Below are 130,507 nucleotides of genomic sequence, written 5' to 3' on the forward strand. Positions count from 1 at the left end.
AAATACAATCTATACAAATGCTACACATAAACACTGTACCTATACACAACTAACCTACTGACAGGAATATACTATTTATAAATGTTTACCTATACATAGACTGAAAAAGAAAAATATATAGTCTAGTGCGCATAGAGGAGATTTGCACAAAAAGAAAAAAAAAACTTTCAGACAGTTTTTCTGTGATGTGGTAAGGTTGGGGGGGGGGGTGCTGGGGGGTGCTGGGGGGTGCTGGGGGGGGGGTGGTTGTGGATGAGGGGAAATGGTCCATGTTTCAGGAGGTAGAAGGTTTGTGTGGGGGTTTCAGAGGAGGGCGGGGTAATTTGAGTTCAGGGCTCGCACAGCCTGGGGGAAAAAGCTGTTGAGCAGTCTGGCAGAGCGGGCTCTGATGTTTCGGTACCGTCTTCCTGATGGTAGAAGCTGGAAGAGACTGTGGGAGGGATGGGTTGGGTCCTTCATGATACTGAAGGACGGAGTTTCTCCTGAAGTCCATCACAACCTCCTTTGACTTCCCCACATTGAGGGACAGGTTGTTAGTGCCACACCATTCAGCCAGCTGTGCCACTTCCTCTCTGTAGTGCGTTTCATCGCTGTTGCTGATGAGACCTACCACAGTTGTGTCATCCACAAACTTGATGATGTGGTTGGAGCTGAACTTGGCAGTGAAGTCATGGGTCAGCAGCGTGAAGAGCAGCGGGCTGAGCACACAGCCTTGTGGGGCACCTGTGCTCAGTGTGGTTGTGCTCGAGGTGTTGTGGCCGACACGGCCTGACTGAGGTCTTCCAGTTAGAAAGTCCAGGATCCAATTATAAGACCGTTTTGCATTTTTGATGCCACAGGACAGATTGGCTTTTGCTGTTTTAAGGGCTGCTTTATCTCCTGATCTGAATGCTTCATCTCTGGTCTTTAGCAGCCCGTGAACCTCTGCTGTCATCCACGGCTTCTGGTTTTGCATTTGTGATGCTGGTTTGCATTTTTGGTGATATCAATGCACTTTTTGATATAAGCACTCACAGTTTCGGTGTACTCCTGCAGGTCTGTGAGGTTGTTGTAGGTGGCTGCCTCTTTAAACATGTTCCAGTCTGTGCACTGAAAGCAGTCCTGTAGTTTTGAGGTAGCATCATCTGGCCAAACTGTGATGAGCTTTTGAACCGGTTTGATGAGTTTCAGAAGTGGTCTGCATGCTGGAATTAACATAACAGGCCTACAGGCTGTGAGTCAGAAGCACCAGACTGTCCTTGCAAAGTTGGAACTACCCACTTTACAGAACAGCCTTTTAGCACAGACCCATTGTAGGCTAGTCTGCAGATTCAGGAAACAGTCCTCCATAAAATGCGTAACACACTGCGGGCTTGAGTTAGAGAACGGTGCTGCAGGCGGATTCAACGAAGGACACATGTGACGACCCTGGGCTGGACTCCGCTTCGTCCACGGTGAAAGCCGATCCGGCAATCCACAGCGCGAAGTTGATATGTATTTCTTCAGCGACCAGCACGGAACAGCTCTAGGCATGACAAAGCGGATATCGCCCTCTTTTGGAAGGCCAAACAAAGTAGTTTCGCTTTCACAAAGAAACACAGCATCTCCACAACATGGCGGCAACAATACTACAGCGAGAATAAGTAACGCCTTCTTTCTTTGCGAGAACATTTGGGCGGTGTTATGCAAATCTTCCCACACAGTGACGTAGACATGTGGGGGCGTGTTTAAATGAGGCGGTTTAGGAGGGTGTTGACAAATCTTAACTTTTATAAAGAATATCTCTTTGGATTTGAGACTTTAGTCTTTGCAACTTTACAGATCTTCTTTATGCACCAAGAGCTTGTACCACTCCAAAGAAAAAGGAAAAATTTAAATCGCATCATATGACCCCTTTAAAGATATCTGCAGTTTAATTATGGATATCTCCATCTGATTTTTGACTAGGAAGATCTTTCTTTGGAGATATCTGCATTTAGCTTTGTGACTAGGAAGAATTTCAATGTCGATATCTGGAATTAACAATGTGACTAGTGAAAATTCATTTATAGGTATCTAAAATGTGCATGCAAATACACCTTTGTTAAGTATTACCTTTACACATACCACATTTTATTAACCAATCCTACCTTGGAAACTGTTGTCATCCACCATTTTGTATTAAGAGATGTATAATAAATGTCCTATGTCTTTGGGTCATTTTAAACTGTTTTATACAAAAGTAATTCAAACGTATAGAAATAAAAATGTAGCTGGAGCATGTGTAAAAGTGGTAGGCTATACAGAGAGGACTTAAATAGGCTTTTGTTCTATATCGGAATGTTGAGATGTGTGTGCTGTGGATTAAATTGTGTTAGCCTTTATTTACAAACGAACACATGTAAAATCAGTAGCTAAGGATTTGTATAGGCCTCAGGTCAGCTGTTGCAACATTTTTAATACTGCCTATAAATTTCCTGTATTTTCTGGTTGTATTCTAATAAAATAACTATATCATTATACCATTTCCGAAATGCTTATCACTAAACACAGCAAAATATATCATTATCATGTATCACTTGCTATAATACAATACTCCCACGTTGTGGGCTATTTCGGAAGCTTGTTTTTACCACTAAATAAAGAAATAATAAATAAATGATTAGTGTCTTTTTATCTCAGAATTTTGACTTTTTTCTCAGCATTGTGAGATATAGCTAAACACATTGCAACTTGCATAAAGCAAGAATTGTGAGTTATAAAGTTTATATCTCGCATTGTTTATATCTCACAATTCTGAGAGAAAAAATGTCAGACGTGTAAGATAAAAGGCTGCAAATTACCTTTATTTTTTATTCCATGGCAGAAACAAGCTGCCATAATGACACAAGTAAACCTGAATCCATACACAGCGCAATGTTACCTACTAATAAAGGTCATCAATGCCAGTTAAACTTTATTAAACTGTAATATTTTTAAAGTCAGTCTTCACCTTTTTTGACTGCATCTGATTATGAAGCATTGTTCTTGTCCATCATGCATTTATTTGTACTATTTTTCAAGTTTTTGTTGTATATTTTCATTGTTCTTCAATTCTTCATTATGTCTAAATGTATAATAAATAAATTCAGAAGAGCAGTTTGCGGTTTTTTGCCTTTGTTGAGCATTTGGTCTGTTTTGCAACATTCAATTAAAATCACATCGCTATACAAACATGCACGCTGGAGACCTTTTACCACAAAAGGCTGCATCCATATATTATTTAATAATCCCTGAAGCATTTCATCCAGTAGCTTTTCTCTCTGTGACAACAAAAGCAGACTACTGTTGTTAGCAGTTAGCACTAAACCTTAGGAGCTCTGGGAGGAGCTGAGTAAATTTAGTCTCGCATCACACAACAGCAGATTCTACTAGGAGCAGGCACATTTCACATATCTGAAAATATAATTGTGACTAGTGGAAACTGAATTAGAGATATCTCTAGTTACCTTTGCTTATGGGTGAAGATATCTACAATGCAGTTACAGATATGTTAAATGGAGTTTTGACTAGTCATAAAGTATTTAGAGATATCTCTAATCAGATTTCTTACTAGTGTAATTATAACTGCAGATATCTCTAATTATCATTCTGACTAGTCAAATTATAATTATGACTAGCCGAATTACAGTTGTAACTATCTGAAATATATTTTATGGATAGTCAAACAAAAATTTTAAATGCTAAAACGGCTTGCGATACTAGTACAGCAAGAGTTACTTAATGCAAATAATGCTTGCCATACTAGTACAGCAAGATGTATTTGATGCTAAAACGGCTTGCCATACATGCGTGGTAAACACAGGTGACGGAGGTACGTGACGTCACCGCTCCACAGTATTCTGCAGCGAGGACTAGGAGTACTTGCAGAAATCGGGTCACTGGGCATTCTTGAAATCTGTCATTCAAACAAAACATTTGTGCAAATGAGTGAAATTTCTTGACAATACTGTTCGGGAAACAGAACAAGGAGATGTCTGGGAACGTTAGTATCTCTCAAGCATAGACTGTAAAAAAATAAATGAATTTTCACTAGTCACATTGTTAATTCCAGATATCGACATTGAAATTCTTCCTAGTCACAAAGCTAAATGCTGAAGAATCCTACTGTCTTTATCAAAAGACATGAATGGTGTTTGAGTGGTGAGTGATTTGTTGTGTGTTGTTTTTGTGAAGGAGGGAAATCCACATGATGCAGTGGTGCTTCATCCAAAGAATGCTGGACTTATCCTCAACAGCTTGCTAGAGAAGAGATGAGCTCTGTGAGCTCTGTGTTTTTAACAATCTTCTCATGCCAAATAAAAGTACAGGGATCTATCCTCCAGAATTTGATTGATGACCCAGTAATCAAGGGAGAGCAGTGTTTTTCATGGTAATAGAATTTAATTGAAAATCTACACTCTGCCATGGATGTCGTGTTTTGACAGCTATATGCAGTTATGTAACCAAAGCTGTCAGAAACATTTTGAAACTTTTTTTTTTCCCCAGTGTGATTGGCACAAGTTCACTTCGCAGAGCAGCTCAGCTAAAGAAACGATTCCCTCAACTGGAGTTTGAAAATATTGTATCCTGCACTTTCCTTTCCTATTGCGTCTGTGGATGTTTATACATTATTAATGGCAGCCGCTTTCATTTCGATTTTGATGGACTGCCAAAGCAAGCAGATATTTTCTGGGTATTTGTTACACCAGCAAGTTTCCTTATATTGTATATACTGTAGCATTGTACTGGAGTCTTCCTCCTTGACCTTACTGCTATAGAGAGGGAACCTAAACACCCATCTTAAGAAGCTGGATGAAAAGGACGACTATGCTGGTATTATTCTGGCCGCAGCAGGCCTCAAACGTATGGACTGGGAAAGCTAAATCAGTCAGGTATGTAATGGAAGAAGCGACAGATCTTTTCTTTTGTGCTATGATGTACAGCTTGAGGATTATCAAAAAAGAAAAAAAATGTAGAGAATGGACTTGGTTCATCAGTTGTTGATTCAGTGGAGGCAGGTCTGAATGCAAGAATACCAACTGCTATTCAGAATATGAAGGTCTCTGGTGATTACAGCAGTGTTCATAGATGCATTTATCGTACATTTATACTAGCTGTTATATAAATTGCAGGTTCTGGACCCTGAAGATTGCATTTATGCAGTTGGCCAGGTAAGTGTGCAAACATGCACAACCATTCACAAGCTATGAAATTGCATGAGGTTTTCATGCATTAGATTTAAAATAGTAAATGTTTTCCAGTATTTATACCCGTCATGCTTTGTACTTATTATTGTGTTGTTCTTACTGTTGTTCATGCGAGAAAAAAAGCACCTGCAGCTGCAGGCTCAACTGTTAATGCACATTATAAACACTAAAGGAAACACCTGTGTAACAACGTGCTAACGGATGCTGCCATAAAATTGCACTTATTTTGGTATATGTTGCAGGTTTTATGAAGGTAAATTTAAGACAGTTTGAGACCTTTTTAAGACCAAGTAAAGAAAATATAAGTAATAAATTAAATAGAGCACAGTACGTCAATATGGCCTCTAAATGTAAATGTCTTATATAAGCAGTGATTCAATGTTTGAAAATAGCTTCCATCTCCATTACGTTTTAATTTAAAAAAAAGCTTAAGGCTTGAATAATTGTGTGGAACAGTAAATTAATATGAACGTAGAACATAATGCATTTGTGATCAGACTGCTGTGAAGCCACTGCATGCTCTGTATTTGCCTGCAGTAAATGTTAAATAAACAAAATGTGTTTTATCATCAGGGAGCACTGGCAGTGGAAGTCAGAGCACAAGATAAAGACATTCTGGAAATAGTGTCTGTCCTGCACCATTCAGACACAATGCTGCGGTGCATCTCGGAGAGAGCTTTTCTCAAGCAGCTGGTGGGTTTCCTTACATGCACATGAACTCAGCTCTCACTGATAGTCTTCCACTTCTAATGATGTCAGACCTGCTTTTATGTATGAACCACTTGAAAATGAGGTGGCCAAAATGGCTTCCTTTAACATCTGGCCATGATGTTTAATGACGGATTGAGTCTATTTTACCTTTATGCAGCTCTCACAAATATGGCTTTTTTTTTTTAACAGCAAATCCTGTTGTTACAAACATGATACCTTTTAAATATTAACTGGAATGAATCCCAAGCCAGTTAAGATTTTGAGCTCTATATAAGGTTTCTGACAAAATGGGCAATCAAAAAAAAAAAAAAAAAAAAAAAAAAAAAAAAAAAGCAGACAAAACAAAAAAGCCTGTTATCAAATTTTATATATACACCCTATCTATAGTTTGAATACCACAATGTGCCTTTGAAGTAACTTAAGTGATTAAATTAACCGAATTATTTGACCTGCAATGTTTTTTTTCCTACATTATATCAATAAATGTATCAAAACCACCGTTAATTTCTGTCCTACCGTTGATCACGCAGAATCAAGTCATCAGTTCTTATCAGAACAAAACAAAACTTTTATTTACACGGAGAAAAAAAAAAAAAGTCAAAGTAAAAAGGCTCTATATAGACTAGATATTTCAGACACCTGGAACTTGCTCTTTTCTGAATAACTGGGTGGCCCTTAAAAGGGCCTTTGGGTGCATTAACTCAGTTCAGCATTTCTCTTAATACTCCTGTGACTGAGAAGATCCCTTCTTTCCCGATTTACCGGAGCTGGGCACAGCCTGGCCAGTTTTCTTGGGCAGAAGCACGGCCTGGATGTTGGGGAGAACACCACCCTGGGCGATGGTCACTCCGCCGAGCAGTTTGTTCAGCTCCTCGTCGTTACGGACAGCCAGCTGAAGGTGGCGAGGGATGATGCGAGTCTTCTTGTTGTCTCTCGCAGCGTTTCCCGCCAACTCGAGGATCTCAGCGGTGAGGTACTCGAGCACGGCGGCCAGATACACAGGAGCACCAGCGCCGACCCTCTCAGCATAGTTGCCTTTACGCAGGAGACGATGCACACGGCCGACGGGGAACTGCAGACCAGCACGGGAGCTGCGAGTCTTTGCTTTGGCGCGGGCTTTTCCGCCGGTTTTACCTCTTCCAGACATGTTGTTCGAGAAACTTCCTCCCTTAACTTGTAGAAGAAATCAGTGAAGCAAGCTACAGAGTTGCTGCAGTATTTAAGGACTGACTGAACTAGAGCTGCATGGTCCCGCCCATCGTTATGATTGGATACGCGCAGTAAAGCACGGACCTGATTGGCTGTTAGAGCCAACCATAGAGCGGATGTGTTCTCCTATTGGCTTGAACTTGTAAGTGCATAAACAGCGCAAGCTAACGAACCAATCCGAGTGCATCTAAATGTGCGCGTGCTGATTGATTCGTTCAGTTGGTGTGCGACGCTAGTGGTCTTTTTCTTTGTCAGTCAAATTTGGGCGGGAAATTCAAACCAATTGAACATATTCCCTCTGAATTTTAACACAGTTTGTCGCAAAATCACGAAGAAACGATTGATTTGTGTTTAACCCTCCCCCCATTGTTTGTTTACGGTGATATGTAACATTTTATACATAACATACATTTTAGATAATTTACTTTGCTTAAAGAAATAAATGTTGTTTGTGGTTTAATCACGGCAACACTTTTTCAGTTTGCCGTTTCAAGTCATATAACGTTAGTTAGAACATTCTGAAGGGAAAAAGAAAATGAAGAGGAATGCATTTTCAAAAATAATTTATTTCGAATATATTTAACATCAAATTAAACACAATAATATAAAGCTCCGAATACACCAGAAGGTCCACTGTCTTCGCTGTTATCATAACACTCTGGTCATATAACATTTTCAGGCTTTACGCTCCAGGACTCACACTAACTATAGCAAACACGTGCTTTGTCATCGATTCGTGAACTGCTAAATCATCGTTTTATTGGTAAAACGTTTTCCTGTATTAATTAGATTCGGGCTCTGATTATCTCAAATATTTGATAGAACCAAATACTGAAACAGAGTCACCCTCATATGGGATGGGGCCACGGCAAGAGAGCATCTTAAAGAGAGAGTTCACACAAAATGAGATTAGTGTTCATTCACAAACCTCTATGACTTTATGACAACAAGAGAAAGACAAAAAGAGATTTTATGCAGATAAACAGCCTCGGTCACCACTGCATCTATGATCCTTACAAAATAAACCAAGGTGAATAATGGTAGAAATTCGTGTGTGAACTATACCGTTAACTCGAGTTACTAGTTTATCAGAAAATAATAAGATATTCTGCTCAATATTATCATAAAAGCCATCTATGGCATTACGATTAATAAAATCTAATTGTGGAGAGTAAAGCACGTGCGGATGCCCGCTCCTCTGTACAAGTTAACTGCAACTAAATGAAGAATAATAATAATAATAAAAAGGAAACGGGGTTTTATGTTACTGGGGTTACGTTTTGTTCAAGCCATCTCTGAAAAAAAGAAAAGAAAAAACATAACGTGATTAAACATATTTTCACCTTTTCATCGTATCCCCCTGAGGTTTGTTTTCACGTGGACCCTGAAAATAGCACTCTTCTCCACTGCAGATTCAGCCTGATTTACAAAAAAATTGTGGAATAATTTATAAATGTACACAAATGCGTTTTTTCCCTGTAGTGTATCACTCGAAGGGCTTACACTTTACAAACAAAACACGAACGTAATTTAGTGAGATATGCCTACAGTAAGTTGAGAACGTTTCCGTTTTCTTAAACAAAATTGAAACATCATTATAAAAGATTATTAAGCCACAATGAAAGTCAAACGTACCACTATTTGAAAACAGGGCATAATATCTCTTGATCTAAATGCTATAGCTACAGCAAACCGAGAACAAAGCTCACAGCATGTCTTAGCATATCACACTCTGGAAATACTCCTCGTGAGCTCAGAAGAAACAAATCAGTGCCGATAACAGTAAACGATACACAAACATGATAAAAACGACAGAAAAAGAGATCCCCAGCATTGTAAACACTTATATTAAGATCCAAAGTGCAACTGATGAAATAAATAAGAAAACAACACATAGCGACAGTGTTGGAGGCATCAATAGTCAGTGGTTTATGTCGCCCCCTTGTGCTCAATAGCCGCATGACAAGACCGTTTCGAGTTCCTCAAGTTTGTTCGCTCATAATTATCCACAAAAGCAGCCTTTTATCCGTACTATCAAATTAATTAGGTTCGCAGTGCATCCATAAATAGTCAACTCCTTTTATTTTCCACATTTATTTTGGCGTTTTCCAAGCTGAAAAGCTTAATCACAGATTAATGATGATGTTCCAGTCAGAAAAAAGAAAAAAAAAAAAAAAAAACACCCCAAAACAAGGCTGACTTCCTTCATACAATGTGGACTGAAGAATTATGTTACCCCAACTAGGTTGTAGACAATCACTATATAACATAAATAACTAGTTTATAGAAATTTGGAGCCAATTCCACCCTCATTTGACTGGTGCCCGCACCGTGTCTCTCTTACTCGTCCTTCCTCTCTGTTTCTCCTTTAGTTATTTGTAGTGCTGGATCCTCCATTGGCTGTGCTGGATTTGCCCTTTGTCTTGGATGAGCGGAACGAAAAGCGTTTGATGAGGCGGCGAGAGAAGCTTCCAGACTTTTTACGGCTGGTGGAGGAGCAGGAGGCTGTGGAGGAGTCATTGTCCAGGTTAGAGACGTCCTCGTGGGACTGACTGAAACTGGGGTCTTTCTCTTTGTGTTTCCTGCGGAATAGTAGCTTGGTGCCACTGCGGAGGAATCCCACTGGAACAGAACATAAATGCACATAAAAAAAAAAAAAATCATAAATAGAAATTTTATTATAAATACATTAAAAATACATTACAAAGAAATTCACACCTTTGTGGTCTTTGAGGCTACGCGTCTCCAGGGCTCCGGTCGATCCTGTCTCCGACTCCACGTCATCCACGGATGGTCGCTCGGACACGTCAGATGGCGTAGTCTCGTCAGCTTCCTGATGTGCGGATGCTCCGTGGTGGTTCGGGGCTCCACTGGGAGAATGCGGCCCCTGTAGGGCTGCGTCCATCGCTGCAGCGTAGCCCACTGATAAGGCTGAGTCATCTTCAGTAATGGGGACCTGTGGGAAGGACAGGAAATTAGTTTGAACAAAGTGTTTCTCATGTACATGTCCTGCAGGCACAGCTGAGGAAGACAACATGTTGACAGTGCGTTTGCAGAGGTATCTCCGCTGTCAGCCCTTCTGTAAACCAAGTTAGGTCAAGTTTGAGAATGAGTTTGCATTGACATTTAGATTTAAAAGCTTATAGATTACAATGTTCAAAAGGAAGTTAAGATTAGTTAAATGCAATGTTTCAGTGTTATAACAGCCTAAAAGATACGCCGGTGACAATTTTCTAGCCAGAAAGTGTCCTGATGAGTGTTACATCAAAATTATGTGACGGAAAGAGAAGACTTAACACATTACCCTCGGGGGAGGGCTAAAGAGAATGTACTCGTGATCATTTCCCAAGATGCTTGCCTCATTGTAACTGAGATATTTTTATGACACTGATTAGAAATGTCTGTTTACTTGATGTTCAGACTCTGACCTTTGACACCCCAGATATGATTAGAGTGCTGCGTTTAGTAGGCGTCTTCTTAGGTACCTTACTGGCCGACTCGGTTAGCTGCCGAAGGGCCGTTTCTGCTACGGGATCCAGCCCATTAGGGAGGGTGCCTTCTGCTGAAACAAACACAACAGGATCACAGACTTCCCCGTAATTCATTCAAATAAATAACAATAAATAATATTTACAAAATGTATTTAAACATGAACAAAAATCAGTTAATAAATAATATATTTATAGTTAATACATGTATTATATTAATATAAATAAATGGTTAAAGCCAACAATATAAATAATTTATTGTAAACGTGTTACTAATTTTGTGAACTTATAACTTTTAATTTAATACACATGTAAATATTTCAATTATAAACATTTTCATGAAGACGTAAACTACCATTTAAAAGTTTGGAGTCTATTTGTTTGGAGATTAGTAATGTTTTTTTAAGATGTCTCCAAGTCTAACCAAGTTTGCATTTATTTGGTCAAAAAATACAGTAAAATTGTGAAAAAGTATTACAATTTAAAATAAGTGTTTCCTATTTTATTATATTTTAAAATGTAATTTATTCCTGTAATGGCAAAGCTAAATTTTTAGCAGCCGTTAGTCCAGTCTTTTTTGTAACAATCATTTTACAACAATATTCTGTTTTGCTTTTTTGTTGATAAATAATTATTATATGTTTTTTTTGTAGTTTCTTTTTTTCATTTGTTTTTCAGGATTCTTTGGTTAATAAAAAGTTCAAAGAACATCATTTGTTTAAAATAGAAATCTTTCATAACATTAGAAATGTCTTTAATCTTACTTTTAATCAACTAAACGTGTCCTTGATAAATGAATGATTCTCTTATTCATCAAAAAAACAAAAAAAACAAAAAACAAATGAATGGTAGTAGGTATTATCTCAAAATGCTAATGTTAATGTGGAGCTCACTGCTGGGTGTGGGACTGGCACTGGTGCTCTGCAAGCTGTCTGTGAGCACAGTGGGAGTCTTTTCAGTCACCTCCACCTTTGAGGGAGACCTAGACGGAGAGTCTCCTGCAGTTATAGAGGAAGAAATAAGATAGGGTGAAACTGCCAAGTCACTTGTGTGGTACTAGACAATGCAGACAGAAGAGCATGTGTGTTCTCAGTGTTCCTGAGTGAGGTGGCCTTCACCTAGTTTGCGGTCCAGTTTTAGTCGTGACTGGATGGTGGTTACCGTAGTGACAATTGTGCCATCAGGCATGATTGTGCGGTCCACGTCCACCTTCTTTGAGGGGGTGACCAAGGATCGCGGAGGAGTGGCATTATGACATGCACGCAAATCACTGGACTCCAAATACAACAGCTGTGGAGGCAGAAACATGAAATCATTAGCTTAAACATAATCACTAAACACTAAAAAATAAATTTACTCTAGAATTACGGTTAGTAGAGACACTGATATCTTAAAAAAACTGAAAAACAATCCCCATATGTAAAGTATAATTTTGAGCTGACTTTGCCTATGTGTCACAGTAGTCTATTGTATATCTCTTGAGTGTTGAATATTGCTGCAAAAAGACCACTTTGTAACATTTGCATTTTTGTTGTAGTCTAATTTGTAAATAAATAATAACCGGATCCAAAACAGCAATTAAAAGGCACTGTGACCATCATTGACAAAACAACTTCAGCTTTCCCGGAACATTCAGTGACGTCACTAAACGGTGATGCCACAAATATAGGAGCATCGTTCACAAGTTTCTGCATGGACCTAACTACAGCCTAGGGCACAGGGTTAAAAAGGGGTCGCCAGGATGATTTAAGGAAAATGTAGCAGTATGCAAGTTATATTAAAAATAAAATAAAAATAAAATTTGTTTTCATAAAAATAAAATACAATCATAGTCTATATATAAAAGGTATAAATATGCAAAATATATATCACTTAAATAATTAACAGGTTCAAAACAGATATAAGGCGCAGCGCTCTCCAAACAAGTTCACGAAAAGGAAACCGAGATGACAGAACGCGCATCCTGTTTGTTTGCTTTATTTTACAAAAGCACAAAATGTTCTGTTTTTATTGTGTGTGCAAAAATTATGAATTATGTCTTACTCTTATCTGAATGACTTAGAGCATTTTATGTTTCATCACGCCAGCGCCACATGCACGCACACACACACACACTTGTGTGTGCAACACCACACACACACACACACACACACACACACACACACACACACACACACACACACCACATATTTTAGCAAAACAAACTTAACATCGCAGTCTTTTCATTATCAAAATACAGTCAACCAAACATATACTAAAAGGTTACACTGGTCAATTTAAATAATCTGTAGTATAATCTGTGCTGTTCAGCGTGAACAAAAGTGAATAACTCTCTCCAAATATTCCACTGCTCACAAAACAATCAATCAGTGCGATTTAGAACTTAAAGCTGATTGGTCAAAAATATTCTGAGGACCTATACAGAACCTCCTATTAAATCTATCTGCACTCGCTCTGACTCGTATGTACGCATGCACTGTCAGGATCTAATGCACTTGTTGCTGGGTCTTTTAAAAACAAATACCAGAATGCAAAAATCCAAAATTGGACATTTTCCTGGAACAGGATCCAGCTCTGGTATGAATTAAAATACTAGGTTAAATAAATAATTCAGTTATCAAGTTAATCAGAGATAAGGTGAGCATTGGCTTCACAAGGCAAACCGCTGTAATAAGATATGTTTTCTATTAAATAATTCACATTGACATTTGGAACAGGGACTTATCAGAGTGTTCGGAAAAGTGAACACAAGGTTGGCTGAAGCCTTAATCAGTAATACGGACACTCTGAACATTGTTTTATCATGGAAATCATGTATACTTTATATATGTGAATTACTAGTATCTATCTGTCCATCATACACTACCATTTGGGGTAAATATATATTACTTCAAAATAAACAACTTTTTATTTAGCAAGGACACACTTAATTGATCAAAAGTGACAGTAGAGACACTTAAAATGTTACAAACTATTTCTGTCAAATAATGGTTCTTTTGAACTTTCTATTCATCATCCTGAATTTTTTTTAATTATGTTTCCACAAAAATAAGCAGCACAACATTAGTTTTCAACATTAATAAATGTTCCTTGAGAAGCAAATCAGAATATAGAATGATTTCTGAAGGATCACGTGATATTGGAGACTAGAGTAATCAGCTTTGCCATTACACGAATAAATTACATTTTACAATATTTTAAAATAGAAAACATTTTTTTTAATTGTAATAATATTTCACAATATTACTGTTTTACTGTATTTTTGATCAAATAAACATAGCCTTACATGAACGGTAGTGTATATGAAATATATCTGAATTCTACTTTATGCTGTCCTTACTTCTAATGTTACAACTGCAGTTGGAGCCAGACCATGACCCGGTGTGATGGACAGTTTATGTTGTCCATTAGGAATTCTTTTAGAGAGATCCAATTGTAAGGAAGCACAACCAGGCAGAAACTCTGTCAAACAGGAAAAAGAAAACAAATTAATCAACAGACAGACAAGTATATCATGCAGTGAAAACAAAAACAGACAGAATGGAGAATATCAGTCTTTAATCATTCACCAGATTATCTGAAATCAATAAATTTCTTATAATGCTGGATGAACTATTGAATGATAGGCACTGAAAAGTGACTCACGCTCTCCTTTGCTGTTCTTCTCCACAAGTCTTACTTTGAGTTCTTTGGTTTCTGGTCCTACTTCCCTAATTGATAAAAACAGTCTTTGATTTATCACAAGTAAATAAAGATGCACACACAGTAAACTTTAATTTCGTAATACAGAATATTGGAGATGAAGTGACTTTTTGTATCATTAAAAGACTAAATTGACTTTAACCCTCTGGAGTCGATCAACGTGGATACACGTTTTGTGGCATCTTCTCCTGATAACCCCAAAAATAGCTTAAATTACACTTTCAGTTTTGATCGTACAGATAAGAGCAATACATCAATCGAATCTGTAAAGGGTCTACTTTTATTTGTATACACACATAATAACAACAAAACTGTGCATTTATAAAATAAAGAAAACAAACAGGGTGCGTTGTCTGCCGCCTTGGTTCTGCGTGATCTTCATTTAGAAACACATCATTAAAATGAACTGTAACTCAGCAAATACTCAACAAAGAGACATGAGAAAGATATCTATAGAAAGCTTGACATGTCTACTTTTAAACTAAGCAAGTCTTATCGAAAACAAATATTCTGTGATAAAGTAATCCATATGAAAACAACGCAATGTCCAGTCTTTCACGTCTCCCTTCATTATATCTAATGCGACCACTAGGCGAGCGTGCTATTGATATTACAATCGTCTATGTGAAGTTTGTGGCGGGTAAATGCCCACAGGACAGCAAACAAAGCAGCGAGACTGTTCAAGTTTTTATATTTTATTTTACTGTCCGCTTTGCCCTGAGAGGAATAATACTGGTTCATAATTCACCTCAAGAAGACGTGCTGCAGCGATTGTGTTGAGGTGATTATTTTTGTTTTTATTTTAGCGTCTTGAAGAAGTAGAGATCATAAACATGAGTAAGTCGTTTTTATTATTAATCCACTTGTATTAGTTTTCATATAAATTGTGACGTGCTTGTACACATTTTTTTTCCAAAATTTAATTCCTGACTAAATGTATAATCAAGAGAAACATTATTAAGTTTCATTTACATCATCTCAGTGTTTCATGATGCCAGGATATTTTTTTTTTAGCTGAATACAGTGTTATTAGACTTTAGCCATGTATATGTTTATAAGCAACTAAAAAAAGGACAAAAGTCAGGGGATGTCAAAACTTCTCTATGCCCCCAAAACCCCTTAGACCCCAGAGGGTTAACAGTTGTAATTGGATTTTAGGTTATAAAACTGCTGTATACCATCGGTCCCATTTAATCCCATAGCAACAATCTGTAGGCTGGCTTTGAGAATTAAATTGGCCATTCTGGTAATTGGCATCACAGGAAATAGTGACGTGTTGGGAATGGCTGTAATTAAATGTGCTAAACAGCTCTTTGTTTCTTCAGGAGTTGGCTGCTGTACATGTTCACAGAGCCATTGATGGAGCTGCTCATAGCTTCACACCTTCATTCATGACAGAAGGGCTGCCATTATAAAACAGACTTTGAGGAAAACGCTCCATTGTGTTAAACTGAAGTGGGGAAATTGACCTTTAAATGGAAGGTGTTAGAAAATCCAACTGGATTATCAGATTTATGGTTTGTTTACAGTGTTTTATTTTAAGAATGGGAGGCTTTTTATTTTTTTTTGTTTTTCGTTTTCGTTTAAATGGCATTTTGGTGACTGAAAATGTATATTTTTAAAAACCGGTTTCAATGTGCTAGTTTTTGAAAATGCCACTGTTGTCATTTCCGTGTAAACAACCCAAAACTGGAATCTTTGAAAACAGTGATGTCATCGATGTGCGTAGTATGTGTTAGGTATGTAGACATGCGCAGTACGTTTCGATTTTAAAGGCAAGCGCGAACAAATATATAGAACAATGGCGGAGTACATGGTACTGCTGTTGCTCCTCAAGAGTTTGCTAATGCTTCTTTAGAAAAGTATGGATTTACTTCACCAATATTACAACCAAATATATAGAACAATGGAGGAGTTACTGGCCTGGCGCACGAAATACAGCGGTTTTGGCCGTTTTCGCAGATATGTGTAAACAAAAATCGTTTTGAAAATGTTGTCGTGTATAAGCAAAACTTTTTAAAAACGCAAGGGAAACACTTTTCAAATTTTGACTACAGAGTTGTCGTGTAAACGTAGACTCAGTCTAGTCCTGCAGCACAGAGTTAAATTACTTGTATGAATGAAAATGACCTTGTTTAATAGAACATGACATTATAAGAAACATTTCCTTGTAACCTTTCCTAGGAGTCAGGCATGTCAGCACCTCACCCAGAATGTTTAATCCAGTCCATTCATATAGTTTCGGTCTTTGTTAATCCATATCTGCCTTTACAATCACATAATGGCAGAACAGTGTGCTTACAGTGTAAAGTCGTCAGTCCAGTGCAGGGCTGCTCCAGGACTGGGGGAAGGAGTAAGGAAGCCGGTTCTCCGTTCAGTGGAAGGAGTGTCCAGACTCAGCATACAACAAAGCTCTCCTACATGAGTCTGACATCCTGGAAAAGAAGTCAGATAACTTATACCATAAACTGCTCAAATACAGAGTTTCTGTTAATCAAAGAATCCTGAAAAACTTTTTTTAACCGATAAAAATAGGAATATGTTCCTTGGCATATTAGGATGAATTCTGAAGAAAAAAAATTGGGGTCAAATGAACATGAAGCCAGCCTAATTAAACAAGGCTTCCTTTAACAGTCAACAAGCCATTCAGGCAAATCACAGAGTGGCTGATTATGTAAATACGTAGGCAAATTCGAACACAATGTTTAATTTGAACACAATGTTTTTTGAGAATCATGGTAATTTTATATATTTTTTTTTTTTTGTTGGTTTGTGTTGGTTGGTGAAAATAAGTCTTACAGGCGTGCTTTGAGATGGAGAGTTCAGACCACCGATCTGCTTCTCCCTGGGAAACTATTACAACAGAGAATGTACATGTTTTATAACATGAAAAGTCATATATTTTGAGTTTTCGTTTCTCGTTCTTGGTGACTTTAATTACATGTCTTTTATGTTTTGTACTGATAAGTGTGTCATACATCCCTGCATGTCATACGTCAAACACTCTCAACCAAAATATACAGTATCCATATGGATCTGTCACACAGGGTTTCTGCAGGTAAATGTAAGACTTTTTAAAGACCTTTTTAAGACCAAGTAAAGAAAACTGAACAAATAAATTGAAGGTGACTTCAATATCTTGCTTTTAAGGGTTTGGAACAACATGGGGGTAAGTGATTAATGACAAAATTTTCATTTTGGGGTGGAGTAACCCTTTCATATGCCAGCATGTTCTGTAAATGTAAATGTCTAAGAAGCACAGTATTAGCAACACTTCAAAAATACAATTTCTCCCCAATCTCGATGAATTTTTCATTCATTTTACAAAAATAGCTGAATTCTAATAAATTATTCTGGTCTCAACCTCTAGAATATGAAAATATCTTTACTGTACCTTTAATCAAATGATGTTATTTCTCAGTATATCTGTGTTGCTTTCCAGTGCAAATGTCTAAAAATTCTTAAATCTAGATACATTTACTTGGGAAGCAAAATGAAATAAATCTTGTTTTCTGCAAAACTGATAAAAAAATGAAGTAAGTTTATGATTAAAAAGAACAAATATCTGCCAGTGGACCTAGGAAAAACAGTTTAATTTAAAGGAAAAACAAGTCTTCATAGCCCATTGACAGATATCTAAGGCCTTTTTAAGGCCTTAATTAGTGAAAGGGTGAATTCAGATTTATAAGACCTTTTTAAGATCTACAGAAACCTTGGTCATTATGTTCAGTACAGTTTCAAATGCTGGCCACACTGACCCAGTACACAGTCATAACCCTCACTGTTTGATATAGCAATCTATACTGGTATTTTACCTCAGGGCTTGATACACAGGCTCTCAGGTTGAGAATCATGGCAGGGTGTGTTGTGTACAGTGTGTCCTCCACCAGCGCCGCAATCATTTCACTGTCCACCTCCACGTCAGAGCCCTAAAGACAAAAACAAACAAAGATTTCAGTTTATGTGCATAGTTGCGTTTTAAACAGTTTACAATTTATAATATGTTACAAGCTGAAAGAAACAAGACCTATGTGACTAAAACTACTCCCTTGCCTCTTTTTGGGCTCTTTGGCGTGGTGTTACAGTTAAAGAGAGATGAGGTTGCTTGGAAAAAGTCCAGGACACAAGGAGACCCTCTTCCTCCACTTCCTCAAGACAGACCTGCAACTACAGAGGCCCATACAGAATATTTGAACTCCTATTTCACACTGAATTTGCAAAAGTAATATATTCATCGATGGCTGGTCCATTTTTTACCACCTAGAGATGAAACATTAAACTATGGCACTAAGCATCAAGTGGTGTCGTTTGTTTGAGATGAGTATCGCATGCAATATTCATAGCCACTAAACCTCACAGTCTACATTAAGCTATTGAGATGGGGGAAAAAAACTGGCAAACTGAGAGGCTCATTCATGTGAGCAGTGGCAGGAGACATCAGACTAATGAAAGTTGAGTGTGCAGCTATGCAGACTGATGCAAACTCGCAGATGCAAATCCATTTCATTTGTATTTTACCTGGGCCTGCATGGGCTTCATCGTGATCTGGTAGGTATCCATGGAAACGGCTGCAGGTGACTGCTGAGTGACAGTCACAGGGAATGTTACGGTGTCGACTGAACAATTGCACTGCAGGACCTGGAGGAGGTTGAGGGTATGATTGACATATGCTGACTGAGTTGGCCATAACATAGTATCTTCAAAACAATAAATAAATAAAAAAATCAAATGCTTTGATTACATACAGATAAAATATATACTGAATGCAACTTGATAAGATGGACACATTGGCCCTGATTTAAGAGTCTGAGTGTTTAAAAACATTCAAAAAAAATATTAGGAGCTAGCATGCACATAATGTCTGAGCTGATCAGACTGAAGATTGTGTCTGACAAATGAACCGAAAAATAGCTTCTCATGTGCGTGTTTCTCTCAATGGATATGTAATTTGCCTCCATACACATGTAAATATAAAGGGTGCTGTCAATGCAAATATAATAATATGCCTGAAAATCATTTCAGATATGATAACTGCACGTGCAAATGAATACCACTACAAGGATGTGTGCACTACAACTGCTTTCATTCATTTACACTGAGAGGAGAGAATATGCAGATGAACAAAATGATGCTGGATGACTGACGCTCCAAAAAAATTGTATATTGTAAAAATTGTTATTATTGTAATTACTCGAAATTATATGTAGAACACAAAATAACAACTAGATCCTATTTATTCCTAAATTCACACCATAAAAATATGACAATTCTTCTAATATATATGAAGAAATGTTTTGTTAACATATACAGATTTTTTAAACATTTTTTAAATAAGTCTTAAGGATGTATTTATTTGATCAAAAATACAGTAAAAACAGCAATAGTGTATTATTACAAACAAAATAATGTTTTTTTATATTTTAAAATGTAATACCTGATAGCAAATCTAATTTCTTAGTAGCCATAACTCTAGTCTTCAGTGTCAAATGATCTTTCAGAAATCATTAATAAATGCTGATTTGGTGCTCAAGAAACATTCGTTTTTATCAATGTTGAAAATTATTTATTTTGCTATATATAGTTGCTTTATTTTTGTGGAAACTGATACATTTTCTTCAGGATTCAGTTCAAAAGAACAGCATCTTTATTAACATTATAAATGTCTTTTTTCTTTCTTTGCTTGGATATTTGAACATTTACTTTTAGTTAGATTGCGCAAACAAATAAGTAACCTTTACTTGGTGCTTTTTTGGTGTCAAAGTAAAAGCTTTGACTGCTTACCATGCTGCGTACTGATTGGTCAGTGCAAGTCACACGGTCAATGGACCCAGAAGTTGGGAGCTGAAGACAGTCATCAAAGGTGATCTGAATGGAGCTCTGAAAAGAAATGGAGACTGTCAGTTAGCTCATTTGCACATAAATCAGTGAAGAAAAGGCATTTCTGGGTGCAATCACTCTTCAAATACATCTCCTGGGCTAAATGTCTATTTGCATGTTTATATTAAGTAGCTAGTTGATAGTGCATCCATAAATCTTCACAGCTTCAAAACAGAAATCCCAGCCACCTAGGGAAAAAGTAGCATGATAAACAGACAAAGGAAGCGCTGCAATATCATCTGCTTTACTTTTCCTGCAATTATGTAAAGTGCAACTGCAGGGGGAAAAAAAGATGCAGAAAAAGACACTTTTAATTAAGAAATTCCATAAATCAATAAGTAAAAGTGGGTGGAAATATAAAACAATTATGATTCCAGCTTAGCTAAGAGAGAGAGAGAGAGGAAAAAAAAAACTTTCCTCTATACTTTAACTTCTTAAAGAGTGTGCTTGTGTTTGGGTCATTATATACTTAATTACAGAGATTAAAACAAACAATATACATTCTGTCTCTCTTCAATCACACACTCACACACACAAACACATATATACCTAAGCACGCATATTCACAACTATCTCTAGCCAAAAACAATGGTCAGAGAAAAGCATACTCAGGATATGACATCATTTTGTCCAGGCAACTGTGGCAGACTGCCATGACGACAAGCTGCCAATGTACCTATTTGAGCCAGACTTCCACAGTTCACAAATGGAGATCATGCAACAAACCCTGCATGCCAGGACTCCAGGTAGAAACACACTAATCTAATCTAAGCTTGTAAAACACCATAATAAAAATCATGATGAGAGCAATGGCCTCTGATCACACTTAAAGGAAACCTCTGCAAGTGACAGGCTATTGCAGCAAGGCAGAAACCTTGGTCAAGTGTGACTGGCAAGAGAGGAGTGTGGTAATGGAAATGAATAAGCATAACCACAACACTGTGCGGAGAACACTGACTTCTTGAGAACACTGAGGCTGGCATTGATGGACATAACTTGGAAAACCACTGCTGTAGCTTTCTTCTTAAATGACTGCATGTTTTGTGAGACAAGATGAGGGTGTGTAAATAATTATGTTTTTTATCATCACAATTGAAACGACTGTTGCTCTGACTAGATGAAGCCATAATGAATCTGTCACATCAAGAGAATAAATATAATTGAGGCTGAAGATGACGAGTCTGATGCATGAGAGAAATATCATCCAGAGGCCGAAGTAAACATGAGGCTTATATTCAACAATCACATCTTGGAGTACCATTTAAAATCAGGTGTAATCACCCTTCTGATACCATGACTTGACCATGGTATTGCCATTGTATTTTTATAAGGGATAGTCAATACATGTTTATTTCATTTGGAGATTTACCCACAATAATAATAAAATAAATAAATAAATAATTGAGGAGAATTTTGAAATTTGTAATTTTTAATGAAGAGTGACTGACATTTTAAACATCTTTGGAAGGCAAATTTCATAGTTGGCATTTCCTGCATCCTAAAAATACACATATAATATTTACTTCACAACTTTTTGCATAATTTGACAATATTATTGCTAGATTATAAACAATATTATTGCAATGTGCTAAAAAAAAAGCACATTGTCAATATCTTAAGCATGTGCATGTGCAATCAAGGATCGATGACATATTTTTGTAGGACAACCTAAATATTAGCATCATCCTGGATCCCTCGACAAAGAGCCAACTGGATTTTTCATTTGCTTTTGAATTATTGCAGAAAATAAGCTCTGTGACCAAATTTATTGAGTTAATCTTCAAAATGAATACAACCTCTCTGAATTATGAAGCCACCACACGTAAAAAGCAAAAGATTACCACAGCAGCATGACTTCAACATTACAACCATAAACCCTTCCAAAAACTCTATCAATATTTATTTAAGATCTTCAAGTTAAAAGTTATAATAGTTTGCAAGACCGTTAACAATGAGGCTGTAAAGTCATACTGGTTAGTAATTGAGATTTCCTGTTTAGTGTGAAGTTTTATCATCCCTGACAAACTCTGCAGTAGTCCAGTTTAACCACTTGTTAGTAACCACCTTTTTATGGAATAAAACGTGAGAATATCTAGAGCTTGTTAACAAAATTTATTTCAGACATTTAGCCAAAAACACATTTAAAAAAAACTAACTTCAAAAATGCTCATTTCCAATTCTTAGTACTCATTCCTGCAGTACACTATTAGAAGTGTAACTGAAGGACTGTAGTAACTTAAAAAAATGTAAAAAATAATAATCAATAATTTTTGCACAGTAAACATTGAAAATGTATTGAACATTTAATGTATTCACATTTATATGATGGATTTTCATATTTATGATATGGCTTTGGGACAAGGGTAAAACAAACTATACAAAAACAGCATGTTAAAAGCAGTTATAAAAATAAAGAATGAAGGCATGGGTAAATGTTTCTAAGGCAGTTTAAATGTGCCCTCTATTTAAAAAGGAAAAAAATAAAAATCTGTTAGTTTGAATGAACACATGGAAAGTGAACGCATAATATACTGGCGGATTTAGCTTTCATTCATGAATGAAAGATGGATGGATTTTGTCCGACAACATACCAAACTCTTGGTATGTAACAGTTGTGTAACTACTTGTCTTTAGGCCATTAATGTGAAAGTATATTCTCATAGGAGCAAATCATTTGAGTTAAAGGGTTACAATTCATGAATAAGAAGTAAATACTCACAGAGAGTAAAGACAAATGTGAATCTCAGAGAGTAAGAATTCAAGTACCTCAGAGCTATGAAATTAAAGGAGCTCGGTATAATTGACTTTGGTTTTCTCTTTCTCTTTGTAGCTCAGCCAATGGGACAAGATGACATTTTTGACTGGGTAGCATTTACTGGCTCAGCCCCTGAGCTCTTGGAGAGGATGAAGAGAAAACACAAATCCCCTACCGTACTGGCATATGTTCTCTATACACCTCTCTTCATCCTACACAGATACACAAGCATGACGATGTGTATGTTAGTGTGTTCATACAGGCAACACATGTTCCTTAGTGTACATGATTTACAGAAAGGTTTAACTCTTGTTAAAAGAGACACCGGTTTACTTCAGCTGCATGATGTTGTTTGACATAACATTCAATATAACTGTTATTATCTATAACAACTACTATTATTTCAATAAAGTCTTATTTATGATGATTTTCCCCAATATTGCATGCTTAAATGTCAGTCACCATGATTAGATTTTTATGTAGTGTGACACACTGAGAAGAACAACTAAAGCAATCCGACTCAAATGTGTGTTGATGTAGAAGCTGATGGTTTTACATTACAACATGTCCTTCTAATTCTCTCCTCAGCAAAAAATCACCACAATACGTGTCATTTGCATACAGAGACAAATCCTTGTCATTTACATCACACATTTGCATGATCATCTGTGCTCTTCCACAGCATCATGAGGTGATCCACATGTTTGACACTGGCTATTGCCCAGGGTGGGCCTGAATAAGAACACTAGCACTCTGATACACCTTTCTTTTGCACATCAAATCTCCAAAATAGTGTTGAGGTTTTGATTTTTTTTTCACATAACTGCAAGAAATTTAGTTTCTAGGGGAAAATACAGCAGGAAAAAGCTTGTTATGTCCTGTGCATCAGCAGTTTGTTCAGGTTTCACAGTGAACACAACATTCATAAAGAAAAAAATAAATAAAAATACAAGACCCGTCCACCCCCATAGGGCACAGTCAAGCATTTTAAAGCATTTCCAAATTACCACACATTCCACTTAAGCCACGTCAGATTGCATTTTCAACATAAGTCAGACTTATAAAGATCATGCAGAAAGCATGTTTGATACAACAGACAAGACAAATAACTGATATGTAGGAAATGACATGTGTGCATTAACTGTGTTCAGGGGTGCAACTCTGGTCTGACAGGTCGGAGTGTTGGGCAATGTTTGATTCTATCTAGAAAATAATGGAAAAAAAAAAATATATATATATATATATATTTTTTAGACTTGCCTCAATATCATAATTTTCACACTGGTGAAGTATCCGTCGGGGCGGACTTAACCCAGAAGCCCCTCACTGCAGAACACAAGATCCAGGGGGCGTGGTTGGATATAGGTATATGTAAGGTGGGAGGAGTTGGATCTGGATCCAACCACGCCCCCTGGATCTTGTGTTCTGCAGTGAAGACATTCTCACTTAACTAATAAGCGAGGGAAGTAGCTGCTCTTGGCCCCAGGGAATCGGGGGACAGCGTTCTAGTGATTAAACGGGGCGCTCTTTGCACACTTTATAGTATACATATTCCATTAAGATTTTAAATAAAAGCCTTGTTTTTCATGCTGCTAAGATGGGTCATGTACACACAGTGTCGGCAATGACAGCCGCATATAAATGCGGGACTCACTTATGAAATTGCAATGGAAAGGACAAAAATATGATATACATTATTTAAGGCTAGAGTAACTTCACTAATTTCAAAAGAAATACTCTTTTTATAGTGTTTTTATTCTGGAACCGGGCCTGCTGGTAAATGCCACACTTTTGAGGCTTATAGGCCTTGTGTTTTGTGTCATGATTATCTTGATTTCTCAAAACAATTTTCTCATGTGCTTTTCTTGGGTGCGCCAAGCACATAGCTGGTGTGTTTGGGCCCCATACATGGAATTTGTTTAGGGCCCCCAAATCAAAGTCCAATCCTGGTAACCATAATTAAACCAATTCTAATGATAGAACACAATTTATTGTTAAAAAAAAAATAAAAATCATTAAAAACCAATTCCCGTATGAAGAAAATAAATAGGATTTTTACTTTTGGAACTGTTGCACTTATCAGTAAGACATAAGTCTATATATCAAGAGTACAATTGTCCTAGTAATTGTACACAGTTAAAATATATGGTTGTAAAACCACTGTTCACCTGTTTAAGCAACTCCAATAGAGAACACCACCTGTCTAGAGAGCTTCAGGTAATCTGAGCTTAAGACCCCTGCTATAGAGAACGTGGTTACGTGTATGTGTTCCTCCTCTCATTCTACTTGTAAATTAAGCTGTTTTTTAAACATTGTAGTGTGTTAATCTCAGTCAGGCCCTTGATAGTTTGTTGGTGTGTGTGTGTATGTGTGTGTGTGTGTGTGTGTGCTTGTCACATACAAAGAGGGAATATGTGAGACAGTATGTGGATGACAGAGTTTGTTCCTATACACATTAGTATAATGTCACTTTGACTTTGAGCCACCCTGTCTTGAATCCCCCTCTGGACTCTTCGAACACACCACAACAACCATTTGAACCAACCAAAAATATCTTTCTTTAGGCACCATGACACAACTTGATGTCAAAACTAAGGATCCAAAAATTCCTTGGGGAAAATATAAATCATTGGGTGCCAACAACTTAAGGCAGTGCAATGCCATTTCAAAATAAAGGACAATAGAAGGCCACAGTGATGCACATATCTTCGGACTAATATTCCTTAACATTTTATTAGTATGCAGGGTTTACAACTCTGTAGATTATTCATAAGCCAATGTGAAGCAAGGTGAAGCTTACCTGATTCTTACATTCATCAGAATTAATGAGAAAACTAGCACAAACAAAAAGGGCACTTGTTTTATTTGCATTCTGAATCATGGAAATGCCACAAATGGTAATTATATTCAGTACTTATTTTCAAGTCTGTCTACCAAGAAAAAGAAAAGAGAAGGATGATAGCGAGACTGAAATAAACAGACTAATCTGACCTTGAGCTCTGTGTGTGCATGTGCAGACAGTGTGCTATTCTGTGCACTGCAGGCATGATAATGTGCCATCCTACCATTCCATCATATGCACAGATGCCACACACACACACACACACACACACACACACACACACACACACACACACACACACACACACACACACACACACACACACACACACACACACACACACAGAGCAAGAGACATGAAAAAACTCAATCTCAGCCACGTCATTAATCAAACGTTTATTCTGTTTTTCATTTACATTTTAAAAATAGTTGGTCTTGAAGACAATAAGCCATAAGATCTGAAGATCTTTTGGACAGATCTATATGTTGCAGTTCTCTGCATAGACCATATGTGTCATGCAGTGGCAAATGCCCTTCTTTACTGCCCACGTGATGACCATTTGAAGACTGTGTTCAACATGCATTCTTTGTAACTACAAAACTCAATGAAATAAACTGTGGATGGATACAGCTGAACTACATTTCAAAAGTTTGGGGTCTGTGAGATTTTTATTTCTCTCACCGAGGCTGCATTTATATAGTAGAACAGTAATATAATGAAATATTATTACAATTTAAAATAACTGTTTTCAATTTTAATATATACTAAATTGTAATTTATTTTTAATATATTTTAAAATGTAGTGATTCCTGTGAGGACAATTTTGTTCAGTTTTCAGCAGCCTTTACGCCAGTCTTCAGTGCTTCATGATCCTACAAAATCCTTCATATATGCTGATTTGATTCTCAAGAAAACATTTCATTATTATCAATGCTGAAAAAAAGTTATGCTTCTTAATATGTTGTCGAAACCATGATTTATTCAGGATTCTTTGTTGAATAGAAAGTGTTTACTGTCACTTTTGGTCAATTTAATGCATCCATGCTGAAAACAAAAAAAAAAAACTTATTTCTTTAAAAAGAAAAATCCTACTGACCCTGAATTTTAGGATTAGAGCACAGTTTTAAATTAAAGGGATACTCCACCCCAAAATGAAAATTTTGTCATTAATCACTTACCCCCATGTCATTCCAAACCCGTTAAAGCTCTGTTCATCTTCGGAACACAATTAAGATATTCTGGATGAAAACCGGGAGGCCTGTGACCGTATGCTCTTCTGTATCATCCACACCACAAGGATGCGCTGTTTTCTTTCAAATCAAAGCTAAATACACGTAAAAACAGTGCATCCTTGTGGCGCGGATGATACAGAAGAGCATACGCAGCATACGGTGATATGGAGAGACACGGAGGAGACTGTTGACAAAGGAATTGTTGAATAAAGTCATTATTCTTGTTTTCTTCGCTTACAAAAGTGTTCCCGTCACTTCATATAACCCAGATTGCATGTCTGATGGCAGATGGAATATTCTGATGACGACTTTCATATCTTTTATGGACCTTGACACTGTTATTTACTTGGCAGTCTATGGGACAGTCACAGGCCTCCCAGTTTTCATCCAGAATATCTTAAATTGTGTTCCGAAGACGAACAGAGCTTTTACGGGTTTGGAACGACATGGGGGTAAGTGATTAATGACAAAATTTTCATTTTGGGGTGGAGTATCCCTTTAAGACACAGTAAACTTTAACCTCCGGAATTTAGATAGCTGGTCTGTATGTCTTATTATATTAAGACAATATTCAGGGTGTACATTCACACATGACAGGAGAAAATTAAAGCAAAGTTAACTTTCCCCAGGCACTTGAGAGTGTACTAACTATCAAGATCTTAATAATATGCCATATACTCTCTTACTGTCTGAAAAAGGGATACCAGTTAAACTGATAACTTTGACAAGTTATCCAAGTTATTTTACAGCTTTTTTATTTTGAGCTGTGTGGTTTTTATACCATGTTTATTAGCAAGTAGTGTACTTAAGTGTGTGTGTGTGTGTGTGTGTGTGTGTGTGTGTGTGTGTGTGTGTGTGTGAGAACAATCTCAAGGGACGTCCTTCTTTTGTTATTGCCACATATAGCCAGCTGTGCAGATCCCCCCCAGCCAAATCCCTGGATTACTAGAGGGAGTTTATGTTTATGTGTGTGTGAGTGTGTTGAGCGAGAAAGAAAGAGTAAAGACCGAACGAAGGATAAAGCCTCTTAGCAGTCCTCACACATTATAGAAATGCAGCCTGAAACCAACCAAATATGACCAGAACTGCAGCAAGCAACTCTTTATTCCCACTGGCACTGCACACTGACAGCAAGGTTTCTCTTGGGTGCTGGTAGAGTAATAGCAATCCATTTGTTTACTTGTTTTTAGGCCTCTGCCACCTAGGTTGATTCCTATAGACACAGATACACCCAAAGCAAGTTACTCAACACAAGTTCAACCCATATTCACACATTTTGGAGTGTCAAAACTGATCAACACCATCACATCCTTTATACATCATCTTCTCTTTAATCCTTTCCTTATAGAAAGTCCAACGCCAATCCCACTCTCTCTGTAACAGTCAGCGAACTGATAATCAGATTAAAATCCCACAGCATGCAGAGGAGATTAACCAATGGACAATGACTGCTTAATCCTTCTAGTAGGAAGTTATTGGGAGAGCTTCATATTAACAATTACAATTAAAAAGTTGCAAAGTTCTGTCTGGATGAATAAGTGCTATTCATGCACTTCCATCTCAATGCCTCAGGCAACCACAAACACATATGCATCGAGCCCCGAATCAGACTTTCCCCCCTTCTTTAAGCAGCTGCTCTACTGTTAAAAAGATCTCACTGAATTACATTACAGAATTTCATCTTACTTTTATGCTAAATATCAGCAGCTGCACCAAATCGCATATTTTTGCTCAGTTTGGGACTTTACAATCTTTTCTGTTTGGTATCCATAGTAATTTCAGTTAGGACCACATTTAGAAGAAAAGCTATTACAGAACAGCGTTTCCTAAGTGTGTTATCTTAACTTTAGGACAACCCCACAGCTGTCCTAACTTTTTGCCTTTTTTTTTTAGATTTTTTAAAATATGTTTAAAAAAAGGTTAAATAAACTGCACTGTTATAGTTTTTTTCCTATTATTATTTCATGTGTAAGGTTTTAAATTGTTTTATTATGTCAGACTTTTTTTGTTACTGTAAATAATTAATAATTTGTTATTAATTTCTTAATTATGAGATGAATAAGTAAAAACAATTGCAATGGTTAGCGGATAGAAATATAGAATGAAAGACTTTTTGACTCCTTCACTCTCTGTCCTGAGAGGTGGTCGCCATGGCTAGGGTGTTTATACATCATGGTGTTTGTTTTCACGTTGCCATGTCAACAGATGACTTCAGCGCTTCAGAGGGGCAGAGCTAAAGTTGCTCGATCTCTTCTGCTCTCGATCTGATCTTGCACATACACAAAAACACCTCACAAGCACTGGAACAACCTCTCCGGCAGGTTTTTCAGGTCAGAAGAATGTGATGTGAGTGGATTGGGGTGTCAGTGACCAGGCATGCTGAAAGAGCAGATATCCCGTCTGCGTGGAGACAAGATTCTAAATCAAAGCTTCCAAAATGGGAACTTCTCCCCAAAGCCCAGTCTAACAAAGGAATATTTAACTAGCACACGGAGGTCACCTCTAAGGGAGAGTCATGTGACGAACATTTCACGGCACAGAAGATCCAGTTATTGCAGATTAAACTGATAGGCCTGGTTGAACACTGACACCTTCGTCCCTTTTCTTGCTAATGAAGGTCCAATCATCTAAAAGGTCTTTAAATTCAAAGCTGTTCCATTCCCTGACCACTTTTCATTGGAGCCAGTTAACTGTCTCCCCTTTGTTAACCAACCCTTTCTTCTTTCTACATTATTATCACAGACGTTAAAACTATATAAAAAAAAAAAAAACATAAAATGGTTTCCTATCATAAAAGGTAAAATCATTAAAATGGAGAAGGACAAACAAAGCGTGACTGTATTTTCTATACAGCTCAGCTTTGAAACTCTTACTTTACGGTCCACTGCTTTGTTTAATTGAAAGAAAATTTATAGGAGTTGAACTGAATTCAACAGTTTGTTACTGTGTGAAGGGTTTTTGGAGAAGAACAGATGTTGAAAACAGATGCAATAGAGGGTTTGGAAAGACGTCTGGTAAATATCCTGTATTAAAAGGCACAAAGTCACATAACAGCGAAATTTCGCAAGCAATAGAGGTCCCTATTCCAATGTCAGTAGTATAGTAATGCATGAAGCACCGCTCACACAGAAGTCACTTTCAAACCAAGCAGCATCCTATTGATCAACGAGGGATATTTTCGACGAACTTTTGGAAGATCTATATGACAAAAACCCTACACTCCTAGTTTTAATTAGCTCGATTCACACAACAGCACACATTGCACCAATATAACCTGTATGCTTACATGTTTTCCCGAAACTATCATTCTGCCAATATAACCTGTATGTTTAGAAAACTATTTTTAATGAAGGCCGCACCATTCATAACATCATCATGGAACCTCAGATAAACAGTTTTCAAATGCAAATACTGAAAAATCAAGAACAGAACCATGCTAGTCATACCCTGTGCCAAAAAATGGCATGAATTTACTCTATTATCTGAAAATGTCACACAATTTTTTTTTACACCACATCAACTCCTGTGACTCACGCCCAAGTGGAGATTCTTAACGGTAAAGACATTCATTAGCAAAAGTCCTTATTCAGGAGTCCCTGATACCCCCACATACAGAGTCTGCAGAATCGTTGCACTTCACAGTGCTAAGTCGCTGTTTGGATCAGCTGACTGCTTTACAATCAGAGCTGCAGTTACGGCACACAGCCAAAATGCACTTAAATTAAACAGCTAACTAATTAATGGTTATTTATTAGCCTCGGCCTCCTCTCTTTTCCCAGAGAAACCAGCTGACTGTGAAGAAATGTAAGATAAAGGGACAGCAATTGCATAACTGCATTCTGTAGCCTTTCCTCCGCCCACTTTGAAAACCTGAGAAAATAACTAGGTTGCTGAACTGGCACAACTATCGGCTGGAGACCTCAGTAAGGAAATGAGATGGAAGGATCCCCCACACATACACTTTCTGTATGACCTCAGTGCTGGAACCAAAGTTCACTTATTGAAGGTGAAAATCCCTTGAAAGCTTGCATTTGCTCTACATATTGGGTGAAAATGCCATTTCTAATCAGACTAAATATGCAGATAGCAATCGCTTAAAATGATGGCGAGTTCTATGATCTTCAAAGACTTCATCAAGTAAAAGCATTTGTTCACAATTCAGCCTGACCTCACTGAGAAAATGACTACAGAGGGGATGGATGGACATTGTTCATTTTTTCTAAGTACACCTGAGCTTCTAAGGCGGACTGAACTTTGATATAGACGCAGATCAAATACAGTTAGAGTTAAATATAGGAGAGGAGACCTTTACACAACTCACCAGCCCTCAAACACACTCTTAACCAGATGAAGGGCTACAGAGGAAACCAGTTTTTTTAAATAGAGTTGTTTGTTTTGTCTTTGTTTTTTTTATTATTATTGTAGTATTATTATTTTGTATTGTTTGTTGTGGAACTGCAGAGTATCTGATTGGCCATGAGATAACGAGCTGAACACAAAAAAAATAATCAACATAAATAAAGGTTATAATACTGCTGTACTATAATTAATCATTTAAGTAATGTAATAATCAGGGCTGTGGAATTAACATGTTAATCTAATTAATTAGTTATGTAAGAAAATAACGTGTTAAAATTTTTAACGCAATTAACGCGCCATCTTATATTCCATAAGGTGTTTTCGGCTAGAAGTGGAGCTGCAAAGATCGATTGGTGTTTGACATCAAAGTACTGCAAGAGCAATTCAAAAACATATGGAGCCATCTTCTCATTAATCGCTTTCACGGTACTTTGATGTCATGCAACAATCAGTCTGCGCAGTGTGGATTCATGCCGAACACAGCTATACAGTTGATTGGTGATGAACATAATGCGGGTCAACATCTCACTGTGTGATAGAGCCTATAGAATGCAGTTATATGCCCCTAAAATTTGAGAGATTGATGCAAAAATGCCCCTGTATGAATTTTTGTGTCATATTTATATAATATGATATAGCAATATCAATATCATAAGCAATATCACATGTGCAACGAGTGCAATATCACACGAGTGCTGTTTTTAATCCCAAATAGCATGAGTGCAAATGTAACACTGATTTATAAAACAGTTCTATAAATAAATACTTAATATTGTGCTATATTTTAGACACAATATTGTTTGTTTTTGCTCAGTTTTGCCATTGCAAATATTACCCATTAAAGCCACTGTTGTGCGTCTCCAAGCAACACACAATTTCTGAATGAATTCGCGTTTTGAATGAATCCAGTGAACCAATGATTCAATGGCCGATTCATAAAAGAGCCATTTACTTCATTCCTGAATGAATCAGCCATTTGAACGAATCAAGTGAATGAATGAATGAATGAATGAATGAATGCATGGATGAATCAATCCATCAATCAATTACTTATTCATTAAGACATTTACTGCCACATACTGGCAGTTTTAGGTTCTTATTTCGAGTATCATTTCTTAAAAAATAATTATTAATTAAAATAATGTAATAAAAAAAATTGAAAATAAGAAATAAAAAATCTTATTAATACAAAAACTAATTAAAGGGACAGTTCTCCCAAAAATTAAAAATGAATAAGAAAATGAAAAAAGAACAATTTCTTTCTAAAGCTACTTTTTGTAATATCTTATCTATTTCAAGCTTTTGTCATGTAACACAATACTGGCTTTAAAATATCTTTTGTGGGTCATTTCTCAGCCAGATTTGATGTGCAATTAATTCTTTAATTAATTAAAGGATTCTTTGTAACAATGTAAAAGTCTTTGATGTCACTTGATCAATTTAATGTGTCTTTGCTGAATAAAAGTATTAAACAAAACTCACTGACCCCAAACTTTTAAACGGTAGTGTACACTGTACAAAGAAATTGGACAGTCAATGAAACAAAAACTCTTTTCCATGTACAAGTAAATTAAGAAATTCATTCTACACATTAATTTGTGTGGGGTAATTTGTTGACTAACATCTTCATCTGCTCGAATAGATAGAAGCTCTTTCATTTCAGCATTTCAACAGCCAAAGCCTATGAGAATAACAGATGTGGTACAGTTAGCAGAAAAAGTAATCTGTCAGTTTAACGGGTTTCTTGTGTGAAAGTGGCTTGCCACTCTTAAATATAAAACTAGCGCACGTAGGCAATAAGAGTGTCACATGTTCTGCAAAATCTTTGCGTTTAAGACAGCCATTTAAAAAACACTCTCATTTACACTGATTAGCTAAGAGAAAATAAGTGCAAATTTTGTTCCATGAGAGAAGCCCCGGAGGAGACGGTATACTGAGGCCTGTCATGTGTAATACTCACTGCAGAGCAGATTTTCTGGGAGGAGAGAGAGAGTATGTATGGTTGTTACACAAGAACCTGCATCCCTTGACACTCTCACACCCACACATTCACTAACAAGTAGCCAGGCCATGATATTATGCCCACACACACTCACATAGCCTAAAAATACTCTTACACACATATAAATATGCATGGAGCAATGAAAACACATGCGTATGTATACACAAAACCTCCTACATATTTTTCTCCACCATATTGTCTCAAAATAAATTGAATTTTGCACCAGTTGATACTCACCCCTTGCCTGCAGGCCTGTTCATTGAGTGCACGCACCCAAGCTCTCTGCCAGTGCTCCCTGAACGACTTGAACACAAAAAGCGAGGACAAAAGACCTTTGACGCCAGCCTCAGTGTCACTCCCTGTCCCATCTCGCCCCAGCCTTAGCCTCAAGAGGGAACCCCACACGCCGCCCGTCAGTGTCTGGTGGGTGAGACTCAAGGGCAGGTGCCATGGGGTCTCCCTCTTCCCCTGAACCCTCGTGCACCACCTAGGGCGAAGCAATGCCAGCGAGAACTGAACGAGCCAGGCTAGTACGACCAGCAGTGAGGCGCAGAAGAGCGCCACCTGAACCAGCCAGCTCACGTCCTGGGAAGTCTTCATCTCCTTAATCACGCCTCACTTAAGTCTCATTTTCAAGAAGGGTTGAAAATCTTGACTCACGAAGGTTGGAACTCTGGTGAAAAGGAGAGAGATGGAGAGTAAATTGGGTGGAAAAAGACAGGACGTAGGGATATACAGCCATGCAGCAAAGACACGACATGTTAACAACGTCTCATTGGAACAGTGACATTTTAAAGGGACAGTTCACTCAAAAATGAAAATTCTGTCATCATTTACTCAAGGTCATGTTGTTCCAAACCCACAAGTGGCCATTCATACAGAATGCTTTTTGCTTTTAAAAATCCGAGACACAAGGCAGGGGAGAGAATAAAAACAGGTCCAGAGACACGTTTTATAATGCCATCATGCATGAGATACTGAAAAGACGTGAGACATGTGCACAGCAGTCAAACACATCCGTTTAGTGCATAAATGTAGAAAAACAATTGAAACGTAACACTGTGAAATGCAAAAACTTGTTTGTGAACAGCCCCTAAGAACTTTTTTCTTTTACAAAAAGAGATATTAGCAGCATGTTTGGGACTCACTATTAGCAGAGACGGTTCACACAGAGACACAGGACAGTGAAAAGAAAAAAAGGCTAGGTCTTGAGAAAAAAAAGTTAACTTGCTTTGGTCAAATACGTGCATCTAGTGCATGTTTAAATAGAAAAACAATGGAAAAGCAGTGCAGTTAAAAGCAAAACGCATATGTGAATAGCCCCTTTCTATAGAAAACGATCTGAGATCGCATTCTCTTTTGTGTTCCAAGGAGAGAAGAAAGTCAACAACATGAGCATGAAAATGATGACAAAATGTACATTATTTGGTGAGCTGTGCCTTTAACAAAAGGTCAAATTCATGCTTTTTCACAGATGGGAATATCAGCTATGATGATTTATTTTCTATTTACATACACATTATATTTTTGTCCAATGTTTCCCTACCAAACAATTCAGAAGGCCATCTTACCTAAAAAATGTATGATATTTTCACACCACCAGTTATTGCTGCTGTATTTGTTTAGTGTGCTGTATGTATGTATGTTTGTGTGTGTAAGTGTGTGTGTGTGTGTGTGTGTGTATATATATATATATATATATATATATATATATATATATATATATATTATATATATATATATATAAATATAATGACTAGTTACTACTTTAACCATTTGCGTCCAAACTACAGTTACATATTAACCTTTGTGCAAGGGTTGCAAAACGTGTTCTTATCAAAAAGATATACAATGTTTTGTGTTAGTGTTACCACCTGTGCTTAAAAGTTTAATCAGTTAAGCAAACTGACTAAGCATTTCGGTGAAAGTGTGACATTCAATGCCTGTCCTGAAACCGGAGAAGCGCACAACTTCTTCCAGAAAACTCAGATCGGTTGCACAGTCTAGTCCTGTGTGAAGTCTGTCTCAAATAAACCCGTTCCGATTCTGTCACGTTACCGACAGTGCAGCAGCGAGGATAGTAGCTGTATTCTGGGTCGGTGCTGCATTGCATCGTCGAACTGACTCATCATGACCCATCTAGCGATTCATTTCAATTCCCTTCTTTTTGGCAGCTAATCTAAGTTTCTATTTAATAATGGTATTCATATCAAATAATGCATGCTTACGTCTCCCTCACTGGTCGCCATTCAAAAAGCTGTATTTCAAACCCTAGTGAGCTGCCTACCTAGACAACATTTTTGGGCATCTCAGTTCAGTCAGTTCAGCTGACTCGGAACGCGCCTGCGATGAATAAAAAATGCTGCATGCGCATATGACGCCGAATGTATATTCAGGATTTATAAGAATAGAAAGGAAATATTACCGATTATCAGATGAGAAACACCGTCTTTGGACGCTACAGATCCCCAGCTCAATGACTACATCATGACTTCGTAATTCCAGCACCAGCCCTCGGGTCCGAGCATCTTCTACGAACAAACCTGAGTTGATCGTTACATGGCCTCCGTTTCGTGAATCTTTAGCGTGCTACATAAAACCACACATTTATATTATCCAGTGCTGTCAACTCAAGAGAAAATGTGCCCCCCTCCCACCGTCGGTGTCGGATTGTCTGTAGTGGTAATGCGCAGGAACAGAATAGTCAAGCTGTCAAATAGTGTAGCAACACAAACACACACCGCGTACGCACAGCACGTAATTAAAGAGACACGCACACTGCTTGAGCTGCCGAAACTGCGCATGCGCAATGCGCACATTCTCTGCTATATTATATCAGCCAACATTATATGTTTTATGAGGATTTACATTATGTCATAAACACAGGGTTGTTATGCTGCTTTTGTCCTCACTTCGAAGATACAAGCATCCACGTATTTTGTGTTTTGAACTGATTTTTCTAATATTGTATCAACGAACTTCTGTATTAACCAAAATTGTGTTTCTCGGTGACTCTCTTCATATTACGTACATGATAATTTTATTACTATTCCTAGCAAAAATTTACATTCATAATAAAAAGAATGCCTTCTTTCTATTTTCAAGAAAGTTGTTTATATAATATTTGAATTCTTAAAATAAAATTTTCGCTTGTAATAATCTTCCACTTATAAAATTGTCTAAAATATATAAAAGTTTATAAAATACTAGTAAAATTATAAAATATGCCCTAATTCGTTTTACAAATCCATGCATTTTATATATATCGTAATATTTTTGTATTGGCCCAAGGCTTTAAAAAAAAATCCATGCATTTTAACCGTCTTATGGTTTTTTTTATTTTTATTATAATAGATAAGCATAACCTTTGATGACTGTAATATCCCTGTTCCAAGGCCTTGTATGTCTTCTTGTAATAATGCTTTTTGCATGTTTGTTTTGAATGAGAAACTGTCAAAATATGCAATACATATTTGATCAAATATAAGATTACAGCATACCATTTTTCAGCCTTTATTCACTTACTAAATGAGCATAATTCAATTCTTAAGGCAAATATTAAAATATATGGTTATATTTAATAGAATATTTTTAGAACAAAAAAATAATAATACAACGTATTATTGCTTTTTTTTTATTATTTGGTATTTAAAAAAAAAATCATATTTATACTATTAGAGTCATACATATCACAACATGTAATTGTTTCAGATTAGAAAATGGGACCTTTACCGCACTATTCATTTAGTTTCCGTTTGTGTTACGTCTGCGAAGGTTCGACCGAACCCAGGATGATAACAAACATATTTACGTATTTCTCTGATAACAGACTTGCCTTATCACTACCGTGTATTTAACAGTATTGCGCATCGAAGCTTTTATTGTCGTACCATCCGCTTATGCGAGTATAATAAGCAAGTTGTTTTGATGTAACCACTCGGCGGACGGGAGACAGTATGTTGACGGAAGTAGACGTGGATTTTGTGACGAGATCAGAGCCAAACCTGCACAGTAAACTGACGTATCTATCACGTTTTGACGCCAGATAAGCTTACGAGTAACTAGTAACTCACAACCTGAACCGGTGCTTATTTGGGCAGGTTTTTTTTTTTTGTGATTTCATACAACTATGTGGTGTAGGGTTGTATTTGAATCGAAATGTAATACAATGTTTGTCAACCTCGAAGAAACATGTTAAGCCAATGACAGCTTCACTATGCATGTGCAACATAAAAGTTTTGAATGTTGCTGACAGAAAGCGAACGCTGTTTTCAACTAGATTCATCGGCATATAACTCTTATAGTACAGTAGATACAGTATATTGTATTTTTATATCGTGTTAGTCCACGGAGAAGATGTCTCCAATTCCTGCTCTTCCTCTTATCATTAACTGTTGTATGTCTGCACTTGGCTGCATTGCAACTGTCAAGCTTATTCCTGCTTTTAAGGATCATTTCATATCTGCAAGACTCTATGGCATGGACCTAAATAAAACCATAAAGAAAGAGGTGTAAGTGGTTGTTTTTTACATCAAAAGTATGTATTGCAATTTGATGTCTGGAACCTGAAATGAACTCCTTTCTCTTTCCCGTATTAACCAGGCCTGAATCGCAAGGTGTAATCAGTGGCACAGTCTTCCTCATCATTCTCTTCCTCTTCATCCCTGTGCCCTTCCTCCATTGCTTCATGGGAGAGCGGTGTCAACGGTTCCCTCACAACGAGGTGACATAATCACCCACTAATCATAAATAATACACACATTTCAAGAATTCACCACTTACACTACTGTCCAAACGTTTGGGTTCGGGTTTTTAATACTTTTATTCAGCAAGGATGCATTAAATTAAAAGTGACAGCAGAGACATTTATAATGTTACAAAAGCTTAAGCTTTATCATGTTATCCACAAAAATATTAATAATTACAATCTTTTTTAGCGTTGATAATAAGAAATGTTTCATGAGCAGCAAATTAGCATATTATAATGGTTTCTGAAGGATTGTGTGACACTAAAGACTGTCTCTGATCACAGGAATACATTATATTTTAAAATATATTATAATAGAAATCACATATTGTATAAAATTTGTAATAATATTTCACAGTATTGCTGTTTTTACTTTATTTTTAATCAAATAAATACAGTCTGGGGGAGCATTAGAAACTTCTTTTAAAAAAAAGCTTTTGTGCATACTTCCATGTAGTTTGTGCAACTGATTGGTGCTTTGTTGGCCATCTGCTGCATGATATTCCTGGGCTTTGCTGATGATGTTCTGAACCTACGATGGAGACACAAGCTAATGCTGCCCACTATAGCCTCCCTGCCTCTACTCATGGTCTACTTCACTAACTTTGGCAACACTGTCATCGTCGTGCCCAAACCTTTCCGTGTCCTGCTGGGGATGCATCTGGACTTGGGTGAGTTTGACAGCTTAAATGTCTGGTGCTCTGTATGGCTTAATTCTATTGCACTCGTGTTTGATATGTATGATTGTTGATATTCTAAGCATTTTTTATATACTTTATTTCAGGCATTCTGTATTATGTATATATGGGAATGTTGGCTGTGTTCTGCACAAATGCCATTAACATCTTGGCTGGTATCAATGGCATTGAGTCAGGGCAAGCTCTCTTCATATCTGGCTCCATCATCCTCTTTAATTTACTGGAGCTCAATGGTGAGAGGAGGGTTTATATTCAACCTGTTTTAGCAAATTTCCACCTAAGATTTAAATCCCTTAAAATATGCATACTTTATATATACAATACTGTTCAAGGTATGAAATAATTAATCTCTTATGCTCACAAAGCGTGTATTTATTTGATCAGTTAAATACAGTAATATTGTAAAATAACTGTTTTTATTTGAATATATTTGAATGTAATTTATTCCCGTGATGGCGAAACTCAGTTCTCAGAAGCCATTACTCAGTTTTCAGTGTCACATGATCCTAAATTTCTTAAACCTCTCTGACACTGTCTGGTGTTTATTTGAATAGGTCTTTAGCTACATTCTCTAACTTACGTTGTTCAACTGATCTTTGATTAACGTTTCTCTTTCAGGAGACTACAGGGATGATCATGTTTTCTCTTTGTTCTTCATGATTCCCTTTTTCTTCACCACATTAGCCCTCTTCTACCACAACTGGTTTGTTAAAACTGTTGCTATTTGATCATCTGTACTTACTTTAGTTTAAGACAGGCCAATTAAAAAACTGAACTCTGTAAGTTAAGCCTGACAAATAGTTCTATTTGAGCAAATATGTAACTCTGAATATCTCATATCAGGTATCCTTCCTCTGTGTTTGTGGGAGACACTTTCTGTTACTTTGCTGGAATGACGTTTGCAGTGGTTGGGATACTCGGCCACTTCAGTAAGACCATGCTGCTTTTCTTCATCCCCCAAGTCATCAACTTCATTTACTCTCTGCCTCAGCTGTTTCACATTATCCCCTGTCCAAGACATCGCCTGCCTAGGTGGGTTATTACACTAACATTTTGAAATCAAGCTATAACAAAGATTCCTTGTTATTTGCAGTAGAATTTATTTTGACAGTCACTGAAGGTTAATTTAATATGTGGGCATTTAAAGTGTTAAACTCTTTGGTTATGAGATGGTTGTGAGATGAGAGCTTGACCTCTAAAACTAATTAATGCAGGTTACAGTCTGACACAGGAAAGCTTGGCATGAGCTACTCCAAATTCAAACAGAAGGACCTGGGCAAATTAGGACGACTTATTCTGGAGGTAAACACACATGCCACTGTAAGAGTGTATCATTATAAATAGGTTTACGAATGTTTGTTTAAAAAGAATGGTTCTTCTGCAACAAAAAGAGCCAGGAGCATTGATATTCCCTCTATGTTTGAATGTGATTTCCTCTTTTATCCTGCAGGTGGCAGAAATGTTATGGCTCCTGGATGTGCGTAGAGGGCAGGAAGGAGATGATGAGTTTATTGAGTGTAACAACATGACTCTTATCAACCTGGTACTAAAAGTGCTGGGACCTACCCATGAGAGAAACCTGACTGCAATCATGCTGTTAATACAGGTGAATCCCTTGAGAGCTAATGTGCTAAACTATGGTTATTTCAATTCAAAGTGGTTTGAAATTGTGTCTATACAATTTCTACCTGATAAAACACTTTAGAGATTGGCATAACTTGCAAAATGTATATTCATTATAAAAATGCCCATGTCTTTTTAAGATCTGATTAATTTACATGACTTCTCCAGGTGTAGAAATCAAACTTTCAGAATTAAGGCTACCTCACGTATGCAGGTTTTCAAAGATAGTGTAAATCCTGGTTCTTCAAAGGAAACGGATGTTTTGATGGATTGAAATAATATTATATTTCTTTCTCAGGTCTTGGGGAGTGCCGTGGCGTTTGGAATCCGGTATCATCTTGTGCGTCTGTTCTACGACGTCTAGACCACTGAAGCTCCTGAGAGACTTCACAACCTGCTGCTTTCATTTGAAAAAAAAAAATGAAACAAAACTGATTGTTGTAAGAATGATTACTATACCCCCTGTCCTACAGCTTCTCTGTATGTGTAAGGACAGTCTATACATATGCCCTAAATTCTCATTGGGACATGAAAGCTCTGTAGATAATGAACAGTGTCTGCATAAAGATTTCCAATAATTTGGGTTGACCCGAAAAGAGGGTTCTATTTTGAAGGATTATGTGAAAATGTTACAGTCAGGGATATTTTAGGCAGTTGGTGAAATTTTTGGGAACATTTCTGAAAGATTACTTTATATATGCAGTTATATTTTTTGTGTGTCAGATCTAATATAATGTCTTTGACTCATTTTAATAAACCAACAATGTCAGTGGGACACACTAGCTTCCGGAAAGGAAAATGTGCTTTATATTTTTATTGTTTTATAAATCAGTTATTCTATATTTCATATGCTTTATATTTGTACTATTCTCATGCGGTATTCAGACGAGAAACCAAATGTAACCCAGTCAATACTAATAAAAAGCACTCAATTTTCAATTATTTACTGTGAGGGTTTTCCAGGTTCTCAAATTTGATGGCCCCCTTCTTAAAATACAAAGTTAGCATATAAGCTTAATATAATAACCTTTTTATACTATAGAAAGTTTAGTATTTTAATGAGAACATAATGTTTTCAAAATTAAATAATTGGCTTTTGTTTGCAATTGTCCTAAAATGATAGGAAATTGATAAAATATTATCTGGAAAATATTTACTTAATATAATTAATATAATACAATTACAGTTTAAATGATCTCTATTTCCTGATTATTAGAATGCAAGCTTCTCTTTAGATCTGTTAGTATAGTACAACAATATTGTTCCAATTCCAAAGCAGAATTACTTTAAGTATTGCCATACAGCAAGTAAACCTTTTTTGTTTGTTTGTTTGTTTGTTTGTTTGTTTTAGGGTTGTAAGCATAGACTGTACCGCCACTGAATACAAAGTGCAAATCGAGCTGTGGAACACTTTTTATGGGTTGGAGGGAATGATAACGGTGATGTACTGCTAGGCTGCAATTTGATTGGCTGCGATTTGAACGTGACGCCGCAAAGTTGAATTCTGATTGGTTTGGTTGTTTCGTGGGAAAAAGTCAGGAAATGTTTGCAGTATTTGCAGGAGGTGAGTTATCGTTCAGTCTTTTTAAACAACCGCAGATGCGTTCCCTCACGAAATGTCCTTGAATTAAAACATTTAATTATTCTCAACCGAAGCTATTAAAAAGCCACTAGTCAACAAAATGCAGGCAGAGTGTTCACTTGCTGTTTTGTTTTGCTAACCAGCTATGTCTCATGCTAGGGAACAACTTTGTCTATGATTTCACAAATCTGCTAGCTGTGGTAATTAATACGTTTTCATATGTTGGAGGTAACCATTTTGGGGAAGTTCATATACAGGTCCTTCTCAAAAAAAATAGCATATTGTGAAAAAGTTCATTATTTTCCATAATGTAATGATAAAAACTAAACTTTCATATATTTTAGATTCATTGCACACCAACTGAAATATTTCAGGTCTTTTATTGTTTTAACACTGATGATTTTGGTATACAGGTCATGAAAACCCAAAATTCCTATCTCAAAAAAATTAGCATATTTCATCCGACCAATAAAAGAAAAGTGTTTTTAATACAAAAAAAGTCAACCTTCAAATAATTATGTTCAGTTATGCACTCAATACTTGGTCGGGAATCCTTTTGCAGAAATGACTGCTTCAATGCGGCGTGGCATGGAGGCAATCAGCCTGTGGCACTGCTGAGGTGTTATGGAGGCCCAGGATGCTTCGATAGCGGCCTTAAGCTCATCCAGAGTATTGGGTCTTGCGTCTCTCAACTTTCTTCTTCACAATATCCCACAGATTCTCTATGGGGTTCAGGTCAGGAGAGTTGGCAGGCCAATTGAGCACAGCAATACCATGGTCAGTAAACCATTTACCAGTGGTTTTGGCACTGTGAGCAGGTGTGCCAGGTCGTGCTGAAAAACGAAATCTTCATCTCCATAAAGCTTTTCAGCAGATTGAAGCATGAAGTGCTCCAAAATCTCCTGATAGCTAGCTGCATTGACCCTGCCCTTGATAAAACACAGTGGACCAACACCAGCAGCTGACATGGCACCCCAGACCATCACTGACTGTGGGTACTTGACACTGGACTTCAGGCATTTTTGGCATTTCCTTCTCCCCAGTCTTCCTCCAGACTCTGGCACCTTGATCTTCCGAATGACATGCAAAATTTGCTTTCATCCGAAAAAAAAAAAGTACTTTGGACCACTGAGCAACAGTCCAGTGCTGCTTCTCTGTAGCCCAGGTCAGGCGCTTCTGCCGCTGTTTCTGGTTCAAAAGCACACGCCTGTGCACGGTGGCTCTGGATGTTTCTACTCCAGACTCAGTCCACTGCTTCCGCAGGTCCCCCAAGGTCTGGAATCGGTCCTTCTCCACAATCTTCCTCAGGGTCCGGTCACCTCTTCTCGTTGTGCAGCGTTTTTTGCCACACTTTTTCCTTCCCACAGACTTCCCACTGAGGTGCCTTGATACAGCACTCTGGGAACAGCCTATTCGTTCAGAAATGTCTTTCTGTGTCTTACCCTCTCGCTTGAGGGTGTCAATGATGGCCTTCTGGACAGCAGTCAGGTCGTCAGTCTTACCCATGATTGCGGTTTTGAGTAATGAACCAGGCTGGGAGTTTTTAAAAGCCTCAGGAATCTTTTGCAGGTGTTTAGAGTTAATTAGTTGATTCAGATGATTAGGTTAATAGCTCGTTTAGAGAACCTTTTCATGATATGCTAATTTTTTGAGATAGGAATTTTGGGTTTCATGAGCTGTATGCCAAAATCATCAGTATTAAAACAATAAAAAGACCTGAAATATTCCAGTTGGTGTGCAATGAATCTAAATATATGAAAGTTTAATTTTTATCATTACATTATGGAAAATAATGAACTTTTTCACAATATGCTAATTTTTTGAGAAGGACCTGTAGTGAATATAAATGTTCATTGCCTTTAAAAACAACCTGGCAGCTGTGAAAAGATTGCTCGATCTGCGGTGTGCAGAACTAGAGTCACGTTAGATCTCGCATATGACTTGACTGTGTTTCAGAAGACTGGAGGACCACACACTGTGCTTTACATTCTGCGCTGCGTGATGCCCCGGTCGGGTAAACGCGCCCTGCGCAGAGAGGAGCTGCAGCTCGAGCTGGCGTGTGAGTGGGGCTCGTGTCAGGACACGTTTGACAGGATGCAGGAGTTCTGCCAGCACGTGGAGAAACATTATGAAGCTGCCGTGGACAGTGAGACAGACTTACCAGGTGCGTCCGACTCTTGATAGTGTCAGGTGTCAGCGTTGAGGTGTCTTACAATGGAAGCAGATATTTACTTATTTTTCGTATCTTAAAGGGATAGTTCACCCCAAAATGAACATTCTCATCATTTATTCAACACCATATTGTTCCAAACTTTTTTTATGGAACATAATAGGAATTTTTTTGAAGAATATGTTCTCCATGCACTGAAAATGAATAGTGACTGTGGATGTCACATCTAGCGAAGGGTGGAAAATCATCTGATGTAGTCCATCCATACAACATACACTAGTCAACATTTGAAGTGGATCAAAACCTTTCATCAAAGTTGTCCTAAAACTAAAACAATACCCGTTCTTAACGTCCTAGTTTAACTTTGATGAACTTTTATGATCCACTTCAAATGTTGACTACTGTATATGACCCCTTAACAGCTTAAATTTGGCCTGTTCCTCACACAGAGCAGCTGTATTGGAACAGAATATCAGTCATATGGACTACTTCTAATGACTTTTTAAATGAAAAAAAATATATATAAATTTTATTTAATAAATAAATTTATAAATAAATAAATTTGAACCCCCACGTTCAAACCTATATGACTTTGTTTATTCTACGAAACAGAAATGAAGTGAAACCTGAGAGGTTTATATATATTATAACATAATTTTTCATTTTTAATTCATTTTAAACCGAAGGAACTTAAACTGAAATAAGCTGAAGTTGAAGTACTAAAATTAACTAAAAATTAAATCAAATAAAAATAAAATACTATGCACATAACAAATATAGTAAAAAAAAAAAAAGAAAGAAACTAAAATAAATGAAAACTGAAAATAAAAGCGATTAAAACACTCAATTTAACAGCACTGCTATGAAAGCCTCTTCTTGTTGCATTTGTGAGATGTAAAATTATAAATGAGTTCAATTTTAAGAATAAACATACCATACATTTGCTAAATAGATAACAATATAGCAGTTCAGTTCAGGTTGAATGTGTTCAAAGGGGACTATTAATGCTGAGGATGTGCTAGTTTTCTTCATTGCATTAACAGTTTCTGGCACATTTTTATGCACAGCTCGTCTGTCTTTATTAATGTTAAATCATCAGCGGTGGATTATTTCTAAGTGTTGAGCCTCAGCAGGTGTCTCAGCTCAAGGTTTCTGGGCAGTCAGAGTCCCCAGGGCACTGACTCTATTGGCCTGATCCATAATCAATACTTGGCTCGTCTGCATGTTTTACAGAAGAGGAGCATAACTGTCTGTGGAGAGATTGTGGCTTCTGCTCAGTGGAAGGAAATGCAGAGCTTCTCAGACACATGTTCTTCCATTGCTACCACACCAAGTTGAAACAATGGGGTCTTGCAATACTCAACGGCCACAGCGACATGGGTGCCTGTTCGGTCGGCCTCCATAACCGCAACATTGTGCCTGAGGTCCAAGAGAACTTCCTTTGTCTTTGGGAGCACTGTGAGGTATGAAAGCAATTTTTTTTAAGTAGATTTAGATTATATATTACTGTATGTGGCTTGTCAAATCAGGTTTATTGAGGTGTGAAGAATAAGTGGGAGGGTTTTTATTTTACTATTATATGTATTCTGTTTGGCAGTGCTTTAAAAATAAAGTGCTCTGTTTCTATTCAGATGTGTATGGATAATCCAGAGTGGTTCTACAGACATGTGGAGATGCATGCCCATTGTCTCGAGGCTAATGAAGAGAATGTGTTGTTCTGTGGCTGGAAAGGTAAGAAATAACTTCAAGGTTCCTCCATTGTCCACAACTACACTATCGGTCAAAAGTTTGGATCAGAATGATTTTTAATGTTTTTTTTTTTTTTATGGAGTTTCTGATGCTCATGAAGGCTGCATTTATTTGATCGAAAATACAGGAACATTTAATATTGTGAGATATTATGATGTAAAACAATGTTTTTCTATTTTAATATACAGTACATTCAAATCTAATTTATTCTTGTGATGCAAAGCTGAATTTTCAGCATCATTACTCTAGTCTTCGGTGTCACATGATCCTTCAGAAATCATTCTAATATGCTGATTTATTATCAGTGCTGGAAACTGTTGTGCTGCTTAATATTTTTTTTTTTGGAACCTGTAATATTTTTTTTTCGGGATTCTTTGATGAATAAAAAGTTAAAAAGAAGAGCATTTATTTAAAATAGAAATCTTTTTAACAATATACACTACAGTTCAAAAGTTTGGGGTCAGTAAATTTTTATTCTTTCTTTTTTTTTAAAGAAATTAAAACTTTTAGAAGTGAAAGCAAAGATTTATATTGTTAGAAAATATTTATATTTTGTATAAATGCTGTTTTTTTAACTTTTTATTCATCAAAGAATCCTGAAAAAAATAAATAAAAAATAAATTATCATATTAGAATGATTTAAGGATCATATGACACTTTATACTGGAATAATGGGTAATGGAAATTCAGCTTTGCATCGCAGAGATATTGGGTATGTTTGTTGATTGGTAAAGGTTAGTAGAATCCAAAATAAAAGTTTTTGTTTTACATAATATATGTGTGTGTACAGGGTATATTTATTATGTATATATAAATACACACACATAAATTATATATTTAGAAAATATTTACATGTATATACATTTATATATTTATATTCTTATATTTTATATTATATATAAATATATTTAATATATAAACATAACATATTCTTCTTAAATATATACATGCATGTGTGTGTATTTATATATACATAATAAATATACACAGTATACACACATATATTATGTAAACAAAACTTTTATTTTGGATGTGATTAATCGTGATTAATCATTTGACAGCCCTACAAAAAATCGTGACATATTTATATATATATATATATATATATATAATATATATATATATATATATATATATATATATATATTATATATATATATATATATATATATATATATATATATATATATAATATATATATATATATATATATATATATATATAAAGGATATAAAATAGAAACCATTATTTTATATTGTAATAACATTTTGCAAGATTACTGTTCTTTTTTTTTCCTCTATTTTTGATGAGCATAAGAGACTTACTGATCCCAAACTTTTGACTGGTAGTGTATATTCTAAAGCCCTATAATTTTTCTAGTTTGTAATTTAGAGGAGAAGCATTAATGAAAAGGACATAAAAAAAAATCTTAGCATTCATGGCATTTCTATTAAAAAAAAAAAAAATTATTATTATATAATATTATAATATAATAATTATAATAATTTTTTTATTATAAAACAATTTTTAAGCATAACTATAAAAATGTATATTCATTATAAAGTGACTTTTTTAGGTCCAAAAATTCACACCTTTAAAAATAGGCTACCTTATGTATTGAGTGGGAACCCTAATTCTTTAAATAAATAAATAAATAAATAAAAATCCATAATTTTAGCTTATTTTTATTAAAAGTTTTTTTTATTTATTTTATTTTATTCTTTTTTCAATAAAGACCCCTTGGAAGTTTGCTGAGGCCCCCTAGTGGTTGGCGGCAGCTGTACAGAATCAGACAGAACAGAATAATCATTGATTATATTTCATAAAGTCAAGACTGCTACCTTGTGTTAATAATAAAGTTGATTATTTGTCCATTTTGTCTGTTCCGTACCATATTTGTGCTACCTATAGTGAACCCCATGGCAGATGATGTTAATCATCTTAGTTGTATGAATGATCCTTAAAAGTTTCCCTGCTCATAATGACTTCTGCACATTTTTGAGAAAACGTTTCCTTCTTATTTCTAGACTGTGAGGCCTCTTTCAAGGGCAGGTTTAAGTTGCGAGAGCACATGCGTAGCCACACACAGGAAAAGCTGGTGGAAAGTTTCCGCTCGGCATGTCCGACCTGTGGAGAGTTCTTTGACCACATTCGACGACAGACCTCCATTGAAGGTGAGGGCATTGTGTTTGAGGTGGTACACCTGCAGAAACAGCAATAACAGAATTTGAAAACCCTCTGTATTGAACGAATTGGACACTTTGAATTCTTTTATTGAACATAACAAAAAAATTGATTAGCATGGCTCATTGCACCCATTTGTGTCTGTAGGTCAAAGATTTCAATCTTCTCACTGCTCTAAACGTTTTGCCACTGAGAGGCTGCTGAGAGACCACATGAGGAACCATGGTATTGGTCTTTTTGTATGTTAAGTGTCATAGAGGTTGTACTTTGTTCTGCTGTATTGGACCTCGCAGGCATTTATTGCCTAATGGAATTTCTTCTCTGTTCTCTGATCAAAGTCAACCATTATAAATGTCCACTGTGTGATATGACCTGTCCATCACCATCCTCTCTGAGAAACCATATCAAGTTTCGTCATTCCAACGAGAAGCCTTACAGTTGTGACTACTGCGAGTACAGGTTGGGTCACTTCATTACCAGAGACAGTCATAATCCCTGCATATTTCTAATCTTTTAGTCTGCCATTTAAGACCTGCTTGTCAGAACATGATCTGTCAGTTGGTTTGCTTGTCTGGTTTTTTAGCTGTAAAAACCTGATAGACTTGCGGAAGCATTTAGACACGCACAGCAGTGAGCCAGCATATCGATGTGACTTTGCTGATTTCGACTACTCCACCCGCTCCCTTTACTCAATCAAGAACCACTACAAACGTGTTCATGAGGTGAGCCAGGCAGAAAATGCCAGCCACATTCATATCTACCTATTATGACTTCAATATAAAATCACAAAACAACTTCTATTGTGTTCAGGTTTGGAAAGACATGTAACAAATTATTTTCATTTTATTTTTGGCTGTGAATATGGCCATAAAAATTAGGATAAGCTTTCAGTAATATATAAAATTAGTACATTTAGGACTAATGTTGTTTTACCAATTGTTCTTTATTTCGAATGTAGAGAGACTTGTGTTTTACAGCCTGAAGTAAGAATTGTTTTAGTAGGAAGGACTCTTGTAATGATAAATCTATCTAATCTAGAAATGATTAATGTGGGAACGTCTACAGATGTTACTCCAGTCTTCAGTGTCACATGATCCTTCAGAAAACATTCTAATATGCTGACTTGGTTATTCATTGTTACATTCAGAACTGTTAATAATTATTTCAAATGTAAACAGGCTAATGTTATTTCTATTAGACTTGTGTTTTATAGCCTGTAATTGAAGTAAGAATAGTTTTAGTAGGAAGGACTCTTATAATGATAAGGTCCAAGGTTTGATCTATAAAAATGAAATATCTAATCTAGAAATAATTAATGTGGGAACTTCTATAGATGTAACTTCTCTCATACAGCCAGCAACAATTATATCCATGGTAAATGTATAAAATACAAAGGCAGAAAACATTGTGTGAAACATTGTGAGGAAACAAGATAAAACTAAATGTGCGCCAAAAAGTGAATACAATTTTATATCATTACATTTGCATTCATATTCAGCTCATAGCTTCAGATTAGCTAAAAATTTATTTGCTGTTTTGAATTTAGGGTGATGACACTCCCCGCTATAAGTGTCATGTGTGTGAGCAATGCTTCACCCGGGGGAACAACCTCATTGCCCACCTACGCAAGAAACATCATTTCAAATGGCTTTCAGGGCACCCGAGATTTAGGTATGAAGACTTCCTCCTTTCTTGTAGTCTAGTCTCACTTTGCTTTTGATTTTTAGAAAGCTCTTTCTAGTTTTGTTTGTAATAAACATTAGATGGTCTTTCACTGATGGGGTGCTTGTCTCAGTTTAAGATTGTTTTCGTTGCTGATTTCCTCAGCTTTCACTCCTGTTCAGAAATTTCTGATCCGGGAGATTTTTATGGTTTTGAAAAAAGATTGTTTTAAAATATAGTCAAAGCAGTAATATGGCAAAATTTGGTTGCAATTTAAAACAACTGTTCTTTGAATACAGTTTAAAATGTAATTTGTTCCTGTGAAGCAAAGCTGAATTTTCAGCAGCCATTACTCCAGTCTTCAGTGTCACATGATCCTTCAGAAATTATTCTATTATGCTGATTCAATGCTCAAAGAAAATACTGTTGTAAAGAAAGCTTAAAATGTAAAAAAAAAAAAGAAAAAAGCATAATGCAATACTCAAAATTTTGAGTAGGTTAACTATACATATAGATGCCATTTATTTTGAGGTGGGTTTCCAGTGGACTGTAAACCTAACCCATCTAACTTGACTATGGTCTTTTGCATGGGACCAATCCCTTAGGTGTAAAGAGCATGAAGATGGGTTCATGCACCTGCAGCTGATCCACTATGAGAGCGTGGAGCTAACAGTGCAGCTAATGCGGGAGCGGCAGGGAGAGGGGGACAGCAGTGAGTCCAGCCAGCAGAACGTCCAGCCCGGTGAAGAACTGGAGGAGTCGGGGCCCCTCGGCACCATGGGTGGAAATATAGAGGCAGGAATAAGAAAGGAGGGAGTGAATGACTGTAGGACACAGGAAAAGACAGAAAGTGTGTTCTTGGTGTTGACAGCCGGCACCTCCTCAGAAACAGACTCTACAAGGGAGAAGTCTGTAATGCGTCAGCTACAAGATACTGGCCAACAGCTGGGCATGGAGGTGGTTTAACTGCATCTCTGATTACTGCAATGCCGTAAGACTGCTGTGTCAGAAAAAAAGGTACATTAGGACATTCCAATTAACTCTGTGACAAAAAGTACTATGATACTAACAGGGGACCAAAGCAGGAATAGAGTGTGTTTGAGGATGCTGTCGTCATCATCAAACCCCTTGAACACCGCACTGAACAGAACAGATGAAGCTGAATCACAGGTTAGCTCTGAGGATGTGCTTAAATGAATAGTTCATTCACAAAGGACCATTTTTGTTATAATTTACTCCATAAATGACCCCATATTATTTTTTGTCACAAAATGAGATGTCAAGAGGAGCGTGTGAGTTGCCTTTTTCCATTCAACAAAAATGAATGGTAATTTATTCCACTAAGCTCCAAAATGGACAAAAACACTGTAGCTCCTGTGACTTGTATGTTTTAAGTATTTATTTTTTCAACTTTAGATCAGTTCAGTTGTCCAGAAAGGCCCATTCTGGTGGAAGCTTCCATTTTCTGTTGATGTTCTATCAAAGTAGTTGTTAAAATTAATTAATTGTTTTTAATAGTAGTTAAAATTTATTATAATTATTTTATTTAAAATACACCTTTCCTTAGGACTTTTATTTGCTATTGAGTCCTAATAATCTAACTGAGAAGGAAGAATTCATTTAGGGCAAACTGACTATACTAAATGACATAATTTTATTTTAAATAAACAATGGCAGTTATTTAAAAAAATTGTCCTTTTTGTTTTGTTCTTTTCTGATTAAAATATTTTGCTTGTAAACAGTAATATATATATTTGTTTTGCCATTTAAAGTAGACAGTAATTTATTGTTGTTGTTTTTTTCAGTTGTGCCATTGGAGGAATGAATTACATTATAAAATATATTAAAATAATATTATTAAAATAGTTCATTTAAATTGTATTAGTATTTTACAATTTGGCTGCCATCAAATAAATGCAGCCTTGGTGCGTGAGAGACGTGTGTATATATACTGTATATATTCTTCTGTGAGTGAAAAAATGAAAGCTTTTGTATTCAGGTACAGAATGTGTTCTGGGGATAATCCACTTTGTTCTGTGATCCTGTGTGGTGTGTGACTGTGAAAACAGTCACGGTTTGTTTGAATCTCTCGGGACAGGAGCCAGCAGGCAGGTTGTGCTGGTTTAGGCAGAAGTTTATGCATCACTGCAGTAGTCAGAGGTCAGTGTTTGAGCGCTTTTTACAGATCTGTGTCGTTACAGTAATTACAATCACTGCAGGTCTCAAGCACACTAGGAACTCTGCTTAGGGAAGCGAACCGGACAAGATGTGAGAAACATGAAATTTACAATCAGCACAACTGATATTTTGGCTAAACTGCAAATCAGACTTCCTATGGCTCTCTCCCTTTCTCTATAATCTTTCTCTCTGCTCTGGTGATGTTGGATGGTGTGTTAACGGAATTTAAGAGATTAGTTTGCGTTAACGGCTTAGTGTAAGCTAAGATGCAACACTTCCCCTTTCTTTCCATCTGTCTCTCTGCAGGAAAACAGGTTCTGGAAAATAGCATTTAAAGAATACAGTTCCTAATGCAAATTGTTTTTCTGTATTATTCACATAATTATGACTTCTACAATATGAGACAACAGAACAAAAAAACGCTGATTAGAAAATGAGTGGGAGTTTCATCAGAAGAAGAGAACTGAAGATATATAGACAACTTCTGTACTGGAGAAGAATTTCCGCCATTAAAACAATAGGAGAGTAGGAAATGTTCTGCTGCTGTTTCTGGGGTCCTTGCAAGAGGTGTTCACTCAAGTGCCTTTAACTGCATTTACTGAAATAACCACAGTGGAGGAAGACCTAGGAAGCGGTAAGAGAAGCACTTGATTCATTTATGAACGAACAAGATATCTAAGTATAAAGATTGCTTTTACAAATTGACAAAATTTCGGAAATATTGTACATTGAAAATTGGTAAAGGATGCATGAATATGAGCACTGAAGACTGCACTATGTCCCTCAGGTCTGTTGGAAGGTGTAAAGGCAGACACCAGGAGCTCAAGAGCGACAACTGTGGTCTGTCCATGCAGTGGAATTCATTGGCAACCAAAATAGTTACCGGCATACTTGTGTGAACTGCAACTTTTTATGCGTTTCATGAGTTTTGTCTCATGTTTAATCTTCTGTCATTTTCTTTTCCCTAGTGAATTGTGGAAAGCCTGATGTGGACTTTAATGGGATGGTGTATGGGAGTGATTGGTGGGTGGGTTCTGTAGTGTGATACAACTGCAGGCCAGGGTTCGTGTTGGTGGGAGATCCTGCCCGAGCCTCTCAGTCCAATGGGAAATGGATGCCCAAACTGTCCTGTCTCAGTTAGTCCTGGTCTGGCTGGACGTTGCACACAAATTATGCAATTGCCCAAAAAGTGCACACAAAACTGAGACTTAATCTGTCTTAAGTCTCATATATGTATAGTATATGAGAGACAGAACACTAACTAGAGTTGTTATTGTCAGTACTGTTACTTTGAGAGGTGTTAAAAATAATTCTTCAAAGTTACCACACACTGTAAGAAAAAAAATCCATAGAAAAATGGAAAAGGTACTGGAAATATTCTGTCAGGACTTTATCTGCACTCCCTGCAGTAAGTTTTTATAGAGTCATTTAAATTGTGGCTAGTTGAAACAAGTGGCAAATACTGTAACTGCAGTAAATCAATGATTTTGTTTGTTCCCTCAGCCTCTACATGATAGAAAACAGTGAATCTGTATTCATTTTCCTTTTCTACAAAAGCCTAAACATTCGGAAATGCTTCTGTTTTTCCCTTATGTGTGTATGGTAGTACAGAGATGACCTCGTAATGTTGTTACCCTCTGAGCATAAGCCAGGTGAAGAGGGAGCTCTATGAGTGCTGAATATACATTTGATTGTATCTAGTTAGTTAGTCACAATTGTGGAAAGTAAAGAGACACATTTCAGTTCCATAAGTGATTTTATTAGAACATTATGCTTCTGCAGATACAACGGAATTATAAGTTTATTCATTCACTTCATGATTGATACAAGATTAATGTATGGTATTAATATAGTTATATAATAAGAGTTGAATCAGCATGAGAGAGGTCTCATTTATAACCATAAATGTGAAAGCAGAAAAATCTCCTTTTAGTCCCAAGAGGTGAAATTCATGATGAAATTCTCATTTTTCTTGGGTTGGTAGCAGCCAATTCCTGTAAAAGATTGAGGGAAAAAAATAATATCTTTTATATTTGTGTTGTAAATAAAGTGAAACCAAAATACTAAGAAAACTGTCTTGCTCCAATATATTTGCACACATATTCAGACATAAAGTCTGTTATATAATTAAACTGATACACTTACCCACGTTCAGTCGAGTTATAGTGTTTCCTTTCTTCGACAGAAGCTCCCAGTATGTGTGGTTTTCAGTAGATCCAGCCAGTCCGTTCACGCTCTGCAGATATATGCCATAGCTTTTGCTAATGGTGTAGGTGAAGCTAAAAGAAATACATGTAGCAATATTAGCACAAAAAAATGAAATTAGCACTACAACAGTTCCTTATAGCCCTGAACCTTGTACAATATACCGACATGGTAAAAGATGCCCTATTTCCCCTTAACCTATTGACCTACTATACTATGCTTGTTTTACGCCCTGTAAAGTACATGAAACCAGAATAATTTGATAAAATTTTGTGCCATACTTGAAGTTGTTGTTCGTGTCTTGTAGTTGATTTAAGATCCCAAACATCGGCATTCCCACTGTCGCAATTGTTGAGTAGGAGATGTTTGTGTTATTAAATCTGTTAATGACAGTCACCCTAATGGGGGTCGGTCTCTGCTTTCCTGTTAAGAAGAGAAATTTTGTGCAAGAGAGTCTCAGAGAATCCTATTAAATCATACTTTTCAAATGTTATTTAGGATGTTAGACCTAAAAGGATTTGAATTCAATCATGTTTCTCCTCGTTTGAAGCAGAAATCATGGTTTTATAGAGCAAAACTCACCTGAGTGCTCATCACTTCCCCCCAGCCCTGGGAAAGGCAGCAAGGCTGCAAAGCACAGAAGACTTATCGCTGTCAGAGCCATTCTATCAGTCTGCCCAGTGTGTCTGAATGTCTCTCACAACCGCACACCCAATATTTATATTTATTTTTTTGCATTCCATCTTTATAAGTCATATAATTTCTGGGAAAGTCATACCTTTAAAAGGAGTGGTCAGGCAAAGAACATGACGAAAGAACATCAGACAGACCTATGATAGTTGCATTGATTCTTTGTTTTTGTTTTCCATTAACATATCCAGTCATCACATTACAGGAAACAAGGAAGAGAATCTTTTTAGGATTATTCATTGCAAAAGTACCAGGAAATAAATTAATTAATTTAACAAAGAGTTCACTGTTTTCAAAAAAATATTTTTGAAGAAAAACATTCCACACTGTAAAAAAAAATGTAATAGAACTAGAAGCTCCCAGTATGTGTGGTTATACTGTATGTGAAACTAATAGCAGAATTAACACACACACACAAATTAAATTAGCACTATAGCAGTTCCTAATTCTGAGGCTTGTACAATAGAATGACAAGACAATCCTCGAGTCAGGGACTGTGTGTTCAGGTTTGACTGTAGTAAAAACAAAGTTATATTTGTGAATATTTTATATATATGTGAATATTTTAGAGCTGGGAAAATTATTTCACTAGATTAAAAATTTTTTTGAAGACTAATTTTAATTTTATTATATATATTTTTCTTGCCTAGAAATCACCAGGTCTTGGTTCTTTATAGTCAGTGAACTAATCCAAATATTGTAACATTAAAGTAGCATAATTTAAGTACCCATAGCTTCCTCAAAGTCACGTATGAAAATAAAGAAAAAGAAAAAAAGCCCCAGAAAAAGAGCTGCAAAGTGAAAAGGACTAATTGTTGTCTATTTATCTATCTAAATCACTACATAATCAGACAAAAACCCAGATATTCTGAAACATTGCTGTTTTTGCTGTTCTGTATTTAATACAGAGATGAAGCTTTAAATGTGTTGCTTGAGCATAAGCCAAGTGAAAAACACACTAATATACAGTGGGTATAAAAAAAGAATAACCCACCTTTAAAATAAACACATTTTGTTGATTTGTAGCCTGACATGAAGACGGACACAGTTTGTGTTTTATCCAGCTGTATTTACTCAGTAGTACAACTTATAACATCCAAGTTGAAGATATAAAACCATCTCAGAAAAAAAAAAAATCACAAAACGGATCCAAAATGACTTGTAAACTCAATCCGGTGTAGCTAATCACCTTCTCAATGGTACACAAAGCCATTTGACTTTCAACTGTGATCAGCCGTGGTCATTTTGATTAGCTAAGCTTGAAAAGAGCTTTCCTGGAGCATTTCAGTCCTTGGTAGTGCAACTGAATCTGGGATAAAGTTGTGGACAGGCCAACGTGATCTCATGGTAATTTGTATTTTATGTAAAATGTGGTTCTACAAAACGTACATTTACTTAAGTTTTTACAGGCACTAAAACGTACAATACTGACATATTTTCAGCATCTAAACATACAAATACATATTTTCAGCATTTAAATGTACAAAACTGACGTTTTGACGACACCTAAAAATTAATCCTTACAATATACCATTAAATTTAACTGAACTTGAGCAGTACTGCAAAGAAGAATGTGCAAATATTGCAAAGTCTAGATGTGCAAAGTTAGTAGAGACAGAGACATATCCCAACAGACTAAAGGCTGTAATTAAAGCAAAAGCTGGTTCAACAAAATACTGACGCATTCTTTTCTATACCCACTCTATACTATTTGTTTGACTCCAGTTAGTTAGTAATAATTGTAAAAAGATCAGGGAGGCTTTTCAGTTTCATCAGCATAAGTTTATTAGAGTATTATACTACGAATACAATGAAATTATGAGTTTATTAATTCAGTTAAATTTTGTGTTGATTCCATGACTGAAACAATGTGGTTTTAATGTTTGTTTGGTTTTTTTAAATCAATTTTTTGGCCCAAGTGGTAAACCTCAGGATCACATTCTCATCTCTCTGGAGTTGGTAGCAGCCAATTCCTGCAAAACATTGAGGCATTCCAGAGTATAAATAATTTGTATTTAAAAGGAAGCTATTTCTATTTTGTACATTTGAAAACTATTTTGATTTAATTATTTTGTGTTATAAATTAAATCAAGATTAAGCCAAATTTCCTTTCCTGCACCACAACAGTAAAGTAATGTTATATAATTATCTTCATTTACGTACCCACTTCCAGTCGGGTTATAACTCCTGCTTTCTCAGACAGAAGCTCCCAGTATGTCTGGTCCTTATCAGATCCAGCCAATCCATTCACACTCTCCAGATATATGCCAAAGGTTTTATGAATAGTGTATGAGAATCTATTGTTGTAACAAAAATAAAGAATTAATCAGAATTCTCACCAAAATTCAGTTCACAGTCTGCTTTCTAAATATTTTGTTAGCCCTTAGCCTTTACAATGAACTGACAAAACAACTGTTGAGTCAGGTATGACTGGAAAAGCATCTCAGACTTATCACAGATAAGCCCCATTTCCCCATTATATCTTATTCAGTCATTACATTACAAATGCTTTTGATTACGTATGTCAGTCATCACAAGTAATTTAATTACAACCAAAGTTAATCAGGTATACTCTCTATACTACAATCACATTACTGCATGTGAAGTGTACTAAACCAGTAAATTCAGTAAAAGTTTGTGGAGTACTTGAAACCGTCATTGGTGTCCTGCAGTTGATTTAAGGCACCAAACATCAGCCCTTCCTCAACCACGGTGGTGGAGTAGGAGATCTGCTCATTAGTTAATTCATTAATGACAGTCACTCTAACAGGGACCTGTTCCAGCTTGCCTATTCGAGAGAGAGAGAGAGAGAGAGAGAGAGAGAGAGAGAGAGAGAGAGAGAGAGAGAGAGAGAGAGAGGGAGAGAGAGAGAGAGAGAGAGAACAGCATTATTTAGTGCAAATACATGCTGTAGTAATTTAGAGCATTAATAAATTTAAGAACAAATAATGAGGTAATCTGTTATGAATTAACTTTTTCATCTTTACTCGGTTTCTGTGGATAATAGAGTCTTCATAAAAACTAACTTAAAAAAATTCATACTTTTTCATACCTAGACCTGCAAGTAATTAAACTCAATTCTCACCTGAGCCTGCAGGCAGTCCCAGCCCTGGGAAAGGCAGCAAAGCTGCAAAGCACAGAAGACTAATTGCTGTCAGAGCCATTCTATCAGTCTGCCCAGTGTGTCTGAATTTCTCTCACAACCACACACTTTATTTATATGCTGGGTTTTCTTTGCATGCCAAATTCTAGATCATAAATTATTAGTTTTATGGAGAGGCCTTATCTCTTACCTTAGAAAGGTGTGGTCTGCTAAAGGATTTTGCCATGGATTAATTGATTCTTGTTTCTGAGAAATAACGAGTACAAACTGATAACATTGAAAGTAGAGAAGTAATTATTTGGCAACGACCCAGTGACCATATTTTGTCTTGCATGTTGTAAGATATGACGTCAAATATATTGTAGAGAGTGAGGGTTGTGTGGTTATGTTATCATTTACCACTGACCTCTCTTACCTCTTAAAAGTTAGTGTACTTTTCATTAATAAACATTAATTATTAACCATCACAAAATAACCTGACCACAGTTTCTTCATCTTGTGAGATGCTGAGAAAATCTCTGAGCAGTTATTCTCTTTATGTAATTATTTAATTTAATAATGTCTTAACCTGCACAGATTAGTTCATTACCTTTTAAAGATTGATTTGTAGATTATGTAAATGTCATAATTCCTCCATCCATTCATCTATCTATCTATCTATCTATCTATCTATCTATCTATCTATCTATCTATCTATCTATCTATCTATCTATCTATCTATCTATCTATCTATCTATCTATCTATCTATCTATCTATCTATCTATGTCTGTCTGTCTGTCTGTCTGTGTAGACATCTATCTGCCTGTCTGTCTGTCTGTCTGTCTGTGTAGACATCTATCTGTCTGTCTGTCTGGCTGTCTGCCTGTCAGTCTATCTGTATATCTTAATTTACCTTCGCATATTATATTCAGTTTAGCAGTACAATAAAGGTATTTTTGCTGTAAAATATTGTACGAATCTTGTTAGAAGTAAAAACCTTTTAATGTGTGGGTTATCTGTCTGTCTCTTTACATCCACATTAAGCTGTATTTTCCCTTTCTGCAAAAAAATAAATAATAATAATAATTGAAAAGATTCTTCAAAGCAATCACACATGCTGCAAAGTAAGCATTATTTCCCTCTCCATCCCCAACATAAGATTATCCTGACGTAGAAACATTGAATATGATATTGAGTGTATCATAGCAGCGACAGTATGCGTACTCGCCATGGATGATGTAGGGCGTCGTTTGAACGCGAGTTACCCCGTTGGTTTCACCGAGAATAACCCGAGCACTGCAGCATCAGCACCAGCAGCAGCCGATGCGCAGGTGCCGCCTTTAAAGAGACCGCGCGCTCAATTCTCCCGGGCTGATGGTTAGGTTGTAATTTCCCTTTGTTTAAGATTTTCGTTTCCATCATCTCCATCCCCACCCGTGCCTTTGCTTCCCCCCCAAAGCAATCTCATAGACAAGGGGTTCTAAAAATAGACGAAAGCATACGTTTTCATCCTCCTGCCCCAATAAAATAAGAAAAAAGCCCTGTTGCTGTAGAACGCGAAAGCAGACTAGTAGCCAAGGCTGTTTTGGTGTCAAAAATGTTTTTCTATTTAATGTGCACGAAAAAATCTTATGATATATATTGGACATATGGAGATCTCAGAGCAGGCTATACAGTTGCACCTGGTTGACTTTTCTCTTGGATCATGGGAAAGTTGAGATCCCTACATGTGTAGTTAACATAAGCTGGCACCAGTCCTGCTCTCACTTTCCTGCAGAGGGGTTTGTAATGTAATCCACCACACAACAGCCCAGTAAGCCGTGGCAGGTGCGTCTTCCATCACAAATAAACAACACATGTTTAGCCTTAGAAGAACAACTGAACAACAAGAAGAAGAAGAACTGTAGCAGCACTGGGATGAATAAATTGCCTGGACTTCCGCACTGCAAAAAAATATCAGTAAAGAAATCAATTAAACAATATTGGTTACAGACATTGTTGGACAAGGTAAAAAAAAAAAGCCTATAAAGAAAATTATATTTAAAGTCCATTATAAAATACTGTAAGAGTAAAAAGAAGGCCTATGAATATAATTTACAACGAATAGCCTATTCATCGAGGTAATGTCTATTGTAGCTATTAACCAAAGTGTTTTATGTTGAATTTTATTTTATGTTTATGTCTTTATTTTAGTCTTTTGTGTGCTTGTGTGGTAACATAGATATGCTTTGCTTATTTGCAGGCTAAAAGTAGTTAGAGATTTCAATATTGTCGTAATATTAGGCCTATAGCCTATATACTCCTATAGTTATCAACGCAAATTATACCGAAATGTCGCTTAACATCATCATTGTTTGTTTTCGGTACATTGCTAGCAACAGCTGCCAGAATTAACCATAAATTTACCCAGAACAATTTACAGTGCAGAATCTTGCTGTTATTTTTAAAATTTAACTACTCAAACACAAGCAAAGTATCATAACGTTAGTAACCAAATATATCACTGCTACTTTAATCGTACTTCAGTAACACGGGCTTATTTCGGACGAGAGCAGTTACGCCCAGTACCACACACCGCCAGGCGTGCCAGGGCTCTCTGTCCACTGCGCGCTATATCACACTGCGGCGCAGCATCCGGAGGACCGCGCAGGACGAGCACAACTCTTCTGTCTCCACACAGCTCCACGCATACTGGATGACTGTAAATGCGCAATGATCGAGTCACGGTTTGCCCTTCTGTCAGCTGTCCGAAATGAAACTCCTGGTTTAACACGGATGCTGCATCTGTTTAATTATTCATAATTGTTATGTTTGTCTAGGATAAGAATTGTCACGCTATATTTTCAAGGAACGATATGAATGTGACGTGTAGCGGCTTTCTGAAGGAGGATAGCATCCTCTCCGTCACCGGTGAGCGGGATCGGGCGTATAACGGAGCATCTTTTTTCTCAGCTGGACTATAGAGCGGGGCCGCTCCTGTTGCTAAAGCCAGTGTGTGTACATATGATGTTCTTGATCTCAAAGGAATGAATTGGACATTTTTATAAGGAAACACATCTGTCAGGGAGACGTTTGATCAACTCAACGCGTAAAAAAGTAGGTATGTATTCTGAGTCTGGGTACAACACTTATTGAAGGTCTCCAGTATAAACACACTAGCCTGTGGTTTGCATGTGTGTGATGTCATTGACAGGGCATGTGATGCATATTGTTCTAAACACTGACTCAGTTCACCATAAAATATCTAGGTGGAGCGCAGGTGTAATGAATGTGAAAGGTTGATTTTAGCTTCAGTCTCATATACATTTCTTTTTACATGAAAATATTGTTACCATAATTGCTCATTGTGTATTCTGTCTTATATCTGTTCTGGGAAGTGGAGTAAATGACATGACCTTTCTCTGACAGATCAACAGCCAGACTGGGTTTTAAAGGGTTTTCATTACTGCTTCTCAATCCTCAACACTGCACATTTTTGATATATATATATATATTATATATATATATATATATATATATATATATTATATCCCCTCATATATATATATATATTTTTTTTTTTTTTTTTTTGTTTTTTTTTTTTTTTTTTTTTTTTTTTCTGATTTAACAGCTGACTGATATCATCAGCTCATTAGTACAGGCTCCAATACCTAAACTGGATGTGTTAGATAAGGGATACATTCCAAATGTGTAATTCTGAGGTATTTCAGAACCTGGATTGAAATACAGTGCTCAAAAAACAAGGCCTTTCTTTGACTGATCTGAAAAGAATAGGCAGTGTTTCATTAACTGCGGTCAATAGAGATATACAGGTATAAGTGACATAATCAGTAATATGTCTCATTATGTAGCTCTCACATTATAGAAATGTATGTCTCCCAACCTGGTCATACTATTGTCTTGTTTAAGAGGTGGTTTGGGCACTTGGGCAGTTTGGCCAGAGACATTCTTAAACCATTTAAGACCAGCAGTCTAGCTTAGGGATGGATCCAACTGAATGATTTTTATATAAAGTTTTCAGGACATCTCTCTTGAAGATGAATCACTTGAATATAAATGGGGACATTGAGGATCAAGTGCAGGTCCATCAATCACAGTGAAATGTATCCTTTGAAATATAGCTGTTTTAGTTTCTCCAGTCCCTGGTCTTGTGCTTGAGTCATAATGGACAACAAACTGAGCACTTAATGGAATATACCATATTGACATACAAGCACTTTAATCATATAAATTGCTAGCTGGCAACAGTGAAAACATAGGTTCTTTAGAAAGGCAGGGTTCTATCAAGCACAGCATCAGGAACTGGTTTAGACTCTTCTGCAGCCTAAGTGCATTCTCATTGACGTGAAATACAACCCCCACCCCCCACCCCCCGGACTGTTATATTATAGCAATTATATATCTATAATTGCCTTCTGTATTCAAACAATGTTTTACTTGCTTTAATTAACTTCAAGCCTTTTTTCATCTGTATTATTCACTGTATTTTAGTATGCACTATATTTGTGTACACTGTGTGTGTGTGTGTGTGTGTGTGTGTGTGTGTGTGTCTGTGTGTGGCATTTTTCATATTCTGTGTCACTCAGAAAGTAAATGTGAATCAGCAGTATACTGTTGCCAGGCTGTAATCGGATCTTTACTCCTCACAACAGTTCTGGAATTACAACCTCAGCCTTCCACATCCAGCAGGAAAATGTGAGAATCCAACTAAATCTGTCAGAACTTTCATCAGAATTAGAGGATAATTCTATAAAAATCATATTAGATTATGTAAATATTAAGTAAACATAGCACAGATTCAGGAAAGCTCTGCATTTCTATCAAAAGCTACAAAAATACTAATATAAGAGATGCTCGACCCATTGCAGCTGTATTCTTGTCAGCTTGTTTGTTGAGAGCTTCCCCTGCAAAAGTGGAAAAAAAGGTTTCCATCAAAGCTTCAAATGCCGGCATCAAATTCCATAGGCTTCAAGGGTAATTACGCTACTAACTGAAACTGTCTCCAAATGCATAACTCTGAGCAGATGCTCCCTTTCTCATTGATTTTATGCTCAAAACAACATCTTTCTAGATGGTCTGGGGGTAATATAGTTTAAACTAAAAGTGATGTGACGTGTGGCCAAGTATGGTTTCCCATACTAAGAATCTGTGCTCTGAATTTATCCCATCCAGGTGCACATACACAGCAGTAAGTAGGGAACACACACCGTGAACACACACCTGGAGCAGTTGGGGGTTCGGTGCCTTGCTCAAAGGTCTCACTTTAGTCGTGGTATTGAAGGTGGAAGAGAGCACTGTTCATTAATTCCCCCCACCTATAATCCCTGCCGGTACTGAGGCTCGAACCAGCAACCTTTGGGTTAAAAGTATGACTGTCCAATCATAAGGCCCCTATAGTGTCCTTTAGTGTCCTAATGCCAATCAACTGACCTTACTTAAAAACGTAATTAAAACAGAATGTAATATGGTTAGAATGAATCAAAGATTTGATCTACCATCATCTGAGTTTCCTTTCAAAAGTCAGAATGATTTTGTTACCTTTCTGTTCCTCCTTTTCTCTGAGCTCTAGCACAACCCCACATATGTATCACTGACTCAAACAGGAGCATGAAATTACACACCACTTATCAAAGACATATTCTCCCTTGCAAGTGTGTGTATGTGTGAACTGATTGCATTGAGGTAGATTTGATTGCAGATAGTAGTATTGCGATTAAGTATTCCTATGCTTCTGTACAAATGTTCCATTATTACACATTATAACCATTTTCTAATTTTTGCATCCCCCCACATTTCCCAGGCTCTTGGTATGGCTGCAAAGCCCTTAGAGCCGGTGTCTGTTTCCATTCCCATGGAGGAGACCAAGCTTGGAGGAGTCGTCCCTCCAGATGCTGCGATGCTGACCCACCTGAAGAAGGTGGAGAACCATATCACAGAGGCACAGAGGTTTTCTCACCTGCCTCGGCGTTCAACAGTGGACTTGGAGTTTACAGAGATCTCCTACACCATTCGTGAGGGCCCCTGTTGGAGGAGGCGAGGTAATACATAAATCCTCATGATAAAGCTTATGTGGTGATTACAGAAAGGTGAAGCTTAAACTGAAAATAAGTGATTATAGAATTGATGTAATTTTCGTGTTTTCCAGGTGGTAGTAGTTTACAAAATGTACCTGTGAGATTTCTATTGTGTCAGAAATCAATACATTAACAATTATTTTCCATTTACTGCCTATGGGTACAAAAGTGATTCAGTGATTTACTGTATTTATCACTTCCAAACCTTTGCAGGCATGATAAACTACAAAAAACAGGAACTCAAATTATGCAACAAATCAAACATAAAGCACTGCGCTGACAGCAACTTATTTATGCGGTTGTCTGTTATGAAACATTCATAATGTCAGAAATCAAGATACTGTTAATAAATTAAATATACTACATGGCTCTCTGGGATACTCAAATCTGATTGGTTGATTGCTGCTCTCAGTTGTCACATCACTGTCGTGATCACCAACTGTGCTCACAGCAACCCAATGATTCCCATCTCAAGGTCCCTTGCTGATCCCGCTCCCCTCTCTCCACCCATTGCTTTCCTGTCAGCTCTCTACTGTCCTGTCCCAATAAAGGCATAAAAAGCCAATAAATAAAACATAATTTTATTGTAATATTGTCGCAGTGTTCTTCTTGTTGCTAGTTTGTGGATTGTTTTCTAAGAGTAAGCTTTTATGTAACGTATAGGTAAGGTTATAAAATAATTTTAACTCAGATAAATATTTCATAATCTCTTTTTTCGTTTGTTTGGTGAGTAGGCCCATTAGTGTCATTATGACCCTGCCGGGGTTTATTTAACTATATCGACCAGATAGCTATACGTAATCTCTTAATTCACTCCAAACTCACAACACACAAACATGTACGCACAAGCACACATATACGCAGGCATAATACTATTACCCCCTCACACACTCCATCCTGTGTCCTGGACTGTACTGTGCTGTTCTCAGCAGACTTAAGATAAAGTAAATAATTCACTTCTCCAGACGGCACGCTACTCAGCAGTCTGCTGCCTAGCCTAGCTAAACCTGCCCAGGATGAAATTAGCCCACCAACAAATGCTAACACACACTTTATTGATAAGGACTCAAACGCAAAATTAGTGATAATGGGTTTATTTACAAAACTACTGACAAGACACAGTCCAAACAATAAGCAGGGCTGAGGCTCAAAGACAGTAGATGACAGTAGGCCAGTGAGCAGTTATGGCAGGGCAGAGCGAGATCAGTGGATAGCAGTGAAGGTCTGACAGGGACACTTAGCACAAGAGCTTAAACAGTCATGGTCTCTAACTAAAGATAAAGAAAAGAACACTAGAGAAAAAACTAAACTACAGCAAGGATACACAGGGACAGTAGACTGAACAAAACAAGACCAGAATTTGCAGGTAGAACTACAAGTATCTTACTCAACAATACACTACAGACTATTAGCAACAAGGAAAAACACAGCAGCACAATGTATAACAAACTGGCAAAACATGAGGGAAAGAGAGCACAATATATAGGGAGTGGAGAACATGAGGAACAGGTGACAACACTCAGGTGACAAACAAGGACGTGTGGTAATTGGAAACAAGGAGGCTGGATGAGAGGAGCACCAAGGCAAACACAGACAGAGAACCCAACACAAACAAAACACATTAAACATGGGAGAACCCTGAAAGTACATGGTGTATTTTTTATTTATTTTTTTGCTAAGAGATAGATAAGATAAGAGATAGAACTGGCTATCAGCAGTAGTATATAAATGTCATACGATTGCTCAGTTGACACACCTTGGGAAGCTACAGTACATGGAGAACTATGCAGAATTTTAACATATAGTTAAGGAGCAATGTATGATTGCAGGAGAAAGTTTTTGTGCTTAAATGTTTTTATAGGGAGCTTTGGGTGTATTTTGGGGTTATGTAACTTTATTTATTTATTTTTTTTATTTATTTTTTTATTATTGCCATCTATTTTACCAGCTCATGGGACTTCAGTACATACCAGAGAAATCTCATAATGTCTTTGCCTTCTCCTGTCTTTCTCCCTCTCTCTCTGCTCCATGTATTTTATTCAGTAAGCAGCATGAAGAAGCTGGTGCAGTGCTGTTAATGCTGGTGAATGATGGCTACTGCATGCCCATCAGCTTCTATAGCTTCATGTCCTCCAGCATGCTGAGCTCCACCCACACATACCAGCATATTCTCTCTCTCTCTCTCTCACACACACACACACACACGGTGCAAACCAAGCACACATGCACAACAGATGTATCATAAGGTCTCACAGTTGCACACGTGCCATTACTAAATGGAAGAGGGTGAATCATACAGTGGTGATCTCTATGACACTGATAGCAAGCCACTCCTGAGACTCATATATGTTTCTTATGTTTAAATGGTGTAACTTATTATGCTGTTCCTGAGTTAGCACCTCATACATTACGATGCCATTTTTTCATTATTATCTCATACTTCATTATACAGTCCCTCTGGTGTTCCATCTGTTGAGAAACAAGCTCTTTCATGTGTAGTTTATGTATTATCATTTTTAGAGAGAGAGAAAGAGAGAAATGTTGGGTATGTTGGATGCTGTTCCAGCTATCTATACCTTAACCAGCAAGACTTCTTGTCTCAACTACCTTTAGTAAAAACACCATGCTGGTCATCTAGCATTTTTTAAACAGCATGACTTTTCTGGTCCATCAGCAAGACCAGTATAAACCAGCCTGAACCGGCATGGAAATTTATATGAATTGATCATTTTATAAATACCGCAAAGGCAAATGTATTTGCTTGCTTTTACATGGTGATCCAGGTTTATTCTGTATTCCTCACTATTTCATTGCTGTGTATTCCATATAACAAGTACACATGTGGGAGATTTAATTGTGAAAGACATGTTGTTCCTCTATAAGTACTTCCCCAAGCTCTGCATGATAATGTATGTGAGTACAGGCAGAGCAGATAGATTAATAGTTATATATGCAGGCTGATGGTTTCATTTTAGATGGATGAATACAAGCTGTTTGTGGCTTTCCTGCCATTTAACCCTCCTCTTTTTGATGTCATACTGCCTCTTCGCTCTCTTTTTTTCTAGCCTCTCATCATTATTGATCTGTCTCTGTTGTTTTTGCTTTTCAGTATTACCTCTGGCCTCTCTCTCTCTCTCTCCACTTTGTCTCTCCCTCTGGACACTTGTTCACCTGTCATATTTTATTTTCTCTATCTTCCTGCAATTTCTTATTCCTTGTTCTGTTCCTCCTCTCTCGCTGCTTTTTGGGACGCATTGAGTCATAAACATTCTGCATTTTGGATGATTGCCTTGATCTGAACCTGTGGGAAGTAGCATACATTGCTTCCACAGATGTTATACAATACCAGTGCATTTACAATAAGCCCAGTGGTAAAGTTAGAGTTATGGGTAATGCACAAGGCTGTTAATAATCTGCTCTGTGACTGTTATGCTTTTGAACATGGATCTTGTGGATCTCCAGAGAGACTGTCTCTGTACTTTAATAGCAGCTAATTAACCCAAAAGGCACTCTTGTACTGCACCAGATATTTTAATCAGTTTGAATTCAACACAATCATTTTACACATATTCCACCTTCAAACTGTTTACTTGATTGTTCTAATGTAGAAAATGTGATTTTTTTTACTCTTGCTTGAGGGTGTAATTTGTACAGGAGAATTCCATCACTGTACAATTGATTCAGTGTTTCAGTTATTAGCACTCATAGCCTGCAGTTTGTACAGTAATGCAACAGTTATTTTTTTGCAACATCAGTTTGCAAATATGAGCAAATTATTGTAAAATATGCTGAGTATTTGTCATGCATTTTTATGTTATACTGACAATTGTCTCATTCTGTCACTTCATACTCACACTTAACAGCATAGGTGGATTAACCATTTGGGCAAAAAACAAGTTATCTTGGCCACAAATCAATAATGAATTCCCACAAATTAATTTATTTCCTTGTTTTAGGTCAATTGTTGCCCTCTTGTGCTAACTTGTTCCCTCATTTTAGTTTAATCAGTTTAACAAAGAATTAACTAAATTTAAGCATCAGAAAAAGAACAACATAGCCAAGATTTACATAAAATTACACTATTAATTTGTGGCCACAATATGTATTTTTTCTGCCTGTCATGTGTGGGGCTTCATAGCAACTAACTTAACTTTTTTAATTAGGAAAAATTGTTAATAATAATAAATACTGATTTTCACTATTATTTCCTTTCAGAAACCCCCCTAACACTTTGTAGGTCTGTACATTTCTAACACAAGACCATATTGCTAGCAGGCTGATGGCTGCCTTCTTCCTTATCAGCACATAACCACAAACTGCATGGATGCATATTGATTAAATGTGTTTAAGCTTTCCAAGAGCACTCTCAGGCTGATCCCAGTTCAGCTCATAAGTGCAGGTCCATGTAAAAGATCTCACGCAGTGCTGTTTGTATTTAACTCGTGCCATACAGTAGCTGGAGAAGAGGATGAATGCATGATCAGGTTGATTCTCAGGTTACACATCGTCAGCATGTAGCAAAATCTAAAGATGAATTATTAGTTACAGGATGCAGGGCATATCATTTGTGGATGAGTTATCAGCATTTAATACTCATGCATGCCACAGATCATTGGTATGCAGAGAAGCGTGCAGGAAATTATAGGGCGATGTGGGGTGTTGCCCCTGTCACTCACTGTCTTTTTCTCTTTCTCAGTTCTGTCACTTACCTTGCATCATTTTTTTCTGTGATTCAGAAGTAGAGAAGGACAGAGAAATGCAGGGAGGGAGTGAGAGAAAGAGAGAGCAATCAGAGAACTTCACTAATGACTCAAGGCTGTGACTGAAATATAAAGTGACACAGATAAATGGGGAAGACAACACATATAGCATAAACCAGGGATCTTCATGTGGGCATCTGTGGTCTCAGGGGAGTCTGGACACTACTGTAACCCTGTGGGGGTGGGGGGTGCTAGGGGACTGAATGAAATATTCATTAAACATAAATACAATATTTAGCTGAATTCAAGAAAAGCAGAAAAAGTTAAAGTTCTGCTAAATATTCAATAATTTACTTCCTCCAATATAAAATTGCAGCAGTAAAATTTAAATATAGTGTATAATTTGGGGTCGGTGAGATTTTTGAAAGAAGTCTCTTATGCTCACCAAAGCAGCATTTATTTGATTAAAAATACAGTAAAAACTGTAATATTATGAAATATGATTACAGTTTAAAAGAACTGTTTTCTAATTTAATATATTTTAAAATAAATACAATTTAAATATTTTAAATAATTAAACTGTTGTGTTATTTTTTGTAAATATCTATTATTTTTGTGGAAATTGAAACATTTTTGTCAGGATTCATTAACTCAGGCCAATTACAAGGGTGTCTTCAAACTGGGGGTCTGCCATTTGTTTGATCTCAAACATATTTTTGTGAAAAAATATATGTGGAAGAATTTCTATCCATGAAGCTAAAGGCAATTTTAATGGCATTAAAGGGATACTCCATCCCAAAATGAAAATTTTGTCATTACACAATTTAAGATATTTTGGATGAAAACTGGGAGGCTTGAGACTGTCCCATAGACTGACAAATAAATAACTGAGTCAAGGTCCAGGAAAGTATGAAAAGCATCGTCAGAATAGTCCATCTGCCATCAGTGATTCAACTGTAGCATTATGAAGCGCTGAGAATACTTTTTGTACACAAAGAAAACAAAAATAATGACTTTATTCAACAATTCCTCTCCTCTGTGTCTCTCCAAATTAGCAGAGCACCATTTTGACAAATCTGACTAGTACGCAAGTGACTTACGCTCTTCTGTGTCAGCCGCACCACAAGGATACGTATTTTACGTGTATGTACACTTTGGTTTGAAAGCAAACAGCGCATCGGCACAACACGGCTGACACAGAAGAGCATAAGCTGCTTGCGTACAGCTCAGATTTGGAGAGACACAGAGGAGAGGAATTGTTGAATAAAGTCATTATTTTTGTTTTCTTCATGTACAAAAAGTATCACTGATGGCAGATGGACTATTCTGACGATGCTTTTCATACTTTTCTGGACCTTGACACTGTTATTTATTTGGCAGTCTATGGGACAGTCTCAAGCCTCACTGTTTTCATCCAAAATATCTTAAATTGTGCTCCAAAGACGAACAAAGCTTTTACAGGTTTGGAACGACATGGGGGTAAGTGATTAATGACAAAATTTAAATTTTGCGGTGGAGTAACCCTTTAAGTAACAGTTTTAGTGTATTATATTGGTTCCACTTTAGAATAGGGAACATATATTCGCCATTAAGAGTTTTCCCTCAATAAACTGCTAATTTGCTAATTATTAGTTAGTAAGGTAGTTGCAAAGTTTAGGTATTGGGTGGATTAAGGGATCTAAAATATAGTTATGTCGAATAAGGCATTAATATGTATTTTATACTTACTAATAAATGGCCAGTATGCTAGTAATATGCATGCTATAATAAGCAGCTAGTTAATAGTGAGAACTGGTCCTTAAAATAAAGTGTACCATTTAAATTCCATTTGTGATTTTTAATAGTCTGTGGTGTATCTGGTTATTGATGTAAGTTATTGCATTGTTCATTGTTATTTTTTTGTCACATAATGTGTTTAAATGAATGAATTTCCTTTTTTTTCTTTTTATTTCAATGAAAATGGTTATAATTATCACAGTTGGATGATGGTTCAAATCGTAACTGTTGTATTCTGTTGTTTAAATAACTTTATTAGACATTACTTGTCTTGAGAGTTAATATTTTTCTAGACTGCATAATCAAAGTACTTTGAGTACAAAGTACTTCACTGGAGTTCTATCAAATATTATTATATGTTTATTATTATACTGCAGTGTATTATTAAGCCTGTATTTGTTTGATGCCAACTTACTCTGTCATGCATTTAATTTGGCAGCTAGTAACTCTAACTGTTTTGAACACGATGTCCCCAAAATGCTGTGTGCAGGATTTAAGGCCCTTCTGAAGTGTTTGTCTGGAAAGTTCTGCAGTCGGGAACTCATCGGAATCATGGGACCCTCAGGGGCCGGCAAGTCCACTCTCATGAACATTCTTGCCGGTTACAGGTAAAAGTGCATGTATGCATGGAGAAGAAATATTCCAGAATTTGTTTCCTGTTTATCACTTTCTAGCCTTTCTTTTTATAAACTCTTTAAGATTTCTGTCCCGTATCCTTTCTTTCTGCAGAGAGACAGGCATGAAAGGTCAGATCCTGGTAAACGGGCGACCCCGTGACCTCCGCACCTTCAGAAAAATGTCATGTTACATAATGCAAGATGACATGCTACTGCCACACCTGACAACACGAGAGGCAATGATGGTGTGTGTGTGTGTGTGTGTGAGAGAGAGCATAAGAAGTTTTCTATTATATGTTATTGATCATTAGGCGGCGCTCTAGGATACTTGATTCTGATTGGTCAATTGCTGCCACCTGTGGACAAACGTTTGCATAATGATCCCTAAGCTCTCACAAATGACAATAATTTTGACTTCAGTAATTTTACAGTTATTTGGTAATTATCACAACATAATCCCCATCAGGATGTTTTTTTTCCCATGAATGACCAGTTGATTGTACATTATCCTTTATTTAATGTAATCTTTCTTTTTTGTTTAGGTTTCAGCTAACCTTAAACTTAATGAAAACATGGAAGTGAAAAAAGAACTGGTAAGTATTTGTGGTATCACTTTACTTTATGTTCAGATAATCTGTGTTATGTTAGGAAGTTATAAATTATCATTGTGTTTATACATTTAAAATAAAAATCTAAATTATGATATAATGTGTGACAGGTGAATGAGATCCTCACAGCACTGGGACTGCAGGAGTGCGCTCACACTCGCACCATTTCTCTGTCGGGTGGCCAGTGTAAGCGGTTGGCTATTGCTCTGGAGCTGGTCAACAACCCACCTGTCATGTTTTTTGATGAACCCACCAGGTGCCCAAAGCTGTAGTGTTACACGCAGCCTTATTCCTAACCATAAGCCTTTCAAAATTTGATGTTTGCGGTAATATTTCCTTCTTTAAAATACATCTCCATTTAATATCCCCAAATGGGCATGTGTGTTTGTTTCTGTATGTTAGTGGTCTAGACAGCGCATCCTGTTTCCAGGTGGTGTCCTTGATGAAATCTCTGGCTCAGGGAGGCAGAACCATCATCTGTACCATCCACCAGCCCAGTGCTAAACTGTTTGAAATGTTTGACAAAGTAATTGCTGTATTCTAAAATGATATTGTTCTGTGAAAATATGTTTCTGGGTTGAAGTGTGTGAGGATGGGTTCATGTTCTTGTTTAATACTCGGTCTGTTCTTCTTTGTAGCTTTATATCCTGAGTCAAGGTCAGTGTATCTATAAGGGAACAGTCCCGCACCTTATCCCTTACCTGAAAAACCTTGGACTCCACTGCCCCACATACCACAATCCTGCAGACTTTAGTAGGTCTACTGTGTATTTGTATGTGTGTGTGTGTGTGTGTGTGTGTGTGTGTGTGTGTGTGTGTGTGTGTGTGAGAAAGAGAGAGAGAGAGAGAGAGAGAGAGAGAGAGAGAGAGAGAGAGAGAAAGTGATAGAAATAGATATGCAACTAGAAATAAATCTTTATGTATGCTATCTATTTTTGTTTGAAACAGCACTAATGTTTGTATGGTCTTTATTAGTTTGTTTTCTGCCTCATTTGTTTTCTTTAGTTTGTCAGGGAGATTATGACTGAACAAACATATCTTTTTATTTGAATATTTAATTAACGGTATTATTTCTTTTTTCTTAAAAATGTAACAACAAAAAATACACTCACTTAATATGTACAAAATGTTCTCTCACTTTAGATAAATAATCCATTCATAGGTTATGGTATTATTCTACATAGGACAGGTCACCCCGAATATCTGCTATTTTGTATAATAAAATAAAATAAAATAATATAATATAATATAATATAATATAATATAATATATATATAATATAATATAATATAATATAATATAATATAATATAATATAATATAATATAATATAATATAATATATAAATGTGGAATAATTAATTAATTATTTTTTTGGAGAAATTAGTAGTTTTATTTAGCAATGTCACAGGTAATTGATAAAAAAATGACAGTAAAGACATTGTTACAAAAAGTCTATTTTAATGTCATGGTTTCCACAGAAATATTAAGCGACAAAGCTGTTTTCAACATTGATAATAATAAATGTTTCTTGAGTCGCAAATCATCATATTAGTATGATTTCTGAAGGATAATGAGACACTGAAGACAGGAGTGATTACTGCTGAAAATTCTTCTTTGCCATCTAATAAATATATTAAAATAGAAAATTGTGATTTTAAATTGTAATAATATTTTAGAATACTACCGTTTTTACTGTATTTTTGATTGCATAAATGCATCCTTGATGGACATAAGAGACTTCTGTCAAAAATCATATGAATATCATATAATATCACATGATATAAGAAATCATAATGACCCAAACTTTTGTAATTGCACATTTGTAAATGTATTTTTGAGTAATTTTAGTAATCGTAAACTGTTAGTGCTTTCAAAGACGTCATAATTCTTTTTGGCTCCTCTTGTTTATTAATCAGTCATTCAGCATGTGTATGAGTTCTGCTGTCTCTCTGCTGGCAGTAATCGAGGTCGCCTCAGGAGAGTACGGTGATCTGAACCCTGTGCTCTTCGAGGCGGTTCAGGGAGGCCTGTGCTCAGATGAGGGAAAGAAAAACTCCATCGACAAGAACGATGCCACCACATCCTGTCCCTCCCAGTGTTACAATGTGAGCAATGGACACACACTCTCACACACAAAATGTATCTGTTTACCAGTCTCTGACCCACCCACCTCAATTCTTATGTGTATGTGTATTCGTACAGGATTCAGGCTACATTGAGAAACACACTTTTGCCACCAGTACCCTCACACAGTTCTGCATCCTCTTCAAGAGAACCTTCATCACTATATGCAGGGACATGGTAAGAATTGCCATCTATTGTTATTGGCGGTGCCTAATATATTAAAGGCTAAAGAAATGCAATGACAAAACAATGTCTGTGTTCAGGTATTAACACACCTGAGAGTGATGTCACACCTGTGTATTGGTGTGCTGATTGGTCTGCTGTACCTAAACATTGGGAATGATGCCAGCAAAGTGTTCAACAACACTGGCTTCCTGTTCTTCTCCATGCTGTTTCTCATGTTTGCTGCACTCATGCCCACTGTCCTGACATGTAAGGCATTCTGTGTGTGTGTTTGGTTGTGTGTGTTTGATTCTTTATGAGCATGGAAAATAGATTTGACATGACTGATTACTAAATCTTTTTTTGGTTTGTGATGGATTAGAAGTACTCATATTGGCTTGATTGAGAGTTATGGTCTTTACAGAATCAGTGGAGCGGATTGAATTAGGCACTGATGCAGTGATGTGTTTCCCTTGCAGTTCCACTGGAGATGCCTGTGTTTATAAGGGAGCATCTTAATTACTGGTACAGTCTAAAGGCATATTACCTGGCCAAGACCATGGCTGACATTCCATTCCAGGTACTTCTGTTTCTTCATTTTTACATGTTTTAATGTTAAATCAAAGGGAGGAGCCACTGTTCTAACTGACTGGAAGGACTTGTTGGTTGGCATGTGAGGGGACAAGCATTTCTAAATGTACGGGGGACATGTCAGCCAATGCTTTACTGTGTCTGTCCCACTTTTCAAATCATTCCATGTGCCCCAGGTAGAATCCAAATGTCAGAATATGAGTGCTCCTCTCTCTTTTCCAGATAATTTGCCCAATAATGTACTGCAGTATAGTGTACTGGATGACAGAGCAGCCTCCAGAGGCAAGCAGATATCTGCTCTTTATGGCCCTGTCCACCTCCACTGCCCTAGTGGCTCAGTCCCTGGGGCTTCTCATTGGAGCTGCATCCACCTCGCTACAGGTAGGAGGACTTCAGAACAGTTGTGTTAAAATGCAAAAGTTTGTGGTCAGTAAATGTGTATTTATTTGTTTTGATGTATCTTAAGCTCACTAAAACTACATTAATTTAGTCAAAAATACAGTAAAACAGTAATATTTTGAGGTATTTTTACAATTTAAAATAAGACTTATTTAATGTATTTTGAAATGCAATTTATTCCTGTAATGGCAAAGTTGAATTTTTACTCTACTCCAGTCTAAAGTGTAACATGATAATTAAGACATCATATGTTGATTATTATTATCAATGTTGAAAACATTTGTGCTGTGTAATATTTTTGTGGAAACTGTAATAAATTTTTTCAGGATTCTCTGATAATAGGAGATTCAAAAGAACAGCATTTATTTGAAACTGAAATATTTTGTAACAATGTAAAAGTCTTTACGGTCACTTTAAAGCATCTATTCTGAATAAAATTATTAATTAAAAAAAAATAGGTATGTAAATAAAATATGTATTGTTTAATGTGCTGTACCCTGTATATGTAATTGTACTTCGACAAAAATACATTTTTGTAAACTCTCCACATCCCCTAGTTTGAATTCCCCTGCTTTAACACACACTTTTTTTCTCTCTCTCTTTTGCAATTTCAGGTTGCCACATTTGTAGGTCCAGTCTCTGCCATCCCAGTCCTTCTGTTCTCGGGCTTCTTTGTCAACTTTGACACTATCCCCAAATACCTTCAGTGGAGCTCCTATCTGTCATACGTCAGGTCGGTCAAGAACAATAACAATGACAGTCCTAAACAGAAAATCATCTCACACAGAAAACTCATACTCACACACTGATGTCTTCCTCTGCAGGTATGGTTTTGAGGGCGTGATCCTCTCCATCTATGGCATGAACCGCTCAGAGCTGGAGTGTCCTGGCGTGGTCTGCAAGTTTCAGAAACCAGTGGAGGTGCTGCAGCTGCTGGATGTGGAGGATGCTAAGCTCTACGTGGACTTCATAGTTCTGGGGGTCTTCTTCTTTGTTCTGAGACTTGCCACTTACCTAGTTCTACGTTATAAAGTCAAGTCAGAGCGTTAGGGCCAAAACTCATCATCAGACATACATTTAATTTCACATACACATAAACTCTCATAAATGCACATAATCTTTTTGCAATGGACACAGAAACCAATGCACATTGATTACAGGGCCATTGTTTGGCAGTGCAACATTTATCCTCAGTTTTTGTTACTTGAAAAATACTTTTGATTCTCTAAGTATAGAATAGTAAAAAAATATTATTTTTTTGTTTTATTTAGTTTTCAATTTCGAATGTTTTCCATGCAGTAACAGTGTAAATGCATTGTACCCTTGACTGAACTTTGAAGCATGAGTCTATTGACAGGTCTGTTTTTACAATATTTACAATGACAATCCCATAACAGCTCCCAATAGCATGTGGATTGGCCAACAGCCAACATGCGAGTCTGTCTATGCCATACTGAAGTATCATCACACCGTTGTCTCACTGTTAATGTATTTCATTCAGACTGAAAAACGTTGGGACGTCATCAAAATGTGTTTCGGAGGAGAGTGCACTGCATGCTTGGGGCACTTTAGGACATGCAAGCAGCAGAAGCGAGAACTGTGTGTGAGAGGTGTTCAGTGTATAACAGATTATAAGAATGAATCGTCCAACCAGCGTATCTTCAATTCCATTTTTTTGTGTTCCCACAATACACAGAGTTTAAGGAGAATAATATCTTCTGTGACCTGCTGAATATTAAGACTTTCATGATCTCCCAAGGCAATTCTGGGCAAAGCATCAACGTCAACCTAAATCTAACTGTTTGAGGAATGCTGCAGTAAGTGCTCTTGATGTGAACTGCCTACCATTTTTTTCAGAGGTGCAACTGGATTACCTTGCTTGAGAAACATTTTGGCATTTTGTCAGTATACATCTGTCGTGCTACCTTGAATTCTCTGACAACTGCCTTTGTGGTATCCTGAGAGAGAAACAGACAATAGTTTGTGGGCTTTTGCTCTCTCGTTTTCATCAGGAGGGATCAAACCTTGAACTTTTGTACAGTACAAAAACAGTGACCAAAAATATGAAGAACTCAATGTGAATCGGCTAATCACAAAGCACCACTGAATTGACTGCATTTAGCCAAAAACGACACATATCAAATGTCAGAAACTCATTTGCAATCCTAATCCTACTGAACATCTCATGCAAACATCCATCACTGTCTAAATAGGAGTCGCTGGCCTGTTTCTTTCTACTTGTTTTGCGACTGTTCCCTGGACACTTAATCTGGGATGTCAGGACATTTGTGGTAAGTTGCAAGTGACACAGTCATATACCTGGAGAGAGATGCTGGATGAACACTTTATGCCCTCTTCAGTGGTGTGGTGTGCTTTTCGGGATGGATAAATCTGTTGTTTGCATCTGTACGCACACTTTCTCCTCCCTGCTTCTCCCCTCTAGCAGCCAGGCTATTCAATACTGCAATGCAAACATCTGCACAACTGACTCTGTTACTCTGGAAATCTTTTTGAGTCCTGCTATGTGTTATGTCCTAATATAATGAAGGCTACTAATAATCTGAGTATATACATAAAGAAAAGTATATGTGTTATGCTTTAAGCAAGTTTGTAAATACATGTATGCATTTTTGTTGATGCTGTTTTATTGGAACTTTTCTGGACATTTGTTTGTAATTAATTTTATTTTTATATCCGTAAATATGACATGCAATTCTGGAAAAGGGAGTGTTGTGACTGGAAAATGCATGACAAATTTGAAATCAAAACACAAGATGCTGTGACTGAGGAATTTATGTTGCACATGTGTCCAAAATTATTGAATAATCTGCAGTGGGTTAATTTTAGAACATCTTTATTTTGTTTTAGAATGTTACCATTGGGCAAGTTGACAGTGAGCATTGTGAGTAGTAAAAATGTGATATACAGGCTTTGAGACAGGAAGTTGGCCTTCAAAAAAGTCAGTAGCATTTAGTTCTAACACGTAGTACTGTAAGGTATGATTGCTCTTTTTCTAGAACAATCTGTCTGCCAACACTTTGCGCACAGCTTTAAAGATGATCTTTTCGTCATTCTGCAATTGAAGAATTGCTGCTCCAAAATGATTTTCTTTTCTTTTTCTTTTTTTCTTTTTTTTTGCCATATGGTATACCAAGGAAAATAACTAAGTCAGCTCTTGGTTGTGGATGTTTTCGGAGCACAAGCTCCATTTTCAGAAGAGCTGCTTTAGAGCAAGGGATCAATGAAGCTATTAGCTGCTCAACAGTCAACAATCCAGTCTTCAACATTGCTTGATGCAAACCAGTCAGCAGCTGCTTAGACAAAGAGTGTATATTCTATTTCCCTCTGAGTCATCTGAGAGTTTTAGAATAAGGAAATGTTCACCATCAAGAATCTGTCTTCTAATGATACACAGACATCTAGTGTAGAGAGTTGGGTAATACCTGTTTCTAATAGCAATAGTATTGTTCTGTGCCTAGTGAGTGATATTTCCTATCTAATCCTTGAATATTCGATATATTTCCGGTGGTTGTCTGTCAAATCTATATTGTATACAAATAATTTTGTGTGTCTGTGTCATTAGTATGTTTAAGTATGGGTTTCTGTATATGGAGTCTCAGTTGGAAGATTTTGAGAGACACCCGGATGAGATCATATTTCACACACTCATATTTAATTATGTTAATTTCTCTTTAAGCAAAATCACGTTCTTTGTTACGCAGCATGCATGCCTTAAATAAAAAGCCTTGGATGGTTCTCTCACAACAGATGTGCAGAGAACAAGAGTAACTGCAGTTTGCTTCCCAGTTTTGATGCATAATTATTATGTTTGCCTCATCAAAAATGCAAGTTATGTGTGCTAAACCATGTTCAAATGATTATAATAAATTCATTTATATATTACCTACACCTAATGATTTCTGTCTCTGTAGTTGTCCGGGCTACACATATTTAAAATACTCTGTAAATACTTTAGGGATTTATTATTATTATTATTATTATATTTTTTTTATTTTTTTTATTTTTATTATTTTTTTTAGTTATTTTATTTTTTTTTTTTTTTTATATTTGAATTTCTAACACCGCAATTAGTTTAATTTGAGACAGCCTGCTTAAAGGGATTGTCCACCCAAAAATTAAAATTCTGTCATCATTTATTCACCCTTGTGTAGTTCCAAACTCGTATGACTTTCTTTCTTCTGTGGAACACAAAAAAAGATATTTTGAAGAATGTTGGTAACAAAACGGTTTTGATTTGCACTTCCATTATATTTTTTTACCAAAAAAATTGAAGTCGGTAGGAACTTACCTATAGCATTCTGAAAAATGAATACAAGTTTGGAACAACAAAGTGATTAGATGATGACAGAATTTAATTTTACTGAATATTCAGAGTGTAAATTACACTTTTTAAATGTTTGTTGTTATGAATCAAAACCTCTACAGATAAAACTTTGAAGTAAATAATATGGTAGCATAAGTGTTATCTAAATGCTTGGTACTGCTGCCAGTGATATTACCATCAGGACCTCTGAATTGTATTAGTTTCCCTTACGAAACAAAAATATATGGGAATATACTGCAAAATATAATGCGATATATTACATAATACATTTCCAAATATGGGTAACTGTGCTTATATTTTTGCAATATACTGCAATATATGGATTGACCATGTATGGTTATATATTGATACATATAAAAATATTTAGAAATTCAGACAAAAATAGCAATGCATGTAATGTTCATAAGGTTTTATCCTTTACTGTGCACATACATTGCACATAAATGTTCCTATATAATTGTGAATGTATGTAGACACATATATTCACACGTTCACTGAATGAGTTACAGCATATTTCTTGTTCTCAGCTTGCTCTGCTTCTGACTGTTAAAGGAGAGTAAATCTTAAAGTTAAGTGTAATTTCATGGAATCACTGAAGATAAGAGGAACAACAAGAACAGAACAAAAGAGAAAAGACGAACTGAAAACACAACTTCAACTGACTCACAGCAACACAGCCTTAGATAAAATCAACTGCAAATGAAATCAATGATATGTCACCAGAGCATGCTTAAACAACTCCAAAAACATATGTTCAATTATCATAAACCATTTTGGCTTTATTTCTTTCATAAGGTCTGTTGGAAGTCACCATTATGTTGATTTGGACACTTGGCCCTTGACTTTGGTTAAAATAATTCTACTTCAGCAATTGTTGAAAGTGTATGCTATCATCATTTTCTACAATATTCCATGCTCCTGGCTGTATTGACATAGTTTTTACTATGACAGCTAGTTTTTTTTTTTACACATGAGCTCTCAAATAAGCATTAAAGTCTTTAAAAACAGCAATTAGCAATTTTGAAATTTCATTATCATTCTTTGCATAAGGGTTGGTCTCAGAATGTCCTTTAGCCGGTCTCAGATTACACTGGTTTCAATATTCTTCTAATTATCCTGATTACACTCTCTCAGAAAAGATAAAAAACTATAATCTTAGCTGAGCCTTTCTTTTCATGGCACATTTGCAATTAGCAGGTTAGCACTGTGTCCTTCAGAGAGGTGACATATTGACAGCTCTGGATAACTATTGAGTCTTCTCTTCTACCCACCTTCCATCTTGCGTCCCCTCATAGACCGTCCATCTCCTGTGTCTTATATTACCTAGACAAAAATTTATTCACAATTTGCTGTTCTTATGTAATTGCATACGTCAATGATTAGTCCTCGCAATAGGAACATGCAGTAAAGTTTTGTGAGAGATGTTGTTGTGTTCACTGCTGGTGCAGGTGTGAGATTTACAGAGAGAATGACTGTGTGTGGGTTTTACACCCAGGGGTCAGGAACAAAATGCCCCTCTTTGTGAGCACACAGTCAGATTAACCATTAAAAGCAGAGCAGGACAAAGAACGCGTGAGAGATGTATATCAGCTCAATGTGTTCCTGAGATTTACATCTTCCACTGACTCTGCTAGGAGACAAAGAAACAGCTCAGGTACCTCTGACTCACCTTTTTTTAGCTTTTCCTCACTGTTTTGAAGTACTGTACTATTCTTTAAACTGATTTTTCCCCCCATTTTAATTAAATCTGTACACTGATGCTCATTGTTAAATCTTTAATTGTAAAAATGAAAGGCTTGAGGTTATTTCAAGTGGAATTTATGCAAAAAAGCTTTTGTAGTATACCTGCATGGTCATGGATAATCCTAAATTAAGGTATTTTATTATATTTTATTCTGAAGGAAAAAGAAAATGTTTTGACTGTTAGGTTGATAGTAAATCATGGTCACTCTGTCAGTGGTTGGGTGTTTGTGTGAACTCAAGGCCATGGCTTCTGTTCATTTAACATTGCTTGAGGACAAAATACAACCAGGCTCTATGGTATAATTTCTTTGTATTTATAACATTTCTAGTTTTTAACCTGTGACTTTTAAAAACTGACCATGAGCCAGATGAACCTATAAAGTGCAGAATGCAGTGACATTATTCATCTTGCCATTCTTGATAGGTGCTGGGCCTTAATATAAAGCAGTGATTGTCAACAATATAAAATCCTAAGTCGATTGGCATAAGATAGTGGCCACAGTATTGCCAACCAGGCAAACATCCAAAGTATATTTAACTAAGATGTTAAGTCAAGCCAAACACTATTTTTATTATTTTTGGCTAACAAACATCACATTTTCTCACTATGGATGACCAATCTAAAGTATAAAGGGAAGTCAGAGCAGATAAGCTATAGCCACATTTTCTGAGTCAATGTCTGTTTATGAAACCCCAAGGTTAAATGTAATCTTTAAGGCAAAATGACTGATCTTGTCTCAGTTCTAGGAATTTGTGTTTTTTTATCCTGGAATTTGAGGTGTGTTTGGCCTTGCTGTGAGATTTTCAACATCATCTCCCTCACAACTATAGTTGCAGTGCTACGGGACGCAATGGAACTGACAGAGTAAGTGATGTTTTTATGAGCCGTGTACCTACACAGACACACATCCACACAGATTGTAGCTTTTGACTTTGTGCTTTCTGCTTTGATAAGTGTGCACATGGACAGACACGCCTCACCTTATGGCTTCATCTGAGTGCACTATCTGAAATACTGTCAATGAAGTACCTCTGAGGAGTGTATATTGACTTGTTTATGGTAGTGCACTGTGTCTCATTGGCTGTTGTGAACAGAACTTATCAAAGGGCAAAAACAAATTCCTTAACCCGTTCTTATGTTCTCAGGTTTACCTTCAATCCCATGGAGGGAATAGACAATCCAGCCATGGTGACTGCAGATGATACAGGTTAGTGAGATTTTGTATTATTAATAGTGTTAGCTGCTACATTGGAATTAATAAGGATTTCAACAATTTTTACAGTATTTTTTATAATTTATTTGTATTCATTTTTTTTTTTTTTTTACTCATACCACAATTGGAAACCACATGGTTTCCCACCTGGATTTCACAAACCCCTGTGTGAGGGAACTGCAGGGGAATTGTGAATGGATGAAAAGCTAATAATTACTTAAATCATAAAAATAAAGAAATCAAAAAATAATAAAATAAATTAAAAGCTAAAATAAAACCCTAACTAACTAAATAAATAAATACTTTAATTACATGTCATGTGGCCATTAACCAACATTACAGAACCACAAACATGCAAATCTCAGGGTGAATAGCATAGGATTATTTTATTATCGGAGTGACAGATAGTTTATAATATACCGTAAAGTCTACAGTTTGTCATTTAACTTTGACTTTGCTGACAGAGCCTGTGTCAAAGCCCTCACCACGTGTGTGTGTGCTGAAGAGGGAAGATGGAGAAAACTTTGGCTTCCATCTGTGTGTGGAAAAAGGGCAGCAGGGTCACGTAATCAGGCAGCTGGATTCACTGGGTGTGGCAGAGAGGAGTGGGCTCAAAGATGGGGACCGCCTGCTTGAAGTCAATGAGATGTTTGTTGACAATGTGGAACACATGGTGGTGAGAGGTCATGACCTTTATTTTGCAATTACTGTTTTCTCGTGTGTCAGGGTTTGTAACAGGGTGCTTTATTATGTTTGTATCACTCTCAGGTGGCCCGTAGGATTCAAGTGAGTGGATCACAACTCTGCTTCCTGGTGTTAGATGAAAAGGCCTACAAGCTGGCTGTGTCTGAGGGTCGTGACCTCAGAGAGCTGGCTAAAGCTAGCCGTGGGGAAGGATGGAGACCTCCTCGTCTCTGCCACATCACAAGGGATGCACCTGGCCTGGGCCTCAACACACAACTGCTGGAAGGTAAGAACTACAGTATTCTCATAGATACATACAAAATAAATGTTTTTCTGTAATGCTGTTTGTTTGTAATGTTCTTTTTAAAAGAAGGGAGGCTGGAGGTAAAGTGTGCCATTTCTGTTTTATCTGTGATGTAGGTGAGAAAGGCAAATTCACAGTAAGTCCAGTGAAAGGAGGTGCTGCAGAGAAGGCAGGAGTGAAGAAAGGGGACCGACTGATCTGGATAGATGGTGCCATGGCCTCTGAACTCACACACTCTGCTATCAGCAAAATGGTAAGCATGGACTTGTTGTAGATAGAATTTAAAAAATAAAAAAAAAATCAGGTTAAATGTATGGTTAAAAAACAGCAGCTGTGGTTGTCAGAAATTGATTGTAAAAAATATAGTGACAATGTTTCAGATATTACAGGATGGCATATTGGTACCTGTATGTTTTACAGCTTAACCACATATTTCATCAAGTGACAAAATGCCAATATACCACTGTATACTCTGAATTACCAAAATCTGCTTTTTATCTTAATACTGTACTAATAACTACCATAATAATGCAAGTGATAAAATAGACAGTCACATGATGAATCAGGGTTCATTGTAAGTAGCCTGTCACTAAAACATGGCCAGTACTCATGAATAGATGGTACACAGATCATACACACAAAGACAGAACAACATCAGGATAACACGCAGAACTAAAATAATGCAATAAACGAACTAAATAAAAGAAAATATAACAAAAGCATCATAAAGTAATAAGTATGTTACTGATACTACATAAATAAATAAATATATCACGTGATGTGTCACACAGTGACTTCTGGGAATGTCCTTTTGTTACATTTTACATTATTTTACAGTAAAATTATTATATAGTGCAATGTTAAATCATTTACAGTGTTTTTTTACTGGATATGGTAAGGTAACTTACAATTAACTAATTAACAGTCTGCTGTATCAAACTCATGTTATGGGCAGCATTTCGATCTTTTATTGTGTTATGGTGTACTTTCATCTCAAGTGATGATATTTCCAGGTAAAGAAGTGCAGCAATCACATGACAGTGCTGGTGATTGACAGTGACAGTGAGAAGAGTTATGTCTGTAGGAAAATGCCCGTTCTCCCAGCCATGGCTGATGCAGAGAACATGCCGTATCGACCTCGCAGACTGCATCTGGTATTGGGATCGGAAGGATATGGCTTCCTGCTCAAGCAGGAGAAGACTGGAGCAGGACGCACTGGTGAGAGGCAGCCACACACTTTGATATGCTAATTCATACTCTGGCATACAGCCACTCAAATGGATTGCAGTCTATATTTATGTTTGGTTTTACAGTCCACATGGTGAGAGAGGTGGATAAGGGCAGCCCTGCTGAACTGGGAAGTGTCAAAGAAGGTGAGATGCTTCTTGAAGTGAATGGAGAATCCACAGAGTCATTGAGTCATAATGAAGTCGTCAGCAAAATCAGACAGAGTGGACAGCAGGTCACCCTCACAACTATGCCACCTCAGGGCCAAGACTTCTACACTCAGGTGAATATACAGAGTGAGCAAATAAATATTAATATGGGGAAGATTCTTTGCAGTTAAGGGCACTCTGGACCTCTTAAAATTCTCAAAAGTTAAGAAAAAAGGAATAAAGATCTGGAATAAAGTAAAAATAAAAAAGATCTGATTATTCTGGACCTCTTAAAATATTTTTTCAAGATCTGATTATGGACTTTTTCAACCAGTTGAGTGTATTTTGTGTTGATATTGGTTTTTTGTTTTTGTATGTTTTTGGACTTTTTCTTTTCTGCTTTGCTCAAAGCTGAATTTTCAGCATTTTTAAAAAAAAAAAAAAAAAAAAAACTATTTTCTAAAACAACACCTTATTTTACTGCTATACTGCTAAGTCTTATATTTGTTAAATTTTGAAAATTTTAAAAAAATAAAATTGGTTCTCAATTTCTAACCCATTTGGTAATGACACTTAAAAAAACAGTTATGATATATAGATATGTTACTTCTTATTTACATCATAACCAAATATTTTATTTTATTTAATAAAAAACTGAATTGTTATAATAAGATATAACGTAAATTTTATTTAATAAAAAACTGAATTTTTTTTTTATTATTATTGGTTTACATATTTATTTGTTAATTTTTTGTGATATATTTATTTGTTTCTTTGTTACAATAAATGATTAAAAATCATTTTGATTTAAACATGATCCTATTAAAAATTAGATAAATATAATTGAAGAAACATATTAAAGAGAATAAAGTCTACCCTATATCTACAAACTGATGTTTGTTTTTTAAGCTCCCCTAACTGAAGAATCACGTTTAGACACATTGATAATTCAATATAAAAGGATGAATAATAATGAATAAAAGGATGAATTAATCAAAATGTTCATCCTTTTGCTTATGCCTGTTTGTCTACTTGCCTGTTAAATGTCAGATACTACTTATTCTCAGCTGGGCCTGTCTCCCTTGCTGTTCTGTGAGGATGTTACGTCTGGTAGCCCCGAGGAGCAAAAGGAAATCCCAGTGACGCTGAAGCCTGCAGTGCCCACTGTTGAGCCTCAGGAGGATGTGCAGATCAATCCAAATGTTAGACGCTGTATTCTGGAGAGGGGCTCTGCCGGTTTTGGCTTTCATTTGGCCTGCGTCCATCTGAAACCTGGCACCTTCATCAGCCAGGTACAATGAAGCCATTCACTGCCAAATTAGCCTTTAGACGATACTGACTTCAGAGGTTAGGATTGAATATAAATGAAGCATTGTTCTGGAGTCACTCGTCGGTGGGGATTCTTCATCTTCACATAAGAATACATTTGGAAAATAATATCCAGAGTGTCATCTGTTAGAAATTATAGAACATTGATTAGCTTTGATACACTAAAAGTAAAATATATATTATTGCTTCTAAATATGAACAACAAACTTTTCTTTATAATGACAGTGTATATTATTTTACATTTTTAGGTAGCAGGAGAAGGCCCAGGACAGACTTCAGGCCTCCTTCAGGGTGATGTGGTGGTGGAGGTGAATGGACAGAACGTGGAGAAAGAGTCTGTGGAGGACGTGATCTTACATGTGAAAAGAGGAGGAGACACTCTTTCTTTACTAGTAGTAGATCAGAGAGGTTATGACTGGCTGAAGAAAAATGGGAAGCCAATCACTGTGAACAAACTAGCACCAATCTCTGAGGTACACGATAATTTATAACTAGCTTACTGATTAATTGCATTAAGTATGATTAGCCTGTATCACACAAACCAAATGTTTTCAAAACTCATAAGCAAAAGCATCATTCATCAAATGCACTTTATTAATATAAGTTCATGTATTTGTTACAGGTGGAGGAAAACCTTTCAAGTGCTGCTGAACCACCAGTGCTAAAGACTGATGAATTGTGTGATGACCAGACTAATAGTGCACCTAGTGGTGATGGCCATTAAACCATTCCTGATCAAGTCAATAAGATCAGTGCTTTGAGGATGATGTTTAAACAGTTTCACTGGGAAGCTCATTTCTCTGACCTGTATTGCCTAAACCTTGGGAACAATCACTTGCACATAGTCATAATCATTCAGAGTGGTGTGAATACAGTAAAAGTTATGTCTCTGGATGTAAAAAAAAAATAGCAGGAAGTCAGAAATTAACAGAAATAAAAAATGTGCATTTCTGTGTCTCTGAGAAGTATTATATAAGTACTTTAAGATGTGTTCACTGTGTGTTCTGCCAGGTTACGACAAATGAAACTACAATATCAGCATTGTCATTTTGATCTTAAATACAATATCTTTACAATGGGGTCATATGTATTAAAAGAGGCTGTAAAATTGTAATAAATTAATATTACAAATGAAAAATAATGTGTGATACTTAAATGTCTCTGATTCACCATGAATGATATTTCAGGGGGAAAAAGTGTTTTCTTGTCTTGACCTAGGCTACTGAAAAATACTACATTAATGATTAATAATAAATAAATATCCACACTATTTGTGTATATATATTGTATATGTGTGTGTTTGTGTGCGTGTGTGTGTATTTTATATCACTTAAAAAAAAAAAAAAAAAAAAAAAAAAAAAAATATATATATATATATATATATATATATATATATATATATATATATATATATATATATATATATATATATATATATATATATATATTTTTTTTTTTTTTTTTTTTTTTTTTTTTTTTCTCCATCAGGTGTATATTCTGCCTCCTTGATTGAAGGTCCTTCGCAAGCCGCATAAGATATGCTCAGATTCCATGTCCTCCTTGACAAATGTCCAGAGTGGAGAATCTGTGCATAGCCAAGATCTTTTAGATGTAATAAATATAATTTTTAGGCTGACTAACTCAACAGAAAAAGCTTTACACACAGATTTTACGTGGGTTCCAAATTATATATATTAGATATGATATGATATATATATATATATAAATATTATTTTTTTTTTTTTTTTTTTTTTTTTTCAAAGGTCCAGCGATATGTAGAAAATACTCTGAAAAGGGAAATTGGCAAACGGTGAATAAGGATTGAGCTTAAAAAACTTATTGAAATATAGATATAAAAATACCACTTAGTAAATCAGAAATTAAAGTTATCAGTAATCTTGGGTGGCAGGAGGAAACTTTTTTATCAAGGCTGAGAATAGGGCACACAAGATTAAATAGTTGCTTAAGATTAAAAAGAGCACACAAGACAGGATTATTTATACATTGTGGTGAAGTGGAAAGTGTAAAACATGTACTCCTGATATGTAGGAAATACTCTGAAAAAAGGAAAGAACTACAGAGGGCATTGAATAATAGATTGAACTTAAAAAACTTATTGAGTCTGCCTGCCTGCCTATATATATATATATATATATATATATATATATATATATATATATATATTATATATATATAGCCTATATATATATATATATATATATATATATATTAACAGGGGGGGGGGGGGGGGGGATATAATATGGGGGGGGGGGGGAGCTATATATATATATATATATATATATATATATATATATATATATATATATATATATATATAGCCTATATATATATATATATATATATATACATATATACATATGAGTGGACTTTAAATTTTTATATCCCAATGAGTTCACACTTCAGTCCTGCAGATGGCGGTAATGTACTTCGTTTGCAAACCGCCAAATAAAAACCACAGAAGAAGGTCCTTCGCTGGAGGTGACATTCATTGAAGGGCCCCGGTTTGTTGAGAGAAGCGGCGAATAAACCTTCACAGTCACAGAAATCATGGCCCAGGCGGTTCAGAAACTTGTGGCTAAAGTGCCAACGTTGGTCGGCGGTAAGAATAATAACCTTTTAGTCAAACTATAGAATATGTATTTCTTCGAAATCTTTGTTTTGAGTTGTGTGCTTCTGGTTTCCGCAGCTCTTAGAACAGGCCACGTAAATGAGCAAATCACGCATTAGACCGATCAAACATTACATTTACTCTGTACACAACAAGTGTGGTAAAACACTGACTTTTCGTGCTAGCAAATGACCAACAATTGTGTTAGTTGACGGTCTGGTTTACTCTGTTTATTGCTGTCACAGTTCATTCTGAATGCGCTCTACAGCAGCGTTAAGCTGAAGCTGACAGAGCTGAACATTCGCCCAATGTCCACATGTGAAGATACAAACACTTAGATTTTTCCTATGGCACTGGCTTTGTAAAGTTCCCTTTATAAGTGTAAATGTGACGTATCTCGTGTATGTTTTACGTGATCAACGACTATAATTATACATTGCAGCCGCTGTGAACTACTCCAAGCCCCGGCTAGCTACATTCTGGTATTACGCCCGTGTGGAGCTGGTGCCTCCCACCCCTGCCGAGATCCCCAAGGCCATCAGCGGCTTCCAGGATCTCCTCAAGGGCTTCCAGTCAGGACGGCTCGGTCAGACCACAGTCAGGGTTAGTATGGGTTGGATTGTTTAAATTTTGGTGTGCAAAATTGTTTTGATTGTTTAAATTTTTTAAATAAATTAATTAAATGTATTGTATTATAAAAAATATGTTTTCTTTGGGAGTGGCACAGCTGTCGTGTTGTATTTCAATATGTATTTGTCTAAAAATTGTACTCTATGCATATGCTTGTATTGTTCGTCACTATGTTGGAAAGTCTTAAAGGGATAGTTCAAAGTTCTGTCATTTACATATCCTCAGGTTGTTCCAAACTTGTATGCATTTCTGTCAGCTGTTGAACACAAAATATATTTTTAATAATGTTGGTAACCAAACAGTTGATGGTAGCAATTGACTTCCATAGCATGGGATGGGGGGAAAGAAAAAGAAAAATACAATGGAAGTCATTGCCTACCGTCTAATGTTTGGTTAGCAACATTCTTTAAAATACCGTTTTTGTGTTCAGAAGAAGAAAGAAACTTGTACAGGTTTGGAACAAGTGGAGGGTGAGTAAATGAGTAATTTTTTTGGGTGAACTATACATTTAACATTTTAATTAAATTAAAACATGCTAATATTTTAGGAAAAAGTTCCCTAAACCGCTTCCTTTAAACATTTTAAATTAAACATTGAAGCCAGTACACTTGCTGCGGTTCAAGCACAGCATTTCTTCTAATAATAATAGTATTTTCTAGTAAATAAAAGCTTTATTAAGCTAATTTATCAGCCTGTGCCCGTTCATTTATTAAACTGAAGATACACTTCTTTCTCAAAGTGAGGTTTAAATTGTACATTTAATCATTTTCCAAGAGTATTTTTGTAATGTCTCTCATCACTTTCATTTCTTTGCCACAGGATGCTCTGAGGAACGGACTTGTTGCCACAGAGGTTCTGATGTGGTTCTACATCGGCGAGATCATTGGGAAGAGAGGCCTTATTGGCTATGATGTATAAATGTGGACTCTCCTGTTTGCTTGTTCTCTTTGCTGAGCTTTGTTTTCTTTATCAGATTCTTGGAATCCAGGAACTAAATAAATGAATATTATTAAAGAAAGAACAGCTTTCATGCTTCTTTAATTCCAGTGGGCTTTTAATAACATGTCAGTGAGTGTACCCAGGAGGAGAATGTTACAATATTGTTGAGTTTTAGTCTGATAGATGGAGTTCATGGATATAAGTTTACAGTTTATCACCTATCAATTCTTACTTGTAGACAAAAAAGCAGAGCTCTACACTTACAAAACACTATACTGATAACCAGTGGCATTCAAAATCTTTCATTTTTGTGTTAATGAGTGAAAGCATCTGAATTTTTATTTTTTTTTTGTTACAAGATCAAAGTGATTTTTAATGCAGTTGTGGAGGAAAAATACAAATGCTGAGAGAAAAAAATGCATGTGTAGCCTATGTATTATGTGCAATATAGGTTTCTACAAAATTATGTAATAATTGACAATCCTTCTTGCTCCTGATTTTCTGATAGCATCCACATAACATTTCCCAAGTATTTGTGGAACTCCTGTCGAACATCTTCAGGCTCTTCCTCAAGGATTGAGTGAATGAGAGGCAACTTGTTTAACTGTGGGGCTACACAGAGGATAAGTTAAATAAGTTTAGAAAATAACTGGTCATATACAACTCTAAGCAACCTTTTTGAAGGGGTGTTCGAGAAAAAAAAAAAAACAAGAACTTAACTTTTTATTTAGTTTCAAACCAGAAATCAAATAAAAGCACTTGATGATCTGATGGTTTAAGAAGATAATTCATTTTTATTTAGTTTATGATCTGATGTAGATTATGAGGTATTGATGATATGATGCAGCTAAACTACCCCGCAGCCAGGATTCCTGTGCACGTTTATGATGTGCTATGAGCAGACACTGGGCGTCCTGCAGTCCCTGTGAGGAGATGAATGTAGAATGCCAGGTCTTATGATGTGCTATGAGCAGACACTGGGCACAGCATTCTATCTCAAACGGGTTAAACTAGGTTCAATAATCAATATAATATTTTCACTGGCATCTTTCAGTATAAAGAAAAAAACCCCACTGGCATCTTTAATCTGTGCATGTACAATACTGGATGGATTTAATCATGTGAGCGTACAATAGTGAATTGTTTTACTAATTATGATCTGGTTGGTGTAAGGGACTGCATTTGGTACCTGTGCACGTACAATACAAACAATCAACTCCGTTCCAACAATCCCATAGTTTCCCTTCACATGTTGAATTTTTGTTGCCATTAGATAAACTCTGTGATTCAAACTCAAGTATCCTGGACGGAAATTAAAATTGTTGTTTTGGCCACCCTTTTTTATAATAAACTTTATGAAATTTTTTGTTTTGGCATGTTTTTTTTATAACTGCGGCGCGTTTGATATTTAACCGTTTTAATTACGTTTGGACATGAATTCACAAAACAGTATATCTAATTTAAGCCTTTTTTATAACAAACTGTTGAAATTACTTACATTTATGAAAAAAAAAACATATGTAGTATTGTTTGATCGTACAAACAGGTTTATAAACATTGATTTAGTAATTTTATGAAACCAACATATGTAGTATTTGATCGTACACAGGTTTATAAACATGATCCTAAAAAGTGATTTCTAAAAAGTTGTATTTCCTCTTTGGGCCACATGAGGAGGTTGTATTTATTATATAAAAAAAAAAAAAAAGGTAAAAGCAGGTTTCTATAGTTTATTTCTATAGTTTACATCTATAGTTTATTCCAAAAATCTCAGTAACCTTCAGGTTTTGTTAGTAACCATAACAACACCACTAAAAGTTTCAAAAATGAAAAATTTAAAAAGTGATGCTTTAGAAAGTGTGTCAGAAATCGTCACATTCTGGGCAAGTCCTTTATTCATTCATAAATGTTAATGTGTTTGATTTATTCATTATCATATTTGTTCATGTTATGATGCATTACTTTCTCCTGCAGTTTGTATACAAACACTTTCACCACCAGAAGTAACCCCAAGTTACTTTGCATGTTTGTAAAAGTTAGTTTGCCTCATATGTGAGCTGGGTGCTTTTGAAAGCCTCAAGGCCAAAATGACTGATTATGTAAGCCTCATGGCCTAGTGGCCTACCTGACTGCCCTTGTGAATAGAGAATGCAGAAAAAAGTCCCTAAGATGGGAGATGCCACAGGATGAGATAATGTGGAAATAAATAATTTGTGTAAAATTCATTAAAATCCTGACAGCTAATTAAAACCCTAAAATGTATATGCCTCTGTATATCTTGGGCACCCAGAAAGTCAAGTCAAGTCACCTTTACTAATATAGTGCTTTTAACAATACATATTGTGTCAAATCAACTTTACAGAATTAAATAGGAAAATAGTGTGTCAATGCAAAAGGACAATAGTAAACACTCAATTTTCAGTTAAAGGCAGTTCATCACTGAATTCAATGATGTCCTAGTCCAGCTCAGTTCAGTTTAAATAGTATCTGTGCAATCAAGTCAATGATATCGCTGGATATCAAAGGTGCTGTATGTAGGATTGACACTGAGTGGTTGAACTAGGTATAACAGTCCAAATTCAAAATATTGGAGAGGGTTTTTTCATCTGGCCCCTCCTCCTCAGACTTGACATACACGCAGGTTGCCAAATTGATGACACAAACAGGAACAAGCACACTTGATGATGAATGAAATGAAATACGCTGTGTTTTCCGCCAACTAGCAACTCGGGGTGCCATAATACAATTGGGTAAACTGGCAGTTGGCGGGTTTCACAAACCAAAACAAATACCGACATTCCGGCCGGAACGCACATTTTCAAAGGACAATAACTGACTGTAGCATTGTTTTTAAGATAAACAAGTATGTTGACTTAGCATGTTTCTTAAATATCTGCTAACATATTATGATATTTTTATGCTTTAGTAGAGTCAAAATCTTACATACAGCACCTTTAAGTGTCTCCAACTAAGCAAGCCAGAAGTGACAGCGGCAAGGAACCAAAACTTCATTGGTGACAGAATGGAGAAAAAACCTTGGTAGGAACCAGGCTCAGTCAAGGGGGCAGTTCTCCTCTGGCCAGACGAAACCAGCAGTTCAATTCCAGGCTGCAGCAAAGTCACATTGTGCAGAGGACTCATCTGGTTCCGTGGTCTTGTCCTGGTGGATGTCTAGGAGACAAGGTCTCAAGGTCTACTGGGGATCTGTCTCTGGGGCGCATCTACAGTAGTTGTCCTCGTTTCTGTTGACATTTAGGGCTGTTAAGGTCATCTCTAGGTGCTGATCCACCATCTAGACTGGATACGTACTGGATCTGGGTGACTGCAGTGACTATTTGATCTGTATACAGACTGGATCTGGTGGCTATGGTGACCTCGGAATAATGGAATAACGGAAGATGCCATTCTTCTAACGATAGCAAGTACATCGGGTGTTTTGGGAAGTGTTCCCGGTTCAGGTTGTCCTTAATTAATGCAGCCTAAAAACCTTTAACAGATTTGAATATTAGAAATGTGTTAGTGTGTTATGTGTAAGCCAGGTTAAAGAGATGGGTCTTTAAAAAGTTGTAGATAAAAGAACTTGAAATCTCTTGAAAAACAGACTAGCAGGTGGTTGTCTACAATGAAAGCAAGCATTATGAAAACTAATAAACACTTGACGAAATGTACTGGGAATGATGTATCAAAGAATGATCTGTACGCTCATTGGACAGTGACCGATAATGAAATTGTACAAAGATGTGTAGACAGAGACATATTCAGATGTTCTGTAGGCATCTCGGCTTTGTTGTCTTCTTGTCCAGTTTTAAGTCTTATTTTGACTTCTGGAACTCTGCCTCCTAAGCATTATTTTACAAGACAGAGAAGACTTTTCTCCACAACACTATACGACCAACAGAACAGCAGCTGGTGTCCTCCATCAGTTGTTAAACGTTTTAAACGTAATTATGTGACCATGTTATGCTTTGATTAGAGCTGTCAATTGGGTGAAATTAAGCCGTGATGTTTGGATCTGGGAGTGTGAAAGCATCTTTCCGCAATGAACATCATCAATGAACCATGATTTAAAAGAGCATTTTCCTCATTCATTATGCAGCATTCATTCAAAATCACCACATGGTAATAACCGTCTAAAAATTGATCACTAATATGAAAGTCAGGAGAGGTTTGGTAATGTAATGTTCCTCATACTTTAAATATGTGTAATGTGTTAATTAAGATGATTTTTTGTAAAAAAATGTGGTGGTTTCAGCAGCAAAAACACAAGACTATGTTTACTAAAAGATATATGATCACATTTATTTAATCAGAGACCAGTATGTATTACAACTTTAAAACTTTATTGAAACATGAAGAAGCTGTTAATGAATAATGTTGCATTACAATGACTTTTGGATACACACTTGTTGAGAATTCCATATAATATTAACTAAAAAAGATTTTAGCATCTTGAAAAGTTTTTCTTCATTTAAGCCTTTATTTAAAAAAAAATATTTTCTAGTTTGCACTTTGCAGGATCATTACTAAAAAACTTATTTAATTTTTCCAGAACCTGTAAAACGACAGACAAAACCTTGTTGAAATGACAGCTGACAAATGGCATTCAGCATAAAAGACAGAGTGAAAAAATATACATATATATATAAAATCAAACAATAGAACAAAGAGCAAAAATGTCTATCCTTCACTTCAGATCCTTCTTGAAAATCACATCTCATGCAGTGTTCATTTTAATTGGCAGATCTTGACTGATGTTCCAACCCCAAACCCAGGATAGAGAGCCTCAGTAAATGTGGTCTCGAAACGATGCAGACGCGTCATAGTCTCACCAATACTATAGAAGGCCAACACCCCTGCAGAGTGGTCCAGAAAGACCCCTATTCTTGAAGAATGAGGGCCGCTAACAGCCTTGTCTACCCTGTTATGCCAGGCTGAGTACCCTGTGTCAGAGCAGAGGAGGCTCCAAGACTTATCGTTGTAGCCCAGCAAGCAAAGGGAGCCTTTACCCTTACGGCTAATACCCCGATAGGCCACTCCGATCGAGAATTCCCCACTCCACTCAATTTCCCAGTAGAAGCGGCCACCTGACAGAGCTTCACGACAAAGAACCTGGGCAAAGCTATCGAAGCGATCTTGATTGTCTGAGTATGGCTGCGGGTCTCGGGTTCTAATCACCTTTCTGTTTCCTTCAGATATGTACAGCTCCTTATGCGCCGTTTGTGGGTCTAGCCTCAGCTGACAGTAGTCTGGAGATGGGCACAAAGATAAAGGTTGCTTTTAACAGATCTTTGTATATCTGCCTCTATATATATATTAATCCTTCTGATTTGATTAGTAAAAATGACAGAAAATAATAATTTGGACTAGGAGCAATATTAAAATTCTGGGCAATACAAATAACCCTACAAATATTTTCATGTTGTGGCAACGTATAACTGACCAATAGCAATTCTATACCATTTGGTCTAAATAAAGTAAAAAACCACATACTGAAAACTACCATTAGTCAAGTTTTAAATGCCAATCAGTTTAGTTTAGTCAATTTAGGCATCACAAGACTTCATAATGTGCATTATGAGACATGAATAGTAATTTTTAGATTATTTTAAGATTACATATAATTAAATTATTAGTGTTTTTAAAGATTAACTTTGAGTGTTAGATGATCTAAATTTCTAGATACTTACATTTCAGAAATTCAGATCTGTTCCTGGGTTCTGCAGGAGGTGAACTGTCCACTGTATGAACTTCTTTTACTGAACACAGAGAAACACAGTTTAATATGCCGCATCCCATTCTGTATGTACATTAACGTTTAAAAGTGTGGTGTCTGTCAGGTGTATACTTTTATTCAGAAAGTATGCATTAAATTGTTCAAAAGCACAACAACTGTTTTCATCATTGATAAATGAAATATTACTTGCAGCATACTCTGTCTGCATACTGCATATTAGAATGATTTCTGGAGGATCATGTGACACTGAAGAATGATGGCTGCTGAAAATTCAGCTTTGCCATTACAGGAAGGAATTACATTTTAAAATATTTTCAAATAGAAACAGTTCATTTAAATTGTAATAATATTTTATAATACTCATTTTCTTTATTTTGCAGCTTTGTTGAGTATAAGAGACTTCTGTCAAAAACATTAAAAAAAAAACCTTACAGACCCCAAACTTTTAAACGGTTGTGTATTTTATCATGTGTGTTTTTACATATTGCCATTTTTAGACCATGTTTATAGCTTATTTATTTGCACCACCCATATGTGATCAGTGTAAATCAATATACAGTATAAGTATTTAATTTGTGTTACCTCTGTTGGTTTTTTCCTTGAATTCTGTTGGTTTGTTGCGATTCTCCACAGTGTACACTGGTACATCATTCACTGTTATAAAAAAAAGTACACATCAGGAAAACTTTATTTACAATACATTTCTTTTTTAAATAAGAAATGCTAGATTTATGCCAGCAGATCTAAGTAAGGCACTAAATCCTATTGTTTCAAATTCTATTAATAGAATTGTTTACTAGCTACTTCGTCCAATTAGAATAGCTCTTTTGTTTATCATTTGAACCTTGCACAGTGAATCGTAAGGTGGAGCGAGTTGAGGAACGTTAAGCCCTGAAGTGAAGTGGAGGAACTATAAACCCTGTTTACATTCTACATGTAATCACATGACTTCCTTGCTAACTTGAGAATGTCCTACTTGTCATGTGCACTAGGTACCAGAAGGCCTGACTTGTCAGAGTTAAAGACTGATCTGTTTAATTGTTGGTTATTGCTTTAGGACTCCAAATTTCTTACAGCGAGCCCAGAAATTACACAATTTGATATTCAGTAACAAAAGTGCATAGTGTGCCTCTTTAGAAAGAAACTAACCTCAGCTGCACACTTTACTGTCCAAGTTTTTTATAAGATAGAGGTCAGTGTGTTAAGATCAGTAAGAAAGAGCAAATTCACCCCAAAAAAACTTTGCCTGTATCTGATGTATGGTGCATTGTGTGCTCTGACCTGATCTTGAGATCTTTCGCAGTTCGTCTCTGCCCAGCTCCTCCAGCCTCTCTTTGATCTCAGCTACAGCTTTCCTGGCCGCACTGAAGGAGAATTCTGGGTTCAGAGACACTCTGGGTATAAAGCCGTCATCAGTCGGAGTGCAGAGATAATTGAAATTCTGTTTAAAAAGAGAGAAATCTCAGTGCATAAAATGTGGAGTATACAGCCCAATGAGCTCATGCAAGGTTTTGATGCCAAAAAAGTTTGAAAAGCCCTAACATATAAAGGCAGCTATATATACTAGCCTATATGAATAGTATAGTATATAACGTGCCATTTTTTTCTGCATAAAGGGAAAAAACAATATTATGTAAACTTAAATAAGTGGCTTTTGTATGGAGATTTTAAGCAAATAAAAACTATTTTCACCCTAGACCCCCTAGAACCCCCTGTGTCCTCCTAGGGATCCCCGGACCCTATTTTGAAAACTCCTGTCCTAAAGTACCTGTAAGAAGTGGATGTGATCCTCAGTGCTGTAAAGCTGTTTAAGTCCAGTCTCTTTCTTCTTCAGTTCATCTATCTCCTGCTCCAGTCGCTCCATCAGCCCCTCTGCCTGACTGAATGCAGCCCTCTCATTGATGTTGATCAGTTTGGTGACCTCTGACCTCATCCTCTCAATGGAGGCGATCATCTCATCAAACATCTTTTTGCTTTCGGCCATTGCCCTTTGTGCAGAGCTCTGTGATAAAAATTAGTCAAGTTTAAGAGTGTCAGTTCATTGTCCATTCTTTCAGTAGGAAACTGTTTGTGTCTCTTTGTTTTAGTGCATTGATTTTGCAAGAATAATTTTACAACTCAAGCTGCTGCTGCAGTCAACAAAAAACCATGTATCAGCATGTATCTAGAAGACTAGCACTGGATTACCTCATAAAGAACAAAAGAACAATTATGGCCACTTTCAAGGTCTGTTTGCTTTCCCAGACTGAAACAGTTACACACTGACTTAACAGATAAAAGGTCTTGTGCCATTTCACCTTTGCCCAGATAAAGCAGTACATTCAGTTGTTCTTATTTGGTTTAATATATTATGGTGTGACTTTGAAATGAGCAGTGGTGATAAAATAAACAGTTACAAATTGAATCTAAAACATACTTTGAGAGAATCCACCGCTGTCTTCAGTTCCTCTAGTTCTTTGGTCCTTTGCTGGCATTTTTGTTTGATCTCTGCCTGGGACACTCCTAGAAGTTTCTGTCCATGAAATAAAAGAAAACATTACTTAGTCTTTATTGACAGATTAAATTAGAATGCAAATGCTTTGTGTTGTTGATTGCCATCTTCATGATAAGTCAGTGAATGTACTGCTACGTAATACAACATTTCCTCTCACGTCACAGATCTTCATGTATCTTATGCTTTTTCTAGAATTTGAAGAACCTGCTTCACACAGATGCCTTTATCTTCGAAAAGAGAGGGGAATGTTAATAACGCCAGGAATGTAAAACTAGTTGGGTCTGCTCACCAGAGAGACATTTCAAGGTGCACACGCTTGATTCTTTAGGGTAAGAGAAGAGTGGCTTCAGAGCAACCCCTTGCCAAGCTCACTGAACCATTCTTCAAGATAAGCTTGAAGGAATGTGGAGAATCTGGGGAGGGGGTGAATAAAGTGTGTGTGTGTGTGTGTGTGTGTGTGTGTGTGTGTGTGTGTAGTGTGTGGGACATGAGGGCTTAAATATGTGATTCCCTACATTTAACAGAACAAACAAACAATTTGCAATTAGTGCACACGATAAGTATAAGATTACAGATATAATTACTGTATCTAAACAGCGCCCGTGATAGTTTAGTCAAAACAGTACAAAAACACATCAGCTGCTGTGTTCCCTGTTTTAAGCTTGTTCAGTACTGATGAATTGAAGGAAAAGCTTTGAAATCTTAAACCTTTGAAGGCCTTCCTTCCATTCAGAGCTCCACTGATACAACAGTAAACATCTGGCCAGTATCTATAAATAGTTTTGGTGAGATGTTTGTTTTTACTGTCCTAATAGTTATTTCATACAGTGACTCATTGGGCAGTTTTTCATGTGAAACTCCAGTTTGAAGAGGCGGTTGTCAACACTTCTTTCAGCTATACTCATCTGCTGAGGTTTATGATGACTTTGGGTCAAGGTACAAAAAGCAATGTGCTATTTTTCTCACTTGTAGCGCGGGGGGGAATTCACATTCCTTGCCTCTCCCTACACCAGAATCCAGACCTGCCCTGTTTCTCATCTCCTGTTGCTTGTTACAGTTATGTTTTCTTTCGGCCAGTTTAGGACATTGGTTAAATCAAGTAACCTCTGAGTTGTCCATTGTAAAGGAACACACCCTTTTGTGACTCATATAGTAGACTCATCTGGATGAAAGTTTCACTAACCTCACTACATTTCTATCTATTTAATCTTCATCTCCTCCCTTTATTTTCCATATGTCCTCATCAGTTTTTTTTTTTTTTTTTTTTTTTTTTTTTTTTTAATGATCTGATACAGTGTGTTTGTGATAACACAGAACCGGTTTTACAGTGAATCTTCATGGCTTCTTGGCAGCTTAATTTGAAGAAAATCTCTGTTATACAATCTCAAGAATACAATACAATCTCGTAATATAATCATATACATAACAAATTCAGCTTGTAACTCCACAGCCACTCTACCCCATAGCCTCTCAGTAACCTAGTAAAGTTTACTCAAGCAATACATTTTCCTTACCTGTTTTTCACCCCTTTCTGCTTCGGCTGAGACTATGTCATGCCCCTTGTGCTCGCTGACAGTACAGAGGGCGCAAATACACATCTGGTCGGTACGACAGAACAACTCCAAGCTCTTCTGGTGCTGAGGGCAGATCTTACGGTCAAGGTTCCCCAGCTCATCCACTAGCTTGTGCCTCTTGAAGGTGGCAGACTCATAGTGGGGCATCAGGTGCTTTTCGCAGTAAGAGGCGAGGCAGTTAAGGCAGGACTTGACAGCCTTGAGCTTTTTTCCAGTGCAGAAGTCACAAGGAACATCGCTAGGGCCAGCATAGCTTCCATTACTTGGAGGCATTAAGTTCAAGCCGGTCTTCTTGATCTTCTCTGCAACTTTGGTGAGAGTGGCATTCGGCCTCAGCACAGGTCTCTGGGTGAACGTGATCCGACACTGGGGACAGATGTAGATGCCAGTGTAATCCGCTTCGTTCCAGTAGCCACTGATACAGTCCATGCAGAAGCTGTGACCGCACGGGATCGCCACGGGGTCCTTCAGGAGCTCCGTACATAGAGGGCAGCTGAAGTAGTCTGGAGACGTTTGCTCAGCCATATTTTTTCACCTTATTCAAAAACCAAATGTCTGAAATGTTTCCAATAGAGAAAAAGGATCCAAATGCTGCTTGGCTGGTGTTTTACTACAGACAGCCTTGAGTTTCTGAATTCCACAGGTTATTAATTAAAGGAAGCAAAGCCCTCCCCTTTGTACTGAGGGAGTGCCTTGGAGAGAGAGAGGAAGGGAGGGAGACAGACAGAGAGAGAGAGAGAGAGAGAGAGAGAGAGAGAGAGATTAGAGCTCAACCCAGTTCAGATAAACAGGTTGAGCCAGGAGTGTTGAGACAGAGAGAGAGAGAGAGAGAGAGAGAGAGAGAGAGAGAGGGTGGGGAGGGGCCAGGGGTGGAGTGAAAGACTTTAAAGAAAAAAGGTACAGTCGAGAATGAATGAATTGTAGTACAAAGAAGGGCCATCCAGGATGAAACTTAACATGAAAAGCTCTCTGTTTCACACACAAACTGCTCATCCATTAGCTGAGGGGCTGAAGGATATTTGCATCCGTTACCCTAAAACCACATTCTGTTAATAATTGACCATTCTTGTTTGGCTCTGATATGTTACGAAACTTGTTTTTTCATGGTTGCTCTACTCTCTTGCTTTTATTCTTTAAATATTAAATATCAATACTTACTGCAGCCTGAGCTTAGTTAAATAATGATTCTTTTGACATTACAATTTTTAGAATTAATATTAAACTTTTAAGCTTTTTTATTAAACTATTTAGATATAGTTCTAGAACATAAAGCAGTATATAATATGACATATAATGTTCTCGCTGTAAAATTTATTGCATTGAAACTGTCTTTTTTACAATACAAGGGCATGTGGTACTCTGCTCACTCCACTAAACAAACAATAGTAACAGTTAGTGTGTGAGGTGAGTTGATCTGAATGTATGAACTAAAGCCAGTTGAACTGGAATGGGTGCTGCAGACTTGAAAATACGTCATCAGTTTGTTTTTCGATGGGTGTGACAGAAAAAAAGAATGAACCGTATTTCAGGATAGAATATTTAGAATATTTCAAACCTGTAGAATTTGACAAATTTGACATTTGAACTAGCTACAAATATTTGCACACTTTTATTGTGCTATCTTGACATACTACTAGATTTATTTGCATTGTTAATTGTGGTTAAAATAATACAGGCACTCTTTGTAAGTCCCAGAGGCAATACAGAGATTTAAATAAAAAATCTCTAATTAACTGCAATGGAAATTAACTTGCAGTATTTGAAAAGTGTGCAATATATGATGTGCATGAGTCATGTGTGACATAAATGCTGTGCATTTTAGAATTTTGAAACAAAAGATTTTTATTTTTGGCGAACTATCCCTTTAAACATGATGATTAATTTTAGGGATACTGAAAATTTTGTCAGAAGTTTTTAAACATATCTCTAAAAATCCTCTTTGTATTCCTTTAGGAGGGTTTGATCAGAGATGGTAGATACCCCCCCCCCCCCCCCCCATTGGTCTCAAATGCTTACTATAAATTAAGAGTCTCTGAGTCAGTTTAAACTATTTTGCTACTAAATATCCTGTGAATCTGTAGGGGGCAGGGCATGAATGAACTTAGGCTATGTTTTCGCAGGACGTGACATACCATGTGACTATTGTCACCAGCTGCAGATGCACCTGCATCGCTGATGATGTACAGGACATTACGCAACCAGCAACTTATAAGCTCATACCAAAGAGGTTCTTTTTGTGACTGTGAAGCTTTTTCTGACTCTGGGTTGTGTGGGAGAAATCAAACATGTGGTTGAAAGGAAAACGCATGAATTGTGGATTCTTTTTAATTATTGACATATTTTTGTGTATTTCTGCTTTAGCCATGGTCTGATGAGCCCAGATGATGCCACACTGAAAGAAACCAACACCTATTACATGCTGATTCCCTACGCAAGGTCCTGCCATCAGCTCTGCCCAAAACACAAATCTTGCATCACTTCTTAAATAGTTTCACCTCTCTCCTTATATGGTCTGCTCTCTGATAAGCTAGTTTCTCTTCCCCTTTTTCCCAGAGTTGAGTAGATTCCAGAAGTTAAAGTGCAAGGTATACTGTAGGCTGTGATTACTCATTAACTCAATGTCAAAAAGCTAGCATGCTAGTTTATGCCTCTAATTGCAGATCTGACATCAGTTTTTGCAGTTTACTCTAGATGCAGCATGAAGTAAGGATTTTATAAAGAATGAACAGGCCTATTCATGGACTGTCTGTCCTCATATTGTTCTCATGGTCTTCTAGTTCTCTGAGAGGAAATGTTGTAAACAGTACAAAAGAAATCAGTTCCTTTAACATAACCTTTATTGTTCTCCATACCCCCATGCTTGACCCGCTGAGTTCACGCTGGTTCACTAGGGATCTTTTTCCTGTTGAAGGAGCTGCATACTTGACTAAGCCTGCCAGAGGTCTCGTGTTTCCTTGTGTATTTTAAGGGTCAAAAGACAAGTTTCATTAAACTACCTGATTAAGGGGTGTGTGCCCGTTGGAGTGTGACAGAGTAAGTATGGAGAGTGAGTGTTCATAGGTGCGTGTTGTTATTGTAAAAACCAAGTGGTTGCCTCCGTCCATCTGATTGGTCAGTGCACAGAGTGCGTGGAAACAAGGTATTTGCAAGTGTTTCCTATGAACAATGGTCACTTTTGGGAGTCATGGCTGGGGGGGTGGGGGTGTATGCATGTGTTTGCCTGCTCATCTGGCATATTGCCCGATAAAATTGAACAGGCTGTGCAGAACGAAATTCTCAAAAAGCACAAAGGAAGACCAGCATCCTGTGCACTAAAAGCGATAGTAATTTAGCTTCATGTGAGTTCACTGTTGGCATTGATACATTTTCCTTTGCTTGACTGAAGGAATGTCTGGCTAAGTGATTGTATATTAGCACCCGATAACTGAAATTATGTCTGAAGCCCAAGTATTGTTTTTCTTCTTTTGCTTGCTGTTACATTCTTATCAGTGTGCTCATGTACAAAAGGTTTGTGAAATAATAGTCCGAGTAGGCTGAACGTGCGGCTCTTTCTTAACAAATGTGTGAGACAGGGAAAGGTAATCTGTTAGTTTCAGGAAAGACAAGATTAGCAGTCTATAAAAACCTCTACAGTGTACACTGACTGCACAACATACCATTATAATCAAGGGTTTTGTTGGCTATTTTGTGACTCTACAGTGTACACTGACTGCACAACATACCATTATAATCATTTGTTTTTTTTATTTATGTGAATATTTGTGATATTTTATGGAAAAATTGTATTTTTAACAAATGTGAATATAAATGATATATTAAAAAAAAAATTTTTTTTTTTATTTATGGAAAGATTTGAAACACTGCATGGAAAAACAGTGATAGACTATTCTTAACTCTGAAGACCTTTAGAACTATGACTTAACACCACGGTATGACCACTGACACAGACTAGCTGATGATCCAGAGTCAGACACGTCATTAGATTGGCTGCAGACTCTCCCACATGTCCTGCTGAAGTCTGGAAATTTTCACCAACAGTGGAAACTTTCACCTATGCAGGCCTCTCTTGACTTGCTGTTATCTCACTTATCAGGTCTGGGTGCATTCCTGCCAACATTTTTGCTCTTGCTTTTGAAACATACAAGCCGACACACATCTTATGAAAGGAATCTTGAGTATTAGTTTGAGATGGGCAGACATTTCCATTTGCATACTTGATTTTGGATATTATCCAATAATGTACAATTTCTACAACAAGAACAACACGTATAATGGAAGTTAGTGTAAAATAATGTTTTAAAAAAACAATTGGAATTGGTCAAATAAAAGGAATGGCTCAGATTTGGTGAGGAATATGGGTGTGGATTTGCAGTCCCAGTAGAAATGTTCTAATTAGCTTTTCACCACACTGAATGTGAGCCACTGCAAACTCACTTCCACTTCCTGTTTTGCAACAGAGATTCCTGGAGCTTTGTGGACTGTGCCGTACAGAGGATGTATGGTCGAGAGAGATGAGAGAGGCTTATCTAAAACAAACACTTATTTCCATCATTTCTGAGCATCAGGATAAACGCCTTTTCTTAGGAAAATGGTTATTGCTGGAAGACACAGCAGCTGCTGTTTCAGTTACAGCTGCTACTGTAAATTTAAAAATGTACTCAATATTGGGCACTTCTTTTCTGCAGTAGACTATTAAAAACATTTGTAGTGTTAGTTGGTTTTCACTTTCAGACTGGGGATGGTTGTAACACTTTTTGCAATCATCTGTAACTCAACGTTAGTGTGTGTATGTGTTTTGCATGATCTGAAAAGCAAAAAGATAAGATAGGTAAACTTTTCTCACAGGCATTTGTTTTGTTAATCAAATTTCTTGTTCAGAGTTATTTTTAGAATATGCACCGTCAACCTCATCTCCACCCTATGTCATGTTCAGCTTTTGGTTCAAAGGGTATTATTCTAAAAAAGGTGAACAAGTTGGAAAATGACTGAACCGATTTAGAAAACATACACCAATAATTCAAATAACATAACAGAAAGTATGTTTGTGCATGTAAGTCACTTTCACAGTTGGCATAAAATATTAAATGTCGGTTTATGTACTGTTCCATCTTTTTGGGTCTAGTAAAAGTAGGTACTGTTACAACTAAAATGTAAAAATGTAAAATTTTGAGTGGTGGTTAGATAATCTGTTGCTATTGAGATGGCATGAATTCAGTGGTTTAACAAGCCGTAACCTGATAAATTGCAATTCTAGTTGTTGCAAAAAAAAAAAAATTTCTTTTCATAATTATATTTGTCCTTTTATATCTGTACACAGAGACTCACTTTAGTTGGATGTGATGATGTATGATAGCGATTCCAACCTGTACCTAATATCTAAGTGATTAAAGGGACAGTATAACAACCTCTTCATGCTCGAATCGTCCCCGCTCTCACCTACTTAGATGCACAATTCAGATTTTTGTATGGTAAAGGGCTCTTAATTATAAAAAAATACTTTCTTCTTGCTCAAAATTCTTTGAAGGAGGACCCCCCCCAAAGTATACTCAGCCGCCCTCTAAATAAATTACCCTCCAGCTTTGATGGAGTGTGCCAAAAGTCAGTATATACTTGGTCCCTAAGCATTCATCAATCATGGTAGCTCCTCCGCAGTGGAGCACCATACCCAACGTTGAGGTGTCTGCCAGCATGCAGCCCCTAAAACTATGCATAAACACTCTAACAATGAGATCATCGCTTTCCACTTTCTGTATGTGATGCAAGAATGCTTTTTCTAGAGTCCTGCAACTCTCAGAACAATTTTATGCCCTGACATCATACATTTCATTCATGCTTCTCTTCTTCACTGTTATCATTTCCATTGACATCTGATGATACAAGTTTCTTCTTTCTCTCAATCGCTGTCCTCACCTGTGCCTCAGCCACTCCCCCATTCATTTGCTGGTTTCTGCATAACCAGTTTAGCCTCCCTCCCTGTTTACGGTATATAACATGCTGTGGTGGCACTTTAGACTCACTTTTCCTGTATCGCACACGGGCGCACATTTCCTTCTGTGAGAACTTTGGGGATTTAACCATGTCGCTTGACCAGGACCTCTGTTACCTCTGCAAGGAAGATCTCAGGGAGCCTGTCTCCATCCCATGCGGTCACATTTTCTGCTCTGTCTGTATCAAGACCTACTGGGATCATGCAGACCACACTGGACAGTACATGTGTCCTCAGTGCAGGGTCACCTTCAACAAGAGGCCCAATCCACGCCGCCTTCAGTCCTCACGCCATTCATCTTCATCCCTCAGAAACTCAGACTCTTTCCCACCGGCCCCTCCGGCCCCTGACTACAACTATGCGGGACCCCAGGATGTGGGATGTGACATCTGCATTGGGAAGAAGCTAAAAGCTGTCAAGTCTTGTCTGATGTGTCTTGCTTCATACTGCGAGAAGCACTTGAAGCCCCATTACGAATCATCCACCTTCAAACGACATAAGTTGGTCGATGAGATCGGACACCTTGACCGTCAGATTTGCCCGCAGCACCAGAAAGGTCTGGAGCTTTATTGCCGGACAGACCAGATGTGTATCTGCGTGTTGTGTACAGTGAAAGAGCATAAGGGCCACGACATGGTGTCCGCTGAACAGGAAAGGGCGGAAATGCAGGTAAGACTACAAAAAGTGCAGTTGGGATCATATTTTTACCTATATTATACTGGTGAATATGTTATAGCAACAGATTAAATGGCGATATGACCAGCAGAAGTAACATTATGAAAGACCGTTCAACCTGTCACCTCCTGTATGCAACAGTGCACCTATTCTTGCAAAAAAATGTCATTCTCAGTATGCTGGATATGCTAGATTGAGTATAAGAGTAGCCAACCCTTCTAAAACAAACATGGCCAGTGAGTGATCTCCACCCAAAAAGGAGATGAGGAAACACATTGGTGAGGAAGGGTTTCATTATTAGCAGTAAAGGAAACACAATTGTTCTATTCATGTTATTGCCCAATAACTCGCATTATAGCCAAAGTTAGGTTTCATTGTGAAAGAATAAAGCAATATTTTCAGTTAACATTAGTAATGATAGAAGTGATAAAGAAACTAATGAAAATGATTTCAAATGATGAGAATGGTTCATATTAGGTGCACAAAAGTGACTGCATTGTCATGTGGAAGTGGCTGTGGTGTGGAAGGATGCTGTGCTTACATCCTACAACATGCTGTGCTACAACATTCCTGTCACTACACCTCATTGTCATGAATTTGTTGTTTTTAATTGTTCACAGCAACGGTTGGGCGCCACCCAAGCTGAGATTCAGGAAAAGATCCATGACAGGGTGAAGCAAATGGAAGAGTTAAAACAGGCTGTGGATTCACTCAAGGTATGGTTGGATATTGAATATGTAATTTAATCATAAAGGTAAACAATAAATTACATATATAAATATATATATAATGCAAGATAATAATACAAGATTAACATTAATTCTCATTAGTTCTTGGTCTGCTCTGGTGTGACCAATTCTTGGAATGTTTTGTAAACTGATGTGTGTATAAAATATAAAACGTTATGAATTTCTTAGAAAGAAAATGAAGTGGAGTTAGAAATAGAACACTGATTACAATTGTTCCTTCAGAGTTCAGCACAACGAGCCTTGCAGGAGAGTGAAAAGATGTTTGGTGACATGCTTCATTCCATTGAAAGAATGCAACAGGAAATGACCAAACTCATCTCAACCAATAAGAAGGCTGCACTTAACACTGCTGAAGGCCACATGGAGCGTCTGGGCCATGAAATTGCTGACCTGAAGAGGAGAGACAATGAGCTGACACAACTCTCTCGCACTGAGGACCATATCCATTTCATCCAGGTGACTGAGAATCAGTTTGGATAGATTTGATAGATTTTAGCGTCACTCCACGCAGGATGTATTGTGTGCAAGTAAAACTATTTGGTTTTAATTTGAGTTTTTTTACTATATCACAGGCGAAGAAATACAGTGTAAAATATTTTTGTTTCCTCTAGAGCCATCAGTATGTGAGAAAATAAGTGTGCAGGGCAATCTACTGTGGGGATAAATAAGACTAAGATTTGTTCTGTTTTTATCACAGAGTTACCATATGCTGATTGCCCAGACTGATGCTGAGGAGCTGCCCTCTGTTACTGTGAACCCTTACTTCTCCTTTGGCACTGTTACCAAAACCGTCTCTGAGATGAAACAACATCTAAATGAGTTCAGCAATGAAGAGCTGGTCAAGGTGGCAAAGACAGGTGTGGTCCAGTATGACAGGATTCTTTTGTCTTTAATTTGGTTCTGTTATGAAGAGCTGGTCAAGGTGGCAAAGACAGGTGTGGTCCAGTATGACAGGATTCTTAATGCTCTTTTTGTTCAATGAGAATGAGTAAATAACTCACGCTCTCTTGTTTTTGGGGTTATCAGCAATGAAGAGCTGGTCAAGGTGGCAAAGACAGGTGTGGTCCAGTATGACAGGATTCTTTTCTGCCAGCTAGAGGACCGTAAGAAGAGAAGGTCTATGAAGTGTAAGTTAAATTAAAATGGGAAACCCTAGCTGTCCTGCTGTTTGCTTTGTGTGAAATACACTGGAATTTTGGAATGGTATTTGTCAAAAGCCAGTGTCATGCTCCAAGAAATTGTTGGCCTGCTGCTAAGCAATGATCTTAAGACTGATATTGCATTAAAATACATATTTATTAGCTGATCTCTTCTATGAAAATCACACACACTATGAAAAGTTTTATTCTGGCCTTCAGTTAAACATACACTACCATTTAAAAGTCTGGGTCTGTAACATTTCTTAAAGTTTATGCTCACCAAGGCTACAATTATTTTTGATTAAAAAATACGGTAAAAACAGTAATATTGTGAAATATTATTTAAAATAACTCTGTTCTAAACATATATAATATGTATTTTACAATGTAATTTATTTCTGTGATGTCAAAGTTCATACATTTATTACTATTATCAATGTTGAAAATAGTTGTGCTGCTGAATATTTTTGTTGTAATTATGATATAATTTTTTTCCTCCAGTATTCTTCGATGAGTAGAAAGTCTATTCTGTCACTTTTGATCAATTTAATGTATCCTTACTGAATAGAAGTATTAAAAAAAAAAAAAAACCTTGAGAGCGGTAGTGTATTTATTCTCACCTTTAACATGAAAGTACCTAAAGTACCATGCAGAAAGTACCTAGAGGTCCTTCCTTTTTGTCAGATTAAAGTTTGACATCATTCTAACACAAGACTCTCTTTTTTATTGTGTTTCTAGCTGATGATGTTGACACGTACAAGAGTCCCAGCAACACTCCCCGGACAAGAGACGAGTTCCTCCAGTGTAAGTTTTATTTCATACAAGAACGTCCTTTTTACCTGTATGCCCAAGACCAGAGGGCATTGTTGTAGAGATAACATAGCACAGGATATAATGTTCAAGGTCAACAGAATCCTCACCTCAGGTTATGATTAATTAAAATAGTATATAAATTTGTATATGTTTAGAAGCTTGCATAAAGTGCTATGAAAACATGCTGACGTTTTTCCTGTTAAATGTCGAACTGTAGTGGGAGTAGTCTAACATCATTCCTTGCATACTGAGTTTGTGTCTAAGCATATTGTAGGAACAGGCGTAGACTGCTTAGTGAGGGGGTGTATGGGTGATTCATGATAACTGCCATTCTTCAAAACTTTAGACATCGCGTCTTCTCTTCTAAGAACATTGTGGTCTTTAAGAGGACAAAAACATTCTACATACACTACCGTTCAAAAATTTAATATCAAAGAGATTTTTTTAAGGAATTAATTATTAAATTGATCAGAAGTGACAGTTAAGACAATTAAAATGTTACAAAAGATTTCTATTTCAAATAAATGCTGTTCTTGTGAACTTTCTATTAATCAAATAATCCTTTAAAAAAGTATCATGGTTTCCTCGGTTATTGTTTTTAACCTAATTATAATTAATTAATAACAATAATAATTAAACTTTATGTTAATAATTCGAAATGTTTCTTGTGCAGCAAATCAGTATGTTTTTTTTTTTTTTGTTTTATGTTGTGATATTTATGACTGGAGTAATGATGCTGAAAATTTAACTTTGTCATCAGGAATAAGTTACATTTTAAAATATTTTAAAAACAGTTATTTGAAATTTTAATTATATATCACAATATTGCTGTTTTTAATGTATTTTTGATCAAATAAAAGTAACCTTTATGAGCATAAGAGACTTCTTTCAAAAACATATTACAGATCTAAAACTTTTGAATGGTGGTGTAAGTCAGAAGACAGCTAATTATTATGCTAAGTTACTATATAGGGTGTGTATATATATATATACATATACACACACACACACACACAAATATATAGGGTGTTAAATGTGTATCGACACTCTCGGCCCTCTAGATCAGAGACGTTCACACACCTCTGGCAGAAAGCACCTCCAAATGTCCAACCAGCTCTGAGAGCCAATGTGCAGACTCAACCACTAGGCAGGTGATTTATCCACATGCATGTTGCACCATACATTAGGAATGCCGATCTAGGATCAGATTTGCTCCAATCTGTTCATATTTGAAGACCATAATTAGCAAAACTGTTCCCAGATCAGAAATCCTATCTCCTAAAATAAATATACAATGGTGTCCGTCTTGTCATTATTTTGTATAATGTATTATTTTGTTTCTTTTAATAAAACTTAGACACTACAAATGTGGCATGGTTGATCTCTTGATTTTACATTTTTCAATTAGTAATGGGCTTATAAAACCTGTGGTCTTCTGTCTTAACTTGACCCATGCACATCAGCATTTTGATGCACACAAAATCTCTTGTGGCACTTACTTTATCCAGTCTCAAAGAAAATTGTAGCTTTTAAAGCACCAAAATGCGGCATATGTGTACATGGATTAAGATACTTGCATGCAAAGTGGGCAGAGAATATCCATTGTCTTCATAACTTCTCCTCAACATTTGTCTTCACACATTCACATACAATTTATAATTCACCAGCCCTAATCAACTTTTGTCTATCATGTTTATTTTAAAGATGCCTGCCAGCTAACTCTGGACCCCAGCACAGCATACAGACAGCTATACCTCTCCCGAAACAACCGGAAAGCAGCACTAAAGAGAGACCCTCAGGCTTATAATGATAGTAACCAGAGATTTGACTGCCTGCCTCAGGTCTTGTGTAAAGAGGCTCTTTCAGGAGGTGCCTACTACTGGGAGGTGGAGTGGAGCGGGGAGGGAGCCTCAATTGGTGTCGCTTTTAAAGGTATCAAGAGAACAGGTTACGGAGACTCAGCTCGTATTGGCTACAACCGCAAGTCCTGGAGTCTCTTTTGCTCTGACTCCAGCTACTCAGCTCGACACAACAAAGACCAGGTTGAGATTAACGCACCCTACTCTTCCCGTATCGGGGTGTTCCTGGACTGTGCAGGAGGCACTCTTTCATTTTACACTGTGTCTGAGTCCATGTCATTAATTCATCAGTTTAAAGCCTCTTTCAGTGAGCCAGTATATCCTGGCTTCTGGGTCTGGTATGAGTCTGCCATTACTATTTCTCAGTTGTAAATGGTTGAACCGGACAGGGGATATGAGGGCATACTACCAAGTTTTTAAAAAATGACTTAATTTTTTTTTTCCTTTTTTTTTTTTTTTTTTTTTAAACAAAAGCCTGTTTCTGGTGAAGCTGATTACAGTTAGTGTATTTAAACTAAAAGTTTTAATCTGTGATGCACCAAATATGTTTATATAAACTATTTTTTACAAATTTACAAAAATGTTTAAAAAGTTACAAAGAATTATATAAAGTATTGAAATAAATTGTGAAAAATTGTGTAGCTCATTTTCAGAGAATACTGACCTTACAAATAAGTTTAATATCTTTAATGTTATGTTGTGTCCATCTGTGTGATTATTGTTTGATTAATATGAAGGCTAATCAGGTGCAGAAAAAACTTTTTACAGTATATCTTAAGTTTGATTTATGTAGGTCATTTTGTCTGCATTAATGATAACAAAATAAAATTATCATTTAAAATGGTTGTTGAATCATTTATTTGATATATTGGGGAAAAATCGAATTTATGATTTATGATGACATTACAAGAGGGACCTCTGCTGGTTGTAATCACATCTGACTCAACAATGGGGCTTTTGAACAAAAAAAACTTTACAGAATTATTTCCTTTACACTCATATTTTTCTAATGATTAGCCTAGGTTAGCTTAAACTGAAAAGAAAGAAAGAAAGAAAGAAAGAAAGAAAGAAAGAAAGAAAGAAAGAAAGAAAGAAAGAAAGAAAGAAAGAAAGAAAGAAAGAAAGAAAGAAAGAAAGCATTGCTTAACAATAAGTTTTGTTTTTAACAAAAAAAAAATAAGTTTTAATTTATATTTTTACATTTATGATTAAACTATACATTTTTTCCCACACATTTATTTTTCATGAAATACTACGTTTTTAAAGTAGTTTTGTACTTCAAACGAAATTTGAAATAATAGCCAATTGTAAAGTTGTAATATAGACGGTTAAAAGCAAATAAACTCTCATGTTGAAGTAAAAAAATTAAAGCATACAAACAAGTCAAAACATTACTGACTGGTTTATTATTTTCAATCCATTCTCACTGATGCTACCAAGATTAGTTATATTAAAACTGAACATAATTCATCCAGAATATATCTATGTTTAGCCTTTTATTTATTTATTTATTTATTTTTAACATAGTGATTTCATTTGATTGTTAATAGCCTTTTTCAAATTCAGTATTTTTATTCGGATTGAATTTATTGATTACATTTAAGAATCTGTCATAAGAGGACACATAGGCTATAGGCTATGATAATATATTTTTATAATACTAATACATCTCTGGCTTTACTTACTCAGTGCTATTTTGATCTCTCAACTGTTTACTGTATTATAATGACTATTTAATAATACATCTAAACTTTAACTAGGCTAGACATATTACTTATACTATATATGTACCTCAGATTATATTTAAATGTTTGTGTATTTTGTGTTACATCATGATGTTTTAGTTGAGGGCATTTGTAGTGTACAGGTAGAGGGCCCACACATAAACTAATTCCCAGGCTCGCACTAAGCCCTGCCCCGGTTATCACAAGTTTAACTTTGAGTGTACAGTACGCACATTCGAACAGACGTTTAATCCAGAACGCAGGATCGAGGTCACGTGTTTCACCCGGATGGATTTCCACTGCGCACTCATTCATTCAGATACACCCGCCTCACGAGAGGAAACATGGCAGCGCAGGTAAGTCTGATATTTAGCATCTTATTTCGGGATTATTGACAAATATACGATTCTCGCAGGTTGTATGCAAAATAATATATGTATTTGCCACTATTGTGTGCTGTCTGTACAGCCTTAAAATGTTTTGTGAATAACATTAAACACGTCTGTGAGTTTGCCGCTTTTAGCACACATGTGCTTCAATTTATTACAACAATAATTCAGTTTTAATTCAGAACTTTGAGATGTTGAGGTCCATTCATGAAAATGGCTTGTATCCAGATATTCGGAATTTAAGAATCTTCTTAGTAATTGTCCTTTAACTAGCCTAAAGCCATAGCTTGTGTTTGTTATCTTTAGCCTGCATTTCACTGTTTTTATATGGAATATGAAACTCCCCTAAGTAAACTGCATTATATACTGCATTATTAGCGCATTTGCCACACATTTTCATCACGATAGTAAAATTACGCTCCCGTATTTTACAGTTTAACGTTACACATTTCTGCGGCTTTGCTAAAGTCCGGCTGTGTTGCGCTCGTGTGTCACTATGGCAACGCACTCGCTTAACGCCTGTTACTCATCAAATTACATAAAGATGACTACGAAACATTAAAATATTTAATTTTCACACTTGCATTATACATAATTTTACACTTTATATTTATGTATTTCATTTTTTTCATTTATGAAAGGTGGCAACCACGAAGGTTCCGGAGGTGCGAGACATCACTCGAATTGAGAGGATTGGTAAGAAACTAAATAACCCATAATAACAATAGAAAGCAAGTATCTATCTGTCTGTCAGCATAGGTTTTAATCAAGATAGCTCAGTTTATTTACAGAATGAATATGCAAGAACAAGTTAAAGATGCTGATAAAGTGACATAAATCATGATTTCTCTCCCAGGTGCACACTCTCACATTCGTGGGCTGGGCTTGGATGATTCCCTGGAGGCACGGCAGGTAATGTTCAATATTCACGATTGATTTACCTGTGACAACACACTTGGCATTGGCTTAAATATCGATCTCTGTATGTTTAGAACAAAACAACATACAAATGATGAGCCTCTGTATCACCAGGTGTCTCAGGGGATGGTGGGTCAGCTGGCATCTCGAAGGGCAGCCGGGCTGATCCTTGAAATGATCAAAGATGGTCAGATTGCTGGGCGTGCAGTCCTCATTGCTGGCCAACCTGGGACGGGCAAGACAGCTATTGCTATGGGTGTGTTTTTGCATATATATATATATTACATGATTAGTTATAATTTGAAACAGAGAATTAATTTACACCATTTAATAAATTGCACTTGAGAATGAGCTGACCACAATCACAGTAATGGTATGTGTCAAAAATAATTCTTTTTATTATTCTTATATTGCACAGCCATCGTAAAGTGACCAGTGAGTTGTGTTTGTTGTACAGGTCTTGCCCAGTCTCTTGGGCCTGACACACCTTTCACCGCTTTGGCTGGGAGTGAGATTTTCTCTCTGGAGATGAGCAAGACTGAAGCTCTGAGCCAGGCCTTCCGCAAAGCCATAGGAGTCAGGATAAAGTGAGTGAGGCCAATCGAAGTGTGAAGCAGCATGAAGTCTTTGATTGAGAAAAATTAATAAGCTCCAAAAATGTAATATGCTTATTGACACTTTTGACATTATGATCTGTCAAAGAATCGGGGTTTGGAGGCTGTCTTCAGCTGGAGATTAAATGATCTACTGATTGTGTATTTTAAAGATTAGTTTACTCATCTACTTATCTTCAGTTTACTTTTATTGTATGGGAAATAGCCATAATTAAAGGGTGTCATGATTTAAATTTAATAGATTTAAAATTTTCTGTAAACTTCCTTTAATGTGATTTTATGGATTCATTACACTTTTTCTTTTTTATAATAATAAAAAAAAAGCAATTAGTTAACTTAATATTTCATAGATTATAGCATGACTGCTCATGTTCTGTGTTTGTTGTCTGGCAGAGAGGAGACTGAAATCATTGAAGGAGAGGTGGTAGAGATTCAGATTGACAGACCAGCTACAGGAACTGTGAGTCTCTGCTCTTCTCTCTCCATAGACCAGATTCGCTAAATTAACCTCTAGTTTGTTATAATTGTTCTTATGGCACCAGAAATTATGTATGTAGGCTAATAATAATAAACACTGCAGTATTCAAAAGAAGAATTGTCAGTTTTGATTTCAATGGTTATTTTAACATTTAACATAAAGCTGAAGCAAATGAGAAAATTTGTCACACAGCACACTTTCCTAAATGCACTCTAAGTTCAATACATCTATTTGGCTGAAAAGCATTATTAAAGATATTTATCATTCTTCGGTGGGAAATTAACTTTTCGTTATTATGAAAGTGAGAAATGAGTTTTCAGCTGTTGATAAGTTGAATGTAGGACTAGGGTCTCAAAATAGTGCTGAATATGAAGCTAGGAGATGTCCCTAAGTGAACTCAGTTAGACATGAACCACTTTCTCTCTCTTCTGTATTTGAATCAAGGGTGCAAAAGTGGGGAAGCTTACGCTGAAGACGACAGAGATGGAAACCATCTATGATCTGGGGACCAAAATGATTGAGAGCCTCGGTAAAGAGAGAGTACAAGCTGGGTGAGTAGATTATAAAGCTAAAAATATGCAATCCACTTCTCTGTATAAAATAAATTGATCAGACTGGAATGCAGTCCATCTTCTGCCACTAAATTTGTTAATTGTGTCTGTAACAACTGAACTGAATTACTGAAACATTTGATGAGCTTGGGTGAGATCTGAACTCTAGTAATGAGCCCTTGAGTTGTTACTATTGATTTTAAACATATAATGTTGATAAAAGATTATTCATCTTAAGGATGATGTATTTGCTTTACACACACACACACATATATATTCATATACCACTTTAGATAAAGAGAGAGTGAATGTAAGTGATAAAAAGGTTTAAGCCAAACCACATTGTTTTAGCTCTTGAAGTGCTTAAATCATTAAAGGATGATACATTATTATCATATTTCTTATTCTGCAGAGATGTGATCACCATCGATAAAGCCACAGGGAAGATTAGCAAACTGGGACGGTCATTTACTCGAGCAAGAGATTACGACGCCATGGGCTCACAGGTACACATTCTCTCTTCCTCTGTGAAATGAATACATCAATCAATGATGAGAGATACTCTCACTTTTCCCTGAGAGATTTATTTATATATATATACTGTTTTTGCTGTTTATTTCAGACACAGTTTGTGCAATGTCCAGAGGGAGAACTGCAGAAACGGAAGGAGGTTGTTCACACGGTCTCTCTCCATGAAATTGATGTCATCAACAGCCGCACTCAGGGATTCCTGGCCTTATTTTCAGGTTTGTCACACACTTGCAGCTTACTAGATAATGACATGCTCAGTGAAACAAATCCTTGATTCATTTTTCAGAATGAAAATAATTCTCCATAGATGTTTGTGTTCACTGTAGTTGATGATTGATTGTCTGTTCTGCAGGTGACACAGGAGAGATTAAGTCAGAGGTTCGAGAACAGATCAATGCTAAAGTGTCTGAGTGGAGAGAGGAAGGCAAAGCTGAGATCATTCCTGGGGTAAGCAGCCCAGTCAAATAAGACCTTTAAAGTGTTTAAAGAAGAGGAGCCAGCCCACAAACAGAGAGTGGACTTTTTCCTTTAGGGATTTTTACTCTTGAAAACCTTCCAGTCAATGACTATTATTATTATTTTTTTAAATAAAAGAGTGCAGTGACTTTAAATTAACTCTCTACTGCATGTTTTTTTAAAACCAATGTTATGAATCAATAAAATGCTGTAAAATTGTCAACCAGTTTGTATAGAAATACAAAAAAAAGTATTTGTTTAAAAGTTTAAATTTATTTAAATTTATTTAAATAAAAGTGTATAAGTGTATATTTATTTCTTTCTTTTTTGCATTTTTGTATACATATGTGTTCTTTTCTGTGTTGTTTCTAAAAAAAAAACATTACAGCAATTCATTATAGCATACAAATAATAATTAGCATGACTCTAATATTTTTTAAATTATATTTGCTTATTAAATGTGAATCTTTTTTTTATGTAAAAATGATCTAAAAAGGGCTTTTCTGAGGCTATAATGCCACAAGATTTTAAACTGACAATCATGATGTTACCAAGAAAAAACAACTTATTTTTGTATCCCACCCATCTTATATGCATCATGTTTTTTTTTTTGTTTTTTTTAATGAGTTTGTTACCGTGTAGCTAAATCATACAATATAGAGTATTTGTTTGCAATGGAAATGTTGAGTTTTATTTCTTTCTTTTTTTTCGTGGTTGCAGGTTCTCTTCATAGATGAGGTCCACATGCTGGACATAGAATGTTTTTCATTCCTGAATCGAGCTCTTGAGAGTGATCTATCACCTGTACTTATCATGGCCACTAACCGAGGCATCACCCGGTATACATACAAGCACAACATCAACAGCTACCATCACGATAATGTGGATCATTTCTCCTCATCCACTGTTGTTTCATTCTTACAGCATTAGAGGCACCAATTATCAGAGTCCTCATGGTATTCCCATAGACATGCTTGACCGTCTGCTGATCATTGCAACCACTCCTTACACTGAGAAAGAGACCAGACAGATCCTGAAGATTCGGTGAGAATTTTTTGACGTTAGATAATATGTAGTCTTGTGAGGGTTTTTTGTCACTTCTCACCATACATGTGTTTTTGTTACAGCTGTGAGGAGGAAGACGTTGAGCTCAGTGAGGAGGCACACTCAGTTTTAACTCGTATCGGACTGGAGACATCACTCCGTTATGCCATCCAGCTCATCAGTACTGCAGGCCTGGTGTGCCGCAAACGCCGGGTAATGCCAACACGCATATCAGAGCCAATGCTGCAATAAAATACAATAAAGAAGCTGTTGAACAAGCATTTTTAGTCTGACTGTGGTTGTTCATTTCTAACAGGGCACTGAAGTCCAAGTGGAGGACATTAAGAGGGTCTACTCTCTCTTCCTGGATGAGTCCAGATCCTCACAGTACATGAAAGAGTACCAGGACTCCTTCCTCTTCAATGAAACACGTGAGATTCATCTCTGCATTTCATGCCCCTGATTCCTGGGGGTCTTACAGCAAAGGCCCATAAGTCATGCCCATATGTCATATCTTTACAATGCCTTTTTTTCCAGCAAGCACATGCTTTAATGGTACTTTAAGAGCTGTACATTATATGACTCAACAGCACTGGGGCTTTTCACAGCACTTGTCTGTGTTTGTGGTGGTCATTACATACTGACATACTCCATGTTGCTCTGTGTTGCATTCCACAACTGATCCTGCTTTGCCTTGTTTTGGAACTATTTTTATTTGCGGAGCCACAAAAAACAACATTTTGTCTCTGAAATTGCCATTTTATATCTAAAATCTGTTACTTTATATCAACTTTTATACACTATTTTTATGTAACGTTTTTACATTTGTAGAGCTGTTGTATAAAAGCGTTCTTACACTTGCAGTCTTGCTATTGTATTTCATTTCAGCCTCATTCCCTCAGCCAAATTACTGCTCAGTACAAAAGCACAATTTTGAGTGATATTGCTTATTTAAAAGTAATTTACAACATCTTCCTCTCTCTCCATTTCTTCCTTCAGAATCCTCTCAGATGGAGACCTCATAATGAAAGAAGCTGTGAAGAGGTGTCTCCATTCATTGCTCCTGTGAAGTCCATTTACTCTTATGACCTTGTCCCTTAGATGTATTCAGGCAGTTGAGTGTATTCATGCACTCAAGTGTTTTCTTTGGCATCTTTTTTCTTTATTTGCTACTTGGTATTGTTAGATTTTATATGTTGTGCATCGAATAAAAAATTGTTCTTATTTGGCTGTTTAACATGGCAACCAAAAGATAAAATAAAACTATTTGACCATGAACTCAAATACATGAACCTAATGTTCATGTAAGAAGCAGTGTGATTTTAGTATTATATACTATAGAATTTATTCCTATTTTGAATTAGATTTTAAAAAAGATTTTCTGTCCATTTCATTATGTGCTTTGGCCATGTTTTGTATTTTTATTTTGCTCTTTCAGTGTGTTTAGTAACCAGTTATTAAACATTTTATAACGCTTAGTTGCCAAGGCAGCATTTCTCATTTTTAAGTTTTTTTTTTTTTTAATTTTTTTATCTTGTTTCTGCATTTTTAATTAACGAAAATATTTTTAAGTAGTTTTAGATTTAGTTTTAGTTAACAATAATACTGCTAAGATTACCTTATATTTTGATAAGTCTCTGGTCTCCTTATGATGTTGATCAGTTGTAGTACTACAAGTACTTGGCTAGGTGGCAGTATTTAATCAATATCGAGCAGTACTATATTCTGTAACTTGACAGTGGACATGTATATCTGTTTTTCCACCTTAACCAGTGTACCAGAAAGTTTCCTTTAATACATTTCTAATTTGAAAGGTTTTAACATCCTTTTGAAACTTTCAGATGGCATTTGTCAACAATTTGGCAGTGTGCACATGTTTATAAGGATTGTATGTACTTAACAAAACCAGAGTGAGATTTAGAAACCCAGAGGTTTTGATTTTTGGTCTTTGCTAACCAAGTAGAAGACAAGCCAGTTCATTCACAGTGTGATGAATATACGCACAGTGGACCTTTTCTTTGGGGTAATCTTAGCAAAAGGGCCTTACACAGTCCTCATCATGTCTGAGGTTACAAAGCAACGTTTCCGTAGGCCGCATGAGTGAACATAGCCTTCCATTTAAAGGGTGTCTGCCTGTTAAAAAAGAACCATGACTAACAAAACAGCAGACTGCTTTAAAATGGAGGAGAGAACATAAAAGATAATCCTTGGAGACACATTGAGTAGACGCCACTGACTGGCTGGCCATCTCAAAAGAGCTTTGGATGAATCTGGGCAGTTAGATTAAATCAAAGGTATATAAATTGGAAAGGTCTGTGAGTCTGAGAGGGTTGTGTGCATGTTCTCCGTTCCTCTCCAGCGTCCCAGAGATAAGGTCGTAATTCAAAACCGCCCATTAACATGCTAGGATAAATGGCAGTGAGAGAAGGAAAAGAGCTGGAAAGCTATATTGAATCCAGGTCCAATTACTTCAGTGCGATCCCTGAAAGTTATGACATACACTCCCATTCAGGGGACACTTGACTGTTTCTTAAGACTAATGGACAGGAGGAATTTTGCTTGTGTGATTATTTTAGGTCGTAGACTGGCCAGGGGGAAAAAAAACTATCTTTTGCTTTCTTATATTGACTAATCATGACCCACTTTTTTTTCTTTGTAGACTTTGTACCTTTGTACCTGAAAAATCCCTTTAAGGGAGCATTATTGGAATACAAATCATGAGAGATTAAGGGAAAAAGGAGCCTCACTGCTCCCTCTTAGCCTTCTTACCTGAGATATCTGTGATGATTCATAACTCTCCCCATATCTCCATTTTACTCGAGAGGATTAATCTGTCATCTGTATCCCACAAATCCCTTTCAGTCTCCTGCTGCATATCTGTGGGCAGCTCTCCCAACATCCTCTGCTTCAGCATCACAGAAGTGTCTGCTGGAGTCATAATGCAAAAGCAGAGATGGTGATAAACTAAAAATGACTAGACTAGAGTATATAAAATAAAAGAAACTATTAAAATAAAAACTGGAGGTCTAAATCGATAGAGAAGTCATAGTGTTTTATTTTTAATTCATTTAGACAAAGTAGTATAAAACTTATATATATACACACACATAGAGAGAGAGAGAGAAAAACAGTATTGTGAAATTAGATTTTAAAATTTATTTTCTATCTGAATATGTTTTAAAATCCATTTTTTTCTTCACTGTGATGGAAAAGCTTTTTCTTTTAGGATTCTTTTTTTAATTGAAAGTTAAAAAAAGAAGGATTTATTTGAAGTAGAAATCTTTTATAACATTTTAAACAGCCTTACTGTCACTTTTGATTGATTTAATATGTATTTAAGGTATTTATTTTTTTCTAATTTACCCAAGATGGTAGTGCAATACTGTCAAGTGACCACATCACCATATTGCATCAGCCAGAATTTTAATATCAGTGCTTATTTGCATATTCACACTTGATTGAAGATTCCATTTAGATCTTCAACAAAAACATCTCTGCAAAATGGATATAAATCCAATCACATTCTCTCTGCAAATATAACAATTTAGTATATGATGTCAATACTGAGCAACAATATTTTCTGTTGAATGTTTTCTTCACCTCTTGTAGAATTAATATGGCTTTGACTCCTTCCATGCATCTTCTATTCAAACTTCAGTCTGATCAGTGAAAATGCATGAAATGACCAAGTGTAAATACCCAAGCCTCTGTGCTGGGATGCGTTATGTTATGCTGTGTGCGTCGCTGGATTTGAGGACAGTGATGTATGAAGCAATCTGTTCTTTACTGTGGTCCATCTGTGTGTTTTGTGGGGTACCAGCAAGTGCTCTCACTCAGAGATTGAACATTCAGACCCTGACAGATTGCAACAGTCTGCGTGGGTCATCCTGACATAATCACTGATAAACCACCACATGCCCTCTTCATTGTCAACTTGACCCCATATCTTGCATTAGTATGTTTAATGCAGATTTTTTTTGCTGTATTTCAGACGAGTATAAGAGGGGAGAACTCCCTGAGGAGGGTGTGCTGCAGTTTCTGTGATGTAGTAAGCAGCTATCATCATCTACTCTCCCTAGAAACAGGCATCTTCATAACACTCTGGGAACTGCAGCATCCGTCTTCACTGAGCACACCCTGTTCTCTCTCCGTCTCTGTTTGCTGTTCTTTACCTTCTCTTCTCATTAGTGGTGCTTGCCAGAGTGTACAGACTGGGTTAGGGTTTTGAACGAACCTCTGTCCCCAAGTTTTAAACTTTTGACATGATCCATACTTAAGAGCTAGTGCTACAGATATGAATATTGCCTCAAATTATGCGGCTTAATAGGGAGAGGGAGAGATCTGACACATCTGGTGTTCAGAAATAAAAACTGCATTAAAACCCACATATTTACACTGATGAAGGTATCCAAGCCTTATCTAGAGACTTGACTTGAGCTTGTAAGAAACCTCAAAGAACACCCTGGCAACAGCATATCAATATGCAAAAAATGCTCTGAATGCTATAGAAACTGCATAGCTATGTCCAAGCAACTTCCCAGAACACCCTGCTGTAGGTTGGACAAGCCCTAAGTCTGAAAATGTAAATATCATTTATTTTTTGATTCTTAAAGTTGTATTATTTTATAAACTTTATATTATTTGTGGCAAGTATGCAGAGATAATTTTTCCTTTCACTGCATCTGTCAGGGTCTCTTTCTCTTCTCCCTTCTTTCTAATAATGCCGTTTTCTCTGTCTGGCTCCACAGCCTCGCTCCACTCCCTCTTCATGCAGGCTGCTTGCTATGTTTCGATGCTGTCATATCCAAAATATACTTCTACATATGTGTGCTGTTCTGAAAAATACACACTCTGCTGTGTAGCAAAACATTCACACACATGGACACCACGCACTGGCAGATACACAAACATCCAGGTGTGTGCCTGTGATCGTTCCCTCAGGGGTTGCAATGTTTGAGCTTCATTCATGCTCGCACACAGCTTGGCGTGTTATATTTAGCAGGGAAAAGTAAACACTGCTCTGGTTCAGATAAAAAGTGTGATTTAGCCACTTAGTGTGGAAATCTGTTTGTAGCACATCACAGGACTGTGCTTCTCTTTTGTAGATATTATATTTACGACACTGTGAAAAAGTCACTGTGTGTGTATATAATGTTTGAATAAAAAAACAACTTATTGGACTCTAAAACCATTGATATTGACATGTCCATTTTTATTCTTGGTAAATGTTTTTTTTTTCTTTCTTTTCTCCAAAGATAGGCCTCATATAATGTACAGTAGAAGCCCATTTATGCCACATAAGAAAAAGACTGAAAGGGGAAAAGGTTGAAATTATGACATACTAATTCAAAATTATTAGATAAAAATCTGAAATTGTGAGACAAAAAGTCATATTTATGATATAAAAATGTAATCATGGCACTTTATATCCTATTTAATTAGTCATATATATATATATATATATATATTTTTCACTTTATTCCAATTTCACCCTATTTTTGTTCCCCCAATAAAAATAACTTTGTTTGAAAAGGTTTGTACAAAACCATAAGACTTTATTTGTCATAATACATAGGTACTTTTCAATGTTCATCAGTGAAGAAAAAGCATTTTCCCCACAGAACGTGCATTGCAGTAGTCACTATACCAACCAACTGAGTCTTGACCCCTTGACTGAATTATTGCCTGAACCTGACCAATGTTCAGAGGTCAGACAGCTGATTAGTAAATTCATAAGTGGCAGCCTACAAAGGTTGTCACCTCGCACTTTTAAAGATCTCAATAATTGTTTTTTAAACTTCCACAAAAAATAGCATCACAACTGTTTTCAACATTGATAATAAGAAATGCTAAATACACCCTGCATTAGTAATTCATAAAATGGGTTCAGTCTAATACTTGTTAGAATATAAAGATCGTATCATATAATATGCTCAGATGTATTGTATAGGGTGGATTCAGGTAATGTGACTAGTACTAATAAATACTACACTTTGACAAAGTGATGTCCAATTTACCTGACTAGGGTGCTACAGTAGATAGGTAACATTTGTTTGACCTTACAATTTGACATTCTCATGACACTTTTTGTCTGTTGTTATATTGAGGGCTATTGTTCTGTCAGTTTTGACTCATCAGCTCATGTGAACTTTAGATTTGAGCCTAAAATGACAAGCTTTACTTCACTTCACTCTTCCTCTTTACAGTCGTGGCCAAAAGTTTTGAGAATTACATAAATATTGGAAATTGGAAACGTTGCAGCTTAAGTTTTTATAATAGCAATTTGCATATACTCCAGAATGTTATGAAGAGTGATCAGATGAATTGCATAGTCCTTCTTTGCCATGAAAATTAACTTAATCCCCAAAAAACCTTTCCACTGCATTTCATTGCTGTCATTAAAGGACCTGCTGAGATCATTTCAGTAATCATCTTGTTAACTCAGGTGAGAATGTTGATGAGCACAAGGCTGGAGATCATTATGTCATGCTGATTGGGTTAGAATGGCAGACTTGACATGTTAAAAGGAGGGTGATGCTTGAAATCATTGTTCTTCCATTGTTAACCATGGTGACCTGCAAAGAAACGCGTGCAGCCATCATTGCGTTGCATAAAAATGGCTTCACAGGCAAGGATATTGTGGCTACTAAGATTGCACCTAAATCAACAATTTATAGGTTCATCAAGAAATTCAAGAGAAGAGGTTCAATTCTTGTAAAGAAGGCTTCAGGGCGTCCAAGAAATTCCAGCAAGCGACAGGATCCTAAAGAGGATTCAGCTGCGGGATCAGAGTGCCACCAGTGCAGAGCTTGCTCAGGAATGGCAGCAGGCAGGTGTGAGCTCATCTGCACGCACAGTGAGGCGAAGACTTTTGGAAGATGGCCTGGTGTCAAGAAGGGCAGCAAAGAAGCCACTTCTCTCCAAAAAAAACATCAGGGACAGATTGATCTTCTGCAGAAAGTATAGTGAATGGACTGCTGAGGGCTGGGGCAAAGTCATATTCTCCGATGAAGCCCCTTTCCGATTGTTTGGGGCATCTGGAAAAAGGCTTGTCCGGAGAAGAAAAGGTGAGTGCTACCATCAGTCCTGTGTCATGCCAACAGTAAAGCATCCTGACACCATTCATGTGTGGGGTTGCTTCTCATCCAAGGGAGTGGGCTCACTCAGAATTCTGCCCAAAAACACAGCCATGAATAAAGAATGGTACCAAAACACCCTCCAACAGCAACTTCTTCCAACAACAGTTTAAGTGAAGAACAATGCATTTTCCAGCACGATGGAGCACTGTGCCATAAGGCAAAAGTGATAACTAAGTGGCTCGGGGACTAGAATGTTGAAATTTTGGGTCCATGGCCTGGAAACTCCCCAGATCTTAATCCCATTGAGAACTTGTGGTCAATCCTCAAGAGGCGGGTGGACAAACATAAACCCACTAATTCTGACAAACTCCAAGAAGTTATTATGAAAGAATGGGTTGCTATCAGTCAGGATTTGGCCCAGAAGTTGATTGAGAGCATGCCCAGTCGAATTGCAGAGGTCCTGAAAAAGAAGGGCCAACACTGCAAGTACTGACTCTTTGCATAAATGTCATGTAATTGTCGATAAAAGCCTTTGAAACGTATGAAGTGCTTGTAATTATATTTCAGTACATCACTGAAACAAAGATCTAAAAGCAGTTTAGCAGCAAACTTTTTGAAAACTAATATTCCATTTCTACATTTTCCCCAGTCAAGTGCAGCCTACAGGAGACTGCTGAGAGTGCATACACACACACACACACACCTCGAGAATAGCCCCCCATTTGTTCCCATCGATGTGTGTGTCACATCTTGGTGCAGCAGTATTAGAGGGAGATTTTGCTGCAGGCATGTGACAAGACAGTGTAAAAAGTTTTCCCCCTCATTTGCTTCTCTCTTTATTGTCATTACAGTTGCATTGCTCCCAGGCGGATGATACTCAATTTTCATAATGGCGCTTTAGAATGCAGGCTCAAATTGAACAAATAGAGTAGCCAGGTTGTGTGTAGATGTGATGACACCCAAATGATCTTGATTATAAAATCACTTTCAGTTATGTAACAAGTTGTTGTCTTTGTGAATGAGGGTTTATCTGAATGTCACACTAGTGTGAGTGTAACAGGGTTAAGGACCGGTGGAGTTGAAAGACCGCTGGTCATGGTATGAATCACTACTTGCTTATGTTGCTCAACCAGCTTTGTAACTCAGTGGCTAATGCATTATATAAACATGGATACATGATTGTGTGAGAGAAGCAATGACTGGTGTTCATATAACTATCAACTACTAGCCTCAACTTGTCTTTTACATTTTTATATCTTGAGATTGTTGTATGCAGATGGAATTAAAATGCTTCACATTAAATATTTTACATTCTGCCTAGGAAAAGAAATGTTGATTCAAAACTAGGGGTTAAACAGGGTTTATTCCCTAACAAATTTTCAACAAATTGTGCACATTTACTCTAAATATTGCTCAGTGACACAGATCTGCATTCCTGCACAGCCTGTGTGGTGAGCAAAGAAAGGTAGAGAGGAAGAAAGGTATTTTGAGGTGATCTGGGGTTAAACTCAGTTTCAGCATGGAGTCATATTATCCGTCAGAGCCCAGCAGGCCTCCGTGCACAGAGGCTGTGTTCTTCTCTCCTCATGAGGGAGGGAAGCAATTTGTCATCGAGGAACTTTTTGGCATGGCCAGTGACTGCGAGATTTCTCTTCTGAATGTTATTGTAGCATTAAACAGTGTAGATAGAAAATTAGCTCAAAAAGACATGTCAGTGTGGAAAGCTGGATGACCGAGAAAGAAATTCCCTCTCCGCGTTTCAGAGACCTTGAGTAATTCTCACAACCTGTATAAGATCAGATCAGCCGAGTGAGGCCACGTGTATGTACATGCATGAATAATGGATTAATGAGCATAACAGGTGCTGATAACACTCACATACTGTCACAGAAGAATGTGTGATTCCTGCTTTCCATGAATACTGATGTTGTGCCTTATAAAATCTACATTCAAATAATGTTTTGAATTGAAGTTTTTGCTACTGTTTGTAATGAAAGCAGTGCTTAAATCTAGAAATGCTGCTGCTGAAATGAACTTATTCAGGAATCGGCTAATTTTCAAATGAATTTGGAGAATTAAGGACTGGAAAAGAGTTACAAGATTTTCTTTCTTGGTGAGAACCATGAATTTAGGAATTTGTGCCTTTGGGGTGTTAATATTAGTCTGTGAGCTTTCTTCAGTGAGCATAACTTATATAACAGCAGCCTATTATTATGACAAGATCTATGCAAGATTTCATCTTTTAACCTTGATCATTTTTGTTTAGCTATCATATATGACTGAAAATTCAACTGTGCCATCACAGGAATAAATCACATTTTAAAATAGATTACAATAATATTTCACAATATTACTATCTACTTAATATATTTTTGATCAAATAAATGCAATCTTTAAAAATAATAATTAAATTAAATAATAATAATTCAATTATATCAATTTTAACAAGATGATTGTTTATGATGTATACATGCACTATAATTTTAGGCCAAGCTTTCTTAAAGATCCGTGAAAATATGGGAAAAACTTGGAGCTACCGGCACAAATGGTTTACTTAAGCTTTTACTGTATTCATTTATACAATAACAACAGAATGGCAGAATGTACACGCCTTGCACCATTTGTCTTCTTGGCACATTTCCAGCTGTGCTCATATGTTGAGTAGGGTATACATACAAGTTCTAGTTGGTCGATTCCACTGCAGTGCTGCAAATGAGTAACATGTAGCATGCTGTGTTCATTAAGATGCATGTGCATCATGATGAATGGGAAACGAGCACGAAAATGAATGAGCGCAGAGAACGTCGACTTAAGTCTTGATACAGTGGTGCACTGCTGTTTATTAGTGAGATCAGTGTTGAAGACAGAGCCAGTGTGCGTGGAAGCGAAAATTCACAAATGGCCCTAAAACACCATGAGGCTTTCCATGAGACACACTTGTACAATCCATCTTAAGCATCTGTGCTAAAGAGGCCATTAGCAATTTAATTAAGTTGCACTTCATTGTCCATCGAACACACACTCTTCTACAAAAATGTCTTATAACCAACACATTGCATTACACTGCAGTCCATGTCGGTGCTCATAAGTGGATGAATGTGTTTCAAGGTGGCATGAAAATTAAATGTAATTTTTAAACTGGCAATTAATTTTGCATGTCAGTATGAATTACCAAGCTTATAAGCTTTATTAATGGCATTAGTGCTAAAGATAATGAGTTCATAATGAGAGTGCTGTGGTTCTGCTGTTTACCTTTATTCTTCTGTTTCTATCTGCTTTTGACGGTTGTAATTTTTTTATTTTATTATTATTATCTTTATTACATTCAGAAATACTTTGACCTTGGTTATCCATTTCAAAGCTGCAGACTGCACATCCAGGTAGCTGTAACCTTGAAATTGACTTTTTTTTGTCAGTTAAATTTATTGCTTAGTAGTATACGTTTAAGGATTTTATTTATTTATTTTGGTGAAGCTTCTACACAGATAATAATAATAATAATAAAATAATATTATCATAATATTCAGGTAAGAATATAAACTAATATTTTCATGTCCACACATTTAATTAATTGGTGAGTAGGCCTCGGCTGTACATTTTGCTGTTCTGTCTGACTTCAGAAACCACATCCGTAAAAGCAGTTATTCTTTTCATTGAAGAAATACGGTTGGATGCCTCCATTATATTGAAAGCATGCATTTGTGAACGGGTTTGAATTCGTCCCCAGGGCTTTATTTTTTAGATAAAAGATCACATCTCTCTGTTCTCCTCTGCTATTCTCTATCATTCTTTTTATAATGATGAGTGAAAATGGAGCATGTAGCGTCTTTCCTTTTCGTCTCTATATTTAAAGAAGTGTGTGTTTTAAGCTAAGCATGTGTTATTTTAGTCCCTAAATGCACAATTGTGCTGAATTTTGTGTTGTAGAGCTCTATTCTTAGCTTTGACCTTTTGTATCGGTCTCTGGCGTTTGAAGAGGAATAGCAAATACGCTGACTGCACTAAAACGTGCACGGAATGACTTCATTCATAATCAGATAGCATGAATATCATGCAGCTCTCCACAGATTATGTATTTTTGTGCTTTTCAGCTGGTGTACTCTAGTGTTAGTCGAGTTTTTCTTTCTAGTGTTGCAGACTTGTAAAGTTTCAGTCACATTACAAACCCTTACTTGTTAGTTGTTGTTAGATTCATTCAGGCGTCAGATGGATGACCTGTGTCAGCTTAAACATTACCTGTGTATGAACAGTATTTCATTAGTTTTTAATTCTTCAGGACCTAGGAGCAGCTTCTGCTCTAACAAAGTTATTTTATGAATTACAGGGAAAGCCCCCCCCCCCCCCCCAAAAAAAAAAATAAAATAAAATAATAATAATATTTACTCACCCTCATGGCCTTCCTTACCTGTGTGATTTACTTTCTTCTGTGGAACACAAAATAATAGATTTTGAAGACAATGAAAATTAATAAAAGTCAGTGGGTTTTTTTTGTACTCCATTGACTTTTATTGTATGCAGAAAAACAGCTTGTCTTGTGTATTCATTCATTGTATGTACAAAAAACACTGAAAAGCATCTTCAAAATATCTTCTTTTGTCTTCCACAGGAGAAGCTATACATGTTTGGAGTGACATGAGGGTAAATGATGACAGAATTTTCATTTTTGGATGAATTATCCTTTCCATACGCCTTTCTCAGTACTGTTTTAATAGAGAACAAGGGTCTGTTACAGTGTCTGTTCTGAGGCTTCTGTGTGTGGATTTAATGTTCTAACTAGCAAAATAGCTTAAAAGAAGTGACGTGTCAAAATAACCAAACAAAAATTGACACAAGCCTCAGCAACTATTTGCTTAGGCTTGAAAGTGCCCCTAAAATTACCCATGTTTTTATTTTTTGTTTCTTTGGACCACAGAATGTTTTAACAGTTCCATGGAAAAGAAATCGCAACATTGATTTTCCTGCTGAGTAGAAGGAACCGTTATATCCTGTCTCCACCCTAGAGTTTCCTGTCAGATCTCCACTGGCCTGTTGACTTTGACAATGTTTTCTCATGGTGTCATGCCAGATATATAGGTTTGGTTTGCTTGATCAGTGCATTTCTGTGGGGTTATCAGAGTCCAGTGGAGAAAGGACTTCATCATTGAATTTTCTGATTTGAATTTATCCTTAGAAACCTGACATATATTCTGTTCATTTCAGAATCCAGTATATTTTTTCATTTCCTTACAAATGTAAATATTGACATGTCTGTCAATAAGACAGAGCATCTTTAGTGTGTAATACTGAAATCGAATGGTTAGATTGTAAATAGTCAAACGTTGAAATGTTTCCTTTAAACTAAATTAGGACCTTCCTGTCAAAGGTTCGACGGGGTCACTTGTGATTAGAAAAGCTCCCGTGATCAATACTTCTGATTGAATGCAGGCACAGTTATCAATTTTGGGGGCATTTGAAGCCATTATCTCCAAGTTTAACTAAAGGAAAACACCTCATCATTATTGGGTGACTTTTTGGAGATATTT

At 36.6% G+C, this 130,507-nt stretch overlaps 11 protein-coding genes and 2 long non-coding RNA genes across 16 annotated transcripts; 9 read left to right on the plus strand and 4 right to left on the minus strand.

The window, feature by feature from the left end:
* Positions 1-4,176: 4,176 nt before the first annotated feature.
* Positions 4,177-5,880, plus strand: LOC122144794. Its single transcript, XR_006159838.1, has 5 exons — positions 4,177-4,369; positions 4,486-4,561; positions 4,758-4,871; positions 5,112-5,150; positions 5,760-5,880. It is a non-coding gene; the product is annotated as an uncharacterized LOC122144794 (long non-coding RNA).
* Positions 5,881-6,442: 562 nt separating this feature from the next.
* Positions 6,443-7,101, minus strand: LOC122144781 (histone H2AX-like). Its single transcript, XM_042755943.1, has one exon. It carries the CDS (start codon positions 7,042-7,044, stop codon positions 6,616-6,618), a length of 429 nt encoding a protein of 142 aa, XP_042611877.1. The 5' UTR covers positions 7,045-7,101; the 3' UTR covers positions 6,443-6,615.
* A 551-nt stretch (positions 7,102-7,652) lies between these two features.
* LOC109084160 (phospholipid transfer protein C2CD2L-like) lies at positions 7,653-36,117 on the minus strand. The gene is made up of 15 exons (XM_042755945.1): positions 35,789-36,117; positions 33,601-34,036; positions 20,078-20,173; positions 18,815-18,934; positions 18,350-18,463; positions 18,112-18,225; positions 17,049-17,149; positions 16,599-16,733; positions 14,240-14,304; positions 13,935-14,056; positions 11,713-11,884; positions 11,488-11,592; positions 10,535-10,668; positions 9,825-10,062; positions 7,653-9,728 (listed from the first exon to the last, which is right to left on the minus strand). Exons 2-15 carry the CDS (start codon positions 33,961-33,963, stop codon positions 9,475-9,477), a joined length of 2,133 nt encoding a protein of 710 aa, XP_042611879.1. The 5' UTR covers positions 33,964-34,036; positions 35,789-36,117; the 3' UTR covers positions 7,653-9,474.
* Positions 36,118-37,112: 995 nt separating this feature from the next.
* On the plus strand, positions 37,113-41,370 carry LOC109083982 (UDP-N-acetylglucosamine--dolichyl-phosphate N-acetylglucosaminephosphotransferase-like). The gene is made up of 9 exons (XM_019098710.2): positions 37,113-37,874; positions 37,966-38,086; positions 38,568-38,781; positions 38,895-39,041; positions 39,427-39,511; positions 39,652-39,840; positions 40,023-40,110; positions 40,259-40,414; positions 40,730-41,370. Exons 1-9 carry the CDS (start codon positions 37,720-37,722, stop codon positions 40,793-40,795), a joined length of 1,221 nt encoding a protein of 406 aa, XP_018954255.1. The 5' UTR covers positions 37,113-37,719; the 3' UTR covers positions 40,796-41,370.
* A 477-nt stretch (positions 41,371-41,847) lies between these two features.
* Positions 41,848-51,465, plus strand: LOC109078622 (histone H4 transcription factor-like). 2 transcript variants are annotated; one of them, XM_042755966.1, is made up of 10 exons: positions 41,848-41,995; positions 43,973-44,177; positions 45,417-45,646; positions 45,815-45,914; positions 47,960-48,106; positions 48,264-48,341; positions 48,455-48,575; positions 48,700-48,838; positions 49,663-49,787; positions 50,384-51,465. In XM_042755966.1, the coding sequence occupies exons 2-10, from the start codon at positions 44,015-44,017 to the stop codon at positions 50,742-50,744; spliced, it is 1,464 nt and encodes a 487-aa protein (XP_042611900.1). In that variant the 5' UTR covers positions 41,848-41,995; positions 43,973-44,014; the 3' UTR covers positions 50,745-51,465. The 2 variants fall into 2 exon arrangements, with proteins under 2 accessions (XP_042611900.1, XP_042611897.1); XM_042755963.1 differs by having other exon boundaries at positions 41,850-41,995; positions 43,970-44,177.
* A 188-nt stretch (positions 51,466-51,653) lies between these two features.
* On the plus strand, positions 51,654-55,314 carry LOC122144807. The gene is made up of 2 exons (XR_006159845.1): positions 51,654-52,590; positions 52,744-55,314. It is a non-coding gene; the product is annotated as an uncharacterized LOC122144807 (long non-coding RNA).
* A 1,297-nt stretch (positions 55,315-56,611) lies between these two features.
* On the minus strand, positions 56,612-58,098 carry tcnba (transcobalamin beta a). The gene is made up of 4 exons (XM_042755979.1): positions 57,937-58,098; positions 57,498-57,639; positions 57,015-57,148; positions 56,612-56,824 (listed from the first exon to the last, which is right to left on the minus strand). The coding sequence occupies exons 1-4, from the start codon at positions 58,013-58,015 to the stop codon at positions 56,748-56,750; spliced, it is 432 nt and encodes a 143-aa protein (XP_042611913.1). The 5' UTR covers positions 58,016-58,098; the 3' UTR covers positions 56,612-56,747.
* A 2,161-nt stretch (positions 58,099-60,259) lies between these two features.
* LOC109081791 (ATP-binding cassette sub-family G member 4-like) lies at positions 60,260-78,894 on the plus strand. 2 transcript variants are annotated; one of them, XM_042755991.1, is made up of 15 exons: positions 60,260-61,030; positions 63,735-63,972; positions 70,975-71,092; positions 71,214-71,346; positions 71,644-71,694; positions 71,820-71,965; positions 72,112-72,235; positions 72,348-72,462; positions 73,669-73,814; positions 73,912-74,010; positions 74,097-74,265; positions 74,475-74,575; positions 74,809-74,967; positions 75,600-75,718; positions 75,810-78,894. In XM_042755991.1, exons 2-15 carry the CDS (start codon positions 63,744-63,746, stop codon positions 76,033-76,035), a joined length of 1,935 nt encoding a protein of 644 aa, XP_042611925.1. In that variant the 5' UTR covers positions 60,260-61,030; positions 63,735-63,743; the 3' UTR covers positions 76,036-78,894. The 2 variants fall into 2 exon arrangements, with proteins under 2 accessions (XP_042611925.1, XP_042611918.1); XM_042755984.1 differs by having other exon boundaries at positions 60,261-61,034.
* Positions 78,895-80,886: 1,992 nt separating this feature from the next.
* LOC109081790 (Na(+)/H(+) exchange regulatory cofactor NHE-RF3-like) lies at positions 80,887-87,118 on the plus strand. Of its 2 annotated transcripts, none has more exons than XM_042756003.1 (11): positions 80,887-80,984; positions 81,905-81,938; positions 82,220-82,281; positions 82,752-82,963; positions 83,056-83,257; positions 83,392-83,528; positions 84,289-84,493; positions 84,589-84,785; positions 85,719-85,943; positions 86,229-86,453; positions 86,603-87,118. In XM_042756003.1, the coding sequence occupies exons 2-11, from the start codon at positions 81,925-81,927 to the stop codon at positions 86,702-86,704; spliced, it is 1,581 nt and encodes a 526-aa protein (XP_042611937.1). In that variant the 5' UTR covers positions 80,887-80,984; positions 81,905-81,924; the 3' UTR covers positions 86,705-87,118. The 2 variants fall into 2 exon arrangements, with proteins under 2 accessions (XP_042611937.1, XP_042611930.1); XM_042755996.1 differs by having other exon boundaries at positions 80,963-80,984; positions 81,852-81,938.
* Positions 87,119-88,439: 1,321 nt separating this feature from the next.
* On the plus strand, positions 88,440-90,257 carry LOC109081799 (ATP synthase subunit g, mitochondrial-like). Its single transcript, XM_019096761.2, has 3 exons — positions 88,440-88,600; positions 89,052-89,212; positions 90,059-90,257. Exons 1-3 carry the CDS (start codon positions 88,549-88,551, stop codon positions 90,155-90,157), a joined length of 312 nt encoding a protein of 103 aa, XP_018952306.1. The 5' UTR covers positions 88,440-88,548; the 3' UTR covers positions 90,158-90,257.
* Positions 90,258-94,456: 4,199 nt separating this feature from the next.
* On the minus strand, positions 94,457-100,636 carry LOC109081796 (tripartite motif-containing protein 16-like). The gene is made up of 7 exons (XM_042756020.1): positions 99,921-100,636; positions 98,329-98,424; positions 97,681-97,914; positions 97,194-97,353; positions 96,495-96,566; positions 95,866-95,934; positions 94,457-95,424 (listed from the first exon to the last, which is right to left on the minus strand). Exons 1-7 carry the CDS (start codon positions 100,503-100,505, stop codon positions 94,904-94,906), a joined length of 1,737 nt encoding a protein of 578 aa, XP_042611954.1. The 5' UTR covers positions 100,506-100,636; the 3' UTR covers positions 94,457-94,903.
* Positions 100,637-105,982: 5,346 nt separating this feature from the next.
* LOC109081792 (tripartite motif-containing protein 16-like) lies at positions 105,983-112,042 on the plus strand. The gene is made up of 7 exons (XM_042756027.1): positions 105,983-106,635; positions 107,262-107,357; positions 107,613-107,846; positions 108,088-108,249; positions 108,460-108,517; positions 109,268-109,333; positions 111,047-112,042. The coding sequence occupies exons 1-7, from the start codon at positions 106,057-106,059 to the stop codon at positions 111,571-111,573; spliced, it is 1,722 nt and encodes a 573-aa protein (XP_042611961.1). The 5' UTR covers positions 105,983-106,056; the 3' UTR covers positions 111,574-112,042.
* Positions 112,043-113,183: 1,141 nt separating this feature from the next.
* LOC109081793 (ruvB-like 2) lies at positions 113,184-119,128 on the plus strand. The gene is made up of 15 exons (XM_042756032.1): positions 113,184-113,281; positions 113,956-114,010; positions 114,171-114,226; positions 114,347-114,488; positions 114,690-114,819; positions 115,240-115,306; positions 115,769-115,875; positions 116,288-116,381; positions 116,498-116,621; positions 116,759-116,853; positions 117,583-117,701; positions 117,787-117,906; positions 117,990-118,119; positions 118,223-118,337; positions 118,906-119,128. The coding sequence occupies exons 1-15, from the start codon at positions 113,270-113,272 to the stop codon at positions 118,929-118,931; spliced, it is 1,392 nt and encodes a 463-aa protein (XP_042611966.1). The 5' UTR covers positions 113,184-113,269; the 3' UTR covers positions 118,932-119,128.
* Positions 119,129-130,507: the final 11,379 nt, after the last annotated feature.

Source organism: Cyprinus carpio, chromosome A5 (genome assembly GCF_018340385.1).
Source record: "Cyprinus carpio isolate SPL01 chromosome A5, ASM1834038v1, whole genome shotgun sequence".
NCBI lineage: Eukaryota > Metazoa > Chordata > Actinopteri > Cypriniformes > Cyprinidae > Cyprinus > Cyprinus carpio.

Coding starts and splice junctions, on each gene's coding strand:
- LOC122144781 (XM_042755943.1), bottom strand. CDS start 7,044: ATGTCTGGAAGAGGTAAAACCGGCGGAAAAGCCCGCGCCAAAGCAAAG.
- LOC109084160 (XM_042755945.1), bottom strand. CDS start 33,963: ATGAAGACTTCCCAGGACGTGAGCTGGCTGGTTCAGGTGGCGCTCTTC. Junction 16,734..17,048: donor AAACCAACAAAAAAAAAAAA/ATATATAAAATT, acceptor GACTTCTTTTCC/AGGATGTCAGACTCATGTAG. Junction 14,305..16,598: donor TGGACTGACGACTTTACACT/GTAAGCACACTG, acceptor TTTATCAATTAG/GGAAGTAGGACCAGAAACCA.
- LOC109083982 (XM_019098710.2), top strand. CDS start 37,720: ATGTCTCCAATTCCTGCTCTTCCTCTTATCATTAACTGTTGTATGTCT. Junction 39,512..39,651: donor GCCCTCTTCTACCACAACTG/GTTTGTTAAAAC, acceptor ATCTCATATCAG/GTATCCTTCCTCTGTGTTTG. Junction 39,841..40,022: donor CCAAGACATCGCCTGCCTAG/GTGGGTTATTAC, acceptor TAATTAATGCAG/GTTACAGTCTGACACAGGAA.
- LOC109078622 (XM_042755966.1), top strand. CDS start 44,015: ATGCCCCGGTCGGGTAAACGCGCCCTGCGCAGAGAGGAGCTGCAGCTC. Junction 44,178..45,416: donor CAGTGAGACAGACTTACCAG/GTGCGTCCGACT, acceptor CATGTTTTACAG/AAGAGGAGCATAACTGTCTG. Junction 48,342..48,454: donor AGACCACATGAGGAACCATG/GTATTGGTCTTT, acceptor CTCTGATCAAAG/TCAACCATTATAAATGTCCA.
- tcnba (XM_042755979.1), bottom strand. CDS start 58,015: ATGGCTCTGACAGCAATTAGTCTTCTGTGCTTTGCAGCTTTGCTGCCT. Junction 57,640..57,936: donor GGGACTGCCTGCAGGCTCAG/GTGAGAATTGAG, acceptor TCTCTCGAATAG/GCAAGCTGGAACAGGTCCCT. Junction 56,825..57,014: donor TATAACCCGACTGGAAGTGG/GTACGTAAATGA, acceptor AATGTTTTGCAG/GAATTGGCTGCTACCAACTC.
- LOC109081791 (XM_042755991.1), top strand. CDS start 63,744: ATGGCTGCAAAGCCCTTAGAGCCGGTGTCTGTTTCCATTCCCATGGAG. Junction 63,973..70,974: donor CCCCTGTTGGAGGAGGCGAG/GTAATACATAAA, acceptor TGCTGTGTGCAG/GATTTAAGGCCCTTCTGAAG. Junction 75,719..75,809: donor TCCTATCTGTCATACGTCAG/GTCGGTCAAGAA, acceptor CTTCCTCTGCAG/GTATGGTTTTGAGGGCGTGA.
- LOC109081790 (XM_042756003.1), top strand. Junction 82,964..83,055: donor ACAATGTGGAACACATGGTG/GTGAGAGGTCAT, acceptor TATCACTCTCAG/GTGGCCCGTAGGATTCAAGT. Junction 84,786..85,718: donor GCCAAGACTTCTACACTCAG/GTGAATATACAG, acceptor ACTTATTCTCAG/CTGGGCCTGTCTCCCTTGCT.
- LOC109081799 (XM_019096761.2), top strand. CDS start 88,549: ATGGCCCAGGCGGTTCAGAAACTTGTGGCTAAAGTGCCAACGTTGGTC. Junction 88,601..89,051: donor AGTGCCAACGTTGGTCGGCG/GTAAGAATAATA, acceptor TATACATTGCAG/CCGCTGTGAACTACTCCAAG. Junction 89,213..90,058: donor TCGGTCAGACCACAGTCAGG/GTTAGTATGGGT, acceptor TCTTTGCCACAG/GATGCTCTGAGGAACGGACT.
- LOC109081796 (XM_042756020.1), bottom strand. CDS start 100,505: ATGGCTGAGCAAACGTCTCCAGACTACTTCAGCTGCCCTCTATGTACG. Junction 97,354..97,680: donor ATCACATCCACTTCTTACAG/GTACTTTAGGAC, acceptor CTTTTTAAACAG/AATTTCAATTATCTCTGCAC. Junction 95,425..95,865: donor CAGATCTGAATTTCTGAAAT/GTAAGTATCTAG, acceptor GCCCATCTCCAG/ACTACTGTCAGCTGAGGCTA.
- LOC109081792 (XM_042756027.1), top strand. CDS start 106,057: ATGTCGCTTGACCAGGACCTCTGTTACCTCTGCAAGGAAGATCTCAGG. Junction 106,636..107,261: donor AGGAAAGGGCGGAAATGCAG/GTAAGACTACAA, acceptor AATTGTTCACAG/CAACGGTTGGGCGCCACCCA. Junction 107,358..107,612: donor AGGCTGTGGATTCACTCAAG/GTATGGTTGGAT, acceptor TTGTTCCTTCAG/AGTTCAGCACAACGAGCCTT.
- LOC109081793 (XM_042756032.1), top strand. Junction 114,011..114,170: donor CACTCGAATTGAGAGGATTG/GTAAGAAACTAA, acceptor TTTCTCTCCCAG/GTGCACACTCTCACATTCGT. Junction 117,907..117,989: donor AGACAGATCCTGAAGATTCG/GTGAGAATTTTT, acceptor TTTTTGTTACAG/CTGTGAGGAGGAAGACGTTG.